General features: G+C 48.8%; 4 protein-coding genes and 1 pseudogene across 4 annotated transcripts; 1 reads left to right on the top strand and 4 right to left on the bottom strand.

The window, feature by feature from the left end:
• The first annotated feature begins 50041 nt into the window (after positions 1-50041).
• LOC147084007 (uncharacterized) lies at positions 50042-119872 on the top strand. The gene is made up of 2 exons (XM_085979973.1): positions 50042-51090; positions 118245-119872. The coding sequence occupies exons 1-2, from the start codon at positions 50122-50124 to the stop codon at positions 118941-118943; spliced, it is 1668 nt and encodes a 555-aa protein (XP_085836099.1). The 5' UTR covers positions 50042-50121; the 3' UTR covers positions 118944-119872.
• On the bottom strand, positions 61237-77585 carry LOC147084011 (uncharacterized; annotated as a pseudogene).
• On the bottom strand, positions 77590-78879 carry LOC147084010 (histone H2A type 2-C-like). Its single transcript, XM_085979975.1, has one exon. It carries the CDS (start codon positions 78118-78120, stop codon positions 77611-77613), a length of 510 nt encoding a protein of 169 aa, XP_085836101.1. The 5' UTR covers positions 78121-78879; the 3' UTR covers positions 77590-77610.
• LOC147084009 (histone H2B-like) lies at positions 79003-79526 on the bottom strand. Its single transcript, XM_085979976.1, has one exon. It carries the CDS (start codon positions 79421-79423, stop codon positions 79049-79051), a length of 375 nt encoding a protein of 124 aa, XP_085836102.1. The 5' UTR covers positions 79424-79526; the 3' UTR covers positions 79003-79048.
• On the bottom strand, positions 81236-82632 carry LOC147084008 (uncharacterized). The gene has a single exon (XM_085979974.1). The coding sequence runs from the start codon at positions 82444-82446 to the stop codon at positions 81649-81651; it is 798 nt and encodes a 265-aa protein (XP_085836100.1). The 5' UTR covers positions 82447-82632; the 3' UTR covers positions 81236-81648.
• Positions 119873-144179: the final 24307 nt, after the last annotated feature.

Genomic DNA, 144179 nt, shown 5'->3' with positions numbered 1-144179 from the left:
GTAACTCTGTCAGATCTTGACGTGATGTTCGGTCTGAGCTTCCTGTCCGTAAAGGCTCAACTTCAAAACCCTGTGAAAGGAGTGTAGAAAGGGGTAAGAGGGAGAATGTTGTCTCAATTTTTTTTATATAATCATTCATAGAAACATAGAAGATAGGAGCAGGAGTCGGCCATTCTGCCCCTCGAGCCTGCTCTGCCATTCAATTGATCCCATTAGCCTTCACGGAATGTGGGCGTCGCTGGCAACACCAGCATTTATTGCCCATCTCTAGTTGCCCTTGAGAAGGTGGTGACGAGCCGCCGCCTTGAACCGCTGCAGTCCGTGTGGTGAAGGTGCTCCCACAGTGCGGTTACACTTCTTTGCAGTGGTTTGGTACAACTGAGGGGCTTGCTAGGCCGCTTCAGAGGGCAGTGAAGAGACAACCACATTGCTGTGAGTCTGAAGTCACATATAAGCCAGTCAGATTAGTGAACCAGATGGGTTTTTAACGACGGTTTCATGGTCACCATTACTAGCCTTTTAATTCCAGATTTATTTAATTAACTGAATTCAAGTTCTGCAGCTGCTGTGCTGGGATTACATAGAAACATAGAAGATAGGAGCTGGAGTAGGCCATTCGGCCCCTCGAGCCTGCTCCGCCATTCAATGAGATCATGGCTGATCATCCAAATTCAGTACCCTGTCCCTGCCTTCTCCCCATATCCCTTGATCCCTTTAGCCTTAAGAAATATATCTAAGTCCTTCTTGAATATATTTAATGAATTGTTAAATATATTCAAGAAGGAGTTAGATATAGTTCTCACTTGAACTCACTTCTCCAGATCACTAGTCCAGGCCTCTGAGATAACATAACCACTATGGTACGGTACCTGTACTCATGTCCCCCTTTTCCCAGCCCAGTGGCAGTGAAGCTGATTTTCAGGCCCCAGCTGCTGCACAGGTTGGTTGAAAGGATCAACAGTAATGGCAGCTGCAATCCCCACAAGCCCCCGCACTCCAGAAAGCACTCCGGCCGCCGCACTGAGTTGTGGCTGACCCCACGCATGCGCCCCATGGCCCCGCCCTCTCCTGCTCCACAGGCGCCCGGCCCGCACCGCGCATACTCAGCACACACACTGGACCCCTGTCAATCATCCTCCCCATGCCTGCGTGCTGGGCCCCTGAGCTCCAGGCTGCCGCTCGGGGCTTTCTTTGTAAAGTCGGTGTTGGTGAAGAGCTGCAATCAGTGAGGGAAAGTGAGTTTTCCCCCAGATCCGATTGAGATCAGAGGAGGGGAGAGAATAAAGGGGAATCCAAACCTGAGAGTCCGTGGATCCGGGCCCCGAGCGGAGCTTCTTCAATTTGGCGGAGGGCACTCGTAAGACAAAGGTCCTCTACCAACCTGCCCCCGCCGCGCAGTGCTGCCCCCCGATTATGAAAATCCACAACAAGGCCTTGGACAACGTGGACCACTTTCCATACCTCGGGAGCCTACTGTCAACAAGGGCAGACATAGACGACAAAGTCCAACACCGCCTTCGGTCGCCTGAGGAAGAGAGTGTTTGAAGACCAGGACCTCAAACCCGGCACCAAGCTCATGGTCTACAGAGCAGTAGTGATACCCGCCCTCCTGTATGCCTCAGAGACATGGAACATGTACAGCAGGCACCTCAAAGCAAAAAATAAACCCTTTTCAATTTAATTTAAAGTAAGACAATACTTTAGAAAATATGATTAAATATAAAATAAATATTCACAACCTCCGCCTTTTTACTTCAGACACACCCCTCCTCCAGCATTCATCTGTGTGAAAGGCTCAGAGGGTGCGGAATTCTTAAAGTGCATCCAGGAGAGCTTTTTGAGCCAGCATGTAGAAAGTCATACAAGAGAGGGGGCGGTACTGGACCTAATTCTAGGGAATGTAGCTGGGCAAGTGGTAGAAGTGTCAGTAGGAGAGCATTTTGGTGACGGTGACCATAATTCGGTGAGATTTAAGGTAGTCATGGAGAAGGACAAAGATGGACCAGAAATAAAGGTTCTAAATTGGGGGAAGGCCGATTTTAATATGATAAGGCAGGATCTGGCCAAAGTGGACTGGGATCAGCTACTTGTAGGAAAATCCACATCGGAGCAATGGGAATCTTTCAGAAAGAAAATAGAGAGAGTACAATGGCAAAATGTTCCCGTAAAGGTCAAGGGTGGGACCAACAAGCCCAGGGAACCCTGGATGTCAAGGGACATACAAGAATGGATTAGGAAAAAAAGGGAGGCTTTTGGCAGATACAAAGGACTAAAAACAGTGGAAGCCCTAGAGGAGTATAGAAAGTGCAGGGGGGTACTTAAAAAAGAAATTAGGAGAGCGAAGAGGGGGCATGAAAAATCACTGGCGGGCAAAATAAAGTATATAAGTATATTAAGGGCAAAAGGATAACCAGGGAAAGAGTCGGGCCCATTAGGGACCAAAGTGGCAATCTGTGTGTAGAGCCAGAAGATGTGGGTGAGGTTTTAAATGAATATTTTGCATCTGTGTTCACTATGGAGAAGGACGATGTAGGCACAGAAATCAGGCAGGGGGATTGTGATATACTTGAACAAATTAGTATTGAGAGGGAGGAGGTACTAGTGGTTTTAGTGGGCTTAAAGTGGATAAATCCCCAGGCCCTGACGGGATGTATCCCAGGCTGCTGTGTGAGGCAAGGGAGGAGATTGCAGGGGCTCTGACACACATTTTCAGAACCTCTCTGGCCACAGGGGAGGTGCCGGAGGACTGGAGGACAGCTAACGTAGTACCATTATTCAACAAGGGTAGTAGGGATAAACCAGGGAATTACAGGCCAGTGAGCCGAACATCAGTGGTCGGGAAATTATTGGAAAAAGTTCTGAGGGACAGAATTAGTCTCCACTTGGAGAGGCAAGGATTAATTAAGGATAGTCAGCATAGCTTTGTCAGGGGGAGATCATGTCTAACCAATTTGATTGAATTTTGAGAGGGGGTGACTAGGTGTGTGGATGAAGGTAGTGCAGTTGATGTGGTCTACATGGACTTCAGTAAGGCTTTTGACAAAGTCCCACATGGGAGATTGGTCAAGAACGTAAGAACCCATGGGATCCAGGGCAATTTGGCACATTGGATCCAAAATTGGCTTAGTGGCAGGAGGTAGAGGGTGATGGCCGAAGGTTGTTTTTGTGACTGGAAGCCTGTGTCCAGTGGTGTACCGCAGGGATCAGTGCTGTGTCCTTTGCTGTTTGTAGTGTACATTAATGATTTAGATATTAATGTAGGAGGTATGATCAGTAAGTACGCAGATGACAGGAAAATTGGTGGAGTGGTAAATAGTGAGGAGGGAAGCCTCAGGCTACAGGACGATATAGATGGGTTGGTCAGATGGGCAGAACAGTGGCAACTGGAATTTAACCCTGAAATGTGTGAGGTGATGCATTTTCGGAGGACTAACAAGGCAAGGGAATACACCCTAGGAAGGACAGAGGATCAGAGGGACCTTGGTGTGCATGTACATAGATCCCTGAAGGCAGCAGGACAGGTAGATAAGGTGGTTAAAAAGGCATATGGGATACTTGGTTTCAGTAGCCGAGGCATAGAATATAAGAGCAGGGAGGTTATGATGGAGGAGTACAAAATGCTAGTTAGGTCACAGCTGGAATACTGTGTGCAGTTCTGGTCGCCACACTATAGGAAGGATGTGATTGCATTGGAGAGGGTGCAGAGGAGATTCACCAGGATGTTACCTGGGCTGGAGCGCTTCAGCTATGAAGAGAGACTGGACAGGCTGGGGCTGTTTTCCTTGGAGCAGAGAAGGCTGAGGGGGGACCTGATTGAGGTGTACAAAATTATGAGGGGCATAGATAGGGTAGATAGAAAGGAACTTTTCCCCTTAGTAGAGGGGTCAATAACCAGGGGGCATAGTTTCAAAGTAAGGGGCAGGAGGTTTAGAGGGGATTTGAGGGAAAACTTTTTCACCCAGAGGGTGGTTGGAATCTGGAACTCACTGCCTGAAAGGGTGGTAGAGGCAGGAACCCTCACAACATTCAAGAAGCATTTAGATGAGCATTTGAAACGCCATAGCATACAAGGCTATGGACCAAGTGCTGGAAAATGGGATTAGAATAGACAGGGCTTGATGGCCGGCGCGGACACGATGGGCCGAAGGGCCTCTTTCTGTGCTGTATAACTCTATGACTCTAACTCTGAGCCGAAGTTCCTCGAGTTGCAGACACTTCTGGTCACCACACTTTAGGAAGGATGTGAAGGCCCTTGAGAGGGTGCAGAGGAGATTTACCAGAATGGTTCCGGGGATGGGGGATCTTAGCTCCAAGGACAGGTTGGAGAAGCTGGATTTGTTTTCATTAGAGCAAAGGAGGTTGAGGGGTGATTTGACAGAGGTGTACAAGATTATGACCGGTTTGGATAGGCTAGACGGGGAAAGGCTGTTCCCACTAGTTGATGGTACAAGGACCAGGGGACACAGATTTAAGGTTTTGGGCAAGAGATACAGGGGGGATGTGAGGAAAAACTTTTTTACGCAGCGAGTGATGAGGACCTGGAACTCGCTGCCGACGGAAGTGGTGGAAGCAGAGACACTCAATGTTTTCAAGGGGAGACTGGATAGACACTTGGGGGGAATAAACTTGCAGGACTACGGGGATAGAGCGGGGGAATGGGACTGACTCGATTGCTCTACAGAGAGCCGGCTCGGACTCGATGGGCCGAATGGCCTCCTTCTGTGCCTCTATGACTCGATGTGGTTGCTGTGGATCACACTGGGGTCCACCAGCTCCCACATGCTACAGCTGCAACACATCACCTGCCCGGCCATCTCTATTGTATTTTATTTAACTAATTAGGTTTTCAAGTTTTGAAATAACAAATTGTCTATTAATAGTGTTTAATCTAGGTAATAACCTTGTTTAATTTATTACATTTAGCTATATGCTTTAGGTCTTTACTGTAACTTAGCCCACAGTCCTAATTAAACCCTAGTTGTTTATATTTTTTCACATATCAAGCAGCCCCTCTTACCCCCACCTCATCGAATTCGCTCACTCACCCAATTCCCGAGTTAAGTACTCTGTAGAAGCCGTACTCCGTAGAACTGGACTCCGTGCTACTTACCTCCCAAACATTTCTCCTTCCGCACTCAAAAAGCCGATGAATTTCAGGCCCTGATGAACGGAGTGACTCTCTGAGATCTTGATGTGAAGTTTGGTTTGAGTTTCCCCGTCTGTCAATCCTGCCCTTCTCACAGACGGTGAAAGGAGTTTCCAAAAGCCATCACCGAGAGTCCAGGACAGAAATTGACAACATTCTCCCCCAGCAACAATTCTCTTGTCCTCACCCAATCACGTTCCCTTAGCAACAAGGTATTGAAACTTCTTTTATACATTCTCGCAAAATATTACACACAGGTGTCTTCAACCAATCTCGCTCCCCCAGCAACAACTCCCCGGTCCTCACAGGATACTAGATTGGCAACATAAAATGATATGGAACCTTCCAGAACTTTGGGCACTTTTTAATGGTTAATTACAAAATGGGCAGTTTTGCAGCTACCAATTACTGTAACTCATCAATACTCACAATTCTGATTCATCGACTTTGCATCATAGAATAGTAGAATTACATTAATACATCCAAAGGGCTTCCAGCAAATAGTTTGCAGAAGGCTGCACCACTGAATAAATGAGAAATATTTAGTGTTTCCCACATTCAATAACTGTTAATTTTATTTTGCCTCATTTGAACACATTAATCTGACTGGCTGAAGGGCACTGATGTAATTTGATTGGAGGCCTTCTATCAATTATCTTGCCTACCCTCAATCTGGCAAGAAACTACTTAAAAATGTCGACTATTCCTCAATTCAATTAATGTCAAGCACAACGGTTTTAATGGGAACAGACACAAACAGTTAATTCCTGCCCCTTGCCCACCACAACAGCACTTAGACATACTATGGGGAATCCTCATGGGACAAAGATAGAAGCTTTGTGAATTTAACACAAAATGGGGGCAGCGAATGTTGTAAAGCCTAAGGGGGAATTACAGGTTGTGTCCCGAGCTGAGCCGCCCCCTCTTAAGCTGAGTTTGTTTTGTCTTGTTTCTTATTTACAAGTTCACTTCTTACAATACATTCTTTAATTCTTTATGTTGCTGCTTTAAGCTATATAATTTTCACCCTAACAGATATGTACTTGAAGTGCCGTAACCTACAAGGCTGCGGACCAAGTGCTGGAAAGTGGGATTAGGGAGGAGAGCTCTTTGTCGGCTGGCATGTACAAGATGGGCCGAATGGCCTCCTTCTGTGCTGTAAATGTCTATGATTCTATGATTCATTGATCATCCCATTCCCAAGCTGACTCTGTGTTAACACCTCGGACGACCCGTCCCACGTAGGGTGACTCCCTCAACCTGTTCTCCCGGTTACAGAACCAGTTTGTGTCTCTCAGGAATGCCCAAGGCTCTGTTGTCTGGGCACCAACTCACTCGTGACCTCACATGTTGCAACAAGTCTGCTGCCGGAGCAGTTTGCAGTGTTATTAGGTCTGTGGGTCTCTTAGCAACCACCTCCCTTATCTAGGCAAAGGGCTCATCTCCTGACTTTGGGTGTTATCATTCCAAACTTCAGCATTCTCTGTCTTTTAGCTTCAATCTGTCTGTGTCCACCCAGTGACAACACTGAGCTCCTCCCTCCAACCACTGACACTCACCCTCACCCTCTTGCTGAGAAAGAAAGACTTGCATTTATATAGCACCTTTCACAACCTCAGGATGTCCCAGAGTGCTTTACAGCCAATGAAGAACTTCTGAAGTGTAGTCACTGTTGTAATGTAGGAAACGCGGCAGCCAATTGGTGCACAGCAAGCTCCCACAAACAGCAATGTGACAATGACCAGATAATCTATTTCAGTGATGTTGATTGAGGGATAAATATTGGCCCCAGGACACCGGGGAGAACTCCCCTGCTCTTCTTCAATGTAGTGCCATGGGATCTTTTACATCCACCTGAAAGAGCAGACGGGGGCCTCGGTTTAACATCTCATCCGAAAGACGGCACCTCTGACAGTGCAGCACTCTCTCAGTACTGGAGTGTCAGCCTAGATTTTTATGCTCAAGTCTCTGGACTGGGACTTGAACCCACGACCTTCTGACTCAGAGGTGAGAGTGCTGCCCACTGAGCTAAAGTGCCTGGAGCTAAGCCAGCTGGGATACTTGACATAGGATTACATCGGATATACGGCACAGAAACAGGCCATTCGGCCCAACCAGTCCATGCCGGTGTTTATGCTCCACTCGAGCCTCCTCCTGTCTTTCCTCATCTAAATCTATCAGCATAACCCTCGATTCCCTTCTCCCTCATATGCTTGTCTAGCCTCCCCTTAAATACATCGATACTATTCGCTTCAACCACTCCCTGTGGCAGCGAGTTCCACATTCTCACCACTCTCTGGGTAAAGAAGTTTCTTCTGAATTCCCTATTGGATTTCTTGGTGACTATCTTATATTGAGGCCTCTAGTTATGCTCTTCCCCACAAGTGGAAACATTCTCTCTGTATCCACTCTATCAACATTTTTCATAATTTTAAAGACCTCTATTAGGTCACCCCTCAGTCTTCTGTTTTCAAGAGAAAAGAGACCCAGCCTGTTCATCCTTTCCTGATATGTATACCCTCGCATTTCTGGTATCATCCTTGTAAATCTTCTCTGCACCCTCTCCAGTGCCTCTATATCCTTTTTATAATATGGCGACCAGAACTGTACGCAGTACTCCAAGTGTGGTCTAACCAAGGTTCGATACAGGTTTAGCATAACTTCACTACTTTTCAATTCTATCCCTCTAGAAATAAACCCTAGTGCTTGGTTTGCTTTTTTATGGCCTTGCTAACCTGTGTCGCAACTTTTAGTAATTTGTGTATTTGTACTCCGAGATCCCTTTGTTCCTCTACCCCACCTAGACTCGCACCCTCCAAGTGATGTGACCTCCCCATTCTTCCTACCAAAATGTAATACCTCACATTTATCTGTTCAGCCTTGGTCAGTCTGCAAAAACTCTGAAATGTGTAATAATGAAATCAGGGAGTCAAAAAGCTCAGGTGAGGCAGTTTAAAAAGACAGTCCCTGACCAGAGATTGCTGGATGCTGACACTCGGTGCTCACGAGGATAGAATGTCCCATTCCCCAGGCACGGACATCCAGCACCTCGATCACAGCAACAATTCACAAAACAATGGCAATATAACTTGGAGCAGAGATGGTTAAGTGGAGCTGTGATCGAGGTGCTCAAAATTATGAGGGGTTTTGATTGAGCAAACAAGAAGAAGCTGTTGTCACTGGCAGGAGGGTCGGTAACGAGAGGACACAGATTTCAGATCATTGGCAAAAGAATCTAGAGAGGAAATGAGGAGACTTTTTTTACACAGCGAATTGTAATGATCTGGAATGCACTGCCTGAATGGGAGGTGGAAGCAGATTCAATAGTAACTTTCAAAAGGGAATTGGATATATACTAAAAGGAGAAATTTGCAGGGCTGTGGGGAAAGAGCAGGGCAGTGGGACTAATTGCATCGCTCTTTCAGAGAGCTGGCACCAGCACGATGGGCCGAAAGGCATCCTACTGTGCTCTATGATTCTATAACATCAGCTTCTCTCTGCTCACTAGTACGGAGAGAACAGGGAATAATCTTTAAATCCAGCCCAGTTATTGGGGCTCTTAACATTAACAAGCCCCAGTTGCCTGAATTAACATGGTTCAGTCCTGGATGTGATTAAAGGCATCGGAAACAGTGGAATTGACCCACCGCAGTCACACTGTGGACACTCTGGTGTGTCAGCGGGTGGGATACACCAGGGAATCCCTTTCCACACACTGAGGTTGACTCTAATGATCGGGAGTCCCAGGGTTTCGGATACCAGATAATCAAGCTCACAAGAACACAAATTGTCTCTCCAGGCTTTATTAAGATCGCTGCATAACACAGATCGGGTGATAATTCCCTCAATCTGGAGAATAGAAGTACAGTGGATTCACGCGCGATCTTCTTGAGTCTGTTTCAACTGACAACGGCTTAAGTGACCTGTTCTTATACACAAGCTTGGTTACCGCTCAGGAAATGGGATTGTTTGGACCCGTCTGTTTACCGCCTCCTGAACTCCTGCTGATTCAGGGAATTTAGTCCATCTGTGACCAGACTATAACCACAAGCCTGTCTGGTTATCACACCTATACGGTCCGTGAGGTTATTATCAGATTCACACCCAGACGTTGTGCCTTCACTTGTCTGGTACTTCATCCCACAACACGGGTACAGGGGCTCAGTAATGTTTCATTCATCAGAAAAAGACAAAGTACAACAACCTTATCTGAGGAAGGATGTTCTTGCCATGGAGGGAGTGCAGCGAAGATTCACCAGGCTGATATCTGGGATGGCAGGAATGACGTATAAGGAGAGATTGGGTCGATTGGGCTAACACTCGCTGGAGTTTAGAAGAATGGGAGGGGATCTCATTGAAACTTATAAAATTCTAACAGGACTAGACAGACTAGATGCAGGAAGGATGTTCCCGATGGCCTGGGAGTCCAGAAACAGGGGTCACAGTCTAAGGATAAGGGGTAGGCCATTTAGGACAGAGATGAGGAGGAATTTCTTCACCCAGAGAGTGGTGAACCTGTGGAATTCTCTACCACAAAAGGCAGTGGAGGCCAAATCATTAAATATATTCAAGAAGGAGTTGGATATATTTCTTAAGGCTAAAGGGATCAAGGGATATGGGGAGAAGGCAGGGACAGGGTACTGAATTTGGATGATCAGCCATGATCTCATTGAATGGCGGAGCAGGCTCGAGGGGCTGAATAGCCGACTCCTGCTCCTATCTTCTATGTTTCTATGTAACATACTTGTCAGCTTAACAGAATCTCATCATATTTATGTGGCTATAAATATAAAAGTCACTAATAAATCCAGGAGGGAATTCAGGAGAAACTTTTTTACCCAGAGAATGGTGAGAATGGGGAACTCGCTGCCACAGGGAGTAGTTGAGGTGAACAGCACAGATGGATTTATGGGGAAGCCACACACGGGAGAAAGGAATGGGAGGAGATGTTGATCGGGTTAATTGAAGTAGGGTGGGTGTGGGGCATAAACACTGGCATGGACCAGTTGGGCCGAATGGCCTGTTTCTGTGCTGTACATTCTATGTAACACCATGAACAGTCAATCGAAGGGAATCATCAGCACAACAGTCTTAAAGATTAAACAGCAGTCCAAGAATTTATAAAACATTCATCCATTCCATGTTCATGTCAGCCCAGCTGTCTGCAGGGCCCTGCGCTACAGAACAATGTGAACTCGCTGGTGTCTCAGTAGGTCTGATGACCGAGTGAATCCTTTCCCACACACGGAGCAGGTAAACAGTCTCTTTCCTTTTTTTTCCAGCTGGTGTCTCTTCAGGTTCTTCGAATATTTAAAGCTCTTACTACAGTCAGAACATTTAAATGGTCTCTCATCAGTGTGAACTTGCTGGTGTCTCACCAGGCTTGATGACTGAGTGAATCCCTTCCCACACACGGAGCAGGTGAATGGCCTCTCCCCAGTGTGAACTCGCTGGTGTTGCTTCAGATCCCCAGAGGTTTTAAAGCTCATCCCACAAACAGAACATGTAAACGGTCTCTCATTGGTGTGAACTTGCTGGTGTTGCTTCAGATCCCCAGAGGTTTTAAAGCTCTTCCCACAGTCAGAACATTTAAATGGTCTCTCATCAGTGTGATATCGCTGGTGTGTCAGTAGGTTGGATGACCGAGTGAATCCCTTCCCACACACGGAGCAGGTGAATCGTCTCTCTCCTGCTCTCTCCAGCTGGTGTCCCTTCAGCTCCTGGGACATTTGAAAGCTTTTCCCACAGTTGGAATGTTTCACCGGCCTCTCCCCAGTGTGAACTCGCTGGTGTGCCAGCAGATTCGAGGACCGAGTGAATCTCTTCCCACACACGGAACAGGTGAACAGAATCTCTCCTGCTCTCTCCAGCTGGTGTCTCTTCAGATCCTGGGACCTTTTAAATCTCTTCCCACAGACAGAACATTTAATCTCATCACGGTGAACAAGCTGGTGTCTCAGGAGGGTGGAAGAATGAGAGAATTACTTCAAAAACACGGAGCAGGTCAAAGGTCTCTCATCGGTGTGGACAAGCTGGTGTCTCAGCAGCGTGGATGGTGCAATTAATCCCTTCCCACACACGGAGCGGGTTAAAGGTCTCTCCCTCGTGTGAACTTGCTGGTGTATCATCGAAGCGGATGGCTGAGTGACTCCCTTCCACACACGGGGCCCGGGTTTCCCCCAGTGTGTAGGCACTGGTGTCGCTTCAGGTATTTGTAGATTTTGAAGCTCTTTCAGAACATTTAAACGGTCTCTAATCAGTGTGAACTCACAGGGGTGCCAGCAGATTCAAGGAGCGATTGAATCAGGTCCTGATGAATCGCGTAGCTCTGTCAGAATTTGATGTGATGTTTGGTTTGAGCTTCCTGTCTGTAAATGCTCCACTTCTAAAACCCTGTAAAAGGAGTGTAGAAAGGGTAAGGGGGAAGATTAGCCTCAAAGAACAAACAGGGCAGAGCCGGTCCCACTGGTGTCCAGCCGTGCCCACAATAACCAGCGGGCCAGAAACAGCCCAATCCACCTCACTGACTTGGCCCTGAAGTCAAATCAAGTCTCATCAAAGTCTCATCAAATGACATCCTTTGTGACTGTGACAAAGGTAAACTATCCCTCCTCATCCTTCGTGACTTGTCTGCAGTCTTTGACACGGTTGACCACTCCATCCTTCTCCAATGCCTCTCCACCATCATCCAGCTGGGTGGGACTGCACTCGCCTGGTTCCATTCTTATCTATCTAATCGTAGCCACAGAATCACCTGCAATGGCTTCTCTTCCCGCTCCCGCATCGTTACCTCTGGTGTCCCCCAAGGATCTATCCTTGGGCCCCTCCTATTTCTCATCTAAATGCTGCCCCTTGGCGACATCTGAAAACACAGCGTCAGTTTCCACATGTACGCTGACGACACCCAGCTCTACCTCACCACCACTTCTCACGACCCCTCCACGATCTCTAATCCGGTTCTGGGTGAGCAGAAATTTTCTCCAATTAAATATTGGGAAGACTGAAGCAATTGTGTTCAGTCCCTGCCACTGACTCCATCCCTCTCCCTAACATCTCTCTGAGGCTGAACCACACTGTTCACAACCTCGGTGTCATATCTGACCCTGAAATGAGCTTCCGAACACATATCCGCAGCATAACAAAGACCGCCTACTTCCACCTCGGTAACATCGCCCGTCTCCGCCCCTGCCTCAGCTCATCCACTGCTGAAACCCTCACCCGGCCCTTTGTTACCTCCAGATTCGACTATTCCAACGCACTCCTGGCTGGCCTCCCACATTCTACCCTATGTAAACTTGAGGTGATCCAAAACTACCCGTGTCGTAACTCAACACCAAGTCCCATTCACCCATCACCCCTGTGCTCACTGACCTACATTGGCTCCCGGTTAAGCAATGCTTCGATTTCAAAATTCTCATCCTTGTTTTCAAATCCCTCCATGGCCTCGCCCCTCCCTATCTTAGTTATTCCCTTCAGCCTCACAACCACCCGCCCCCGCGATAGAATCACAGAAAAATTACGGCACAGAAGGAGGCCATTCGGCCCATCTTGTCCGTGCCGGCCGATTAAGTGCTATCCACACTAATCCCACTTTCCAGCACTTGGTCCGTAGCCTTGTAGGTTACGGCACTTCAAGTGCACATCCAAGTACTTTTAAAATGTGATGAGAGTTTCTGCCTCTACCACCCTGTCAGGCAGTGAGTTCCAGACCCCCACCACCCACTGGGTGAAAACATTTCTCCTCAACTCCCCTCTAAGACTCCGACCAATTTCTTTAAATCTACGACCCCTGGTTGTGGACCCCTCTGCCAAGGGAAATAGGTCCTTCCTATCTCGGCCCCTCAGAATTTTATACACCTCAATCAGATCTCCCCTCAGCCTCCTCGGTTCCAAAGAAAACAACCTCTTCCCCCCTGAGACATCTGCGTTCCTCCAATTCTGCCCTCTTGAGCATCCCTGATTATAATCGCTGCACCATCAGCGGCCGTGTCTTCTGTTGCCTCGGCCCTGAGCTCTGGAATTCCCTCCCTGAACCTCTCCGCCTCTCTTTCATAGAAAATAGGAGCAGGAGTCGGCCATTCGGCCCCTCGAGCCTGCTCCGCCATTCAATGAGATCATGGCTGTTCAAAACCCACCTCTGTGACCGAGCTTTTGGCCATTTGCCCTAATTTCTCCTTCTGTGGCTCGGGGTCACATTTTTCAATGTCTTACAATCCTCCTGTGCAGCTCCTTGGGACGATTTCCTACGTTAAAGGCGCTATAGAAATACAGGTTGTTGTTGTTCCCATTGTTGGAGGTGAGCTCTGAACAGGCCCCGCCCCCACCCCCTACTCTGCATGTGCCGCTCCAAGGTGAGCGCAGGCTGTGAACAGGCCCCGCCCACTCCCCCTACTCCGCATGTGCCGCTCCAAGGTGAGCGCAGGCTCTGAACAGGCCCCACCCCCTCCCCTACTCCGCATGCGCCACTCCAAGGTGAGCGCGGGCTCTGAACAGGCCCCACCCCCTCCCCTACTCCGCATGCGCCGCTCCAAGGTGAGCGCGGGCTCTGAACAGGCCCTGCCCCATTCCCCTACGCCTCTCCAAAGTGAGCGAGGGCTCTGAACAGGCCCCGCCCCTCCCCCTACACTGCATGCACCGCTCCAAGGTGAGCGTGTGCTCTGAACAGGCCCCGCCCCACCCCCTACTCCGCATGCGCCACTCCAAGCTGAGCGCAGGCTCTGAACAGGCCCCGCCCCGACCCCCTACTCCACATGCGCCGCTCCAAGGTGAGCGCAGGCTCTGAACAGGCCCCAACCCCTCCTCTACTCCGCATGCACCGCTCCAAGGTGAGCGCGGGCTCTGAACAGGCCCCACCCCATCCCCCTACTTCGCATGCGTCTCTCCAAAGTGAGCGCGGGCTCTGAACAGGCCCCGCCCCTCCCCCTACACTGCAGGCGCCACTCCAAGGTGAGCGCGGGCTCTGAACAGGCCCCGCCCCCACCACCTACTCCGCATGTGCCGCTCCAAGCTGAGCGCGGGTTTTGAGCAGGCCCCACCCTCTCCCCCTACTCCGCATGCGCTGCTCCAAGGTGAGCGTGGGCTCTGAACAGGCCCCGCCCCCTCCCCCTACTCTGCATGCGCCACTCCAAAGTGAGCGCGGGCTCTAAACATGCCCCGCCCCCTCCCCCGACTCCGCATGCGCCGCTCCAAGGTGAGCGCGGGCTCTGAACAGGCCCCGCCCACTCCCCCTACTCCGCATGCACCGCTCCAAGGTGAGCGCAGGCTCTGAACAGGCCCCTCCCCCTACTCCGCATGCGCCGCTCCAAGGTGAGCGCGGGCTCTGAACAGGCCCCGCCCCCTCCCCCTGCACCGCATGCGCCGCTCCAAGGTGAGCGCGGGCTCTGATCAGGCCCCGCCCACTCCCCCTGCACTGCATGCGCCGCTCCAAGGTGAGCGCGGGCTCTGATCAGGCACCGCCCACTCCCCCTACGCCGCACGCGCCGCTCCAAGGTGAGCGCGGGCTCTGAACAGGCCCCGCCCCCTCCCCCTGCACCGCATGCGCCGCTCCAAGGTGAGCGCGGGCTCTGAACAGGCCCCGCCCACTCCCCCTACTCCGCATGCACCGCTCCAAGGTGAGCGCAGGCTCTAAAGAGGCCCCGCCCCCTCCCCCTGCACCGCATGCGTCGCTCCAAGGTGAGCGTGGCCTCTGAACAGGCCCCGCCCCCTCCCCCTACTCCGCAGGCGCCGCTCCAAGGTAAGCGTGGCCTCTGAACAGGCCCCGCCCCCTCTCCCTACTCTGCATGGGCCACCGGGCCCCGCTCCCGAGGATGAGTCGCTACCGCGCCTGCGCAGGGCCTCGCATTCTGGGTCGGCCCGGGCAACCGTGAGAGTCCGGATCACCGGCGGAAAGTGAGTTTTATCCGGGTTTATTTATATATAGCGGAGAGAAGCGCGGGCGGGGAGATAAATAAAAATAAAATAAAAACCGCACCGTCCCAGCGCCCTCCCGGCACCGAGCGGAGCGGATTGAGCAGCCGCAGCCCCTTGTCTTCTGCACGGAGCCGGACTGGGGCACGTCATCAACTCCACGGCGGTGACTGATGGGAGCTCGGACCAATAGGGAGAGAGCGGGCGGAGCTCGGAGGACTGAGGTGGCGGCGGGTCCTGCAACCAATCGGGGTGTCCGTGGGGCGGGACCTCCGCCGCCTGCTTCTCCCGCTGCTGAGACAAGTGGAATGCAGCAGAGGGCGCTCTTCTGAGTTTGGGGCTCAGGCCTGTTAGTGGAGCAGTGCAGAGGGAACTTTACTCTGCACTGGGCTTTACTCCCTCAGCACTGCACTGGAGGGGTAGCACAGAGTTTTGGACTCGAGTCTCTGGAGTGGGACTTCAACCCACAACCTTCTGACTCAGAGGAGAGAGTGCTGCCGCCTGAGGCACGGCTGACACTCTGTATCTAACCCGTGCTGTACCTGCCCTGGGAGTGTTTGATGGGACAATGTAGAGGGAGCTTTACTCTGTATCTAACCCGTGCTGTACCTGCCCTGGGAGTGTTTGATGGGACAGTGTAGAGGGAGTTTTACTCTGTATATAACCCGTGCTGCACCTGCCCTGGTAGTGTTTCAATGGACAGTGTAGAGGGAGCTTTACTCTGTATCTAACCCGTGCTGTACCTGCCCTGGGAGTGTGTGATGGGACAGTGTAGAGGTAGCTTTACTCTGTATCTAACCCGTGCTGTACCTGCCCTGGGAGTGTTTGATGGGACAGTGTGGAGGGAGCTTTACTCTGTATCTAACCCGTGCTGTACCTGCCCTGGGAGTGTTTGATGGGACAGTGTAGAGGGAGCTTTACTCTGTATCTAACCCGTGCTGTACCTGCCCTGGGAGTGTTTGATGGGACAGTGTAGAGGGAGCTTTACTCTGTATCAAACCCATGCTGTACCTGCCCTGGGAGTGTTTGATGGGACAGTGTAGAGGGAGCTTTACTCTGTATCTAACCCGTGCTGTACCTGCCTTGGGAGCGTTTGATGGGACAGTGTACAAGAAGCTTTACTCTGTATCTAACCCGTGCTCTACCTGCCCTGGGAGTGTTTGATGGGACAGTGTAGAGGGAGCTTTACTCTGTATCTAACCCGTGCTGTACCTGCCCTGGGAGTGTTTGATGGGACAGTGTAGAGGGAGCTTTACGCTGTGTCTAACCCGTGCTGTACCTGCCCTGGGAGCGTTTGATGGGACAGTGTAGAGGGAGCTTTACTCTGTATCTAACCCGTGCTGTACCTGCCCTGGGAGTGTTTGATGGGACAGTGTACAAGAAGCTTTACTCTGTATCTAACCCATGCTGTACCTGCCCTGGGAGTGTTTGATGGGACAGTGTAGAGGGAGCTTTACTCTGTATCTAACCTGTGCTGTACCTGCCCTGGGAGTGTTTGATGGGACAGTGTACAAGAAGCTTTACTCTGGATCTAACCCGTGTTGTACCTGCCCTGGGAGTGTTTGATGGGACAGTGTAGAGTGAGATTTACTCTCTATCTAACCCATGCTCTACCTGCCCTCATGAGCAAATTTGGCTAGGGTAAATAAAATCAGAGAGTTAAATGCGTGGCTCAAAGACTGGTGTGGGAGAAATGGGTTTTGCTTCTTGGGACACTGGCAGCAGTACTGGGACAGGAGAAAGCTGTTCCGTTGGGACGGAGTTCACTTGGCCAGTGTTGGGACTAGAATCCTGGTGAATCGAATAACGAGGGCTGTAGAGAGGGCTTTAAACTAATTAGTGGGGGGGAGGTTTCAAGAGAGCGAAAAATAAAAATGTCAGCGGAGAAGGCAATAGAGCAAGGTAGCAGTGGAGGAATTAAAAACCAGAGCGTGTCAGGAAGGGACAGAATATATAAAGATAAAGGTAAAGTTGTAAAGGGGGTAAAAGCAGGAATAAATTGTCACAAAACATATTTTAAAGTTCTTTATCTGAAAGCACGCAGCATTCGTAACAAAATAGATGCGTTGACGGTACAAATAACTACACATTGGTATGATCTGGTGGCCGTTACGGAGACATGGCTGCAGGGTGACCATGACTGGCAACTAAACATTGAGGGGTATTTGACTATTAGGAAGGACAGCCAGGAAGGAAAAGGAGGTGGGGTGGCTGTGTTAATAAAGGATGGAATCACTGCAATCGTGAGAAATGATATTGGGTCAAAGGATCAGGATAGTGAAACGGTTTGGGTGGAAATAAGGAATAATAAGGGGAAAAAGTCACGAGTGGGCGTAGTCTATAGGCCTCCTAACAGTTGCAACTCTATTGGTCGGAGTATAAATCAGGAAATAGTTGGGGCTTGTAATAAGGGAACAGCTATAATCATGGGAGATTTTAACTTTCATATTGACTGGACAAATCAAATTGGGCAGAGCAGCCTTGAGGAAGAGTTCATAGAGTGCATTAGGGACGGGTTCCTTGAGCAGTATGTTACTGAAACAACCAGGCTCTCTTGAAACCTCCCCGCCACTAATTAGTTTAAAGCCCTCTCTACAGCCCTAGTTATTTGATTCACCAGGATTCTAGTCCCAGCACTGGCCAAGTGAACTCCGTCCCAACGGAACAGCTCTCTCCTGTCCCAATACTGGTGCCAGTGTCCCAAGAAGCAAAACCCATTTCTCCGACACCAGTCTTTGAGCCACGCATTTAACTCTCTGATTTTATTTACCCTAGCCAAGTTTGCTCATGTGGGCAGGTAGAGCACGGGTTAGATACAGAGTAAAGTTCCCTCTACACTGTCCAAGGCAATCTTAGATCTGGTCCTGTGTAATGAGACAGGATTAATAAAAAATGTCCTAGTAAAGGATCCCCTTGGAATGAGTGACCATAACATGGTTGAATTCCAAATTCAGTTGGAGGGTGAGAGAGTTGGATCTCAAACCAGCATACTAAGCTTAAATAAAGGAGACTATGAAGGTATGAGAGCAGAGTTGACTAAAGTGGACTGGGAAAATAGATTAAGGTGTAAGACGGTACATGAGCAGTGGTGTACATTCAAGGAGATATTTCACAACTTTCAAGAAGAATATATTCCACTGAGGAAAAAGGGGCGTAAAAGAAAAGACAGCCATCCGTGGCTAATAAAGTAATAAAGGATAGTATCCGACTGAAAACAAGGGCATATAAAGTAGCCAAATCTAGTGGGAGGATAGAAGATTGGGAAGTATTTAAAAGCCAGCAAAGAATAACTAAAACATTAATTAAGAAAGGGAAGATAGATTATGAAAGTAAACTAGCAAAAAATATAAAAACAGATAGCAAGAGTTTCTACAGTTATATAAAAAGAAAAAGGGTGGCTAAAGTGAATGTTGGTCCCTGAGAGGACGAGACTGGAAAGTTAGTAGTGGGGAACATGGAGATGGCAAAAACGCTGAACAAATATTTTGTATCAGTCTTTACAGTAGACGACACTAAAAATATCCCAACACTGGAGAAACAGGGGGCTATGGGGGGGAGGAGCTAAACACGATTAAAATCACTCAGGAGATGGTACTCGGTAAGATAATGGGACTTAAGGCGGATAAATCCCCTGGACCTGATGGCTTACATCCTAGGGTCTTGAGACAGGTAGCGGTGGGGATTGCGGATGCATTGGTGGTAATTTTCCAAAACTCCCTAGATTCAGGCAAAGTCCCAGCAGATTGGAAAACTGCTAATGTAATGCCCTTATTTAAAAAGGGAGGTAGACAAAAGGTTGGAAACTATTGACCAGTTAGCCTAACATCTGTGGTTGGTAAAATGTTGGAGTCCATTATTAAGGAAGCAGTAACAGGACATTTGGATAAGCATAATTTAATCGGACAGAGTCAGCATGGTTTTATAAAGGGGAAGTCATGTTTGACAAATTTGCTCGAATTCTTTGAGGATGTAACAAACAGGGTGGATAAAGGGGAACCAGTGGATGTGGTGTATTTGGACTTCCAAAAGGCATTTGACAAGGTGCCACACAAAAGATTACTGCACAAGATAAAAAATCATGGGATTGGGGGTAATATACTGGCATGGGTGGAAGATTGGCCATCTAACAGAAAACAGAGAGTTGGAATAAATGGTTCATTCTCGGGTTGGCAATCAGTAACTAGTGGTGTTCCGCAGGGGTCAGTGCTGGGACCCCAACTCTTTACAATCTATATTAACGATTTGGAGGAGGGGACCGAGTGCAACATATCCAAGTTTGCCGACGATACAAAGATGGGAGGGAAAGCAGTGAGTGAGGAGGACAGAAAAAACCTGCAAAAGGACATAGACAGGCTAAGTGAGTGGGCAGAAATTTGGCAGATGGAATATAATGTTGGAAAGTGGGAGGTTATGCACTTTGGCAGAAAAAATCAAAGAGCAAGTTATTATCTAAATGGAGAGAAACTGCAAAGTGCTACAGTACAAAGGGATCTGGGGGTCCTGGTGCATGAAACACAGAAGGTTAGTATGCAGGTACAGCAGGTGATCAGGAAGGCCAATGGAATCTTGGCTTTTATTGCAAGGGGGATAGAGTATAAAAGCAGGGAAGTCTTGCTTCAGTTATACAGGGGACTGGTGAGGCCACACCTGGAATATTGCGTACAGTTTTGGTTTACATATTTAAGAAAAGATATACTTGCTCTCGAGGCAGTTCAGAGAAGGTTCACTCGGTTGATTCCGGAGATGAGGGGGTTGACTTATGAGGAAAGGTTGAGTAGGTTGGGCATCTACTCATTGGAATTCAGAAGAATGAGAGGCGATATTATCAAAACATATAAGATTGTGAGGGGGCTTGATCGGGTGGATGCGGGGATGATGTTTCCACTGATGGGTGAAACTAGAACTAGGGGGCATAATCTTAGAATAAGGGGCTGCCGTTTCAAAACTGAGATGAGGAGAAACTTCTTCACTCAGAGGGTGGTAAATCTATGGAATTTGCTACCTCAGAGCTGTGGAAGCTGCGACATTAAATAAATTTAAAACGGAGATAAACAGTTTCCTAACTGATAAGGGAATTAGGGGTTACGGGGAGCGGGCAGGGAAGTGGACGTGAGTTTAGGTTCAGATCAGCCATGATCCTATTGAATGGTGGAGCAGGCCCGAGGGGCCGTATGGCCTACTTCTGCTCCTTGTTCTTATGTTCTTTTTCTCTTCACATATCTATAAAAGCTTTTACAGTCAGTTTTTATGTTTCCTGCAAACTTACTCTCATATTCTATTTTCCCTGCAAACTTACTCTCATATTCTTTTTTCCCCTTCTTAATTAATCCCTTTGTCCTCCTTTGTTGAATCCTAAACTGCTCCCAATCCTCAGGTTTACTGCTTTTTCTGGCCAATTTATATGTCGTCTCCTTGGATCTTCTGCTATCCCTAATTTCCCTTGTTAGCCACGGTTGAGTCACCTCTTTTGTTTTATTTTTATGCCAAACTGGGATGAACAAATTCTGTAGTTCATCCATGCGGTCTTTGAATGTTTGCCATTGCCTGTCCATCGTGAACCCTTTGAGTGACATTCCCCAATCAATCCTACCCAACTTGCTCCTCAGAACATCGTAGTTTCCTTTATTTAAATTTAGGACCCTAATCTCTGAGTCAACAACTTCATTCTCCATCTTAATGAAACATAGAAACATAGAAGATAGGAGCAGGAGCAGGCCATTCGGCCCTTCGAGCCTGCTCCGCCATTCAACGAGATCATGGCTGATCATCCAAACCCTAGCACCCGGTCGCTACACCGACAGCCATCCCACCCAAGCCCTATCCCCGTAACCCCACATATTTAATCCCCCCTAACACTAAGGGCCAATTTTTATCATAGCCAATCAACGTAACCCGCACATCTTTGGACTGTGGGAGGAAACAGGAGCACCCGGAGAAAACCCACGCAAACACGGGGAGAATGTGCAAACTCCACACAGACAGTCACCCGAGGCCGGATTTGAACCTGGGTCCCTGGCGCTGTGAGGCAACAGTGCTAATTCGATCATATTATGATCACTCCAACCCAAGGGGCCTCATACAACAAGATTGCTAATTAATCCTTTCTCGTTACATAATACCCAGTCTAAGATGGCCTGGTCTCTGGTTGGATCCTCGACATATTGGTCCAGGAAACCATCCCGTAAACACTCAAGGAATTCCTCCTCCACAGTAGAGGACATGAGATGGGGGGAGGTAGTCCCTTTAAATGTGGAGGAGGTGAGTGACCCTTTAAATGTGGCAGGGTGGATGTCCCTTTAAATGTGGAGGGGGTGTGTGTCCCTTTAAATGTAGAGGGGGTGGGTGTCCCTTTAAATGTGCAGGGTGTGGGTGTGGAGTTTGCACATTCTCCCTGTGTCTGCGTGGGTTTCCTCCGGGTGCTCCGGTTTCCTCCCACAGTCCAAAGATGTGCGGGTTAGGTTGATTTGGCTATGATAAATTGACCCTTCCTGTTAGGGGATTAAATACGTGGGGTTACGGGGATAGGGTGGGATATGTGTCGGTGCAGGCTCGATGGGCCGAAATGGCCTCTATCTGCACTGTGGGGATTCTGTGTGATTCTGTGTGTGGGTGGGTGTCCCTTTAAATGTGGAGAGGCGGGGCCGCGCATGCTCATTTGGCCCCAACACAAAACGAGGCTGCCAGTGCGCCGCCTCTGAGGAGAAGACGGAAGTTGGCCCGGGGAAGAGGCGGAATCAGCGGCCGGGGTAAAGTAAAGTGTTGGGGAATCGATTTAAATCGAGGTGAAGGGGGAGCGGAGAGCGAGATTATAAAGAAAAATACCAGAAAAAGCAAACCTGAGAGTCGAGCGGGCGGGACATCCGCGGACGCCGAACGGAGCGGTTTCATCCGCGCGGGGTGGCGGAGTGAGCCGGAACAATGTGATTCTGACTGACGGGAGCGCTGACCAATAGGAACAGGGCTGAGCTGGGAGGACTGAACTGGGCGGCCTGGTCCTCCAACCAATGGCGGCGCGGCAAGGGGGCGGGACCTTCCTCCCTGAGGCTGGGGCCCGATAGTGACGTCATCAGAGGAAGAGGCTTCGCTCGGTGCCGGGAGGGCGCTGGGACGGTGCGGTTTGTATTTTCTTTTTATTTATCTTCCCGCCCGCGCTTCTCTCCGCTATATTAAAAAAAAACCCTCATAAAACTCACTTTCCGCCGGTGATCCGGACTCTCGCGGTTGCCCGGGTCTTCCACAGAATCCGAGGCCTTGCGCAGGCGCGGAGCGGCTCATCCTCGGGAGCGGGGCCCGGCGGCGCATGCGGAGTAGGGGAAGGGGGCGGGGCCTGTTCAGAGGGGGAGGATGATTGACAGGGGCACAGGGTGTGTGCTGAGCATGCGCGGTGCGGGCCGGGCGCCTGTGGAGCAGGAGAGGGCGGGGCCATGGGGCGCATGCGCGGGGTCAGCTGCAACTTTAGAGTCACAAAGGGACCGAGTGTCTTCAAATCTCTCCCCTCTTCTAATTTCCTGTAAAACCAGTTTATAAAAGTCATCATTGAAAGTACAGCACGGTGACATAGTGGTTAGCACTGTTGCCTCACAGCGCCAGGGACCCGGGTTCGAATCCGGCCTCGGGTGACTGCGTGGAGTTTGCACATTCTCCCCGTGTTTGCGTGGGTTTTCTCCGGGTGCTCCGGTTTCCTCCCACAGTCCAAAGATGTGCGGGTTAGGTTGATTGGCTATGATAAATTGACCCTTAGTGTTAGGGGGATTAAATACGTGGGGTTACGGGGATAGGGTGGGATATGTGTTGGTGTAGGGGTTGCGGGGATCGGGTGGGATATGTGTCGGTGCAGGCTCGATGGGCCGAAATGGCCTCTATCTGCACTGTGGGGTTTCTGTGATTCTGTGATAGGACCCGGGCCCAGGGCCTGATTGACGGGAGCTTCCGACCAATAGGGAGCGAGCGGGGCGGGGCTGGAGGAGCGAGCCGGCGGCGGGTCCTCCAACCAATCGGGGAGCCCGAGGGGTGGGACTTGCGCCGGCTGATTGGGACAGAGGAGGCTGACGGGAGATTCAATTTAAATGAATTTAATTTCCCGCCTGCTCCAACCGCCCTCCCTGCAACGTCACGACGTCGCCGGTGTGCACTGACTGACACTGAGCTCTCCACCAATGAGCGAGGGGAGGCGGAGCCTGGAGGACCGACCGAGGGGCTTTGGTCCTCCAACCAATCGCGGCGAAGGGGGAGGCGGGACCTGGGATCAGCCCGCCGCCATTTTGTAAAGCGGCCTGGTCAGAATCTGTGATCCTGGGAAAGTTTATTTTTAATGTTCCTTTCCCATTTTACAGCTCAAACTAATTTTATTTTACAGAAGATACTTGTTTTAAATATAGAAACATAGAAGATAGGAGCAGGAGTAGGCCATTCGATGCTTCGAGCCTGCTCCGCCATTCAATGCGATCATGGCTGATCATAAAAAAAGCTGTTTGTTTTTAAATTGATGGAACAGAAACAAGAAACCCTGTGGAGCAAATGTGAGTAAAAATATTTTTTCTCCCTGAATTAATTTTTTAATATTAATTTTGTGCGTTTTTAATTATTAATTTCAAGCACTTTAAGAGAAATATGGGAGTGGTGGGGGTTCTCTTAAAGGGACAGGCGCTCTCTTTTTCTATGAGATTTTCATTAAAAATCCCCGTGGATGACCGATTTTAAAGGGACAGCGTCTCCCTTTTTTTATAATGTATATTTAAGAGACTGACATTTAAAGTGGGGCTAATCCCCTGCTCCCGTAAGTGCTTGGTGAGAAATCAGGTGCTGTTGCTCTCGCCCCCTCCCAATTTTCTGCCAAGGGACAGAAAGCAGAGAGTAGTGGTGAACGGTTGCTTTTCAGACTGGAGGGAGGTAAACAGTGATGTTCCCCAGGGGTCGGTATTAGGATCAATGTTCCCTCTTTTTTGAGGTGTGTGGCCCCTTTAACGGGCTGCACGGCCCATTCAAATTTCTGCGCATGCGCGTTTATTCCATTTATAGGGCGGTGAGCCGGCTGCGCGGGACCTCCAGACCGCTGTGTAGCCGCGCAACTTAACGTGAACATTGATTCGGACCACTGCCTTTTTTTGATATATATTAATGACCTGGACTTGGGGATCCAGGGCAAAATTTCAAAATTTACAGATGACACGAAACTCGGAAATGTAGCAAACAATGAGGATAGTAACAGACTTCAGGAGGATGTAGCCAGACTGGTGAAATGGGCAGAAACATGGCAGATTAAATTTAATGTAGAGAAGTGTGAAGTGATTCATTTTGGCAGGAAGAATGAGGAGAGGCAATATAAACTAAATGGCCCAGTTTTAAAGAGGGTGCAGGAACAGAGAGGCCTCGGGGTGTATGGACACAAATCTTAGAAGGTGGCAGGACAAGTTGAGAAGGCTGTTAAAAAGCATACAGGATCCTTGACTTTATTAATAGAGGAATAGAGTACAAAAGCAAGCAGGTTATGCTAAGCCTTTATAAAACACTGGCTAGGCTTCCGCTGGGCACCACACTTTAGGAAGGATGTCAAGGCCTTAGAGAGGGTGCAGAAGAAATTTACGAGAATGGGACCAGGGATGAGGGACTTGAGTTACGTGGAGAGACGGGAGAAGCTGGGGTTGTTCTCCTCGGAGCAGAGAAGATTAAGAGGAGATTTGATAGAGTTGTTCAAAATCAGGATGGATTTTGAGAGAGTAAATAAGGAGAAACCGTTTCCAATGGCTGAAGGGACAGAAACCAGATTTAAGGCGATTGGCAAAAGAACCAGAGGTGACATGAGGAAACAGATTTTTACACCAAGTTGTTGTGATCTGGAATGCGCTGCCTGAAAGGGCAGTGGAAGCAGATTCAATCGTCACTTTCATAAAGAAGTGGGTAAATACTTGAAGGGGAGACATTTACAGGGCGAGGGGGAAAGAGCAGGGGGGAGTGGGACTAATCGGAGAGCTCGACCAAAGAGCCGGCACAGGCATGGTGGGCCGAATGGCCTCCTTCTGTGCTGTTTCATTCGATGGTTCCGTCCCCATAATGAGACCTTCTCAGCCCCGGTGTCCTCCTGGTGAATCTGCCCGGCACCCCCTCCGAGGCCAGTGTGTCCCTTTCTGAGGTGCGGTGCCTGAAACTGAAGGCAGTCCTCCGGATGGGGCCTGAGCAAGGCTCTGGACAGCTGAAGCATGGCTGTGTATATCTGGAGTTGTGGTGTAGACAGTCCGACCTTGTCAAGTTAAGTGGGTGGCGATCAGGAGCAGGTGCCCTTTCCTCCCAGGGTGCTGTCACACTAAATTAGGGCTCATGGGATTGGGGGTAATATTAGCATGGATTGAGGACTGGTTAACGGTCAGAAAACAGAGAGTAGGAATAAACGGCTCATTTTCGGGCTGGCAGGCTGTAACTAGTGGGGTCCCGCAAGGATCATTACTGGGGCCTCAGCTATTCACAATCTCCATCAATGACTTAGATGAGGGGACCGAGTGCAATGTGTCCAAGTTTGCTGACGATACAAAGCTAGGTGGGAAAATAAGTTGTGAGGAGGAGACAAAGAGGCTGCAAAGGGATATCGACAGGTTCAGTGAATGGGCAAGAACATGGCAGATGGAATATAATGTGGAGAAGTGGGAAGTTATCTGCTTTGAACATAAGAAATAGGAGCAGGAATAGGCCACTTGGCCCCTCGAGCCTGCTCCGCCATTCAATAAGATCATGGCTGATCTTGGGCTCAAAGCCACTTCCCCGCCCGCTCCCGAGCACCCTTCGTGTTGAGTCTGTGCTTTCAAATGTAGTTATGCTGAATAACTGGACACAGACAACAGAAATACTTAAACAGGTCTTTAGTAACTGAGGGTCAGGGCTGAACTGGAATACACTTTGCTCCACAGGGTTTATATACCGGTGTGGTCACCACCGGTACTACAATGTACAGGAGCCATCAAAAAGTAGTCCATCACCTTAAGGTATCCTCTTAAGGTGGTACAGGTTACATACACTACAATTCCTCCCCTTTTAGCTTAACAGTGTACACCCCAATTTAAACAATACATGGATAACATGTATACAACTTTCACACAAAACTGTTCAAAGATTCAGTCTCTGAGGAGGCCTCCTGATCCGGGCCGGATAACGCCTTTCAGGGGTCTCTGGTTCTCGTTGCTGGGGTGACTGATCCATTTGATCTCCTATGGATTGAACATCATCATGTACATACGAGTCTGAGGTAGATGCTACAGGCTCAATAACTTCTTCAACTGGTGTCTCTGCCGTAGACATGGGGTCGACCCTTGTTCTCGATTCCACAAGTTGGTCAGCATGACGACGTATTACGTTCTCTCCAACGTCTACCGTGTACATCAAGGGTCCTTGTCGGGCACGAATTGTTCCGGATTGCCATTTATCATTCCTATAGTCCCTGGCCAACACTGGTTGTCCTATTTCGAAACTCCGAGTGGCCTTGTTATTTACGTGCTGGAATTGCTTGTTTTCGACTTCCCTACGCACATTGGGTTTTAACAAATCCAACCGGGACCGCAACCTCCTGTTATAGAACATTATGGCAGGGCTTTGATTTGTCACTGCATGCGTGGCGTTTCGATATGCCATCAGGAAATTGTCCACCTTGTGTTGTAGTGGAATATGGTCTTCGCTCATGGCCTTTATCGCCTTTTTGAACGTTTGTACAAATCTCTCGGCCAACCCATTGGTAACCGGATGATATGGGGCAGATGTATAGTGTTTCACCCCATTCTTTTTCATGAATTTCTGGAATTCTTCTGACACGAACTGTGGTCCGTTATCTGAACATATTTGTTCCGGCAACCCATTCCTTGCAAATATGGTTCTTAGAACTGCAATTGTCTTTTCAGAGGTAGTGGTCGACATCTTAATCACTTCTGGCCATTTAGAATGTGTGTCTACCGCTATCAAAAACATGGAATCCATGAATGGACCTGCAAAGTCGATATGCACACGTTGCCATGGGGTTGAAGGCCATTCCCACGGATGCAGCGGTGCAATTGGAGGTACGTTTTGAACTTTTTGGCACCCTGAGCAGCTTTTAGTCAGATCCTCTATTTGTTTGTCGATACCTGGCCACCACACATAAGCCCTAGCAAGGCTTTTCATCTTGACTCCCCCCAGATGACCTTCATGCAGTTCCTTCAGAACTCTCTCCCTTAATTTAGGAGGAATAATCACCCTTGTTCCATACATCAATGTTCCTTGACAGATGGACAGCTGTTCTCGTCTGGCTGAGAATGCTGGTAACAGTGGGTCGCCATGTGCTGGCCATCCCTTCACTGTCAAATCGTAGACCCGAGACAGTGTCAGGTCGTTTCGGGTCTCTCTCTCAATACTCGCATTGGTGACTGGTAAGCATTCGATGATGGTCGAGTGAAATATCTCGACAGGGTCAACTGCCAGTGCCTCTTCCGCTGTAGGTAGTGGCAGGCGTGACAGCCCATCAGCATTACCATGTTGCTTTGTACCTTTGAATTCGATATCATATTGATGTGCCCCTAGGAAAAGGGACCATCTCTGAAGCCTCTGCGCCGTCATAACCGGAACACCCTTCTTAGGGTTAAAAATGGAAACCAACGGCTGGTGATCTGTCAGCAGCGTAAACTTTTGGCCTTGCAGGTAATGGTTAAATTTCTTAACTCCCCACACGAGGCTGAGAGCCTCCCTATCTATCTGAGCATAGTTGTGCTCTGCGGAGGTCAATGATCTGGATGCGAACGCGACTGGCCTTTCCAAGCCATTTGGCAACTTATGTGAGAGCACTGCCCTGATACCATATGGAGAAGCATCACACGCTAAGCGAATAGGCAGCGTTGGGTTAAAGTGAGCCAACACTTCCTTAGAGGTGATCAGTGCCTTGCTTTTTTGAAAAGCCCGCTTACAATCCTCGCTCCACTTCCATGGTACTCCCATTTGCAAAAGAATGTTCAGCGGGTGTAACACCGTGGATAAATTTGGAAGAAACTTGTGGTAATAGTTAACCAACCCAAGGAACGACCTCAACTAGGATACATTTTCCGGAGCGGGAGCTTTCACAACAGCTTCGATCTTGTCAGGTGACTTATGGAGCCCCTCCTGGTCAATGACGTGGCCGCAGTATGAGATTCGCTTTTGAAAGAACTCACATTTCTGGCGATTAACTCTGAGTCCATATTCTTTCAATCTGGTGAGCACCTGCTCCAAATTCGCGAGGTGCTCCTTATCATCATCTCCTGTAATCAGAATGTCGTCCAGGTAGCATTGTGTGCCTGGAATTCCCTGCAATACCTGCTCCATGGCCCTTTGCCAAATCGCTGGAGCCGATGCCACTCCAAAAACCAGTCTATTATACCGATATAAGCCCTTATGTGTGTTGATCGTGAGATACTGGCGTGACGCTTCATCAACTTCCATCTGTAGGTATGCCTGTGCCAGGTCTATCTTGGTGAAGTGTTTCCCGCCAGACAGCGAAGCGAAGATATCTTCAATCCGCGGAAGCGGATATTGCACCGTGTGAAGAACCGGATTAACAGTGATCTTGAAATCGTCACAGATGCGAACCTTCCCAGGTTCTCCCGGCTTGTTGCTCAACGAACGCTTCATGGTGGGAACAATGGGCGTGGCCCATTCGCTCCAGTCCACCTTTGACAGTACTCCTGAACGTTCTAGCCCTTCCAGCTCTGCTTCCACAGCAGGTCGTATCGCATAAGGTACCGGTCTAGCTTTGAAAAATTTCAGGTTTGCATGTTCTTCAACCTTGATGTTTGCCGTAATTCCTTTCAGTGTTCCCAGTCCCTGTTGGAACACCTCCTTAGCATCGTCCAATATTCTGGACAGTTGTTTAGGTTTGACGTCGTCCTCTTTACAGGAATCTACAGTTAGTGCTTGTATGGAATGCCAGTCCACATTTATTCTCCAGATCCATTCCCGTCCCAGTAGTGGCGGACCTCCATCAGGTAACACATACAAGTCCATTTCCTGACTTTCTTTACCATTGTAGACCACCTTTACCTTTATCTTTCCGATGGGGTATACTATTTGCCCCGTGTATGTTTTCAATACAATCTCCGTATCCCTCAGGGGAATGTGTGAGAATAACCTTTTGTAATCTTGCTTATTCATGACCGTCAATGCCGATCCAGTGTCCCAATTCCATCTTCACTTGGACTCCTGCTATCCGAAGCATGACCCAGATAGTTTGGTGGTCTGCTGAGTTACCCACATTATGTATTTTTAGACAACCCAGTTCCTTACTGCTGGAGTCTGAATCCATCTTCTGTTCATCCGAACTGTTCTCTGTCACCTTGTGTACTTTTTTGTACTTCTCCTGCGGCGACTTTTTGCTGCTGGTCTTCTTTCCTGACCGGCATACTCTCGCTATGTGACCAAGTTTGCCACATTGCCTACATTCTTTATCTTTGAACCAGCACTGGTTCTGGTCATGCGTTGTCCTTCCGCAACGATAGCACTTTACTGCGCCCAATGCCATTTCATTGGTGCTGAATTCCAATGGCCTTTGCTGCATTTCTGCAGTGCCTCGTGCTGCTGCCTCGTGCGATGCTGCAATGCTGAAAGCTTTGTCCAGCGTAAGATCCTTTTCCTCTAGCAGTCGCTTCTGGGTTCCATCCCTTAGGAGCCCACACACAAACTTATCTCTCAGTGCATCTGCTAGTCCTGTACCGAACTGACAGTACTTTGATAACTTGCACAGTTCAATTAAGAATTCAGCGTTGCTTTCTTCTTTCAGTTGAATTCTTTTGTAGAATTTAAATCATTCCGCTATCAGCAGCGGCGTGGGGTTTAAATGCTCTTGCAGGATAGTAACAATATCCGCGAAACTCTTTCCTACCGGTTTATCTGGTGTTACAAGGTTCCTTAATAACCCGTACGTCTTCGCACCCATTGAGTTTAATAGGGTTAGTGCTTTCTTATCCACCGGTACCTCATTCGCTGTACAATAAACTTCAACGCGTTCCACATAAGTGGCCCAATCTTCCACATCGCTATCAAAAGCAGTGATGTTACCTGTTTTTGGCAGCCTTGTTGAGTTTCCATTCCTTCGGATTATGATTATTATTTTATTTTATTTTTCAAAATGGCGGCTTCCCGCACTTGGCGGCTTTTCCCGCGCTTGTCTTCTTCCCCCGCTGACTAAAAATGGCGATTACTGCGCTGTTGCCGTTCTCACCTCCCAGCGGTCCTTTATTTTCCCCGACGCTGCTGCTCTTGTTCCCCACCGCTCCCGCGGTCCTCGTGGACATAAACGCTTTTCTGGCTGCTGCACGTCTCTGCCCCGATTGCAGTCCGGCCCCTGACACCGGCTGCGGTCGTGTTCTCCGCCCTTTTCGTCGTTTCCCTCCCCTTCTCTTACTGACAACTCGGCTGACTTCCCCCCGTGCCGCTCGATCGGGCTTACCCGCCGCTGTCGTCGAAGGGATGTTCAGTGATGTTAGACTTCGTGGCCAGAACCCAACCCGGGTTCCCGATTGCCTCCCGTGCTATGCAGTGCCCAGCAGGATGTTGAGGGTGGATGTCCTTGTTCGACGCCCGTTTCAGAGGCGAAGCTTCCTTTGATGCAACTGCCGCTAGGTAAGATCAGACTCGTCGCCACTGTTGAGTCTGTGCTTTCAAATGTAGTTATGCTGAATAACTGGACACAGACAACAGAAATGCTTAAACAGGTCTTTAGTAATTGAGGGTCAGGGCTGAACTGGAATACACTTTGCTCCACAGGGTTTATATACCGGTGTGGTCACCACCGGTACTACAATGTACAGGAGCCATCAAAAAGTAGTCCATCACCTTAAGGTATCCTCTTAAGGTGGTACAGGTCACATACACTACACTTCGCTCCCTTATCTTGCCAAAAATCTGTCTATCTCCACCTTAAATGTATTTAATGACCCAGCCTCCACAGCTCTCTGGGGCAGAGAATTCCACAGATTTAAGACCCTCTGGGTGAAGAAATTCCTCCTCATCTCTGTCCTAAATGGCTTACTCCTTTTCCTTAGACTGTGACCGCGGTTCTGGACTCCCCGGCCATCGGGAACATCCTTCCTGCATCCAGTCTGTCCAGTCCTGTTAGAATTTTATAAGTTTCAATTAGATCCCCTCTCATTCTTCTAAACTCCAGTGAGTACAAGTCCAATCGACCCAATCTCTCCTCATACGTCATTCCTGCCATCCCAGGTATCAGTCTGGTGAATATTCGCTGCACTCCCTCCATGGCAAGAACATCCTTCCTCAGATAAGGCGACCAAAACTGCACTCAATGCTCAAGGTGTTGTCTCACCAAGGCCCTGTACAACTGCAGCAAGACATCCTTGTTCTTGTACTCGAAACCTCTCGCTATGAAGGCCAACATACCATTTGCCTTCTTAACCGCCTGCTGCACCTGCATGCTTACCTTCAGCGACTGGTGCACAAGGACACTTCCCCTTCTCCCAATCTATTGCCGTTCAGATAATAAGCTGCCTTCCTGTTTTTGCCACCAAACTGGATAACCTCACATTTGTCCACATTATCCTGCATCTGCCATGCTTCTGCCCAATCACCCAACCTGCCCAAATCATACTGGAGCTTCTCGGCATCCTCCTCAGAGCACACATGTCCACCCAACTTTGTGCCGTCTGCAAACTTGGAGATATTACATCTAGTTGCCTCGTCTAGATTATTTATATATATTGTGAATAGCTGGGGTCCTAGGACCGATTCCTGTGGTACCCCACTAGTCACTGCCTGCCACTCGGAAAAAGAGCCGTTTATTCCAACTCTTTGCTTCCTGTCTGCCAACCAGTTCTTTATCCAAGTCAGTACCTTGCCCCCAATCCCATGTGCCTTAACTTTACACGCTAATCTCTTATGCGGGACCTTATCGAAAGCCTTCTGAAAGTCCAAATACACCACATCCACTGGTTCTCCCTTATCTATTCTACCAGTTACATCCTCAAAAAATTCCAGTAGATTAGTCAAGCACGATTTACCTTTTGTAAATCCATGTTGACTTTGTCCGATCCAGTCACTTTTTTTTACATCTTTTATAATGGACTCTAGCATTTTCCCCACTACCGATGTCAGGCTTACCGGTCTATAATTCCCCGTTTTCTCTCTACCACCTTTTTTGAATAGTGGGGTAACATTAGCTACCCTCCAATCCATGGGAAGTGTTCCAGAGTCTATCGAATTTTGGAAGATGACCAGCAATTCTGTCCCTCTAGTGCTACTTGTCTCTCCCAGTCCTCTCTTCACCTTGTTTCTCCTCTCTAATGTTTCATCCTGGTGCCCATCCCCCTGTCTAATTAATTTAAACCCTCCCCCACAGCACTAGTTAACCGTCCCATGAGGACATTGGTCCCAGCTCTGTTGAGGTGCAACCTGTCCACCTTGGACAGGTCCCTCCTGCCCCAGAACTGGTCCCTCCTGCCCCAGGAATCTGAAGTCCTGCAATATTTCTCTTTCAGGTACTTATCCAATTCCCTTTTGAAAGCGGTGATTGAATCTGCCTCCACCACCCTTTCAGGCAGTGCATTCCAGATCCTAACCACTCGCTGCGTCAAAAAGTTTTTCCTCATGTCGCCTTTGGTTCTTTTGTCAATCACCTTAAATCTGTGTCCTCTGGTTCTCGACCCCTCTGCCAATTGGAAGAGTTTCTCTCTATCTACTCTGTCCAGACCCCTCTTGATTTTGAACACCTCTATCAAATCTCCTCTCAATCTTCTCTGCTCCAAGGAGAACAACCCCAGCTTCTTCAGTCTATCAATGTAACTGAAGTCCCTCATCCCTGGAATCATTCTCGTAAATCTTTTCTGCACCCTCTCTAAGGCCTTCACACCCTTCCTAAAGTGCGGTGCCCAGGATTGGACACAATACTCCAGTTGAGGCCAAACTAGTGCTTTATAAAGGTTCATCATAATTTCAACACTTTTGTACTCTATACCTCTATTCATGAAGCCCAGGTTTCCGTAAGCTTTTTTAACTGCTTTCTCAACCTGCCCTGCCACCTTCAATGATTTGTGCACATATACCCCCAGGTCTCTCTGTTCATGCACCCACTTTAGGATTGTACCCTTTAGTTTAGATTTCCTCTCCTCATTCTTTCTACCAAAATGTATCACTTTGCACTTTTCTGCATTAAATTTAATCTGCCACGTGTCCGCCCATTCCACCAGCCTGTCTATGTCCACTTGAAGTCCATTACTATCTTCCTCACTGTTCACTATATTTCCAAGTTCTGTGTCATCTGCAAATTTTGAAATTGTGCCTTGTACACCCACATCCAAGTCTTTAATATAGATCAAGAAAAGCAGTGGTCCTAGAACCGACCCCTGGGGAACACCACTGTGTACCTTCCTCCAGTCTGAAAAACAACCGTTCACCACTACTCACTGTTTCCTGTCACTTAGCCAATTCCCTATCCATGCAGCCGCTGTCCCTTTTACTCCATGGGCTTCAACTTTGCTGGTAAGCCTATTATGTGGCACTTTGTCGAATGCCTTTTGGAAATCCATGCACACCACGTCAACCGCATTGCCCTCATCAACCCTCTCTGTTACCTCATCAAAAAACTCCATCAAGTTGGTTAAACACGATTTGCCTTTAACAAATCCGTGCTGGCATTCCTTAATTAATCCACACTGTTAATTTTGTCCCTGATTTTTGTTTCTAAAAGCTTCCCCACTCCCGAGGTCAAACTGACTGGCCCGTGGTTGCTGGGTTTGTCCTTACACCCTTTTTTGAACAAGGGTGTGACATTTGCAATTCTCCAGTCCTCTAGCACCACCCCAGTTTCTAATGAGGATTTGGAAGGTTATGGCCAGTACCTCCGCAATTTCTTCCTTCACTTCCCTCAGCGTACTAGGATGCTTCCCATCCGGTCCTGGTGACTTATTTACTTTAAGTACAGCCAGCCTTTCTAGTACCTTGTCTTTATCAATTTTATCCCATCCAGTATCTCCTCTACCTCCTCCTTCACTATGTCTATGGCAGCATCTTCTTCCTTGGTGAAGACAGATGCAAAGTACTGATTTAGTACCTCAGCCTTATCCTCTGCCTCCGTGCGTAGGTCTCCTTTTTGGTCCCTAATCGGCCCGACCCCTCCTCTTACTACCCATTTACTATTTATATGCCTATAGAAGACTTTTGGATTACCTTTTATGTTAGCTGCCATTCTATTCTCATGCTCTCTCTTTGCCCCTCGTATTTTCTTTTTCACTTCTCCTCTGAACTTTCTATATTTAGCCTGATTCTCAGATGTATTCTCGACCTGACATCTGTCATACGCGCTCTTTTTCTGCTTCATCTTACTCTCTATCTCGTTCATCATCCAGGGAGCTCTGACTTTAGTTGCCCTACATTTCCCCTTAGTGGGAATGTACCTCGACTGTACCTGAATTATTTCCTCTTTAAAGGCAGCCCATTGTTCCTCTACAGTTTTTCCTGCCAATCTTTGATTCCAATTTACCCGGGCCAGATCCATTCTCACCCCACTGAAATTGGCCTTGCCCCACAGTGTAGTGGATGTGCTCTGGACTGCACTCTCCCCCCGAGGTGTCATCACCTTCCCCGGGATTCAGCACTGAAAACCGGTTTGAGAGCGCCGCACTCCCGGGGGATTCCTGCACTGCCTTGCCTCCTCAAACCCTGCTGGGCGGCCACCCAGTTACCATTCCTGTTGTAGGTTGCTAGACTTTGAGTAAGAGAGACAACTTTATCAAATGACAGAGCTCTGGGAGAAGCGTCTGCAACCACGCGGTCTGCGAGAGCACCTTCTCCCCGATTGTAGTATGTGCCGAGCTTATATACAATTCCAAGAAGTTGGTTTTAGATCATTTACATTCATCCAATCAATTCGTTTATTAGCGCATATCGTTATTTTCCTCCAGTCAGGAGCTTACACACTTGTGTTGCCAATTCTGCCTCTTCAGGTCTTCGTTCCGTCTTGTTCCGTCCGCGTCACCGGCGGAATGTGATTAGTTCGATAATGGGATACAAGTGATTAGTTCGATGATAGGATACCAGTGAACCTTGTTAGTCCTCAGTGATTCAATTAGTCCCAGTCAGGACACGAGATGAACTTTGTTCCAGCCATGCGTAAGCGTGGCATGTCTCACTGTGCAGTGATTCAATTAGTCCCAGTCAGCGAATTTGTTGTTTGTGTCTTTTCCAGCAAAATCTTGTCCAGCAATCTTGTCCAGCAAAATTTTATTCCAACAATTCCCACGAACTCTATGTGGCTGCGGGGTGACCACCTCCTGGAACGTGCGCTCCAGGAAACTCTCAGCCTCCTGTCTGCCCGGCAGTGACTCCAGCCATTCCCCAAGCTCAGAGACCCTGAGCTCGAGTTCCAGCCACTGGAGGCGCTTCCTGCACACGCGGTTCACCAGGACATGTGAAGCGTCCCGGAGTTCCCGCATGGCACAGGAATTGCAGCCTTCGGTCCCATCGTTTGGCTTAAAATCTGTCTACTTAAGCTATAGATATATCTGTTGTTAGGTTAGTGTGCCCTTACCCCATTTATTATTCAATCAGTGACGGTCCCTTTGCCAGGCCTGCTGCCTGCGGCCCCTCTCCCAGATTCCAGCCCCAGCTCTATGCTGACTGAGCTGCTCTCACCTGGGGACAGTGCATCAAGAAGGAGTTAGATATATTTCTTAAGGCTAAAGGGATCAAGTGATATGGGGAGAAGGCAGGGACCGGGTACTGAGTTTGGATGATCAGCCATGATCTCATTGAATGGCGGAGCAGGCTCGAGGGGCCGAATGACCGACTCCTGCTCCTATCTTCTATGTTACTGCTAATGAGAGGGAGGAACTGAAAGAAATCAGTATTTGTAGGGAAATGGTGTTTGGGAAATTGACGGGAATGAAGGCCGATAAATCCTCAGGGCCTGATAATCTACATCCTAGGGTACTTAAGGAAGTGCCCTAGAAATAGTAGATGCATTGCTTGTCATCTTCCAAAATTCGATAGACTCTGGAACAGTTCCCATGGATTGGAGGGTAGCTAATGTTACCCCACTATTCAAAAAAGGTGGTAGAGAGAAAACGGGGAATTACAGACCGGTAAGCCTGACATCGGTAGTGGGGAAAATGCTAGAGTCCATTATAAAGGATGTAATAGCAGAGCACTTGGAAAACAGTGACAGGATCGGACAAAGTCAACATGGATTTACAAAAGGTAAATCATGCTTGACTAATCTACTGGAATTTTTTGAGGATGTAACTGGTAAAATAGATAAGGGAGAACCAGGGGATGTGGTGTATTTGGACTTTCAGAAGGCTTTTGATAAGGTCCCGCATAAGAGATTAGCGTGTAAAGTTAAGGCACATGGGATTGGGGGCAAGGTACTGACTTGGATAGAGAACTGGTTGGCAGACAGGAAGCAAAGAGTTGGAATAAACGGCTCTTTTTCCGAGTGGTAGGCAGTGACTAGTGGGGTACCACAGGGATTGGTCCTCGGACCCCAGCTATTCATCACAATATATATAAATGATCTAGATGAGAGAACTAGATGTAATATCTCCAAGTTTGCAGACGACACAAAGCTGGGTGGGCGTGTGTGCTGTGAGGAGGATGCCGAGAAACTCCAGGATGATTTGAACATGTTGGGTGAATGGGCAGAAGCATGGCAGATGCAGTATAATGTGGATAAATGTGAGGTTATCCACTTTGGTGGCAAAAACAGGAAGGCAAATTATTATCTGAATGGCAATAGATTGGGAGAAGGGGAAGTGCAATGAGACCTGGGTGTCCTTGTGCACCAGTCACTGAAAGTAAGCATGCAGGTGCAGCAGGCGGTTAAGAAGGCAAATGGTATGTTGGCCTTTGTAGTGAGAGGGTTTGAGTACAGGAACAAGGATGTCTTGCTGCAGTTGTACAGGGCCTTGGCGAGACCACACCTTGAGTATTGTGTGCAGTTTTGGTCGCCTTATCTGAAGAAGGATGTTCTTGCCATGGAGGGAGTGCAGCGAAGATTCGCCAGACTGATACCTGGGATGGCAGGAATGATGTATGAGGAGAGATTCGGTCGATTGGACTTATACTCGCGGGAGTTTAGAAGAATGAGGGGATCTCATTGAAACTTATAAAATTCTAACAGGACTAAACAGACTAGATGCAGGAAGGATGTTCCCGATGGCCAGGGAGTCCAGAACCAGGGGTCACAGTCTAAGGATAAGGGGTAAGCCATTTAGGACTGAGATGAGGAAGAATTTCTTCACCCAGAGAGTGGTGAACCTGTGGAATTGACTACCACAGAAGGTAGTGGAGGCCAATTCATTAAATATATTCAAGAAGGAGTTAGATATATTTCTTAAGGCTAAAGGGATCAAGTGATATGGGGAGAAGGCAGGGACAGGGTACTGAGTTTGGATGATCAGCCATGATCTCATTGAATGGCGGAGCAGGCTCGAGGGGCCGAATGGCCTGCTCCTGCTCCTATCTTCTATGTTTCTATGTTTCCCTCACTGATTGCAGCTCTTAACCAACACCGACTTTACAAAGAAAGCCCCGCGCGGCAGCCTGGAGCTCGGGCCCAGCGCGCAGGCGCGGGGGAGGATGATTGACAGGGGCCCAGGGTGTGTGCTGAGCATGCGCGGTGCGGGCCGGGCGCCTGTGGAGCAGGAGAGGGCGGGGCCATGGGGCGCATGCGCGGGGTCAGCCACAACTCAGTGCGGCGGCCGGAGCGCTTTCTGGAGCGCGGGGGCTTGTGGGGATTGCAGCCGCCATTACTGTTGATCCTTTCAACCAACCTGTGCAGCAGCTGGGGCCTGAAAATCAGCTTCACTGCCCCTGGGCTGGGACAAGGGGGACATGAGGCAACATTCTCCCTCTTACCCCTCTCTACACTCCTTTTACAGGGTTTTAGAAGTGGAGCATTTACAGACAGGAAGCTCAGACCAAACATCACGTCAAGAACAGACAGACTCGCTCGATTCATCAGGACCTGATTCAGTCGCTCCTCCAATCTGCTGGCACCCCAGAGAATTCACACTAATGAGAGACATTTTAAATGTTCTGAGTGTGGGAAGAGCTTCAAAATCTACAAGTACCCAAAGAGACACCAGTGGCTACACACTGGGGAGAGCCCGTTCACCAGCCCCGTGTTCCAGAAGGGATTCACTCAGTCATCCGCTCCGATGATACACCAGCAAATTCACACTAGGGAGGGACCTTTAACCCACTCTGTGTGTGGGAAGGGATTAATTGCACCCTCCGTGCTGCTGAGACACCAGCTTGTCCACACCGATGTGAGACCGTTGACCTGCTCCGTGTTTTTGAAGTGAATTCTCTCATTCTGCCACCCTCCTGAGACACCAGTTTGTTCACAGTGATGAGAGACCGATTAGATGTTCTGACTGTGGAAAGAGATTTAAAAGGTCCCAGGATCTGAAGAAACACAAGCTGGAGAGAGCAGGAGAGATTCTGTTCACCTGCTCAGTGTGTGGGAAGGGATTCACTCGGTCCTCAAATCTGCTGGCACACCAGCGCGTTCACACTGGGGAGAGGCCAGGGAAACATTCCGACTGTGGGAAAAGCTTTTAAATGTCCCAGGAGCTGAAGGGACACCAGCTGGAGAGAGCAGGAAAGAGGCCATTCACGTGCTCCGTGTGTGGGAAGGGATTCACTCGATCATTCCACCTACTGAGACACCAGCAAGTTCACACTGGGGAGAGACCGTTCACCTGCTCCGTGTGTGGGAAGGGATTCACTCAGTCATCCAGCCTACTGATACACCAGCGAGTTCACACTGATGAGAGACCATTTAAATGTTCTGACTGTGGGAAAAGGTTTAAAAGGTCCGGATATCTGAAGGTACACCAGCGAGTTCACACTGGGGAGAAACTGTTCACCTGCTCTGTGTGCGGGAAGGGATTCACTCAGTCATCCAACCTGGTGAGACACCAGCAAGTTCACACTGATGAGAGACCATTTAAGTGTTCTGACTGTGGGAAGAGCTTTAAAAGCTCTGGGGAGCTGAAAGAACACCAGCGAGTTCACACCGATCAGAGACCATTTACATGTTCTGTCTGTGGGATGAGCTTTAAAAGCTCTGGGAATCTGAACGGACACCAGCGAGTTCACACTGGGGAGAGACCATTCACCTGCTCCGTGTGTGGGAAGGGATTCACTCAGTCGTCCAGCCTACTGACACACCAGCAAGTTCACACTGATGAGAGACCATTTAAATGTTCTGACTGTGGGAAGACATTTAAATGGTCGAGGGCCCTGAAGAGACACCAGCTGGAGAGAGAAGGAAAGAGACTGTTCACCTGCTCCGTTTGTGGCAAAGGATTCACTCGGTCATCCCACCTGCTGACACACCAGCGAGTTCACACAGTTCTGTAGTGCAGGGCCCTGAAGGCAGCTGGGGTGACATGAACATGGAATGGATGAATGTTTTATAAATTCTTGTACTGCTGTTTAATCTTTAAGACTGTTGTGCTGATGACTCCCTTCGATTGACTGTTCGTGGTGTTACATAGAATGTACAGCACAGAAACAGGCCACTCGGCCCAACTGGTCCATGCCGGTGTTTATACCCCACACCCACCCTACTTCAATTAACACGATCAACATCTCCTCCCATTCCTTTCTCCCTTGTGTGGCTTCCCCATAAATCCATCTGTGCTGTTCACCTCTACCACTCCCTGTGGTAACGAGTTCCCCATTCTCACCATTCTCTGGGTAAAAAAGTTTCTCCTGAATTCCCTCCTGGATTTATTAGTGACTTTTATATTTATGGCCCCATAAATATGATGAGGTTCCGTTAAGCTGACCAGTATGTTGTACTTTGTCTTTTTCTGATGAATGAAACATTACTGAGCCCCTGTACCCATGTTATGGGATGAAGTGCCAGACAAGTGAAGGCACAATGTCTGGGTGTGAATCTGATAATAACCTCACGGACCGTATAGGTGTGATAACCAGACAGGCTTGTGGTTATAGTCTGGTCACAGATGGACTAAATGCCCTGAATTAGCAGGAGTTCAGGAGGCGGGCAACAGACGGGTCCAAACAATCCCATTTCCTGAGCGGTAACCAAGCTTGTGTATAAGAACAGGCCACTTAAGCCGTTGTCAGTTGGAACAGACTTGAGAAGATCGCGCGCGAATCCACTGTACTTCTATTCTCCAGATTGAGGGAATTATCACCCGATCTGTGTTATGCAGCGCTCTTAATAAAGCCTGGAGAGACAACTTGTGTTCTTGTGAGCTTGGTTATCTGGTATCTGAAACCCTGGGACTCCCGATCATTAGAGTCAACCTCAGTGTGTGGAAAGGGATTCCCTGGTGTATCCCACCTGCTGACACACCAGAGTGTCCACATTGTGACTGCGGTGGGTCGCTTCCACTGTTTCCGATGCCTTTAATCACATCCAGGACTGAACCGTGTTAATTCAGGCAACTGGGGCTTGTTAATGTTAAGAGCCCCCAATAACTAGGCTGGATTTAAAGATTATTCCCTGTTCTCTCCGTACTAGTGAGCAGAGAGAAGCTGATGTTATAGAATCATAGAGCACAGTAGGATGCCTTTCGGCCCATCGTGCTGGTGCTGGCTCTCTGAAAGAGCGATGCAATTAGTCCCACTGCCCTGCTCTTTCCCCACAGCCCTGCAAATTTCTGCTTTTAGTATATATCCAATTCACTTTTGAAAGTTACTATTGAATCTGCTTCCACCTCCCATTCAGGCAGTGCATTCCAGATCATCACAATTCGCTGTGTAAAAAAAGTCTCCTCATTTCCTCTCTCGATTCTTTTGCCAATGATCTGAAATCTGTGTCCTCTCGTTACTGACCCTCCTGCCAGTGATAACAGCTTCTCCTTGTTTGCTCGATCAAAACCCCTCATAATTTTGAACACCTCGATCACAGCTCCACTTAACCATCTCTGCTCCAAGTTATATTGCCATTGTTTTGTGAATTGTTGCTGTGATCGAGGTGCTGGATGTCCGTGCCTGGGGAATGGGACATTCTATCCTCGTGAGCACCGAGTGTCAGCATCCAGCAATCTCTGGTCAGGGACTGTCTTTTTAAACTGCCTCACCTGAGCTTTTTGACTCTCTGATTTCATTATTAAACATTTCAGAGTTTTTGCAGAGTGACCAAGGCTGAACAGATAAATGTGAGGTATTACATTTTGGTAGGAAGAATGGGGAGGTCACTTATCACTGGGAGGGTGCGAGTCTAGGTGGGGTAGAGGAACCAAGGGATCTCGGAGTACAAATACACAAATCACTAAAAGTTGCGACACAGGTTAGCAAGGCCATAAAAAAGCAAACCAAGCACTAGGGTTTATTTCTAGAGGGATAGAATTGAAAAGTAGTGAAGTTATGCTAAACCTGTATCGAACCTTGGTTAGACCACACTTAGAGTACTGTGTACAGTTCTGGTCGCCATATTATAAAAAGGATATAGAGGCACTGGAGAGGGTGCAGAGCAGATTTACAAGGATGATACCAGAAATGCGAGGGTATACATATCAGGAAAGGATGAACAGGCTGGGTCTCTTTTCTCTTGAAAACAGAAGGCTGAGGGGTGACCTAATAGAGGTCTTTAAAATTATGAAAAATGTTGATAGAGTGGATACAGAGAGAATGTTTCCACTTGTGGGGAAGAGCATAACTAGAGGCCTCAATATAAGATAGTCACCAAGAAATCCAATAGGGAATTCAGAAGAAACTTCTTTACCCAGAGAGTGGTGAGAATGTGGAACTCGCTGCCACAGGGAGTGGTTGAAGCGAATAGTATCGATGCATTTAAGGGGAGGCTAGACAAGCATATGAGGGAGAAGGGAATCGAGGGTTATGCTGATAGATTTAGATGAGGAAAGACGGGAGGAGGCTCGAGTGGAGCATAAACACCGGCATCGACTGGTTGGGCCGAATGGCCTGTTTCTGTGCCGTATATCCGATGTAATCCTATGTCAAGTATCCCAGCTGGCTTAGCTCCAGGCACTTTAGCTCAGTGGGCAGCACTCTCACCTCTGAGTCCGAAGGTCGTGGGTTCAAGTCCCAGTCCAGAGACTTGAGCATAAAAATCTAGGCTGCCACTCCAGTACTGAGAGAGTGCTGCGCTGTCAGAGGTGCCGTCTTTCGGATGAGATGTTAAACCGAGGCCCCCGTCTGCTCTTTCAGGTGGATGTAAAAGATCCCATGGCACTACATTGAAGAAGAGCAGGGGAGTTCTCCCCGGTGTCCTGGGGCCAATATTTATCCCTCAATCAACATCACTGAAATAGATTATCTGGTCATTGTCACATTGCTGTTTGTGGGAGCTTTCTGTGCACCAATTGGCTGCTGCATTTCTTACATTACAACAGTGACTACACTTCAGAAGTTCTTCATTGGCTGTAAAGCACTCTGGGAATTCCTGAGGTTGTGAAAGGCGCTATATAAATGCAAGTCTTTCTCAGCAAGAGGGCGAGGGTCAGTGGTTGGAGGGAGGAGCTCAGTGTTGTCACTGGGTGGACACAGACAGATTGAAGCTAAAAGACAGAGAATGCTGAAGTTTGGAATGATAACACCCAAAGTCAGGAGATGAGCCCTTTGCCTCGATAAGGGAGGTGGTTGCTAAGAGACCCACAGACCTAATAACACTGCAAACTGCTCAGGCAGCAGACTTGTTGCAACATGTGAGGTCACGAGTGAGTTGGTGCCCAGACAACAGAGCCTTGGGCATTCCTGAGAGAGACAAACTGGTTCTGTAGCCGGGAGAACAGGTTGAGCGAGTCACCCTACGTGGGATGGCTCGTCTGAGGTGTTAACACAGAGTCAGCTTGGGAATGGGATGATCAATGAATCATAGAATCATAGAAATTTACAGCACAGAAGGAGGCCATTCGGCCCATCTTGTCCGTGCCGGCCGACAAAGAGCTATCCTCCCTAATCCCACTTTCCAGCACTTGGTCCGCAGCCTTGTAGGTTACGGCACTTCAAGTACATATCTGTTAGGGTGAAAATTATACAGCTTAAAGCAGCAACATAAAGAATTAAAGAATGTATTGTAAGAAGTGAACTTGTAAATAAGAAACAAGACAAAACAAACTCAGCTTAAGACGGGGCGGCTGAGCTCGGGACACAAACTGTAATTCCCCCTTAGGCTTTACAACATTCGCTGCCCTCATTTTGTGTTAAATTCACAAAGCTTCCATCTTTGTCCCATGAGGATTCCCCATAGTATGTCTAAGTGCTGTTGTGGTGGGCAAGGGGCAGGAATTAACTGTTTGTGTCTGTTCCCATTAAAACCATTGTGCTTGACATTAATTGAATTGAGGAATAGTCGACATTTTTAAGTAGTTTCTTGCCAGATTGAGGGTAGGCAAGATAATTGATAGAAGGCCTCCAATCAAATTACATCAGTGCCCTTCAGCCAGTCAGATTAATGTGTTCAAATGAGGCAAAATAAAATGAACAGTTATTGAATGTGGGAAACACTAAATATTTCACATTTATTCAGTGGTGCAGCCTTCTGCAAACTATTTGCTGGAAGCCCTTTGGATGTATTAATGTAATTCTACTATTCTATAATGCAAAGTCGATGAATCAGAATTGTGAGTATTGATGAGTTACAGTAATTGGTAGCTGCAAAACTGCCCATTTTGTAATTAACCATTAAAAAGTGCCCAAAGTTCTGGAAGGTTCCATATCATTTTATGTTGCCAAACTAGTATCCTGTGAGGACCGGGGAGTTGTTGCTGGGGGAGCGAGATTGGTTGAAGACACCTGTGTGTAATATTTTGCGAGAATGTATAAAAGAAGTTTCAATACCTTGTTGCTAAGGGAACGTGATTGGGTGAGGACAAGAGAATTGTTGCTGGGGGAGAATGTTGTCAATTTCTGTCCTGGACTCTCGGTGATGGCTTTTGGAAACTCCTTTCACCGGCTGTGAGAAGGGCAGGATTGACAGACGGGGAAACTCAAACCAAACTTCACATCGAGATCTCAGAGAGTCACTCCATTCGTCAGGACCTGAAATTCATCGGCCTTTTGAGTGCGGAAGGAGAAATGTTTGGGAGGTAAGTAGCACGGAGTCCAGTTCTACGGAGTACGGCTTCTACAGAGTACTTAACTCGGGAATTGGGTGAGTGAGCGAATTCGATGAGGTGGGGGTAAGAGGGGCTGCTTGATACGTGAAAAAATATAAACAACTAGGGTTTAATTAGGACTGTGGGCTAAGTTACAGTAAAGACCTAAAGCATATAGCTAAATGTAATAAATTAAACAAGATTATTACCTAGATTAAAAACTATTAATAGACAATTGGGAATTTCAAAACTTGAAAACCTAATTAGTTAAATAAAATACAATAGAGATGGCGGGGCAGGTGATGTGTTGCAGCTGTAGCATGTGGGAGCTGGTGGACCCCAGTGTGATCCACAGCAACCACATAGAGTCATAGAGGCACAGAAGGAGGCCATTCAGCCCATCCAGTCCGTGCCGGCTCTCTGTAGAGCAATCCAGTCAGTCCCACTCCCCCGCTCTATCCCCATAGCCCTGCAAGTTTATTTCCCCCAAGTGCCTATCCAGTCTCCCCGTGAAAACATTGAGTGTCTCCGCTTCCACCACTTCCGTCGGCAGCGAGTTCCAGGTCCTCACCACCCGCTGCGTAAAAAAGTTTTTCCTCACGTCCCCCCTGTATCTCGTGCCCAAAAACCTTAAATCTGTGTCCCCTCGTCCTTGTACCATCAACTAGTGGGAACAGCCTTTCACCGTCTAGCCTATCCAAACCGGTCATAATCCTGTACACCTCTGTCAAATCACCCCTCAACCTCCTTTGCCCTAATGAAAACAAATCCAGCTTCTCCAACCTGTCCTTGTAGCTAAGATCCCCCATCCCCGGAACCATTCTGGTAAATCTCCTCTGCACCCTCTCAAGGGCCTTCACATCCTTCCTAAAGTGTGGTGACCAGAAGTGTCTGCGGCTCGAGGAACTTCGGCTCAGAGTTAGAGTCATAGAGTTATACAACACAGAAAGAGGCCCTTCGGCCCATCGTGTCCGCACCGGCCATCAAGCCCTGTCTATTCTAATCCCATATTCTAGCACTGGGTCCGTATCCTTGTATGCTATGGCATTTCAAGTGCTCATCTAAATGCTTCTTGAATGTTGTGAGGGTTCCTGCCTCTACCACCCTTTCAGGCAGTGAGTTCCAGATTCCAACCACCCTCTGGGTGAAAAAGTTTTTCCTCAAATCCCCTCTAAGCCGCCTGTCCCTTACTTTGAAACTATGCCCCCTGGTTATTGACCCCTCTACTAAGGGGAAAAGTTCCTTTCTATCTACCCTATCTATGCCCCTCATAATTTTGTACACCTCAATCAGGTCCCCCCTCAGCCTTCTCTGCTCTAAGGAAAACAACCCCAGCCTGTCCAGTCTCTCTTCATAGCTGAAGCGCTCCAGCCCAGGTAGCATCCTGGTGAATCTCCTGTGCACCCTCTCCAATGCAATCACATCCTTCCTATATTGTGGCGACCAGAACTGCACACAGTATTCCAGCTGAGGCCTAACTAGCGTTTTGTACAGCTCCATTATAACCTCCCTGCTCTTATATTCTATGCCTCGGCTATTGAAACCAAGTATCCCATATGCCTTTTTAACCCCCTTATCTACCTGTCCTGCTGCCTTCAGGGATCTATGTACATGCACACCAAGGTCCCTCTGATCCTCTGTCCTTCCTAGGGTCCTACCATTCATTATGTATTCCCTTGCCTTGTTAGTCCTCCCAAAATGCATCACCTCACACTTTTCAGGGTTAAATTCCATTTGCCACTGTTCTGCCCATCTGACTAATCCGTCTATATCGTCCTGTAGCCTGAGGCTTCCCTCCTCGCTATTTATCACTCCACCAATTTTCGTGTCATCTGCGAACTTACTGATCATACCTCCTACATTGATATCTAAATCATTAATGTACACTACAAACAGCAAAGGACCCAGCACCGATCCCTGCGGTACCCCACTGGACACAGGCTTCCAGTCACAAAAACAACCTTCGACCATCACCCTCTACCTCCTGCCACGAAGACAATTTTGGATCCAATGTGCCAAATTGCCCTGGCATGAAACTCCAGTATGATTTGGACAGGTTGGGTGATTGGGCAGAAGCATGGCAGATGCAGTATAATGTGGATAAATGTGAGGTTACCCACTTTGGTGGCAAAAACAGGAAGGCAGATTATTATTTGAATGGCAATAGATTGGGAGAAGGGGAAGTGCAAAGAGACCTGGGTGTTCTTGTGCACCAGTCGCTGAAGGTAAGCATGCAGGTGCAGCAGGCGGTTAAGGCGGCAAATGGTGTGTTGGCCTTCGTAGCGAGAGGGTTCGAGTACAGGAACAAGGATGTCTTGCTGCAGTTGTACAGGGCCTTGGTGAGACCACACCTTGAGTATTGTGAGCAGTTTTGGTCACCTTACCTGAGGAAGGACATTCTTGCCATGGAGGGAGTGCAGCGAAGATTCACCAGGCTGATACCTGGGATGGCAGGAATGACGTATGAGGAGAGATTGTGTCGATTGGGATTATACTCACTGGAGTTTAGAAGATTGAGAGGGGATCTCATCGAAACCTATAAAATTCTGTCAGGCCTGGACAGACTAGATGCAGGAAGGCTGTTTCTGATGGCCGGGGAGTCCACAACCAGGGGTCATAGTCTAAGGATAAGGGGTAAGCCATTTAGGACTGAAATGAGGAGGAATTTCTTCACCCAGAGAGTGGTGGACCTGTGGAATTCTCTGCCACAGAGGGCGGTGGAGGCCAGTTCATTAAATATATTCAAGAAAGAGTTGGATATATTTCTTAAGGCTAAAGGGATCAAGGGATATGGGGAGAAGGCAGGGACAGGGTACTGAATTTGAATGATCAGCCATGATCTCATTGAATGGCGGAGCAGGCTCAAAGGGCCGAATGGCCTACTCCTGCTCCTATCTTCTATGTTTCTATGGATCCCATGGGTTCTTACCTTCTTGACCAATCTCCCATGTGGGACTTTGTCAAAAGCCTTACTAAAGTCCATGTAGACTACATCAACTGCACTACCCTCATCCACACACCTAGTCACCCCCTCTCAAAATTCAATCAAATTGGTTAGACATGATCTCCCCCTGACAAAGCCATGCTGACTATCCTTGAGTAATCCTTGCCTCTCCAAGTGGAGACTAATTCTGTCCCTCAGAATTTTTTCCAATAATTTCCCTACCACTGATGTTCGGCTCACTGGCCTGTAATTTCCTGGTTTATCCCTACTACCCTTGTTGAATAATGGTACTACGTTAGCTGTCCTCCAGCACCTCCCCTGTGGCCAGAGAGGTTCTGAATATTTGTGTCAGAGCCCCTGCAATCTCCTCCCTTGCCTCACACAGCAGCCTGGAATACATCTCGTCTGGGCCTGGGGATTTATCCACTTTTAAGCCTGCTAAAACCACTAGTACCTCCTCCCTCTTGATAATAATTTGTTCAAGTGTTTCACAATCCCCTTGCCTGATTTCTATGCCTACATTGTCATTCTCCATAGTGAACACGGATGCAAAATATTCATTTAAAACCCCACCTATATCTTCTGGCTCTATGCACAGATTGCCACTTTGGTCCCTAATGGGCCCTGTTCTTTCCATGGTTATCCTCTTGCCCTTAATATACTTATAAAACACCTTGGGATTTTCCTTTATTTTGCCCACCAGTGTTATTTCATGCCCCCTCTTTGCTCTCCGAATTTCTCTTTTAAGTCCCCCCCAGCACTTTCTATACCCCTCGAGGGCTTCCACTGTTTTTAGTCCTTTGTATCTGCCAAAGCCTCCCTTTTTTCCTAATCCATTCTCGTATATCCCTTGACATCCAGGGTTCCCTGGGCTTGTTGGTCCCACCCTTGACCTTTACGGGAACATGTTGCCATTGTACTCTCTCAATTTCCTTTCTGAAAGACTCCCATTGCTCCGATGTGGATTTTCCTACAAGTAGCTGATCCCAGTCCACTTTGGCCAGATCCTGCCTTATCATATTAAAATCGGCCTTCCCCCAATTTAGAACCTTTATTTCTGGTCCATCTCTGTCCTTTTCCATGACTACCTTAAATCTCACCGAATTATGGTCACTGTCACCAAAGTGCTCACCTACTAACACTTCTACCACTTGCCCGGCCACATTCCCTCGAATTAGGTCCAGTACCGCCCCCTCTCTTGTATGACTTTCTACATGCTGGCTCAAAAAGCTCTCCTGGATGCACTTTAAGAATTTCGCACCCTCTGAGCCTTTCACACAGATGAATGCTGGAGGAGGGGTGTGTCTGAACTAAAAAGGGCGGAGATTGTGAATATTTATTTTATATTTAATCATATTTTCTAAAGTATTGTCTTATTTTAAATTAAATTGAAAAGGGTTTATTTTTTGCTTTGTGGTGCCTGCTGTACATGGTCCATGTCTCTGAGGCATACAGGAGGGCAGGTATCACTACTGCTCTGTAGACCATGAGCTTGGTGTCGGGTTTGAGGTCCTGGTCTTCAAACACTCTCTTCCTCAGGCGACCGAAGGCTGCACTGGCACACTGAAGGCGGTGTTGGACTTTGTCGTCGACGTGTGCCCTTGTTGACAGTAGGCTGCTGAGGTATGGAAAGTGGTCCACGTTGTCCAAGGCCTTGTCGTGGATTTTGATAATCGGGGGGCAGCACTGCATGGCGGGGGCAGGTTGGTAGAGGACCTTTGTCTTACGGGTGTGCTCTGCCAAATTGAAGAAGCTCCGCTCGGGGCCCGGATCCACGGACTCTCAGGTTTGGATTCCCCTTTATTCTCTCCCCCACTCTGATCTTAATCGGATCTGGGGGAAAACTTACTTTCCCTCACTGATTGCAGCTCTTCACCAACACCGACTTTACAAAGAAAGCCCCGAGCGGCAGCCTGGAGCTCGGGCCCAGCGCGCAGGCACGGGGGAGGATGATTGACAGGGGCCCAGGGTGTGTGCTGAACATGCGCGGTGCGGGCCGGGCGCCTGTGGAGCAGGAGAGGGCGGGGCCATGGGGCGCATGCGCGGTGTCAGCCACAACTCAGCGCGGTGGCCGGAGCGCTTTCTGGAGTGCGGGGCCTTGTGGGGATTGCAGCCGCCATTACTGCTGATCCTTTCAACCAACCTGTGCAGCAGCTGGGGCCTGAAAATCAGCTTCACTGCCCCTGGGCTGGGACAAGGGGGACATGAGTACAGGTACCGTACCATAGTGGTTATGTTACTGGACTAGTGATGTGGAGAAGTGAGTTCAAGTGAGAACTATATCTAACTCCTTCTTGAATATATTTAACAATTCATTAAATATATTCAAGAAGGACTTAGATATATTTCTTAAGGCTAAAGGGATCAAGGGATATGGGGAGAAGGCAGGGACAGGGTACTGAATTTGGATGATGAGCCATGATCTCATTGAATGGCGGAGCAGGCTCGAGGGGCCGAATGGCCTACTCCTGCTCCTATCTTCTATGTTTCTATATAATCCCAGCACGGCAGCTGCAGAACTTAAATTCAGTGAATTAAATAAATCTGGAATTAAAAGGCTAGTAATGGTGACCATGAAACCATCATTAAAAACCCATCTGGTTCACTAATCTGACTGGCTTAGATGTGACTTCAGACTCACAGCAATGTGGTTGTCTCTTCACTGCCCTCTGAAGTGGCCTAGCAAGCCCCTCAGTTGTACCAAACCACTGCAAAGAAGTGTAACCGCACTGTGGGAGCACCTTCACCACACGGACTGCAGCGGTTCAAGGCGGCGGCTCGCCACCACCTTCTCAAGGGCAACTAGAGATGGGCAATAAATGCTGGTGTTGCCAGCGACGCCCACATCCCGTGAAGGCTAAAGGGATCAATTGAATGGCGGAGCAGGCTCGAGGGGCAGAATGGCCGACTCCTGCTCCTATCTTCTATGTTTCTATGAATGATTATATTAAAAAAATTGAGACCACATTCTCCGTCTTACCCCTTTCTACACTCCTTTCACAGGGCTTTAGAAGTGGAGCCTTTACAGACAGGAGGCTGAGACCAAACATCACGTCAAGATCTGACAGAGCTACAGGATTCGTCAGGACCTGATGCAATCGGTCCTCCAATCTGCTGGCACACCAGTGAACCAGAGAGTTCACACTGATGAGAGACCTTTTAAATGTTCTGAGTGTGGGAAGAGCTTCAAGATCTACAAGCACCTGAAGCGACACCAGTGGCTACACATTAGGGAGAGCCCGTTCACCGGCCCTGTGTTCCAGAAGGGATTCACTCAGTCATCCGCTCCGATGATACACCAGCGAGTTCACACTGGGGAGAAACTGGTGAAACATTCCGACTGTAGGAAAAGCTTTAAAAGGTCCCAGGAGCTGAAGGGAGACCAGCTGGAGAAAGCAGGAAAGAGGCCATTCACCTGCTCCGTGTGTGGGAAGGGATTCACTCGATCATCCAACCTACTGACACATCAGCGAGTTCACACTGATGAGAGACCATTTAAATGTTCTGTCTGCGGGAAGAGCTTTAAAAGCTCCATGGAACTGAAGCTACACCAGCGAGTTCACACTGATGAGAGACCATTTAAATGTTCTGTCTGCGGGAAGAACTTCAAATGCTCCAAGGATCTGAAGCAACACCAGCTTGTTCACACTGATGAGAGACCATTTACATGTTCTGTCTGTGGGAAGAGCTTTAAAAGCTCCAGGAATCTGAACGGACACCAGCGAGTTCACACTGGGAAGAGACCGTTCACCTGCTCCGTGTGTGGGAAGGGATTCTCTCAGTCAGCCCACCTGGTGAGACACCAGCGAGTACACACTGATGAGAGGCCGTTCACCTGCTCCGTGTGTGGGAAGGGATTCACTCAGTCATCAAGCCTGGTGACACACCAGCGAGTTCACACTGATGAGAGACCATTTAACTGTTCTGACTGTGGGATGAGCTTTAAAAGCTCCGGGAATCTGAAGGGACACCAGCGAGTTCACACTGGGGAGAGGCCGTTCACCTGCTCTGTGTGTGGGAAGGGATTCACTCGGTCAGCCCACCTGCTGACACACCAGCGAGTTCACATTGTTCTGTAGCGCAGAGCCCCGCAGACAGCTGGGGTGACATGAACGTGGAATGGATGAATGTTTTATAAATTCTTGTACTGCTGTTTAATCTTTCAATCTGTTGTGCTGATGATTCCCTTCGATTGACTGTTCATGGTGTTACATAGAATGTACAGCACAGAAACAGGCCATTCGGCCCAACTGGTCCATACCGGTGTTTATGGCCCACATCCACCCTACTTCAATTAACCCGATCAACATCTCCTCCCATTCCTTTCTCCCTCATGTGGCTTCCCCTTAAATGCATCTGTGCTGTTCACCACAACTACTCCCTGTGGTAGCGAGTTCCCCATTCTACCACTCTCTGGGTAAAGATATTTCTCCTGAATTCACTACTGGATTTCTTCGTGCCTTTTATATTTATGGCCCCGTAATTATGATGAGATTTTGTTAAGCTGCCCAGTATGTTGTTGTACTTTGTCTTTTTCTGATGAATGAAACATTACTGAGCCCCTGTACCCGTGTTATGGGATGAAGTGCCAGAAAAGAAAAGGCACAATGTCTGGGTGTGAATTGAATAATAACCTCACGGACCGTATAGGTGTGATAGCCAGACGGGCTTGTGGTTATAGTCTGGTCACAGATGGACTAAATTCCCTGAATTAGCAGGAGTTCAGGAGGCGGTCAACAGACGTGTCCAAACAATCCCATTTCCTGAGTGGTTGCCAAGCTTGTGTATAAGAACAGGCCACTTAAGCCGTTGTCAGTTGGAACAGACTCGAGAAGATCGCGCGTGAATCCACTGTACTTCTATTCTCCAGATTGAGGGAATTATCACCCGATCTGTGTTATGCAGCGCTCTTAATAAAGTCTGGAGAGACAATTTGTGTTCTTGTGAGCTTGATTATCTGGTATCCGAAACCCTGGGACTCCCGATCATTAGAGTCAACCTCAGTGTGTGGAAAGGGATTCCCTGGTGTATCCCACCCACTGACACACCAGAGTGTCCACAGTGTGACTGCGGTGGGTCGATTCCACTGTTTCCGATGCCTTTAATCACAGGCATGTGCGGCCCAGTTAAAGGGACATCGACCGTCACATCCTCTTCTCTCGGAGTATTGGTGTCAGTTAAAGAGTCTGCGATCTTTTTGTCTTCTCCTTTGTAACTAAAGGGACAATGTGTCTCCTTACCTCAGCGTAACACCTCGATATTTAAAGGGACATTGTCTCTCTGTATTCATAGAATCACAGAATAGCACAGAAGGAGGCCATTCGGCCCATCGAGTCTGTGCCGGCTCTTTCGAAGAGCAATCCAGTTAGTCCCACTCCTCCGCTCTTTCCCGATATCCCTGCAATTTATTTCAGTTCAAGTATTTATCCCGCCCCCTTTTGAAGGCTCCTGTTGAATCTGCTTCCACCGCCCTATCAGGCAGCGCATTCCCCATCACAACAACTCGCTGTGGAAAAAAAGTTTCCTCATGTCACCTCTGGTTCTTTTGCCAATCACCTTAAATCTGTGTCCTCTGGTTAACGACCCTTCCTCCACTGGAAACAGTTTCTCCTTATTTATTTTTTGAGGATGTAACTGGTAAAATAGATAAGGGAGAACCAGTGGATGTGGTGTATTTGGACTTTCAGAAGGCTTTCGATAAGGTCCCGCATAAGAGATTAGCATGTAAAGTTAAGGCACATGGGATTGGGGACAAGGTATTGACTTGGATAGAGAACTGGTTGGCAAACAGAAAACAAAGAGTTGGAATAAACGGGTCTTTTTCTGAGTGGCAGGCAGTGACTAGTGGGGTAACACAGGGATCGGTCCTTGGACCCCAGCTATTCACAATATATATTAATGATCTAGACGAGGGAACTAGATGTAATTAATCCAAGTTTGCAGATGACACAAAGCTGGGTGGGCGTGTGTGCTGTGAGGAGGATGCCGAGAGACTCCAGTATGATTTGGACAGGTTGAGTGATTGGGCAGAAGCATGGCAGATGCAGTATAATGTGGATAAATGCGAGGTTATCCACTTTGGTGGCAAAAACATGAAGGCAGCTTATTATCTGAACGGCAATAGATTGGGAAAAGGGGAAGTTCAACGAGACCTGGGTGTCTTTGTGCACCAGTCGCTGAAGGTAAGCATGCAGGTGCAGCAGGCGGTTAGAAGGCAAATGGTATGTTGGCCTTCGTAGCGAGAGGGTTCGAGTACAGGAACAAGGATGTCTTGCTGCAGTTGTACAGGGCCTTGGTGAGACCACACCTTGCGTATTGTGTGAAATTTTGGTCGCCTTATCTGAGGAAGGATGTTCTTGCCATGGAGGGAGTGCAGCGAAGATTCACCTGGGATGGCAGGAATGACGTATGAGGAAAGATTGGGTCGATTGGGCTTATACTCGCTGGAGTTTAGAAGAATGAGAGGGGATCTCATTGAAACATAAAATTCTAACAGGACTGGACAGACTAGATGCAGGAAGGATGTTCCCGATGGTCGGGGAGTCCAGAACCAGGGGTCACAGTCTAAATATAAGGGGTAAGCCATTTAGGACAGAGATGAGGAGTAATTTCTTCACCCAGAGAGTGGTGAACCTGTGGAATTCTCTACCACAGAAGGCAGTGGAGGCCAATTCATTAAATGTATTCAAGAAGGAGTTGGATATATTTCTTGAGGCTAAAGGGATCAAGGGATATGGGGAGAAGGCAGGGATAGGGTACTGAATTTGGATGATCAGCCATGATCTCATTGAATGGCAGAGCAGGCTCGAGGGGCCGAATGGCCTACTCCTGCTCCTATCTTCTATATTTTTATGTTTCAATGAACCGGTGGATGTACTGTACTTAGATTTCCAGAAGGCATTTGATAAGGTGCCACATCAAAGGTTATTGCAGAAAATAAAAGCACATGGTGTCGGGGGTAACATGTTGGCATGGATAGAAGATTGGCTAGCTAACAGGAAACAGAGAGTAGGCATAAATGGGTCATTTTCTGATTGGCAAGATGTAACGAGTGGTGTGCCACAGGGATCAGTGCTGGGGCCTCAACTTTTTACAATTTATATAAATGACTTGGATGAAGGGACCGAAGGCATGGTTGCTAAATTTGCTGATGACACAAAGATAGGTAGGAAAGTAAATTGTGAAGAGGACATAAGGAGGCTACAAAGGGATATAGATAGGTTAAGTGAGTGGGCAAAGATCTGGCAAATGGAGAATAACGTGGGAAAATGCGAAGTTGTCCATTTTGGCAGGAAGAATAAAAAAGAAGCATATTATCTAAATGGTGAGAGATTGCAGAGCTCTGAGATGCAGAGGGATCTGGGTGTCCTAATGCATGAATGACAAAAGGTTAGTATTCAGGTACAACAAGTAATCAGGAAAGTGAATAGAATGTTATTGTTTATTGCGAGGGAAACTGAATACAAAAGTAGGGAGGTTATGCTTCAGTTATACAGGGCATTGGTGAGATCACATCTGGAGTACTCCTCAGTGTGTGGAAAGGGAATCCCTGGTGTATCCCACCCGCTGACACACCAGAGTGTCCACAGTGTGACTGCGGTGGGTCAATTCCACTGTTTCCGATGCCTTTAATCACAGGCATGTGCGGCCCAGTTAAAGGGACATTGATGGGTCTTCAATAATCACAAAACTAGAAGTTATAGACTTAAACAAGTTGGCTTTTAATCACTAAGATCAGAGCTAACATCTCAACATGCCGACTGGTTCACAGGAATGAGTCATACAGATCCTGGGATCTTTATGTAAGAGAAGTCAGGGGCGGAGCCAAGAGCCAAGACCTGGAACCTTCCAGGTTATTCGGGAAAGAGGAAGTGAAACTATACACAGTGGAGGAGGGTAATATACATGAGTGCAAAACGAATACAGAATCAAGGCAAACAGATTGACAGAATCAAGACAAACAGATTTCATTACATTCACCCCTTCTATAGATTTAGTCCATCGGGGTGATGTTTCTTAAAAGTTGGTATAAGTGAGTCTGTCAGGAGGTTTTGCAGTTCTCAGTGATCGGCACAAAGCCAGTTGGGGGGCCTCTAGGGGAGTGGATTCTGGTTCCTCCACTGTCCGGGCCTCCGCAGTGTCTTCCAGGTTATCTGCAGTGTCCTCCAGGTTAAAGTTGGGTATTGATACCTCTGGGCGTCCTGTCTCTTTGTAGTGTAGGTCTTCATCGGGTAGTCTCTCATCATTCTCTCCGCTCCCCGAGGGAGCGAGGTCTTTTATGGAAACAGTGTCCTCTCGCCCGTCAGAGTATTCGATATAGGCGTACTGAGGGTTTGCATGGAGGAGCTGTACCTTTTCCACAAGGGGGTCTGTTTTATGGCCTCTCACGTGCTTCTGCAATAGTACTGTCCCCGGAGACGTCAGCCACGCGGGTAGAGATATGCCCGAGGTGGATTTCCGTGGGAAAACTAACATCTTTTTGTGAGGGGTAGCGTTAGTGGAAGTACATAACAGGGACCTTATGGAGTGGAGCACGTCTGGGAGGACTTCCTGCCAGCGGGAGGTCGGAAGGCCTTTTGACTTTAAGGCTAACGTGACAGCCTTCCAAACAGTAGCATTCTCCCTTTCCACTTGCCCATTACCCCGGGGGTTGTAGCTAGTGGTTCTGCTAGTGGCCATCCCCTTCGAGAGCAAGAACTGGTGCAGCTCGTCACTCATGAATGATGTCCCCCTATCGCTGTGTATGTAGTTCGGCATGCCAAACATGCAGAATAGATTACAGAGACACTTGATGACCGTGGCACTGGTCATGTCTGGGCAGGGAATGGCGAAGGGGAAGCGGGAATATTCATCAATGATATTGAGGAAGTATACGTTACGGTCGGCAGAGGGAAGGGGTCCCTTGAAGTCCAGGCTTAGGCGCTCGAATGGCCGTGTGGCTTTGATAAGGTGTGCACGGTCAGGCCTGTAGAAACGAGGCTTGCATTTCGCACAGATGTGGCAGGCTCTGGTCATTGCCCTGACCTCCTCGATGGAGTGGGGCAGATTGCGGGACTTTATAAAATGGTATAGTCGGGTGACCCCTGGGTGACAGAGGTCGTTGTGGAGACCCTGTAATTTGTCCGTATGAATGCTGGCACACATTCCCCGCGATAGGGCGTCTGGGGGTTCATTAAGGGCTCCCGGCCTGTACATAATATCATAGTCGAACGTGGATAGTTCGATCCTCCATCTGAGTATTTTGTCATTCTTGATTTTCCCCCTTTGTTTGTTATTAAACATGAAAGCCACCGACCACTGGTCGGTGAGCAGGGTGAAACGTTTGCCGGTTAGGTAGTGTCTCCAGTGCCGCACTGCCTCCACTATAGCCTGTGCCTCCTTCTCGACAGAAGAGTGCCTGATTTCAGGTCCCTGAAGGGTTCGGGAGAAGAAGGCCACAGGTCTCCCAGCCTGATTGAGGGTCGCAGCTAAGGCAAAGTCTGATGCATTGCTTTCGACTTGAAAGGGAATGCATTCATCCACTGCACACACTGCAGCCCTTTCAATGTCCTGTTTAATACTGGTGAAAGCCTCCCGAGCTTCAGCTGATAGTGGGAAGGACGTCGATTTAATGAGGGGTCGGGCCTTATCAGAGTAATTGGGCACCCATTGGGCATAATACGAAAAAAATCCCAGGCACCTTTTTAAAGCTTTGGGATTGTGTGGCAGGGGCAGTTCCTTTAGGGGGCGTAATCAGTCAGGGTCCGGTCCAATTACCCCATCTTCCACCACACAGCCGAGGATACAGAGACGGGTTGTGTTGAAGACACATTTGTCTTCGTTGTAGGTTAGATTCAGCTTTAGGGCAGTTTTTAAAAATCTCGCAAGATTTAGGTCGTGGTCTTGCTGGTTGTGCCCGCAGATAGTGACATTGTCCAGATAGGGGTAGGTAGCTTGTAGTTTATTCTCGTCAACCATGCGGCCCATCTCACGTTGGAAGACCGAGACCCCATTTGTTACCCCGAAGGGCACTCTGAGAAAATGGTAGAGGCGCCCGTTCGCCTCGAAGGCGGTGTATGGGCGGTCCTCCGTTCTAATGGGGAGCTGGTGATACGCGGATTTGAGGTCGATAGTCGAGAAGACTCGGTATTGCGCAATCTGGTTGACCATTTCTGATATGCGGGGTAAAGGGTAGGCATCCAGCTGGGTATAAATATTAACAGTCTGGCTGTAGTCAATTACCATCCGTTTCTTTTCGCTATTTTTAACTATGACTACTTGGGCACGCCACGGGCTGGTACTGCATTCAATAATGCCTTCCCGCAGGAGTCTGTCCACTTCCGCCTTGATAAAGTGTCTGTCTTCCAGACTGTACCGTCTACTTTTGGTCGCTATGGGCCTACAGTTCAGAGCGAGATTAGCGAATAAAGAGGGCGGGCTGATTTTTAAGGTTGATAGGCCACAGACTGTGAGTGGCGGCTGGGACCCGCCATATGCTAGCGTGACACTTTTGTGGTGGCACTGGAAGTCCAGGCCCAAGATTACATTAACACAGAGTTCTGGCATCACAAGGAGTTTAAAATCCTTGTAGTCCGTGCCTTTTACAGTCAGTGTTACCACACAGTAGCCCAAAATGTCCGAAGTGTGGGGCTTAGCAGCCATAGCAATTCTGCTCCGTGTAGGGGTTACCGTTAATGAGTGCCGCCGTACCAGGCTAGGGTGGATAAAACTCTCGGTACTCCCACAGTCAATTAAACATTTAGTTAAATTCCCGTTTACCTGTATGTCCATCATGGATTTTGTCAACGGGTGTGGCCTGGATTGATCCACCGTGATCGAAGCCACTGTTGGGCCCTGGGCGGCCGTTGAGTCGGGAAAAGATGGCGGATCCCAAGATGGCGGCCCGCACGGCACGCACGAGGCGGTGACAGAGTTGGAAATCGGATTCCCCTTGCAGACTTTGCTAAAATGCCCCTTTTTCTTACATTTGAAGCATGTAGCGTCCTTCGCTGGGCATCGTTGTCTGGGGTGCTTGGCCTGGCCGCAGAAGTAGCATTTCAGGCCTCGAGACATTGCCGCTGTAGTAGGACTCATGGGTGAACTTCTGTGTGGGGACTCCGGCGGCGTAGAGCTGGTCTGAGACCTGGATGGGGAAGATGGCTGATTCCAAGAAGGCGGCCCCCTCGGCGCGCACGAGGCAGTGAGGGCCGCATGGCCGGAAGAATAAGAGTCAGAGATTTTCTGGGCCACGTCCAGCGATCGCGCAGTGGCCACTGCCTTTTTTAAGTCCAGGACCTCCTTCTCCAGCAGTCTCTGCCAGATATAATTCGATTTGAGGCGCGTGATGAAGGAATCGCGGACCAATTCGTCAGAGTACGCGTTGGCCGTCATGGCCTTGCAGTTACAGTCCCGGACCAGGTCCTTTAGGCCCTGTAAGAAATCGTCCATTGATTCCTCTGGTCGCTGCCTGCGTGTAGCCAGCAGATGTCTGGCGTACACTTCGTTTACCGGCCTTTGGTATTGGGCCTTCAGGATAGTGATGGCCTCCGTGTAAGAGGTGGCGTCCCGGATGAACGAATAAATCCGATGACTTACGCGAGTAGTCAGTAGACTCAGTTTATCTACCTTGCTAGCGGATGAGGCCCCCGCAAAGAGTTCGAAGCATTTGAGCCAGTGTCCAAATTGAATTGATGCTTCAGCAGAATGTGGATCCAAGTCCAGACGCTCTGGTTTTAGGAGTCGATCCATCCCAGTATTCTTTAGTGATTAAAATTGATGGGCCTTCAATAACCACAAAACTAGAAGTTATAGACTTAAACAAGTTGGCCTAGAAATTGGGTTTTGGCTTAGCCAGGGCTTTAGCGCCGGAAGTTAGTGCCGGCGCTAAGTCCCCTGCGTGCGCCAAAAATTCAGTGGCGCCGCGCCCAAACGGCTGCCGGCGCTACTGAAGGGTCTTTGCGGCGGTACATCGGCGCTAACTGCCGTTTCGCGCCGCAATTCCGGCGCTGCGGCACCCGATGCGGTGCGGCAGGCTCGGGAAGTGCAGGCCTCCTCCTTCCGTTAAGGAGGAGCTGCCTGCACCCGGCCGCGGCCCGCGCAAATCTCTTCAAAAATGAGCCCGGCACCTCGGACAAGTGCCGGGCTTGCATCTGTTCCGGGGGGGGGGGGGGGGAGAAGTCCGGGGAGGGAGCTGCGGGCAGGCGGCCGGCGGGAAAGCGGCCGGCCGCCGCGGGGCCTTTAATGCGCCGGCGCAAACACATGTTGGACTCTGTTGCCAGAGTCTTAGTTGCGGCTGCCACGGGCGAGGCGGCCGCAACTGAATTTCGGCGCTAGGGCCCGTCGGCATGGCAACCGGGACGCTGCGCACACCAATGACGTCATCGGTGCCGGCGCAGCGCTACCGGTGCAACGCCGATTTAGGGCCCCAGGGAATTTTAAAACTGGCCATAACTCTGGCGCTAGTCCCTCTAGCGCCTCAAAAGCAGCGCTAAGGCAACTGAATTTCTAGGCCGTTGGCTTTTAATCACTAAGATCAGAGCTAACATCTCAACACGCCGACTGTTCACAGGAATGAGTCATACAGATCCTGGGATCTTTATGTAAGAGAAGTCGGGGCGGAGCCAAGAGCCAAGACCTGGAACCTCCCAGGTTAGTCGGGAAAGAGGAAGTGAAACTATACACAGTGGGGGAGGGTAATATACATGAGTGCAAAACGAATACAGGATCAAGACAAACAGATTTCATTACAGTCTGTAACCGTCAGGGACACCCCTGCCACAGGACTCAATATCCACCCCCTCCACCACTGGTGCAGTGTGTTTGCAGTATGTACGGTCCACAAGATGACCACAGTCAGGCCGTGTGGAGTCAAGGGCCAGGCAGCAGAATGGATGGAAAGATCGCAACAAACTTCCCTTAACTCCAACCCTCTGATTTCTATTTTGTAGCCAGCTTTCCATCCATTCTGCTGCCTGGCCCTTCACTCCCCACGGCCTGACCTGGGTCATCTTGTCGATCTTACAAACTGTTTATTGATATAGCAAGCTGGTCAGAAAACAGAGAGATGGGGTTGGGAGCAGCTACTCAGACTGGCAAAAGGTGGGAAGTGGTGTTCCACAGGGATCGGTGCTGGGATCACTGTTGTTCATAAACGATTTGGACTCGGGAATCAGAAGAACAATTTCAAAGTTTGTCGATGACACCAAATTGGGAGGTAGAGTTAATACTGAGGAAGACAAAATGCAAGAAGATATTAATAAATTTCAGAATGGGCGTGTAATTGGCAAATGAATTTCACTATAGGTCAGTGTGAGGTGGTGTGTTTTGGTGGGAAGAATAAGGAGGCCACACACTACTTGGACAAGGGGGAGAAATTGGGTTGCTTTGCGCCTCCCGTGATATTCAGCGGGAGGTTAGCGCCGGCAATGACGTCATCGCCTTGGGTTGCGACCCCATACCTATTGCCGGGCGATATGTCTGACAGGGTCAAGGGTCGTTCTTGCAGCCGCCGCGGCGCCACTTTAAAGGGCAGGTGTCGGGCGGCAACTTTTTATTTTGGCCGACTGCCAGCACCTGCCCCCTTCTCCTTTCTTCTTCGGGGTGTCGGCCGTGATCGCACAGCCCGGCGCTCCTCTTGATCCGACACCCCGCTCCCTGGTGGTCCAGCAGGGCCCTGGTGTGCGCAGTGCTAGGCTCCTCCCCTTTAATCAGGGAGGGAGGTCTGCTATGACACGGTGCTATGTGCCGACGGGCGTGGCGCTGTTACATGAAGCACCGTGAAATTCACTGGTCGCGCCTCAAGAGGGTGGGGAGTGCTTCCAGTAGCACCCTGCCTGGGGCGTTACCACTAAATTTAATGCGCAGGGGCGCTAACTTTTTCGGGGCACTAAAATTAACCCCGGTGACATTAGCAACCCATAGGGGGCGCCACCGAATTTCCCCCTAAGAGTCTAAATGGGCTGGAGGAGCAGAGGGATCCAGGGATACAGATACACAAATCACTAAAAGTAGCGACACACGTTAATAAGGCCATTAAAAAAAAAGCACTGGGGTACATTCCTAAAGGAGCCTTCTGTTCCGTGGCTAGGAGCTCTGAACCATGGCAGAGAGCGGCTGGGACATGTTTCTCACCCGCCTCGAGATTAACCCGCACGGCAACTTTGCTGTCAGTGAAGAGAGACAAGAAAGACTAAAGTGCCGTTTGCCCCTCTCAGTGTGGCCCTGAAGGACTGTGTCCAGGCTGGAGTTCTGTTCCTGCTGTACAATCCTCCCCCAGATTGTCCTTTCTGAGCTCCAGCCAGGTGATGCTAAACACTCAGGTGGGAAAGAAGGAAATCTACAATAATGTGTTTAAAACAAAGCTCGTTTATTTGACATCTATCCAGAATATTAAACTCCAGCCCAGTTATAGGGGTTATTAACATCAGCAGAAACAAACCCCAACTGTCAGAATGAATATGGTTCAGTCCTGAATGTGATTAACAGCAGCAATAACAGCAGAATCCAACCCCTGCAGTCACTTGTGAACTCGCTGGTGTGTCAGCAGGTTGGATGACTCAGTGAATCCCTTCCCACACTCAGAGCAGGTGAACGGCCTCTCCCCAGTGTGAACTCGCTGGTGTCTCAGCAGGTCGGATGCCAGAGTGAATCCCTTCCCACACTCAGAGCAGGTGAATGGCCTCTCCACAGTGTGAACTTGTTGATGTGTCAGCAGTTTGGATGCCAGAGTGAATCCCTTCCCTCACACGGAGCAGGTGAACGGTCTCTCCCCAGTGTGAACTCGCTGGTGATTCAGCAGCTTGGATGAATTAGTGAATCCCTTCCCACACTCAGAGCAGGTGAACGCCCTCTCCCCAGTGTGAACTCGCTGGTGATTCAGCAGGTTGGATGAATTAATGAATCCCTTCCCACACTCAGAGCAGGTGAACGGCCTCTCCCCAGTGTGAACTCGCTGGTGATTCAGCAGGTTGGATGAATTAATGAATCCCTTCCCACACTCAGAGCAGGTGAACGCCCTCTCCCCGGTGTGAACTCGCCGGTGTATCAGCAGATTGGATGAATTAGTGAATCTCTTCCCACACTCAGAGCAGGTGAACGGTCTCGCTCCAGTGTGAACTCGCTGGTGTCTCAGCAGGTTGGATGAATTAGTGAATCCCTTCCCACACTCAGAGCAGGTGAACGGTCTCTCCCCGGTGTGAACACGCTGGTGTGTCTGAAGTTCAGATGACTGAGTGAATCCCTTCCCACACTCAGAGCAGGTGAATGGCCACTCCCCGGTGTGAACTCGCTGGTGTGTCAGTAGGTGGGATGACTGAGTGAATCCCTTCCCACACTCAGAGCAGGTGAACGGTCTCTCCCCGGTGTGAACTCGCTGGTGTCTCAGTAGGTGGGATGACTGAGTGAATCCCTTCCCACACTCAGAGCAGGTGAACTGCCTCTCCCCGGTGTGACTGTGCTTGTGTCTCGATAGGCCAGAGGATCGGCTGAAGCCTCGTCCACACACAGAACATGTGAACGGTTTCTCCCCACTGTGAACGGTGCTTTTTGCTTCCATGTTCAGAGGCCGATGATATTCAGATCCGATGAGTCGAGTGACTCTGTCAGATCTTGAAGTGATGTTTGGTTTGAGCTTACCGTCTGTAAATCCTCCCCTTCCAGTGCCTTGAAAAATGAATTTAAAACAGGGAGTGTGAGAGACAACCCACAAGAAAACAAAGGCAGGTTGTGAAACTGAGCTCAATGAATCTGGTCAATTGTGGGCCGGCACTAGAAAAAAGTGACCATGAAAGCTGCCAGATTGTCATAAAAACCCAACTGGTTCACTGATGTCCCTCAGGGAAGGGAATCCGCCACCTGGTCTGGGCCTACACAAGACTCTGGCCTCTATGGGAGGAGAGAGAGAGAGGGAGAGGTGGGAGGGGGAGGGGGCGAAGGAAAGGAACCTTATACATCTGCAACTCGACCAGAACTTTGATAGAACCTCCAAAACCCACAACCTCAAAGGACAAGGGCAGCTGTTGTATGGGAGCACCATCACCTCCAAGTTCCCCTCCAAGTCACACGTCATCCTGACTCAGATATATTCATCGTTGCTGGGTCATAATCCTGGAACTCCTTACCGAACAACATTGTGGGAATACCTTCACCACACGGACTGCAGTAGTTCAAGAAGGTGACTCACCACCCCCTTCTCAACGGGAAACTGGGGATTGGCAATATTTGCTGCTCTTGCTAGCGACTCCCACATCCCAAGAATGAATTGAAACAAATCTGTAGATGTAAACTGGATTAGAAGCCTGTACAGAAATATTGTTCCTAAAACAATACTCTTTTACATTGTATGGACAGTGTCTGTGTAACAACCTGATCTCCCCTAGAATCCACCTCCTTTGACAGTCTCACATTGGAAATTGTTGGGTCCTCCTGGGCTCAGAAGTACTGGGGGTTAAACCCAGCAGCTTCTCCTCCATCTCCACTCCAGCTCAAACTGAAGCATAGAAACACAGAAGATAGGAGCAGGAGTAGGCCATTCGGCCCCTTGAGCCTGCTCCATCATTCAATGCGATCATGGCTGATCATCCAAGTTCAGTACCCAGTCCCTGCTTTCTCCCCATACCCCTTGATCCCTTTAGCCTTAAGAAATATATCCAACTCCTTCTTGACTATATTTAATGTATTGGCCTCTACTGCCTTCTGTGGTAGAGAATTCCACAGGTTCACCACTCTCTGGGTGAAGAAATTCCTCCTCATTTCTGTCCTAAATGGCCTACCCCTTATCCTTAGACTGTGACCCCTGGTTCTGGACTCCCCGACCATCGGGAACATCCTTCCTGCATCCAGTCTGTCCAGTCCTGTCAGAATTTTATAAGTTTCAATGAGATCCCCTCTCATTCTTCTAAACTCCAGCGAGTACAAGCCCAATTGTCCCAATCTCTCCTCATACGTCATTCCTGCCATCCCAGGTATCAGCCTGGTGAATCTTCACTGAACTCCTTCCACGGGAGGAACATCCTTCCTCAGATAAGGCGACCAAAACTCCACACAATACTCAAGATGTGGTCTCACCAAGGCCCTGTACAATTGCAGCAAGACATCCTTGTTCCTGTACTCAAACCCTCTCGCTATGAAGGCCAACATACCATTTGCCTTCTTAACCGCCTACTGCACCTGCATGCTTACCTTCAGTGACTGGTGCACAAGGACACCCAGGTCTCGTTGCACTTCCCCTTCTCCCAATCTATTGCCATTCAGATGATAATCTGCCTTCCTGTTTTGGCCACCAAAGTGGATAACCTCACATTTATCCACGTTATATTGCATCTGCCATGCTTCTGCCCAATCACCCAACCTGTCCAAATCATCCTGTAGTTTCTCGGCATCCTCCTCACAGCACACACGCCCACCCAGCTTTGTGTCGTCTGCAAATTTGGAGATATTACATCTAGTTCCCTTGTCTAGATCATTAATATATATATTGTGAATAGCTGGGTTCCAAGGACCGATCCCTGCGGTACCCCACTAGTCACTGCCTGCCGCTCGGAAAAAGACCCGTTTATTCCAACTCTTTGCTTTCTGTCTGCCAACCAGTTCTCTATCCAAGTCAATACCTTGCCCCCAATCCCATGTGCCTTAACTTTACACGCTAATCTCTTATGCGGGACCTTATCGAAAGCCTTCTGAAAGTCCAAATACACCACATCCACTGGTTCTCCCTTATCTATTTTCCCAGTTACATCCTCAACAATGAAGCAACAAAAAGACCTCCACAGGCGGCCAGGGACCTACCTTCCGTCAGCCTGAAATAAAACCCTTCCCGACAGCCGCTGACTAATGGCGGCCGCAGCACCCACAATCCCCCGTGCCCCAGAAACCGCTCTATCCAATGCGCTGATTTCCCCGCTGAGAGTGCGCATGCCGCCCGGGGCCGTGGGCCATTCTGGGAGCCTGGCTCCTGTCCTTTGGCCCGAGTCGGACTTGGTGGAACCGGCTGAAGAAACCGGGAAGCGGCGGCTCGGATGGGGGAGGCGCTGCACTCTGGGTTTCCTGGTGCCGGGGCTCTGGCCGCACGTCCGCTGGGCCCGGCCGCTCTGATTCTGATTGAGGTTTTTGATGAGGTAACAGAGAGGGTTGATGAGGGCAATGCGGTTAACATGGTGCACATGGATTTCCAAAAGGCGTTCAACAAGTGCCACATGATAGGCTTGCCAGCAAAGTTGAAGCCCATGGAATAAAAGGGACAGTGGCAACATGGATACAAAATTGGCAAAGTGACAGGAAACAGAGAGTAGTGGTGAATGGTTGTTTTTCGGACTGGAGGAAGGTATACAGTGGTGTTCCCCAGGGATCGGTACTAGGACCACTGCTTTACTTGATATATATTAATGACTTAGACTTGGGGTACAGGGCACAATTTCAAAATTTGCAGATGACAGAAAACTTGGAAGTGTAGTGAACAGTGAGGAGGATAGTGATAGATTTCAAGAAGACATAGACAGGCTGGTGGAATGGGCGGACACATGGGAGCTGAAATTTAATGCAGAAAAGTGCAAAGTGATACATTTTGGTAGGAAGAACCAAGTGAGGCAATATAAACTAAAGGGTACAATTCTAAAGTGTGTGCATGAACAGAGAGACCTGGGGGTATGTGTGCACAAATCATTGAAGGTGGCAGGGCAGGTTGAGAAAGCAGTTAAAAAAGCATATGGGATCCTGGACTTTATAAATAGAGGCAGAGTCCAAAGGCAAGGAAGTTATGGTGAACCTTTATAAAACACTTGTTCGGTCTCATCTGGAGTATTGTGTTCAATTCTGGGCACCGCACTTTAGGAAGGATGTGAAGGCCTCAGAGGGGGTGCAGAAAAGATTTACAAGAGTGGTTCCAGGGATAAGGGATGAGGGACTTCAGTTATGTGGATAGACTCGAGAAGCTGGGGTGGTTCTCCTTACAGCAGAGAAGGTAGAGAGGAGATTTGATAGAGGTGTTCAAAATCATGATGGGTCTGGACAGAGTAGAAACTGTTCCCATTGGCGGTAGGGTCGAGAACCAGAGGACACAGATTTAAGGTGATTGGCAGAAGAACGAAAGAACGAAGTTGCGAGGTGAGGCCCGATCAGAGCATCGGACCTGTGAAGGGGCAGTGACCGGCAGAGCTTAAAAGCGGCGGCAGTGCGAGGTGAGGCCCGACCAAATCAACAGCAGAGGAGAGAGGTAAAAAGTAATCAGAGTGTGACGTCACCAGGGAGCAGGTAAGTGATTGGTTGGTGAGTATTTCTCTTTTTTAAACTTTAACTCTGTAGTTTATAGTTACTAGGGTCTTTTCTGGTGTAGCAGGGACTGTTGGTAGACTATACAAGCACCTTAGAGATAATTTTAATTGGTGGTAGTAAATTAATTTAAATTAAGTAAAGGGAAGGTCATGCCAGGTGAGCCCAGCCCCGTGATATGCTCCTCTTGCTCTATGTGGGAATTCAGGGACCCCGGTGCCCCTGATGACCACGTGTGCCAGAGATGCATCCATCTGCAGCTACTAGCAGACCGCATTGAGGCGCTGGAGCTGCGGGTGGATGGGTTGTTGAGCATTCACGATGCTGAGAGGGTCGTGGATAGCACGTTTAGTGAGTTGGTCACACCGCAGGGAAGGGCTGCACAGGAAGACAGGAAATGGGTGACCACCAGGCGGAGCAATAGAAGCAGGCAGGTAGTGCAGGAGACCCCTGTGACCATTCCCCTCTCAAACAAGTATACCGCTTTGGATACTGTTGGGGGGGATGACTCACCAGGGGAAGGCAGCAGCAGCCAACTTGCTGGCACTGGGGGTGCTCCTGCTGCCCAGGAAGGGGGGGAAAAAGAGTGGGAGAGCAATAGTGGTAGGGGATTCTATAGTAAGGGGAACAGATAGGCGTTTCTGTGGCCATAGACGTGAATCCAGGATGGTTTGTTGCCTCCCTGGTGCCAGGGTCAAGGATATCACTGAGCGGCTGCAGGGCATTCTGGAGGGGGAGGGTGAACAGCCAGAGGTCGTGGTCCACATTGGTACCAACGACATAGGTAAAAAGAGGGATGAGGTCCTGCAGCAAGAATTTAAGGAGCTAGGTGAAGGATTAAAGAGCAGGACCTCAAAGGTTGTAATCTCTGGATTACTCCCCGTGCCACGTGCTAGTGGGTATAGGAATAGGAAGATAGAACAGATGAATGCGTGGCTAAAGGGATGGTGCAGGGGGGAGGGCTTTAGTTTCCTGGATCACTGGGTCTGCTTCTGGGAAAGGTGGGACTTGTACAAGTCGGACGGTTTACACCTGAACCAGAGGGGAACCAATATCCCTGCGGGGAGGTTTGCTAGCACTGCTGGGGGGGGTTTAAACTAACTTGGCAGGGGGATGGGGTACAGAGTGGAGCTATAGTAGGGGGTGATTTACAGCCAAATACAGAGGAAAAAACAAGTCAGCTGGGAAGGCAGAGCAAATATGTGAAGGCAAAAGGGAATATGGCAGGGCTGGAAGGCATTTATTTTAATGCAAGGAGTCTTGCAAATAAGGTGGATGAACTGAAGTTGTTGTTGAACACATGGGAGTACGATATTGTTGCTATCACGGAGGCATGGTTGAGGGAGGGTCAGGACTGGCAGCTCAATATTCCGGGGTATAGAATCTTCAGGCGAGACAGAGGGGGGTGTAAAAGGGGAGGGGGTGTTGCAATATTAATTAAGGAGTCAATTACTGCTGTAAGGAGGGAAGATATATTAGCGGGTTCCTCTAATGAGGCCATATGGGTAGAACTTAAAAACAAAAAGGGGGCAAGCACTTTGCTGGGAGTGTACTATAGGCCCCTAAACAGTCAGGGGGAGATAGAGGAACAGATATGTAGGCAAATCTCAGAGAAGTGCGAAAATAATAGGGTAATAATAGTGGGGGATTTCAACTTCCCCAATATAAATTGGGATAGTCAGAGTGTGAAAGGCTTAGAGGGTGCAGAATTCTTAAAGTGCATCCAGGAGAGCTTTTTGAGCCAACATGTAGAAAGTCCTACAAGAGAGGGGGCGGTACTGGACCTAATTCTGGGGAATGTAGCCGGGCAAGTGGTGGAAGTATCAGTAGGAGAGCATTTTGGCGACAGTGACCATAATTCGGTGAGATTTAAGGTGGTCATGGAAAAAGACAAAGACGGCCCGGAAATAAGGGTTCTAAATTGGGGGAAGGCCGATTTTAATATGATAAGGCAGGATCTGGCCAAAGTGGACTGGGAGCAGCTACTTATAGGAAAATCCACATCAAAACAGTGGGAGACTTTCAGAAGGGAAATAGAGAGAGTACAGCGCCAACATGTTCCTGTAAAGGTCAAGGGTGGGACCAACAAGCAAAGGGAACCTTGGATGACAAGGGATATACAAAAATGCATTAGAAATAAAAGGGGGGCTTTTGGCAGTTACAAAAGACTAAAGACGGAAGAAGCCCTAGAGGAGTATAAAAAGTGCAGGGGCATACTTAAAAAAGAAATTAGGAGGGCGAGGAGGGGCCATGAAATAACACTGGCGAGCAAAATAAAGGAAAATCCTAAGATGTTTTATAAGTATATTAAGGGCAAGAGGATAACCAGGGAAAGGGTAGGGCCCATTAGGGACCAAAGTGGCAATCTGTGTGTAGAGCCAGATGATGTAGGCGGGGTTTTAAATGAATTTTTTGCATCTTGTGTTCACTATGGAGAAAGACGATGCAGACATAGAAATCGGGCAAGGGGACTGTGACATACTTGAACATATTAGCATCGAGAGGGAGGAGGTGCTAGTGGTTTTAGCAGGCCAAAAAGTGGATAAATCCCCAGGCCCGGACGAGATGTATCCCAGGCTGCTGTGGGAGGCAAAGGAGGAGATTGCAGGGGCTCTGACACAAATTTTCAGAACCTCTCTGGCCACAGGGGATGTACCAGAGGACTGGAGAACAGCTAATGTAGTACCATTATACAAGAAGGGTAGCAGGGATAAACCAGGGAATTACAGGCCAGTGAGCCTAACATCTGTGGTAGGGAAATTATTGGAAAAAATTCTGAGGGACAAAATTAGTCTCCACTTGGAGAGGCAAGGATTAATCGGGGATAGTCAGCATGGCTTTGTCAAGGGTAAATCATGTCTGACAAATCTGATTGAATTTTTCGAGGGGGTGACTAGGGGGGTGGATGAGGGAAATGCTGTGGATGTGGTTTACATGGACTTCAGTAAAGCCTTTGACAAAGTCCCGCATAGGAGACTGGTCAAGAAGGTAAGAGCCCATGGGATCCAGGGTGCCTTGGCGCGTTGGATCCTAAACTGGCTGAGTGGCAGGAGGCAGAGGGTGATGGTCGAAGGTTGCTTTTGTGACTGGAAGCCTGTGTCCAGTGGGGTACCTCAGGGATCGGTGCTGGGTCCCTTGTTGTTTGTGATCTACATAGATGATTTGGATGAGAATGTAAACGGTATGATCAGCAAGTTCGCAGATGACACGAAAATTGGTGGGGTGGTCAATTGCGAGGAGGAAAGCCTCAGGCTACAGGACGATATAAACGGGTTGGTCAGATGGGCGGAAAAGTGGCAAATGGAATTTAACCCTGAAAAGTGCGAGGTGATGCATTATGGACGGACAAATAAGGCAAGGGAATACACAATGAGTGGTAGGACCCTAGGAAGTACAGAGGGTCAGAGGGACCTTGGTGTACATGTACATAGATCCCTGAAGGCAGCGGAACAGGTAGATAAGGTGGTTAAAAAGGCATATGGGATACTTGCCTTCATTAGCCGAGGCATAGAATATAAGAGCAGGGAGGTTATGATGGAGCTGTACAAAACGCTGGTGAGGCCACAGCTGGAGTACTGTGTGCAGTTCTGGTCGCCTCACTATAGGAAGGATGTGATTGCTTTGGAGAGGGTGCAGAGAAGATTCACCAGGATGTTACCTGGGATGGAGCGCCTCAGCTATGAAGAAAGACTAAACAGGCTGGGGTTGTTTTCCTTGGAGCAAAGAAGGCTGAGGGGGGACCTGATTGAGGTATACAAAATGATGAGGGGCATAGATAGGGTAGACAAAGAGGAACTTTTCCCCTTAGTAGGGGGGTCAATAACAAGGGGGCATAGATTCAGGGTAAGGGGCAGGAGATTTAGAGGGGATTTGAGGAGGAACTTTTTCACCCAGAGGGTGGTTGGAATGTGGAACTCAATGCTCAAAAGGGTGGTAGAGGCAGGAACCGTCACAACATTCAAGAAGCATTTGGATGAGCACTTGAAATGCCATTGCATACAAGGCTATGGACCAAATGCTGGAAAATGGGATTAGACTGGACAGGGATGGATGGGCAGCGCAGACACGATGGGCCGAAGGGCCTCTTTCTGTGCTGTATAACTCTATGACTCTATGAGGAAAAAAAAATTTATGCAGCGAGTGGTTAGGATCTGGAATGCACTGCCTGAAAGGGTGGTGGAGGCAGATTCAATCACCGCTTTCAAAAGGGAATTGGATAAGTGCCTGAAGTAAAGAAATGTGCAGGGTTACGGGGAAAGGGCGGGGAGTGGGACTCGCTGAAGTGGTCTTGCAGAGAGCCGGCACGGGCTCGACGGGCTGAATGGCCTCCTTCTGTGCTGTAACCATTCTATGATTCTATAAAATATTAGAAAGTTTGTTCCACAGAAGCACCAGGTTTATCTGCTTTTATTGATGAATTTAAAAAGTCTCTATTAAAACTTGAGCCAGTGTGTTGTGAGCCAAAGAGCCTTGTGTCCAATGAGGGGAATAAAGGCCCACAGCCTCCCCTGGCCCCGGGCCCTGAACAAGGGACTGGAGAAACTCGCTGCCCTGTGGATCAGACAATCAGCCGGCGCTAGGGCCGCCCCTCGGGCTACCCGATTGGTTGGAGGACCCGCCACCGGCTCGCTCCTCCAGCCCGTCTGTCAATCAACCATCAGCCAGAAGAGGTCGCTGGTGAGATCAGTGAAGAAAGAAAGACTTGCATTTCTATAGCGCCTTGCACCACCACCGGACGACCCAAAGTGCTTTACAGCCAATGAAGTACTTTTGAAGTGTAGTCACTGTTGTAATGTAAGAAATGCAGCAGTCAAATAGCGCACAGCAAGCTCCCACAAACAGCAATGTGATAATGACCAGATAATCTATCTTTTTGTTAACTCTGTTTCTCTCTCTACGGATGTTGCCTGGCCTGCTGAGTGTTTCCAGCATTTCCTGTTGTTATTTCAGACTTCCAGCATCCGCAGTATTTTGCTATTATCCTTTTGTTACATTGATTGAGAGATAAACATTGGCTCGGACACCGGGGATATTTCCCCTGCTCTTTCCCACATTACAACAGTGACTACACCTCAAAAGTACTTCATTGGCTGTAAAGCACTTCAAGACGTCTGCTGGTCATGAAAGCATTATATAAATGCAAGTCTTTCTTTCTCAAAATAATGTCATGGGATCTTTTACATCCACCTGAGAGAGCAGACAGGGCCTCAGTTTAATGTCTCATCCGAAAGACGCCACCTCTGACAGTGCCTCAGTACTGCACTGGAGTGTCAGCCTGGATTTTTGTGCTCAAGTCTCTGGAGTGGGACTTGAACCCACAACCATACGCCTCAGAGGCAAGAGTGCTACCATAGAGTCATTGATTTATACAGCACAGAAAGGGGCCCTTCGGCCCATCGTGTCTGCGCCGGCCACCAAGCCCTGTCTATTCTAATCCCATTTTCTAGCACTGGGTCCGTAGCCTTGGATGCTATGGCGTTTCAAGTGCTCATCTAAATGCTTCTTGAATGTTGTGAGGGTTCCTGCCTCTAACACCCTTTCAGGCAGTGAGTTCCAGATTCCAACCACCCTCTGGGTGAAAAAGCTTTTCCTCAAATCCCCTCTAAACATCCTGCCCCTTACCTTGAATCTATGCCCCCTGGCTATTGACCCCTCTACTAAGGGGAAATGTTCTTTTCTATCTACCCTATCTATTCCCCTCATAATTTTGTACACCTCAATCAGGTCCCCCTCAGCCTTCTCTGCTCTAAGGAAAACAACCCCAGCCTGTCCAGTCTCTCTTCATAGCTGAAGCGCTCCAGCCCAGGTAACATCCTGGTGAATCTCCTCTGCACCCTCTCCAATGCAATCACATCCTTCCTATAGTGTGGCGAGCAGAACTGCACACAGTATTCAAGCTGTGGCCTAACTAACATTTTGTACAGCTCCATCATAACCCCCCTGCTCTTATATTCTATGCCTCGGCTAATTAAGGCAAGTATCAGATATGCCTTCTCGCTGTCCTGCTGCCCTCAAGGATCTATGTACATGCACACCAAGGTCCCTCTGATCCTCTGTCCTTCCTAGGGTTCGACCATTCATTGTGTATTCCCTTGTTAGTCCTCCCAAAATGCATCACCTCACACTTTTCAGGGTTAAATTCCATTTGCCACTGTGCTGCCCATCCAACCAACCCATCTATATTCTCCTGTAGCCTGAGGCTTCCCTCCTCGCTATTTACCACTCCACCAATTTTCATGTCATCTGCGAACTTACTGATCATACCTCCTTACATTCATATCTAAATCCTTAATGTACACTACAAACAGCAAAGGACCCAGCACCGATCCCTGCGTTACACCAGTGGACACAGGCTTCCAGTCACAAAAACAACCTTCGACCATCACCCTCTGCCTCCTGCCACTAAGCCAATTTTGGATCCAATGTGCCAAATTGCCCTGGATCCCATGGGCTCTTACCTTCTTGACCAGTCTCCCATGTGGGACTTTGTCAAAAGCCTGACTGAAGTCCATGTAGACTACATCAACTGGACTGCCCTCATCCACACACCTAGTCACCCCCATTGAAAAATTCAGTCAAATTGGTTAGACATGATCTCCCCCTGACAATGCCATGCTGACTATCCTTGATTAATCCTTGCCTCTCCAAGTGGAGACTAATTCTGTCCCTCAGAATTTTTTCCAATAATTTCCCTACCACTGATGTTCGGCTCACTGGCCTGTAATTCCCTGGTTTATCCCTACTACTACCCTTCTTGAATAATGGTACTACGTTAGCTGTTCTCCAGTCCTCTGGCACCTCCCCTGTGGTCAGAGAGGTTCTGAAAATTTGTGTCAGAGCCCCTGCAATCTCCTCCCTTGCCTCACACAGCAGGCTGGGATACATCTCGTCTGGGCCTGGGGGTTTATCCACTTTTAAGCCTGCTAAAACCACTAGTACCTCCTCCCTCTCAATACTAATTTGTTCAAGTATATCACAATCCCCCCTGCCTGATTTCTATGCCTGCATCGTCCTTCTCCATAGTGAACACAGATGCAAAATATTAATTTAAAACCTCACCTTCATCTTCTGGCTCTACACACAGATTGCCACTTTGGTCCCTAATGGGCTCTACTCTTTCCCTGGTTATCCACTTGCCCTTAATATACTAATAAAACACCGTGGGATTTTCCTTTATTTTGCCTGCCAGTGTTTTTTCATGACCCCTCTTCGTTCTCCTAATTTCTTTTTTAAGTACCCCCCTGCACTTTCTATTCTCCTCTAGGGCTTCTAGTGTTTTTAGTCCTTTGTATCTGCCAAAAGCCTCCCTTTTTTTCCTAATCCATTCTTGTATGTCCCTTGACATCCAAGGTTCCCTGGGCTTGTTGGTCCCACCCTTGACCTTTACAGGAACATGTTGGCGTTGTACTCTCTCTATTTCCTTTCTGAAAGACTCCCACTGCTCTGATGTGGATTTTCCTACAAGTAGTTGATCCCAGTCCACTTTGGCCAGATCCTGCCTTATCATATTAAAATTGGCCTTCCCCCAATTTAGATCCTTTATTTCTGGTCCATCTTTGTCCTTTTCCATAACTACTTTAAATCTCACCGAATTATGGTCACTGTCACCAAAATGCTCTCCTACTAACCCTTCTCCCACTTGCCCGGCCACATTCCCTCGAATTAGGTCCAGTACCGCCCCTCTCTTGTAGGACTTTCTACATGTTGGCTGAAAAAGCTCTCCTGGATGCACTTTAAGAATTCCACACCCTCTAAGCCTTTCACACTCTGACTATCCCAGTTAATATTGGGGAAGTTGAAATCCCCAACAATTACTACCCTATTATTTCTACACCTCTGAGATTTGCCGACATATCTGTTCCTCTATCTCCCCCTTACTGTATGGGGGCCTATAGTACACTCCCAGCAAAGTGCTTGCCCCCTTTTTGTTTTTAAGTTCTACCCATATGGCCTCATTAGAGGAACCTGCTAAGGTATCATCCCTCCTTATAGCAGAAATTGACTCCTTGATTAATATTACTAACCTGATTTTTGGTCAACTCTTGGCGTATTCACGTTTAATAAGTCTCCGGGAGAAGGAATCGCTTCACTTGTACTGGTTCCTGGGGCCTGATCACCTTCCCCAGGAGCAGAGCCTTGACCCTGACTTTATTCACTTGTACTGGTTCCTGGGGCCTGATCACCTTCCCCAGGAGCAGGGCCTTGATTCTGGGGGTGTTTTATTGCACCGCATGGTGTACTTGAGAAGAGCCCCATCAGGGCGAGTGCAGGAGGGTCAGGGGGCGAGTGTGGGAGGGTCAGGGGGCGAGTGCGGGAGGGTCAGGGGGCGAGTGCGGGAGCGTCCATCTCCAGGACCAGTGTGTATCTGAGTCAATGGGACTCTCTCTGACCTTTCTCCCAAGTCCATCTCCAGGACCAGTGTGTATCTGAGTCAATGGGACTCTCTCTGACCTTTCTCCCCAGTCCATCTCCAGGACCAGTGTGTATCTGAGTCAATGGGACTCTCTGACCTTTCTCCCCAGTCCATCTCCAGGACCAGTGTGTATCTGAGTCAATGGGACTCTCTCTGACCTATCTCCCCAATCCATCCCCAGGACCAGTGTGTATCTGAGTCAATGGGACTCTCTCTGACCTTTCTCCCAAGTCCATCTCCAGGACCAGTGTGTATCTGAGTCAATGGGACTCTCTCTGACCTTTCTCCCCAGTCCATCTCCAGGACCAGTGTGTATCTGAGTCAATGGGACTCTCTGACCTTTCTCCCCAGTCCATCTCCAGGACCAGTGTGTATCTGAGTCAATGGGACTCTCTCTGACCTTTCTCCCCAGTCCGTCTCCAGGACCAGTGTGTATCTGAGTCAATGGGACTCTTTCTGACCTTTCTCCCTGGTCCATCTCCAGGACCAGTGTGTATCTGAGTCAATGGGACTCTCTCAGACCTTTCTCCCCAGTCCATCTACAGAACTAGTGTGTATCTGAGTCAATGGGACTCTCTCTGACCTTTCTCCCCAGTCCATCTCAAGGACCAGTGTGTATCTGAGTCAATGGGACTCTCTCTGACCTTTCTCCCCAGTCCATCTCAAGGACCAGTGTGTATCTGAGTCAATGGGACTCTCTCTGACCTTTCTCCCCAGTCCATCTCCAGGACCAGTGTGTATCTGAGTCAATGGGGCTCTCTCTGACCTTTCTCCCCGTTCCATCTCCAGGACCAGTGTGTATCTGAGTCAATAGGACTCTCTCTGACCTTTCTCCCCAGTCCATCTCCAGGACCAGTGTGTATCTGAGTCAATGGGACTCTCTCTGACCTTTCTCCCAATTCCATCTCCAGGACCAGTGTGTATCTGAGTCAATGGGAATCTCTGACCTTTCTCCCCAGTCCATCTCCAGGACCAGTGTGTATCTGAGTCAATGGGACTCTCTCTGACCTTTCTCCCCAGTCCATCACCAGGACCAGTGTGTATCTGAGTCAATGGGACTCTCTCTGACCTTTCTCCCCAGTCCATCACCAGGACCAGTGTGTATCTGAGTCAATGGGACTTTCTCTTACCTTGTTCCACAGTCGATCTCTGGAAGCTCTTTGAATCGGAAGGGTTCTCTCCGGTTGGTGCTCTCACAATCCTGTGCTGGTTCACCTGCTGTCGTTCCTCAGTCTACAATCCCTGTTTACTTCGAGCTGAGCACCTTCCTCAATCACACCATCTCTCACCGGGACATCTATTTGTGGCAAAGCAGAAAATAAGAACAATATTGAAAACGTGAAATAATGTAATGTAGACTTTCAATCTGCTTACTAATAATTCAATTTCAAGGCCGAGTATTTGTTTGATTTTGTGCCTTTCCTCAGATCCCCAGTTGCGGGGCTGTGTGTTCAGTTTGGAGATTTTCCTCAGATCCCCAGTTGCGGGGCTGTGTGTTTAGTTTGGAGATTTTACTCACTGTGAATTTCCGGCCTCCTGAGACTCCCCCATTCTCACTGCTCTGGGCGGAAATGCGCCATTTTCTGTGCGGAGTTACTAACCGGATCGGTGACCCTGTGAGCCTCCCTCGCTGTGATCTAAACTCGGGGCTGAGCAGCCTCTGTCGGGCCGAGTTCCCTCAGTCACAGAGCGGGCCCTGTAATCCGGGCAACCAGCCTGTTTCTGAGCGGCCGGCGCCGCCCGGCCCAGCACACAGCAAACCCAGGATCAGCAGTGGAGCGGCACTGCGCCTGCTCGGGGGGGAGAGAGAGAGAGAGAGAAAGGGAGCGGCACTGCGCCTGCTCGGGAGGGAGAGAGAGAGAGAGAGAGGGAGAAAGGGAGCGGCACTGCGCCTGCGCCGAAGGGAGAGAGAAAGGGAGCGGCACTGCGCCTGCGCCGGAGGGAGCGAGAAAGGGAGCGGCACTGCGCCTGCGCGGGAGAAATAGGCAAGGGAGCGGCACTGCGCCTGCGTGGGAGGGCAAGGAGCGGCACTGCGCCTGCGTGGGAGGGCAAGGAGCGGCACTGCGCCTGCGTGGGAGCGCAAGGAGCGGCACTGCGCCTGCGTGAGAAGGCAAGGAGCGGCACTTGCGTCTGCGCCGGAGTGAGAGCAAGGGAGCGTCACTGCGACTGTGCGGGAGAGAGAGAGAGAGAGAACGGGAGCGGCACTGCGCCGGAGGGAGCGAGAAAGGTAGCGGCACTGCGCCTGCGCGGGAGGGCAATGGAGCGGCACTGCGCCTGCGCGGGAGAAAGAGGCAAGGGAGCGGCACTGCGCCTGCGTGAGAGCAAGGGAGCGTCACTGCGACTGTGCGGGAGAGAGAGAATTGATCCAACTCCACATACCGGGATCGATCCGAGAGAGAGAACGAGGTGCCTGAAGTCTGATACTCACCTTTAAAACCAGCTCTTAATGCAGGGACAGGTGGGAACTTCAGTTACTATTTGAAATATTTAAAAATTAACCAGAGCTGCAATTCTGGTTAGATCCTGTCTCCCAAATAAAAAGGGAATGTTTGTATGGGTCAGGGTGTATATCGTTCTCCCTATGGAATTATTGTCCCAATAAGGAATGGTAGCCGCTCACTCACTTTATACTCGGTTCTTAACATCCGTTCATATTCGGCTCTCCTAACAACGTGTTCATTGAGTGCTGCGCTCACGTTAGGGTTCCGTGTGTTTTGTTTTTCTCTGAAGCCAGTCCTCATCTATATTGAATCACTGATCTGAATATTCGCTCACAGCAAGCCCGCTGCAGTGTTTCTGGATCTGGATTTCTACATGTTGGACAGACAGTTTACCGAAAATGGCTAAATAGTAAGCAGCCCTTTCACAGATACAGTGGGTGGCTCTGAAAAGAGCCTTTGGGTTATTAGATTGAACCTTGTCCATTTTACTTGCTCTTGGAGCTGGCAGTGCTGGTTTTCTTGGGAAGCAGCACCGCCTGGATATTAGGCAGTACCCCGCCCTGAGCGATGGTCACCTTTCCCAGCAGCTTGTTGAGCTCCTTGTCGTTGCGGATGGCCAGCTGCAGGTGTCTGGGGATGATGCGGGTGGTCTTGTTGTCGCGGGCCGCGTTGCCGGCCAGCTCCAGGATTTCAGCGGTCAGATACTCGAGCACAGCAGCCATGTAGACCAGAGCTCCGGCACCCACACGTTCAGCGTAGTTGCCCTTTCGCAGGAGCCTGTGAACACGGCCCACAGGGAACTGCAGTCCGGCCCAGGATGAGCGGGATTTGGTCTTGGCCCGAGCTTTACCGCTGGTTTTTCCTCTTCCAGACATTTCCAAAATCCACTCGTTGAAAGAAATAATGATAAACTCCGCCCACATCTGCCGCCCTTCTACCTTCTGGAGGAATGCAGACAGCAAACTTGTGATTGGTCGCTCTGTGGTGAATTCCATTGGTGTTCTCCGGTGACCAATCACAGTCTGTTTTTCCGCCAATGGCAAGTGTGTGGAAATAACTGTCCTCAACAGTCAGACTGCCAACGATTTTTAATTTCAAAAAGCTCGCCAATATTTTCCTAACCCAGCGAATTAAGTTAATAAATTAACTATTAGCCAAAGATTTCCAGACAGTTTTTTATTCCTTTTGTCTTCTTCCATCTCTCCCTTGCAAATTCCAGGCTGTTACAATCAGGATTAATTCCGGGTTCAATATCGAACTTTAACGGGTGGGATTAAATCCCCATTGATTCTGTAACGGGACACATTCCAGCTCAATCTCTGTAAAAGTGAGGATTCAGATTATCGAGTGATCCTTTGCACAGGCGCTGCTGCGGGAGTGAAACCAGATCTGGGAGTCCTGCTGTGAGAGGAGAAGAGGGACAGAGTGTTCAAACTGACCGCGTTCTGGTCTCTAAGAAACCCCATTCTGGGTTGTGACACTGCAGGAATTCTCTGGTTAATAAAAGGATTGACTCCCAACTGGCATTGAAAAAAATGAAAATGTTTTTGCAGAGATTGAGGTGACTGAAATCAGAGTCTCATCTCGAAAACAAGCTTTTAATTTGTCGGAAGGCGCTGCAAGTGAATGGGTCTGAGATCAAAGGGAAAGAGCGATCAGGGACCGTGTTTGTACTTTACTGGACGGGAAATACAACAGCGACGCTAAGGTTGAATCCGGGCAGTGAAAGTGCTTATCTGAGAATTCAAAACTAAATCTACGGCTGGAACTTCAAACGTTCTCAAACACACTTGTTACGGAAATAATTACAGTAAATTGTGTCTAAAGAGAGATGAGTTTGTGTAGCTCTTTCAGAGAGATTGTGGGTAGCTCTTAAAAGAGCCGTTGTGTTTTGGGTTTGTTCTTTCAGGACAGCGTGGAGTTTTACTTGGAGCTGGTGTATTTGGTCACCGCCTTTGTCCCTTCCGACACAGCGTGCTTGGCCAGCTCCCCGGGCAGCAGCAGGCGCACGGCGGTCTGGATCTCCCGGGAGCTGATGGTGTGCCACTTGTTGTAATGGGCCAGGCGGGAAACCTCACCCGCGATGCGCTCAAAAATCTCATTCACAAACGAGTTCATGATGCCCATGGCCTTGGAGGAGATGCCGGTGTCGGGGTGAACCTGCTTCATCACTTTGTAGATGTAGATGGAGTAACTCTCCTTCCTCGACTTTCTGCGCTTCTTGCCGCCCTTCGCTGCCGGTTTACTGACGGTTTTCTTGGCGCCCTTCTTGGCAACTGGTTTCTTTTCATCAGCCATTCTCAAACTCGATTTCAGACACAAAACGACGCAAACCCGCGCCGGGCTCGGAATATATAGGCAGCCCCACAGTCCTATGCTAATGAGGGATGGGTGAAGGCAATGGTTGTGATTGGCTGCTGAAGAGTGATGTCAAATTCCATTGTTCTGCATCTCTATGATTGGCTTCTTTATGTATCCAATCAGATTGAGATTTTGTCACCAGCACGCCCCCTGTAGTCAGAAAGGTAATTGCAAGAGCATATATCCATTCACCAATTCCCAGACCATTATCTGGGGTCCCAAGCACTTCTTCCGGACGAGACAGCAATTTAGATGTACTTCCTCCAACCAGTGCACTATATTCATGTCTTGCAGTGCGGTCTCCACCACTTTAGTTCAGTATCTGCCCGTCTCTAGTACTGTGAGTGTGTGTATTGGAATAGTTCTGTATTATTCAGTCTCTGGTGATTTATGTAAGTGTTGGAATCATTACCAATCTCAGTCTCTGTTACAGTATGTGCGTGTGGGATCCATTCATTTCCTGTCCGTCACTGATACCATGTGTTAGGGTGGGACTCCATCTGTATCCGTCAGACTCTGGTACCGTGTGTCAGTGTTGGGATTCATTCAGAATCTGTCATTCTCTGGTAGTGTATGTGTGTGTGACATTAATTTTGTATCTGTCTGTCACTGGGATGTGCGAGTTTGAGATTCATTCTGTATCTGTCATTCACTGGGATGGTGTGCATGTCTAAGATTAATTCTGGATCTGTCAGTCTCTGGTACTGAGTGTAGTGTGGGATTCATTCCGTATCTGTCATTCACTGGGATGTTGTGCAAGTCTAAGTCTAAGATGTCAGTCCCTGGTACTGAGTGTGAGTTTCATTCTGTATTTGTCAGTCTCTGGGACTGCATGTTAGTGTCATATTAGTGCTGAATCTGTCAGTCTCTCGTACTGTCTTTCACCGAAGAATTCCGCATGTATCTGCTACTTACTCGGTTTATGAAAGTGGGATTCTTACTGCATCTATCAGACTCTGGCACTTGATGTTAGTTTGAAATTAATTCCATTTCTGCTAGTATCTGCTACTGTATCAGAGTGTGGGACTGAATCTATTTGTAAATCAATTATCCACCTCCAGCTATCTGCAACCGCCAATTTCAAACCATTTATTGACAGTAGAACCGAAACACAGCGCTCCGCACAAACCCTTACAGACTCGGGCTTCATATTCAAGGGTTCCCTGAAACCAGAATATTTTAAGTAAGATCCTGTTACAATTAACAATCAGTAATATTCCCGCCTATATACAGTCACAATTCACAATTCACAATTCAAATCGCTTTATTGGCATGATAAGTTACATCTTATGTTGCCAAAGCATCAAAATACATTTATGGTTTACCACATAAACGCAGTTCTATTCATACAGTGTATAAACAGGTATATCCCTGAGTGTATAAATATACATTCGCATTGTTTATATATATTCTTTTCTTAGTTTACTGGTTGGCTCTCTGTTCATGGCCCTTCGATCACAAGTCGACCCGTCTCCTTCCATGTCAATCTCTGACTTTATTCCATCTCCCCACACTTCCCCTCACAGACGGGTTCAGCAGTTTACAAACACCTTATTCCAGTTGATTTGGAGAATCTCATGTGTTGGGGTTCGAGTTGTGATGTGGGGTATCTCCGCCAGTGTCAGCGTCTCAGAGACTTTCACCCTGAACCTGTGAACTGAAAATGACCGTGAACTGAAAATGACCATGAACTGAGACTGGAGTCGAACACCCCCCAGTTAGAGTGAGGCCCGGCCCGGACATCCCATTCTCTCTCTGTTTTATTGCAGACACTGGGGGAGGGGTGGGTGCAGCGAAAATCAGCGAGTCACCAGGGAGCCGGGGTTCATTTGAAATGATTTCAATCTGGAATCTGAGCCCGGCCCCAGGACATGGATCATATGATTCCGCGATCACCTCTTTTTGGAAAGATATGGGTGGCTCTGAGAAGAGCCTTTGGGTTCAGATGTTTACAAGTTGTTGTTAGATCCATGTGTTAATGGAGACACGGAATGCAGGAGTTGATTTAACAAGTGTTTACTGAACAAAGTCTGGAGGTGAACTAACTACACAAGACGCTATACAGGCTTATATACCCGAGTGGTTACTACTGGTACTACAGTATACAGGGGCTTCAAAAACATAGTTCCTCTTAAAAGGTACATACACTACAGTTGTCCTTTTTATTTTCTTTTGCTCGCTGCTTTCTGAGACTTTGCTGATTTGGGCTTGGCCTTGGGTTTTTCCACCTTCTTGGCCGCCTTCACCTTTCTGCCTGTGGCCTTCTTGGGGCTCTTGGGCTTCTTCACCACCACCTTCTTCCCAGCCGCTGCTTTCGCTGTCTTTTTAGACGTTGCTGCCTTCTTGGTGATTGTTTTCTTGGCTGCTGGTTTCTTGGCTGGATATTTCTTGGCTGCTGGTTTCTTGGCTGGAGATTTCTTGGCTGCTGGTTTCTTGGCTGGAGATTTCTTGGCTGCCGGTTTCTTTACTGCAGATTTCTTGGCTGCTGGTTTCTTCACCTTCTTTCCCTCTTTCCGCTGGGATTCCTTCTTAGCAAGCCTGAAGGAACCCGTGGCGCCCGTGCCCTTGTTCTGCTCCAGGGAGCCGTTTCCCACTTTCATCTTGATACTTAACCTGATCTGGGACCGGAGCTTCAGCACGTCGACGCCGTTGGCAGCCAGAGCCTTCTTTATCGCAACCAGGGACATCCCCTTGCGATCGCTGCCACTCGCCACAACCTTGAGTTTCTGTTCGCCCAACGTGGGACCGGCTGGCTTGGAGTGGGGAGCCGCCTTCTTCTTCTTGCTGGGAGCCTTGGTTTGAGCGGCGGCAGCAGGAGGAGCCATTTTGGCGGCTGCAGTCTCGGTCATGTCGGCGACTCTGTAGAAAATCTCTCTGACAGTCAGAGCTGGGTCAGAAATGAAACGAGAGGCGGCGGCACAGAGCAACTTAAAGGCAGCGAGCGGACGGGGCGGAGACATCCTGCTGTCAGCTCCCGGCCCCTCCAGCCTCTCTCTGTTTCTCTCTCCTCATTAACTCTCCGATTACAATTAAACTCGGGCACTCCACATTCCCAGATTGGTCTCTTTCTGTCTCGAAGACCGGGATGTTTGCTGTCGAGAAAGTTTCATCAGAATTCAAGACAGCAATTTCGATTTAAACCCGTTTCTTTGCTGCACTGATCGCGCTCTCTCACCCGATCGCGGACATGTTCACTGTTTTTCGACTGAAATTTGAAATCAACTAAAACTTCACATTTAATTCCCACATCAGGGGGGAGCAGGGCGATCCTATGACAGGGAAATCTTTGAATTTTACACAAGAGGGTCTCTGAAATCCGGCGATGAGAGCGGGCACACAAACACAGTGACATTAGTCTAACCCGCCCGCCCCTTTAACACACTCTCGCTGACATAATGTTCACTCTGCTCATTCACAGCACAATCTGTTCCCAGATTTACAGTTCACAGGACAGGTTTTCCTCTCCGCTCGGCCTGTGCTGCCGATTCTCGGGGTTAGTTGGAGTTTCCCAGCTCAGTCAGTGTTAAACACTCTTGAGGCCGGCGCTCCTCACAGTGTCTGTTCCCCAGATTCAGGGGCAGGAGCCAATCACAGCTCTGGCTGTGTTCACCCATATCTGGTTTGAAGGTATTATATTGTTCGCAGGCAGGAATAAGTTTGATTTATATGAAAATAGAAATGATGATCTCACCGCCTCTCTCTGTCTCTCTCTCCCCAAAACTGAGAAACAGAACAGAGCAACTGGTGTCCTGTGCATTCCATTCTCAACACCCAGAGACAGCAACCAGAGAGAGAGAGACTGTATCAGTCTGAATGGTCGTACTCTGAGCCAAGCGGTCCACGCAGTCTGTTACCGAGATTTAGGGGCAGGAACGTGTCATAGTTTGGCTGTGTGGATCCTAGCCTGCTTTTAGATGATAGTATTATTCACAGAAATAGTGAGACATTCTGTTCACCACACATGCCTTGAACTTGGTTTCAATAGACCGAAAACTGAGAGGTTCAGCATCGATCCAGATATAACAGGCAGGGCTGGGGGATAGAGGGACTGGGGATTGATCCTGTACACAAGGCACAGAGAAAGACACAGGGGGTGACAGTCACACAGGCCCGGGAACTTGTCTGGTATCTGTCGCCTACTCACCCACCGGAGACAGGCAGAGACTGATTAAACTCCCCACTCAGCAGCAGTTCAGTGTCAGAGATTGACAGAACCTGTTCCTCTCCATCCTTCCATACAGTATGGGGAAACAAATCGCTCTGAGGGACAGGATTCGCATCACTCTCACACTCACCGGCAGCAACTGACGTGTGTCCAGAGTTGCTTTCCCCTCTCCTAATATCTCCTTATCTGTCTCGGTGACAATGTTTCTTTGATAACGCTCCTTTCAAGCTCATTGGGACGATTTATTCATTTAAATGTGCTATATAAGTTCAAAGTGTTTTTTTTGCTGTTGCTTCTTTTAATTTGCGTCAGGAGAGAGGTCTGAGCATGCGTGATAAACACTTGCCTGCTCCTCCCCCTCTCTCCACACTGTTTAAAGCGACAGGAAGGATCCTGCAAGCTCCCCTCCCCAAGCTCTGCCAGCGGGGGCCGTTTCCTCTGTGCTCGGCTGAAGATCGCTGACCACATCAAGGAGTGGAGATAGCACGGGCCCGAGTAAGGGAACAAACAGCAGCCTCCTCACAGCAGCACATCGCACTAGGACTGTGTCCGCAGATGGGCTTTGTGTCGGGTAAGTTCAGCGGCAGTCGGGGCTGTTTGTACGAGACAGATTGAAGCAGGAAATATTTCCGGAACATGGAGTGAGTGGGGGAAGGGAGAGGCCATTCTCGGGCTGTGTGTGTACAGTGTAAGGTAACATAGGAAGTAAATCACCTCGCTGCAGTCATCAGCGAACATCCCCATTTCTGACCTCTTGTTGGAGGGAAGGTCGCTGATGAAGCAGCTGAAGATGGTTGGGCCTAGGACACTGCCCTGAGGAACTCCTGCAGCGATGTCTTGGGGCTGAGATGATTGACCTTCAATCACCACAGCCAATCTTCCTTTGTGCTAGGTATGACTCCAGCCAGTGGAGGTTCCTCCCCCCCCAACCGATTCCCATTGACTTCAGTTTTACTAGGGCTCCTTGATGCCACAGTTGGTCAAATGCAGCCTTGATGCCGAGGGCAGTCACTCTCACCTCCCCTCACCTCCCCTTCACCTGACGAAGGAGCAGCGCTCCGAAAGCTTGTGATTTCAAATAAAACTGTTGGACTATAACCTGGTGTTGTGTGACTTCTTACATTTGCCCCTCACCTCTGGTATTCAGCTCCTTTGTCCATGTTTGGACCAAGGCTGTAATGAGGTTGGGAGCCGAACTGTCTTGGCGGAACCCAAACTGGGCATCATTGAGCAGGTTATTGGTGAGTAAGTGCTGCTTGATAGCACTGTCGATGAGACCTTCTATCACTTTGCTGATCATTGAGGGTAGACTGATGGGGCGGTAATTGGCCAGGTTAGATTTGTCCTGCTTTTTGTGGACAGGACATACCTGGGCAGTTTTCCACATTGTCGGATAGATGCCAGCATTGTAGCTGTACTGGAACAGCTTGGCTAGAGGCGCGGCTAGTTGTCAGGTGTTTGCTGTATCCAGTATGCTCAACCCTTTCTTGAAATCAGGTGGAGTGAATGGAATGGGCTGGTGACACAGGCTGGAGGGGCTGAATGGCCTCCTCCTGACAATATGTTCCGATGTAGTCCTCCCACCACTGGGAGCGATAGTGATGCGTTCGTGCGACATCGCTCTCCCGCGCAGGTGCAGTACCACTCCCTTTCTCTCTCCCGCGCAGGCGCTGTGACACAGACTTGCACTCCCGCGCAGGCGCAGTGCCGCTCCTTGCACTCCGGCGCAGGCGCAGTGCCGCTCCCTTACTCTTTCCCGCGCAGGCGCAGTGCCGCTCCCTTTCTCTCTTCCACGCAGGCGCAGTGCCGCTCCTTGCACTCCGGCGCAGGCACAGTTCCGCTCCCTTACGCACTCCCGCGCAGGCGCAGTGCCGCGCCCTTCCGCGCAGGCGCAGTGCCGCTCCCTTTTTCTTTCTCTCGCAGGCGCAGTGGCGCTCCCTTGCTCTCTCTATCTCTCTCTCCCGCGCAGGCGCAGTGGCGCTCCCCTGCCCTCCCGTGCAGGCGCAGTGCCGCTCCCTTTCTCGCCCTCCGGCACAGGCGCAGTGCCGTCCCTTTCTCTCTCTCTCTCTCTCTCCCGCGCAGGCGCAGTGCTGCTCCCCTGCTGATCATGGGTTTGCTGTGTGCTGGGCCGGTCAGAAACAGGCTTGTTGCCCGGGTTACAGGGCCTGTTCTGTGACTGAGGGAACTCGGCTCCATTCAGCACCCGGCCCGACAACGGCTGCTCAGCCCCGAGTTTAGATCACAGCGAGGGAGGGTCACAGGGTCACCGCTCCGGGCAGTAACTCCGCACAGAAAATGGCGCATTTCCGCCCAGAGCAGTGAGAATGGGGGAGTCTCAGGAGGCCGGAAATTTAGTGAGGAAAATCTCCAAACTAAGCACACAGCCCCGCAACTGGGGATCTGAGGAAAATCTCCAAACTAAACACACAGCCCCGCAACTAGGGATCTAAGGAAAATCTCCAAACTAAACACACAGCCCCGCAACTGGGGATCTGAGGAAAATCTCCAAACTACACACACAGCCCCGCAACTGGGGATCTGAGGAAAATCCCCAAACTAAACACACAGCCCCGCAACTGGGGATCTGAGGAAAATCTCCAAACTAAACAAACAGCCCCGCAACTGGGGATCTGAGGAAAATCTCCAAACTAAACACACAGCCCCGCAACTGGGGATCTGAGCAAAGGCACAAAATCAAACAAATACTCCGCCTTGAAATTGAATTATTAGTAAGCAGATTAAAAGTCTACATTACATTATTTCACGTTTTCAATATTGTTCTTATTTTCTGCTTTGCCACAATTAGATGTCCCGGTGAGAGATGGTGTGATTGAGGAAGGTGCTCAGCTCGAAGTAAACAGGGATTGTAGACTGAGGAACAACAGCAGGTGAACCAGCACAGGATTGTGAGAGCACAAACCGGAGAGAACCCTTCCGATTCAAAGAGCTTCCAGAGATCGACTGTGGAACAAGGTCAAAGAGAGTCCCATTGACTCAGATACACACTGGTCCTGGAGATGGACTGGGGAGAAAGGTCAGAGAGAGTCCCATTGACTCCGATACACACTGGTCCTGGAGATGCACTGGGGGGAAAGGTCAGAGAGAGTCCCATTGACTCAGATACACACTGGTCCTGGGGATGGACTGGGGTGAAAGTTCAGAGAATCCCATTGACTCAGATACACACTGGTCCTGGAGATCGACTGGGGAGAAAGGTCAGAGAGAGTCCCATTGACTCCGATACACACTGGTCCTGGAGATGGACTGGGGAGAAAGGTCAGAGAGAGTCCCATTGACTCAAGACACACACGTCCTGGAGATGGACGCTCCCGCACTCGCCCCCTGACCCTCCCGCACTCGCCCCCTGACCCTCCCGCACTCGCCCCCTGACCCTCCCGCACTCGCCCACTGACCCTCCCGCACTCGCCCACTGACCCTCCCGCACTCGCCCCGACCCTCCCGCACGCGCCCCCTGACCCTCCCGCACATGCCCCCTGACCCCCCCGCACGCGCCCCCTGACCCCCCCCGCATGCGCCCCCTGACCCTCCCGCACGCGCCCCCTGACCCTCCCGCACGCGCCCCCTGACCCTCCCGCACGCGCCCCCTGACCCCCCCCGCACGCGCCCCCTGACCCCCTCCCGCACGCGCCCCGACCCTCCCGCACGCGCCCCGACACCCCCGCACGCGCCCCCTGACCCCCCCGCACGCGCCCCCTGACCCCCCCGCACGCGCCCCCTGACCCCCCCGCACGCGCCCCCTGACCCCCCCGCACGCGCCCCCTGACCCCCCCGCACGAGCCCCCTGACCCCCCCGCACGCGCCCCCTGACCCCCCCGCACGCGCCCCCTGACCCCCCCGCACTCGCCCCCTGACCCCCCCGCACTCGCCCCCTGACCCTCCCGCACTCGCCCTGATGGGGCTCTTCTCAAGTACACCATGCGGTGCAATAAAACACCCCCAGAATCAAGGCCGTGCTCCTGGGGAAGGTGATCAGGCCCCAGGAACCAGTACAAGTGAATAAAGTCAGGGTCAAGGCCCTGCTCCTGGGGAAGGTGATCAGGCCCCAGGAACCAGTACAAGTGAAGCGACTCCTTCTCCCGGAGACTTATTAAACGTGAATACGCCAAGAGTTGACCAAAAATCAGGTTCGCAATATTAATCAAGGAGTCAATTTCTGCTCTAAGGAGGGATGATACCTTAGCAGGTTCCTCTAATGAGGCCATATGGGTAGAACTTAAAAACAAAAAGGGGGCAAGCACTTTGCTGGGAGTGTACTATAGGCCCCCATACAGTAAGGGGGAGATAGAGGAACAGATATGTCGGCAAATCTCAGAGGTGTAGAAATAATAGGGTAGTAATTGTTGGGGATTTCAACTTCCCCAATATTAACTGGGATAGTCAGAGTGTGAAAGGCTTAGAGGGTGTGGAATTCTTAAAGTGCATCCAGGAGAGCTTTTTCAGCCAACATGTAGAAAGTCCTACAAGAGAGGGGCGGTACTGGACCTAATTCGAGGGAATGTAGCAGGGCACGTGGTAGAAGGGTTAGTAGGAGAGCATTTTGGTGACAGTGACCATAATTCGGTGAGATTTAAAGTAGTTATGGAAAAGGACAAAGATGGACCAGAAATAAAGGATCTAAATTGGGGGAAGGCCAATTTTAATATGATAAGGCAGGATCTGGCCAAAGTGGACTGGGATCAACTACTTGTAGGAAAACCCACATCAGAGCAGTGGGAGTCTTTCAGAATGGAAATAGAGAGAGTACAACGCCAACATGTTCCTGTAAAGGTCAAGGGTGGGACCAACAAGCCCAGGGAACCCTGGATGTCAAGGGACATACAAGAATGGATTAGGAAAAAAAGGGAGGCTTTTGGCAGATACAAAGGACTAAAAACACTGGAAGCCCCAGAGGAGTATAGAAAGTGCAGGGGGGTACTTAAAAAAGAAATTAGGAGAACGAAGAGGGGTCATGAAAAAACACTGGCAGGCAAAATAAAGGAAAATCCCAAGGTGTTTTATTAGTATACTAGCTGGGGAGCCCTGCGTTGCGAGGGCAATTTTGGGGCGCGAGGGCAATTTTGGGGCGTTTGGTCTCCCTGCCCCTGTGTGTCCCCCCTCTCCCTGTCATGTCCTCTCCCTGTCCTATCCCTCCCTCCCCTCCCCTCTCTCCCTCCCTCCCCTCCCCTCTCTCGCTCCCCTCCCTCCCCTCCCCTCCCTCGCTCCCCTCCCCTCCCCTCCCCTGTCTCCCTCTCCCCGCCCACCACTCCCCCGCTCCCCCACTCCCCTCTGTCCCTCTCTCCGGCCCCTCCCCCTGCCTAGCGAGCCCCGCGTTGCGAGGGCAATTTTGGGGCGCGAGGGCAATTTTGGGGCGCGAGGGCAATTTTGGGGCGTTTGGTCTCCCTGCCCCTGTGTGTCCCCCCTCCTCCCTGTCATGTCCTCTCCCTGTCCTATCCCTCCCTCCCCTCCCCTCTCTCCCTCCCCTCCCCTCTCTCCCTCCCTTCCCCTCCCCTCTCTCCCTCCCCTCCCTCCCTCTCCCCCCACTCCCCTCTGTCCCTCTCTCCGGCCCCTCCCCCTGCCTAGCGCCTGAGGTCCAGTGCCGTTGCTGAGGTCCCCCGCGTATCGCGCGGCTGATGGACGGCCGCTGCGGGCGGGCGGGCAGCGCATGCGCGGTGAGTGCGGGCGGCGCATGCGCGGTGAGTGCGGGCGGCGCATGCGCGGTCAGTGCGAGCGGCCCGCGGGAGCCGGCAAGGCCGTTAGCGAGCGGGAAACTTCGGGCGGCGCGCCCGCGCTCCGTCCGTGACACCTGAGAGGGGGAAGTAGAGAGAGACAGAGAGGGAAGAGGAGAAGGAGAGAGAGGGAAGAGGAGAGAGGGAAGAGGAGGAGAGAGAGGGAAGAGGAGAAGGAGAGAGAGAGAGGGAAGAGAGAGAGAGAGAGAGAAATGTTTTCAGCTTCAGGCCCCGACTCCCCCCTGCGCGAGGGTGAGGAGGAGGGGGGGGGGTTGCTAAACACAATATAAAACTCAAATAAATTGTTAATTAATTGCCTAACACATAATTGTAATATTTACCTTAGTTCCCTAACACACAGAAAGTGTGGGGGAAAAAATCGTGGAAAATCAAGATGGCGGCCACTCACCTCGGTTCAGAAGGATAAGGCCCGCCCACACACGCACCGATTGGTCAACCGGTCAGGTCACCGAAGCGTAGGATTGGTCAATCGTCGAGTCACTCGACACTCAACTGTAGGAAGACCTCGACGTCACACGGTCGCTAATGAGATGCTAATGAGCGGAACGCTGAACGTTTTTGGGATACCGCGGGCGGGATTTTTGTCCGGCCGAAACGTAAATACGCCTATGACCGGTCCGGAATCGCAAGCTTTCTTTTGAGGCGACGCGCGCGTCAGTACGCTCTGTAACTTCCAAACGTATAGAGACCAGGCGGACAGACAGACAGACAGACAGAAGAGCCGCTTTATATATATAGATTAAGGGCAAGAGGATAACCAGGGAAAGAGTAGAGCCCATTAGGGACCAAAGTGGCAATCTGTGTGTAGAGCCAGAAGATGAAGGTGAGGTTTTAAATTAATATTTTGCATCTGTGTTCACTATGGAGAAGGACGATGCAGGCATAGAAATCAGGCAGGGGGGATTGTGATATACTTGTACAAATTAGTATTGAGAGGGAGGAGGTACTAGTGGTTTTAGCAGGCTTAAAAGTGGATAAACCCCCAGGCCCAGACGAGATGTATCCCAGGCTGCTGTGTGAGGCAAGGGAGGAGATTGCAGGGGCTCTGACACAAATTTTCAGAACCTCTCTGGCCACAGTGGAGGTGCCGGAGGACTGGAGGACAGCTAACGTCGTACCATTATTCAACAAGGGTAGTAGGGATAAACCAGGGAATTACAGGCCAGTGAGCCTAACATCAGTGGTATGGAAATTATTGGAAAAAATTCTGAGGGACAGAATTAGTCTCCACTTAGAGAGGCAAGGATTAATCAAGGATAGTCAGCATGGCTTTGTCAGGGGGAGATCATGTCTAACCAATTTGATTGAATTTTGAGAGGGGGTGACTAGGTGTGTGGATGAGGGTAGTGCAGTTGATGTAGTCTACATGGACTTTAGTAAGGCTTTTGACAAAGTCCCACATGGGAGATTGGTCAAGAAGGTAAGAACCCATGGGATCCAGGGCAATTTGGCACATTGGATCCAAAATTGGCTTAGTGGCAGGAGGTAGAGGGTGATGGTTGAAGGTTGTTTTTGTGACTGGAAGCCTGTGTCCAGTGGTGTACCGCAGGGATCGGTGCTGGGTCCTTTGCTGTTTGTCGTGTACATTAATGATTTAGATATGAATGTAGGCGGTATGATCAGTAAGTTCGCAGATGACACAAAAATTGGTGGAGTGGTAAATAGCAAGGAGAGAAGCCTCAGGCTACAGGACGATATAGACGGGTTGGTCAGATGGGCAGAACAGTGGCAAATGGAATTTAACCCTGAAAAGTGTGAGGTGATGCATTTTGGGAGGACTAACAAGGCAAGGGAATACACAATGAATGGTAGGACCCTAGGAAGGACAGAGGATCAGAGGGACCTTGGTGTGCATGTACATAGATCCCTGAAGGCAGCAGGACAGGTGGATAAGGTGGTTAAAAAGGCATATGGGATACTTGGTTTCAATAGCCGAGGCATAGAATATAAGAGCAGGGAGGTTATGATGGAGCTGTACAAAATGCTAGTTAGGCCACAGCTGGAGTACTGTGTGCAGTTCTGGTAGCCACAATATAGGAAGGATGCGATTGCATTGGAGAGGGTGCAGAGGAGATTCACCAGGATGTTACCTGGGCTGGAGCGCTTCAGATATAAAGAGAGACTGGACAGGCTGGGGTTGTTTTCGTTAGAGCAGAGAAGGCTGAGGGGGGACCTGATTGAGGTGTACAAAATTATGAGGGTTATAGATAGGGGAGATAGAAAGGAACTTTTTCCCTTGGTAGAGGGGTCAATAACTAGTGGGCATAGTTTCAAAGTAAGGGGCAGGAGGTTTAGAGGGGATTTGAGGAAAAACTTTTTCACCCAGAGGGTGGTTGGAATCTGGAACTCACTGCCTGAAAGGGTGGTAGAGGCAGGAACCCTCACAACATTCAAGAAGCATTTAGATGAGCATTTAAAATGCCATAGCATACAAGGCTATGGACCCAGTGCTGGAAAATGGGATTAGAATAGACAGGGCTTGATGGCCGGGGCGGACATGATGGGCCGAAGGGCCTCTTTCTGTGCTGTATAACTCTATGACTCTAACTCTGAAGCTGGATTTGTTTTTATTAGAGCAAAGGCGGTTGAGGTGTGATTTGACAGAGGTGTACAAGATTATGACCGGTTTGGATCGGCTAGACGGGGAAAGGCTGTTCCCACTAGTTGATGGTACAAGGGCTAGGGGACACAGATTTAAGGTTTTGGGCAAGAGATACAGGGGGGATGTGAGGAAAACTTTTTTACGCAGCGGGTGGTGAGGACCTGGAACTCGCTGCCGACGGAAGTGGTGGAAGCGGAGACACTCAGTGTTTTCAAGGGGAGACTGGATAGACGCTTGAGGGAAATAAACTTGCAGGACTACGGGGATAGAGCGGGGGAGTGGGACTGACTGGAATGCTCTACAGAGAGCTGGCACGGACTCGATGGGCCGAATGGCCTCCTTCTGTGCCTCTATGTGGTTGCTGTGGATCACACTGGGGTCCACCAGCTCCCACATGCTACAGCTGCAACACATCACCTGCCCGGCCATCTCTATTGTATTTTATTTAACTAATTAGGTTTTCAAGTTTTGAAATACCCAATTGTCTATTAATAGTGTTTAATCTAGGTAATAACCTTTAATTTATTACATTTAGTTATATGCTTTAGGTCTTTACTGTAACTTAGCCCACAGTCCTAATTAAACCCTAGTTGTTTATATTTTTTCACGTATCAAGCAGCACCTCTTACCCCCACCTCATCGAATTCGCTCACTCACCCAATTCCCGAGTTAAGTACTCTGTAGAAGCAGTACTCCGTAGAACTGGACTCCGTGCTACTTACCTCCCAAACATTTCCCCTTCCGCACTCAAAAGGCCGATGAATTTCAGGTCCTGATGAATGGAGTGACTCTCTGAGATCTTGATGTGAAGTTTGGTTTGAGTTTCCCCGTCTGTCAATCCTGCCCTTCTCACAGACGGTGAAAGGAGTTTCCAAAAGCCATCACTGAGAGTCCAGGACAGAAATTGACAACATTCTCCCCCAGCAACAATTCTCTTGTCCTCACCCAATCACGTTCCCTTAGCAACAAGGTATTGAAACTTCTTTTCTACATTCTCGCAAAATATTACACACAGGTGTCTTCAACCAATCTCGCTCCCCCAGCAACAACTCCCCGGTCCTCACAGGATACTAGTTTGGCAATATAAAATGATATGGAACCTTCCAGAACTTTGGGCACTTTTTAATGATTAATTACAAAACGGGCAGTTTTGCAGCTACCAATTACTGTAACTCATCAATACTCACAGTTCTCATTCATCGACTTTGCATCATAGAATACTAGAATTACATTAATACATCCAAAGGGCTTCCAGCAAATAGTTTGCAGAAGGCTGCACCACTGAATAAATGTGAAATATTTAGTGTTTCCCACATTCAATAACTGTTCATTTTATTTTGCCTCATTTGAACACATTAATCTGACTGGCTGAAGGACACTGATGTAATTTGATTGGAGGCCTTCTATCAATTATCTTGCCTACCCTCAATCTGGCAAGAAACTACTTAAAAATGTCGACTATTCCTCAATTCAATTAATGTCAAGCACAATGGTTTTAATGGGAACAGACACAAACAGTTAATTCCTGCCCCTTGCCCACCACAACAGCACTTAGACACACTATGGGGAATCCTCATGGGACAAAGATGGAAGCTTTGTGAATTTAACACAAAATGAGGGCAGCGAATGTTGTAAAGCCTAAGGGGGAATTACAGGTTGTGTCCCGAGCTGAGCCGCCCCCTCTTAAGCTGAGTTTGTTTTGTCTTGTTTCTTATTTACAAGTTCACTTCTTACAAAACATTCTTTAATTCTTTATGTTGCTGCTTTAAGCTGTATAATTTTCACCCTAACAGATATGTACTTGAAGTGCCGTAACCTACAAGGCTACGGACCAAGTGCTGGAAAGTGGGATTAGGGAGGATAGCTCTTTGTCGGCTGGCACGGACAAGATGGGCCGAATGGCCTCCTTCTGTGCTGTAAATGTCTATGATTCTATGATTCATTGATCATCCCATTCCCAAGCTGACTCTGTGTTAACACCTCAGACGAGCCGTCCCACGTAGAGTGACTCCCTCAACCTGTTCTCCCGGTTACAGAACCAGTTTGTCTCTCTCAGGAATGCCCAAGGCTCTGTTGTCTGGGCACCAACTCACCCGTGACCTCACATGTTGCCAACAAGTCTGCTGCCTGAGCAGTTTGCAGTGTTATTAGGTCTGTGGGTCTCTTAGCAACCACCTCCCTTATCTCGGCAAAGGGCTCATCTCCTGACTTTGGCTGTTATCATTCCAAACTTCAGCATTCTCTGTCTTTTAGCTTCAATCTGTCTGTGTCCACCCAGTGACAACACTGAGCCCCTCCCTCCAACCACTGACACTCGCCCTCTTGCTGAGAAAGAAAGACTTGCATTTATATAGCGCCTTTCACAACATCAGGATGTTCCAGAGCGCTTTACAGCCAATGAAGAACTTCTGAAGTGTAGTCACTGTTGTAATGTAGGAAACGCAGCAGCCAATTGGTGCACAGCAAGCTCCCACAAACAGCAATGTGACAATGACCAGATAATCTATTTCAGTGATGTTGATTGAGGGATAAATATTGCCCCAGGACACCGGGGAGAACTCCCCTGCTCTTCTTCAATGTAGTGCCATTGGATCTTTTACATCCACCTGAAAGAGCAGACAGGGCCTCGGTTTAACATCTCATCCGAAAGATGGCACCTCTGACAGCGCAGCACTCCCTCAGTACTGGAGTGTCAGCCTAGATTTTTATGCTCAAGTCTCTGGACTGGGACTTGAACCCACGACCTTCTGACTCAGAGGTGAGAGTGCTGCCCACTGAGCTAAAGTGCCTGGAGCTAAGCCAGCTGGGATACTTGACATAGGATTACATCGGATATACGGCACAGAAACAGGCCATTCGTCCCAACCAGTCCATGCCAGTGTTTATGCTCCACTCGAGCCTCCTCCCGTCTTTCCTCATCTAAATCTATCAGCATAACCCTCGATTCCCTTCTCCCTCATATGCTTGTCTAGCCTCCCCTTAAATGCATCGATACTATTCGCTTCAACCACTCCCTGTGGCAGCGAGTTCCACATTCTCACCACTCTCTGGGTAAAGAAGTTTCTTCTGAATTCCCTATTGGATTTCTTGGTGACTATCTTATATTGAGGCCTCTAGTTATGCTCTTCCCCACAAGTGGAAACGTTCTCTCTGTATCCACTCTATCAACATTTTTCATAATTTTAAAGACCTCTATTAGGTCACCCCTCAGCCTTCTGTTTTCAAGAGAAAAGAGACCCAGCCTGTTCATCCTTTGCTGATATGTATACCCTCGCATTTCTGGTATCATCCTTGTAAATCTTCTCTGCACCCTCTCCAGTGCCTCTATATCCTTTTTATAATATGGTGACCAGAACTGTACGCAGTACTCTAAGTGTGGTCTGACCAAGGTTCGATACAGGTTTAGCATAACTTCCCTACTTTTCAATTCTATCCCTCTAGAAATAAACCCTAGTGCTTGGTTTGCTTTTTTTATGGCCTTGCTAACCTGTGTCGCAACTTTTAGTGATTTGTGTATTTGTACTCCGAGATCCCTTTGTTCCTCTACCCCACCTAGACTCGCACCCTCCCAGTGATAAGTGACCTCCCCATTCTTCCGACCAAAATGTAATACCTCACATTTATCTGTTCAGCCTTGGTCAGTCTGCAAAAACTCTGAAATGTTTCATAATGAAATCAGGGAGTCAAAAAGCTCAGGTGAGGCAGTTTAAAAAGACAGTCCCTGACCAGAGATTGCTGGATGCTGACACTCGGAGCTCACGAGGATAGAATGTCCCATTCCCCAGGCACGGACATCCAGCACCTCGATCACAGCAACAATTCACAAAATAACGGCAATATAACTTGGAACAGAGACGGTTAAGTGGAGCTATGGTCGAGGTGCTCAAAATTATGAGGGGTTTTGATCGAGCAAACAGGGAGAAGCTGTTGTCACTGGCAGGAGGGTCGGTAACAAGAGGACACAGATTTCAGATCGTTGGCAAAAGAATCTAGAGAGGAAATGAGGAGACTTTTTTTACACAGCGAATTGTGATGATCTGGAATGCACTGCCTGAATGGGAGGTGGAAGCAGATTCAATAGTAACTTTCAAAAGGGAATTGGATATATACTAAAAGCAGAAATTTGCAGAGGTGTGGGGAAATAGCAGGGCAGTGGGACTAATTGCATCGCTCTTTCAGAGAGCTGGCACCAGCATGATGGGCCGAAAGGCATCCTACTGTGCTCTATGATTCTATAACATCAGCTTCTCTCTGCTCACTGGTACTGAGAGAACAGGGAATAATCTTTAAATCCAGCCCAGTTATTGGGGGCTCTTAACATTAACAAGCCCCAGTTGCCTGAATTAACATGGTTCAGTCCTGGATGTGATTAAAGGCATCGGAAACAGTGGAATCGACCCACCGCAGTCACAATGTGGACACGCTGGTGTGTCAGCGGGTGGGATACACCAGGGAATCCCTTTCCACACACTGAGGTTGACAAATGAGCGGGAGTCCCAGGGTTTCGGACACCAGATAATCAAGCTCACAAGAACACAAATTGTCTCTCCAGGCTTTATTAAGAGCGCTGCATAACACAGATCAGGTGATAATGCCCTCAATCTGGAGAATAGAAGTACAGTGGATTCACGCGCGATCTTAAGAACATAAGAAATAGAAGCAGGAGTAGGCCAATCGGCCCCTCGAGCCTGCTCCGCCATTCAATAAGATCATGGCTGATCTGATCCTAACCGCCAATCTACTATCACAGAACCATCTCCTGAATCTAACAGAATTAGGAGCAGGATCAGGCTACACGGCCCCTGGGCCCACTCCGCTACCCACAGGGCCATGACCGATCCGAACCTAGACTCATGTCCAAATTCCTGCCCGCTCCCCATAACCCTTTATTCCCTTTACTTCTAGGAAACTGTCTATTTCTGTTTTAAATTTATGCAATGATGTAGCTTCTACAGCTTTTTGGGGCAGCATATTCCATGGACCTACCACCCTCTGAGTGAAGTAGTTCCTCCTCATCTCAGTTTTGAAAGAGCAGCCCCTTATTCTAAGACTATGCCCCCTAGTTCTAGTTTCACCCATCATCGGGAACATCCTCCCCGCATCCACCCGATCCAACCCCTTCACAATCTTGTATGTTTCAATAAGATCGCCTCTCATCCTTCTGAACTCCAATGAGTAGAGTCCCAATCGACTCAACCTCTCCTCATATGTCCATCCCCTCATCCCCGGGATTAACCGAGTGAACCTTCTTTGTACTGACTCGCGAGCAAGTATGTCTTTTCTTAAGTATGGACACCAAAACTGTATGCAGTATTCCAGGTGCGGTCTCACCAATACCTTGTACAACTGAAGCAATACCTCCCTATTTTTATATTCTATCCCCCTAGCAATGAAAGCCAACATTCCATTGGCCTTCTTAATCACTTGCTGCACCTGCATACTAACCTTTTGAGTTTCGTGCACCAGGACCCCCAGATCCCTTTGTACTTCAGTACTTTCCAGTTTCTTGCCATTAAGATAATAACTTGCTCTACGATTTTTCCTGCCAAAGTGCATAACCTCACACTTTCCAGTATTGTATTCCATCTGCCAAATCTCTGCCCACTTACTTAGCCTGTCTATGTCCCCTTGCAGGTTTTTTATGTCCTCCTCACTCACTACTTTCCCTCCCATCTTAGTATCATCTGCAAACTTTGATATGTTACACTCAGTCCCCTCCTCCAATTCGTTAATATAGATTGTAAAGAGTTGGGGACCCAGCACTGAACCCTGTGGAACACCACTAGTTACTGATTGCCAGTCCGAGAATGAACCATTTATCCCAACTCTCTGCCTTCTGTTAGATAGCCAATCCTCTATCCATGCCAGAATATTACCCCCAATCCCATGATTTTTTATCTTAAGCAATAATCTTTTGTGTGGCACCTTGTCAAATGCCTTTTGGAAGTCTAAATACACTACGTCCACTGGTTCCCCTTTATCCACCCTATATGTTACTTCCTCAAAGAACTCCAGCAAATTTGTCAAACATGACTTCCCCTTCATAAAACCATGCTGACTTTGTCCTATTAAATTATGATTATCCAAATGTCCTGTTACTGTCTCCTTAATAATGGACTCCAATATTTTACCTACCACAGATGTTAGGCTATAGTTTCCAGCCTTCCGTCTACTGCCCTTTTTAAATAAGGGCGTTACATTAGCAGTTTTCCAGTCTGCTGGGACCTTTGCGGAGTCCAGGGAGTTTTGGAAAATTATTACCAATGCATCCACAATCCCTACCGCCACTTCCCTTAAGACCCTAGGATGTAAGCCATCAGGTCCAGGTGATTTATCCGCCTTGAGTCCCATTATTTTACCCAGTACCACTTCCTTAGTGATTTTGATCGTGTTTAGCTCCTCCCCCCCTATAGCCCCCTGTTTGTCCAGTGTTGGGATATTCTTAGTGTCTTCTACTGTAAAGACTGATACAAAATATTCATTCAGTGTTTTTGCCATCTCCATATTTCCCACCATTAATTCCCCGGTCTCATCCTCTAAGGGGCCAACATTTACTTTAGCCACCCTTTTTCTTTTTATATAACTATAAAAACTCTTACTATCTGTTTTTATATTTTTTGCTAATTTACTTTCATAATCTATCTTCCCTTTCTTAATCAATGTTTGTTATTTTTTGCTGTCTTTTAAAGTTTTCTCAATCCTCGATCCTCCCACTAGATTTGGCTACCTTATATGCCCTTGTTTATAGTCGAATGCTATCCTTAATTTCCTTACTTATCCATGGATGGCTGTCTTTTCTTTTACACCCTTTTCTTCTCAGTGGAATATATATTTTTTGGAAGTTGTAAAATAACTCCTTAAATGTACACCACTGATCATGTATCGTCTTACCCTTTAATCTATTTTCCCAATCCACTCTATTCAATTCCGCTCTCATACCTTCATAGTCTCCTTTATTCAAGCTTAGCACGCTTGTTTGAGAGCCAACCTTCTCACCCTCTAATTGAATATGGAATTCAACCATGTTATGGTCACTCATTCCAAGGGGATCCTTTACTAGGACATTTTCTAGGTCCTTTACTAGGACCTTCTCGAGTCTGTTCCAACTGACAATGGCTTAAGTGGCCTGTTCTTATACACAAGCTTGGTTACCGCTCAGGAAATGAGATTGTTTGGACCCGTCTGTTGACTGCCTCCTGAACTCCTGCTAATTCAGGGAATTTAGTCCATCTGTGACCAGACTATAACCACAAGACCGTCGGGTTATCACAACTATACGGTCCGTGAGGTTATTATTAGATTCAAACCCAGACGTTGTGCCTTCACTTGTCTGGCACTTCATCCCATAACACGGGTACAGGGGCTCAGTAATGTTTCATCCATCAGAAAAAGACAAAGTACAACAACATACTGGTCAGCTTAACAGAATCTCATCATATTTAAGGGGCCATCAATATAAAATAGTCTCTGACAGATCAAGTAGGGAATTCAGGAGAAATGTCTTTACCTAGAGAGTGGTGAGAATGGGGAACTCGCTACCACAGGGAGTAGTTGAGGTGAACAGCACAGATGGATTTATGGGGAAGCCCCACAAGGGAGAAAGGAATGGGAGGATGTGTTGATCGGGTTAATTGAAGTAGGGTGGGTGTGGGGCATAAACACTGGCATGGACCAGTTGGGCCGAATGGCCTGTTTCTGTGCTGTACATTCTATGTAACACCATCAACAGTCAAACAAAGGGAATCATCAGCACAACAGTCTTAAAGATTAAACAGCAGTCCAAGAATTTCTAAAACATTCATCCATTCCATGTTCATGTCGCCCCAGCTACAGAACAGTGTGAACTCGTTGGTGTCTCAGCAGGTGGGATGACTGAGTGAATCCCTTCCCACACACAGAGCAGGTGAAAGGCCTTTCATTAGTGTGAACTCGCTGGTGTGTCAGCAGGTGGGATGACTGAGTGAATCCCTTCCCACACACAGAGCAGGTGAAAGGCCTCTCCCCAGTGTGAACTCGCTGGTGTGTCAGCAGGTGGGATGACTGAGTGAATCCCTTCCCACACACAGAGCAGGTGAAAGGCCTCTCCCCAGTGTGAACTCGCTGGTGTGTCAGCAGGTGGGATAACTGAGTGAATCCCTTCCCACACACAGAGCAGGTGAACGACCTCTCCCCAGTGTGAACTCGCTGGTGTGTCAGCAGGTGGGATGACTGAGTGAATCCCTTCCCACACACAGAGCAGGTGAAAGGCCTTTCATTAGTGTGACCTCGCTGGTGTCTCAGCAGGTGGGATGACTGAGTGAATCCCTTCCCACACACAGAGCAGGTGAACGGCCTCTCCCCAGTGTGAACTCGCTGGTGTGGCAGCAGGTGGGATGACTGAGTGAATCCCTTCCCACACACAGAGCAGGTGAAAGGCCGCTCCCCGGTGTGAACTTGTTGGTGTTCTAGCAGTGTTGAGGACCGAGTGAATCCCTGCCCACACACGGAGCAGGTGAACAGTCACTCCCCAGTGTGAACTCGCTGGTGTGCCGTCAAATGTCCAGAGCGTTTAAAGCTCTTCCCACAGTCAGAACATTTAAATAGTCTCTCATCAGTGTGAGCTCGCTGGTGTTCTTTCAGATCCCCAGAGCTTTTAAAGCTCTTCCCACAGTCAGAACACTTAAATGGTCTCTCATCAGTGTGAACTTGCTGGTGTCTCAGCAGATTGAATGACCGAGTGAATCCCATCCCACACACGCAGCAGGTGAATGGCCTCTTTCCTGCTCTCTCCAGCTGGTGTCCCTTCAGCTTCTGGGAGATTTTAAAGCTTTTCCCACAGTCAGAATGTTTCACCAGCCTCTCCCCAGTGTGAACTCGTTGGTGTGCCAGCAGATTCGAGGACCGAGTGAATTCCTTCCCACACACTGAGCAGGTGAACATAATCTCTCCTGCTCTCTCCAGCTGGTGCCTGTTCAGGTCCTGGGACCCTTTAAATCTCTTCCCACACTCAGAACATTTAAAAGGTCTTTCATTAGTGTGAACACGCTGGTGTGCCAGCAGATTGGAGGAGCGACTGAATCAGGTCCTGATGAATCGAGTGACTGTCTGATCTTGACGTGATGTTCGGTCTGAGCTTCCTGTCTGTAAATGCTCCACTTCTAAAACCCTGTAAAAGAAGTGTAGAAAGGGGTAAGAGGGAGAATGTTACCTCATGTCCCCCTTTCCCAGCCCAGGGGCAGTGAAGTTGATTTTCAGGCCCCAGCTGCTGCACAGGTTACATACAAACATACGAATTAGGAGCAGGAGTAGGCCACTCGGCCCCTCGAGCCTGCTCCACCATTCAATAAGATCATGGCTGATCTGATTACTCCACATTCCCACCTACCCCCGATAACCTTTCACCCCCTTGCTTATCAAGAATCTATCTACCTCTGCCTTAAAAATATTCAAAGACTCTGCTTCCACCGCCCTCTGAGGAAGAGAGTTCGAAATACTCACGACCGTCTGTAAGAAAAAATTTCTCCTCATCTCTGTCTTAAATGGGCGACCCCTTATTTTTAAACCGTGACCCCTAGTTCTAGATTCTCCCACAAGAGGAAACATCCTCTCCACATCCACCCTGTCCAGACCCCTCAGGATCTTATATGTTTCAATCAGGTCACCTCTTACTCTTCTAAACTCCAGCGGATACAAGCCTAGCCTGTCCAACCTTTCCTCATAAGACAACCCGCCCATTCCAGGTATTAGTCTAGTAAACCTTCTCTGAACTGCTTCCAATGCATTTACATCCTTCCTTAAATAAGGAGACCAATACTGTACACAGTGCTCCAGATGTGGTCTCACCAATGCCCTGTATAACTGAAGCATAACCTCCCTACTTTTGTATTCAGTTTCCCTCGCAATAAACAATAACATTCTTAGCTTTCCTGATTACTTGTTGTACCTGAATACTAACCTTTTGCGATTCATGCATTAGGACACCCAGATCCCTCTGCATCTCAGAGCTCTGCAATCTCTCACCATTTAGATAATATGCTTCATTTTTATTCTTCCTGCCAAAATGGACAACTTCACATTTTCCCACATTATGCTCCATTTGCCAGATCTTTGCCCACTCACTTAACTTATCTATATCCCTTTGTAGCCTCATTATGTCCTCTTCACAATTTACTTTCCTACCTATCTTTGTGTCATCAGCTAATTTAGCAACCATGCCTTCGGTCCCTTCATCCAAGTCATTTATATAAATTGTAAAAAGTTGAGGTCCCAGCACTGATCCCTGTGGCACACCACTCGTTACATCTTGCCAACCAGAAAATGACCCATTTATGCCTACTCTCTGTTTCCTATTAGCTAGCCAATCTTCTATCCATGCCAACATGTTACTCCCTACACCATGAGCTTTTATTTTCCGCAATAACCTTTGATGTGGCACCTTATCAAATGCCTTCTGGAAATCTAAGTACAGTACATCCACCAGTTCCCCTTTATCCACAGCACATGTTACTTCCTCAAAGAACGCCAATAAATTGGTTAAACATGATTTCCCTTTCACAAAACCATGTTGACTCTGCCTGATTACCTTGAACTTTTACAAGTGCCCTGCTATAACGTCTTCAATAATAGCTTCTATCATCTTCCCTGTGACAGATGTTAAGCTAACTGGCCTGTAGTTTCCTGCTTTCTGTCTCCCTCCCTTTTTGAATAAATGAGTTACATTCACTATTTTCCAATCTAATGGAACCTTCCCCAAATCTAGGGAATTTTGGAAAATTAAAACCAACGCATCAACTATCTCACTAGCCACTTCTTTTAAGACCCTAGGATGAAGTCCATCAGGCCCCGGGGACTTGTCAGCCCACAGCTCCAACAATTTGCTCAGTACCACTTCCCTGGTGATTGTAATTTTCTTGAGTTCCTCCCTCCCTTCCATTTCCTGATTTACAGCTATTTCTGGGATGTTACTTGAATCCTCTATAGTGAAGACCGATGCAAAATACCTGTTCAATTCAACTGCCATCTCCTTATTTTCCATTATTAATTCCCCAGTCTCACTTTCTATAGGACCAATGCTCACTTTGTTAACTCTTTTCTTTTTTAAATATCTATAGAAACTCTTACTATCAGTGTTTATATTTCTAGCTAGCTTTCTCTGGTACTCTCATTTTTCTCTCCTTATTAATCTTTTAGTCATTCTTTGCTGTTTTTTATATTCTGTCCAATCTTCTGACCTGCCAGCCATCTTTGCACAATTATATACTTTTTCTTTAAGTCTGATACTATCTTTAACTTTCTTAGTTAACCACGGATGGTGGGTCCTCCCCTTGGAATTTTTCGTTCTCGTTGGAATGTATCTATTCTGTGTATTCTGAAATATCCCCTTAAATGTCTGCCACTGCAACTCTATTGACCTCTCCCTTAACCTAATTTGCCTGTTCACTTTAGCTAGCTCTGCTTTCATGCCCTCAGAATTGCCCTTATTTAAGTTTAAAATACTAGTCTTGGACCCACTCGTCTCTCCCTCAAACTGAATGTAAAATTCAATCATATTATGATCGCTGCTACCTAGGGGCGCCTTCACTATGAGGTCATTAATTAATCCTATCTCATTGCACAATACCAGGTCTAGTATCGCCTGCTCTCTGGTTGGCTCCAGAACGTGCTGTTCTAAGAAACCATCCCGAAAACATTCTATGAACTCCTCAATAACAACAGAAAATGCTGGAAAAACTCAGCAGGTCAGGCAACATCCGTGGAGAGAAATTTGAGTTGACGTTTCGGGTCGAACCCTTCTTCAAAACTGGAAAGAAAAGAAATTAGATCGAAGGCAGGGTTGTGATCGGACAAAAGAAGTGAAAGAAACAAAAGAGCTAGACGAGATGGTAATAGGCTGAGATTAGGTGTAAAGTGTTCCCCTTGTCTTCACCTTTCACCCCACCAGCCTCCACATTCAACGGATCATCCTCCGGCATTTCCGCTACCTCCAAAGTGATCCCACCACCAAACGTATCTTCCCCTCCCTTCCCCTTTCAGCATTCCGTAGGGACCGCTCCCTCCGAGACACCCTATTCCACTCCTCTATCACCCCCAGCACCCCTTCCCCTTCGCCTGGCACCTTCCCGTGCAAGCGGAGGAGATGTAACACCTGCCCTTATACCTCCCCCCTTCCCACTGTCCAGGGCCCCAAACACCCGTTCCAGGTGAAACAGCGATTTACTTGTACTTCTTGCAATCTAGTATACTGTTTTCGCTGCTCACAATGCGGTCTCCTCTACATTGAGGAGACCAAAGGCAGATTGGGTGACCGCTTTGCGGAACACCTCCATTCAGTCCGTAAGGAACCCGGTTACCAGGACGCCAAGTTGGACAGCCAGGGTAATGTGCAGGCCAGGTGTGTGGAAGAAACCGAGGGGAAACATCGAGAAAGACAGAGGAAACATCGAGAAAGACAGAGGAAACATCGAGAGAGACCAAGATGGAAACATCGAGAAAGACTGAGGGGGCACTTTATTTATTTATTTATTTAATTTTATTAATTAATTAATTAAATTTAATTAATTATAAGTTGTGAGTTCCTCACGATGCTCTCCCAGTGCAGCCACCCTGTAACCAGAGATTATTCTAGAAGCCTGGTTAGAAATATCAATGTAATTACTGTAGAAATTACTTTTTGTTACATTATTGCTTGTTCATTTTATGTGCTGTCTTTTTTATGTCTTTTATTTATTTTATGTCTGCTTTATTTATATTTAAAGTATGTATGCGTGTATATGTCGGGATGTGTTTTTTTGTGATGGCGCCGATGAAGATGGCTGCCGTCCTTGCGAGCTCCGTGCGTACCAGGCAGCTCAGGGTTCTTGCTGCCTGGTGCTCTCGGCTCGTCAAGGAAAAAGCATTTCACTGACCAGATTACACTTCTTGTATTTAGTTATGTGACCAATAAAATTGTAATTGTAATTGTAAAAAAGGGTGACCCCGAGCTTCTGGTCGCCTGTCATTTTAATTCACCGCTCCATTCCCACTCGGACCTCACCGTCCTTGGCCTCTTGTATTGTTCCACGGAAGCTCAATGTAAACTCGAGGGACAGCACCTCATCTTCCGATTCGGCACTCTGCAGCCTTCCGGACTCAATATCGAGTTCAACAATTTCAGATCATAACCTCGGCCCCTATCACACATTTTTTCTTGTAATTTTTCCACTCCTTTCCCCCCCCCGCCTTTCCTTTTGTTTCTCTCTCACACCTGGCAGCTATCTCCTGCCCTGCCGGTACACTTTACACCTAATCTCAGCCTATTACCATCTCGTCTAGCTCTTTTGTTTCTTTCACTTCTTTTGTCCGATCGCAGCCCTCCCTTCGATCTAATTTCTTTTCTTTCCAGTTTTGAAGAAGGGTTCGACCCGAAACGTCAACTCAAATTTCTCTCCACGGATGTTGCCTGACCTGCTGAGTTTTTCCAGCATTTTCTGTTGTTATTTCGGATTTCCAACATCTGCAGTATTTTGCTATCGTACTATGAACTCCTCATCTAGGTTACCTTTGCCTATCTGATTTTTCCAGTCTATATGTAGATTAAAATCCCCCATGATTATTGCCATACCTTTCTGACAAGCTCCCATTATTTCTTCCTTTATACAAACTGACTGTAAAAGCTTTTATAGATATGTGAAGAGAAAAAGATTGGTGAAGTCAAGCGTAGGTCCCTTGCAGTCAGAATCAGGGGAATTTATAATGGGGAACAAAGAAATGGCAGACCAATTAAATACATACTTTGGTTCTGTCTTCACAAACAAGCACACAAATAACCTCCCAGAGATGTCGGGGAACATAAGGTGAAATGAAAGGGAGGAACTGATAGAAATCAGTATTTGTAGGGAAATGGTGTTGGGGAACTTGATGGGATTGAGGGCCGATAAATCCCCAGGGCCTGATAATCTACATCCTAGGGTACTTAAGGAAGTGGCCCTAGAAATAGTAGATGCATTGCTGGTCATCTTCCAAAATTCGATAGACTCTGGAACAGTACCCATGGATTGGCAGGTAGCTAATGTTACCCCACTGTTCAAAAAGGGTGGTAGAGAGAAAACGGGGAATTACAGACCGGTAAGCCTGACATCGGTAGTGGGGAAAATGCTAGAGTCCATTATAAAGGATGTAATAGCAGAGCACTTGGAAAAAAGCGACCGGATCGGACAAAGTCAACATGGCTTTACAAAAGGTAAATCGTGTTTGACTAATCTACTGGAATTTTTTGAGGATGTAACTGGTAAAATAGATAAGGGAGAACCAGTGGATGTGGTGTATTTGGACTTTCAAAAGGCTTTCGATAAGGTCCCGCATAAGGCAGAAACTCTCATCACATTTAAAAAGTACTTGGATATGCACTTGAAGTGCCGTAACCTACAAGGCTACGGACCAAATGCTGGAAAGTGGGATTAGGGTGGATAGCTCTTTGTCGGCTGGCACGGACAAGATGGGCCGAATGGCCTCCTCCTGTGCTGTATAATTCTATGAATTGTAGTTAAAGGGACAGACACCCCACAAACTCTGTTCCCTCTCCCTAACATTTGTCTGAGGTTGAACATAGAAACATAGAAGATAGGAGCATTTGGCCCCTCGAGCCTGCTCCGCCTTTCAATGAGATCATGGCTGATCATCCAAATTCAGTACCCTGTCCCTGCCTTCTCCCTATATCCCTTGATCCCTTTAGCCTAAAGAAATATATCTAACTCCTTCTTGAATATATTTAATCAATTGGCCTCTACTGCCTTCTGTGGTAGAGAATTCCACAGGTTCACCACTCTCTGGGTGAAGAAATTCCTCCTCATCCCTGTCCTAAATGGCTTACCCCTTATCCTTAGACTGTGACCCCTGGTTCTGGACTCCCTGACCATCGGGAACATCCTTCCTGCATCTAGTCTGTGTAGTCCTGTTAGAATTTTATAAGTTTCAATGAGATCCCCTCTCATTCTTCTAAACTCCAGCAAGTACAAGCCCAGTCGACCCACTCTCTCCTCATACGTCATTCCTGACATCTCAGCTTTCAGCCTGGTGAATCTTCGCTGCACTCCCTCCATGGCAAGAACATCCTTCCTCAGATAAGGCGACCAAAACTGCACACAATACTCAAGATGTGGTCTCACCAAGGCCCTGTACAACTGCAGCAAGACATCCTTGTTCCTGTAATCAAACCCTCTCGCTACGAAGGCCAACATACTATTTGCCTTCTGAACCGCCTGCTGCACCTGCATGCTTACCTTCAGCGACTGGTGCACAAGGACACCCAGGTCTCTTTGCACTTCCCCTTCTCCCAATCTATTGCCATTCAGATAATAATCTGCCTTCCTGTTTTTGACACCAAAGTGGATAACCTCGCATTTATCCACGTTATATTGCATCTGCCATGCTTCTGCCCAATCACCCAACCTGTCCAAATCATACTGGAGTTTCTCGGCATCCTCCTCGCAGCACACACACCCACCCAGCTTTGTGTTGTCTGCAAACTTGGAGATATTACATCTAGTTCCCTCGTCCAGATCATTAATATATATTGTGAATAGCTGGGGTCCATGGACCGATCCCTGCGGTACCCCACTAGTCACTGCCTGCCACTCGGAAAAAGACCCGTTTATTCCAACTCTTGGCTTTCTGTCTGCCAACCAGTTCTCTATCCAAGTCAATACCTTGCCCTCAATCCCATGTGCCTTAACTTTACACACTGTCGAACGCCTTTTGGAAATCCATGTACACCACATTAACCGCATTGCCTTCATCAACCCTCTCTGTTACCTCATCAAAAACCTCAATCAGAATCAGAGCGGCCGGGCCCGGCGGACGTGCGGCCAGAGCCCCGGCACCACGAAACCCAGGGTGCAGCGCCTCCCCCATCCGAGCCGCCGCTTCCCGGTTTCTTCAGCCGGCTCCACCGAGTCCAACTCGGGACAAAGGACAGGAGCCAGGCTCCCAGAACGGCCGGCGGCCCCGGGGAGCATGCGCACTCTCAGCGGGGAAATCAGCGCCTTGGATAGAGCGGTTTCTGGGGCGCGGGGAATTGTGGGTGCTGCGGCCGCCATTAGTCAGCGGCTGTCGGGAAGAGTTTTATTGCAGGTGACGGAAGTCGGTCCCTGGCCGCCTGTGAAGGTCTTTTTGTTGCAGCAGTTTGAGCTGGAGTGGAGATGGAGGAGAAGCTGCTGGGTTTCCAATAGAATCTGGAACAGTACCCATGGATTGGAGGGTAGCTAATGTTACCCCACTGTTCAAAAAACGTGGTAGAGAGAAAACGGGGAATTACAGACCGGTAAGCCTGACATCGGTAGTGGGGAAATGCTAGAGTCCATTATAAAAGATGTAATAACAGAGCACTTGGAAAACAGTGACAGGATCGGACAAAGTCAACATGGATTTACAAAAGGTAAATCGTGCTTGACTAATCTACTGGAATTTTTTGAGGATGTAACTAGTAAAATAGATAAGGGTGAACCAGTGGATGTGGTGTACTTGGACTTTCAGAAGGCTTTCGATAAGGTCCCACATAAGAGATTAGCGTGTAAAGTTAAGGCACATGGGATTGGGGGGCAAGGTATTGACTTGGATAGAGAACTGGTTGGCAGATAGAAAGCAAATAGTTGGAATAAACGGCTCTTTTTCCGAGTGGCAGGCAGTGATTAGTGGGGTACCGCAGGGATCAGTCCTTGGACCCCAGCTATTCACAATATATATTCATGATGATCTAGACAAGGGAATTAGATGTAATATCTCCAAATTTGCAGATGACACAAAGCTGGGTGGGCGTGTGTGCTGTGAGGAGGATGCCGAGAAACTACAGGATGATTTTGACAGGTTGGATGATTGGGCAGAAGCATGGCAGATGCAATATAATGTGGATAAATGCAAGGTTATTCACTTTGGTGTCAAAAACAGGAAGGCAGATTATTATCTGAATGGCAATAGATTGGGAGAAGGGGAAGTGCAACGAGACCTGGGTGTCCTTGTGCACCAGTCGCTGAAGGTAAGCATGCAGCTGCAGCAGGCTGTTAAGAAGGCAAATGGTATGTTGGCCTTCATAGCGACAGGGTTTGAGTACAGGAACAAGGATGTCTTGCTGCAGTTGTGCAGGGCCTTGGTGAGACCACATCTTGAGTATTGTGTGTAGTTTTGGTCGCCTTATCTGAGGAAGGATGTTCTTGCCATGGAAGGAGTCCAGCCAAGATTCACCAGGCTGATACCTGGGATGGCAGGAATGACGTATGAGGAGAGATTGGGTCGATTGGGCTTGTACTCGCTGGAGTTTAGAAGAATGAGAGGGAATCTGATTGAAACTTATAAAATTCTGGCAGGGCTGGACACACTAGATGCAGGGAGGATGTTCCTGATGGTCGGGGAATCCAGAACCAGGGGTCACAGTCTAAGGATAAGGGGTAGGCCTCTTAGGACAGAAATGAGGAGGAATTTCTTCACCCAGAGAGTGGGGAACCTGTGGAATTCTCTACCACAGAAGACAGTGTAGGCCAATTCATTAAATATATTCAAGAAGGAGTTGGATATATTTCTTAAGGCTAAAGAGATCAAGGGGTATGGGGAGAAAGCAGGGACCAGGTACTGAACTTGGATGATCAGCCATGATCGCATTGAATGACAGAGCAGGCTCGAGGCGCCAAATGACCTACTCCTGCTCCTATCGTCTATGTTTCTATCTCTTATGCGGGACCTTATCGAAAGCCTTTTGAAAGTCCAAATACACCACATCCACTGGTTCTCCCTGATCTATTTTACCAGTTACATCCTCAAAAAATTCCAGTAGATTAGTCAAGCATGATTTACCTTTTGTAAATCCATGTTGACTTTGTCCGATCCGATCACTGTTTTCCAAGTGCTCTGCTATTACGTCTTTTATAATGGACTCTAGCATTTTCCCCACTACCGATGTCAGGCTTACCAGTTCCCCGTTTTCTCTCTACCACCTTTTTTGAACAGTGGGGTAACATTAGCTACCCGCCAATCCATGGGTACTGTTCCAGAGTCTATCGAATTTTGGAAGATGACCAGCAATGCATCTACTATTTCTAGGGCCACTTCCTCGAGTACCCTAGGATGTAGATTATCTTCTATGTTTCTATGTATTCAATCTTTCCTTGTAGCTGAAATTCTCTAGTCCTGGCAACAACCTCATAAATCTCCCGTCTCGAGCAGTCACATCTTTTCTGCAATGGGGCGAGCAGAACTGCACGCAGCACTCTAGCCGGTGGCCTAACTGGTGTTTTGTACAGTTCAAGCAAAACCTCCCTGCTCTTACATGATACAGAAAGAGAGAGGCACTGCCCCTTTAAATACCTGGGGGGCACCCACAGAATCTCCACAGTGCAGATAGAGGCCATTTTGGCCCATCGAGCCTGCACCGACACATATCCCACCCGATCCCCGTAACCCCTACACCAACACATATCCCACCCTATCCCTGTAACCCCACGTATTTAATCCCCCTAACACTAAGGGTCAATTTATCATAGCCAATCAACCTAACCCGCACGTCTTTGGACTGTGGGAGGAAACCGGAGCACCCGGAGAAAACCCACGCAAACACGGGGAGAATGTACAAACTCCACACAGACAGTCGCCCGAGGCCAGATTCGAACCCGGGTCTCTGGCGCTGTGAGGCAACAGTGCTAACCACTATACCACCATTCCCCTTTAAATGGCCAAGCAATTGTTTTTGTTGAAAAGGGGCCGCAGTCCCCTTTGACTCACCCCCCCCTCACCCACCACAAATACTCACAAGAGAGAGAGAGAGAGGAGGAAGAATGCTGGTCTTTGTCCCTTTAAAAGTGGCTGCCCACCAAAATGTTCACAGCACCAGGGCTCTTTGTTCTGGATAAAAATCAAAGAGAGAAAAGGTTCACTTGTTTTTAACTGAATGCAGTTGATGAATAGCCTTGCAATAAAGGTAATACAAAGGAATAAACACTAACAAGCTGGGTTTTTCCACCCCGTCCTCCCCTTCCCTTTAACAGCTCCTGCAGACAATGAAAGCAGGAAAGCGGCCTGCAGCCCACCGAGGTCCCGCCCCGCCATTGCTTGGAGGACCGTCAGCCCGCCCGGTCCTCCCAGCGTTTTCCGTGCTCCTGATTGGCGGGCGCCTCGCGTCAATCACACCCCCTCCGATTACGCGCTGACGCCAGCACGCAACTCCCAGGGGTCGGTTGGATCTGCGCACGCCACCGCAAGGTAAAAAAAAGACGACCGACACAAATGAGGAAAAACAAGAATAATAATAATCGCACTTTAGAGGGGAGGAGGTTGGGGAATTAATGAGTGTTTTCAATTTGTTTTGGAAAAAAACATTTTTGAAAAGCTTCTCAACGGTGCGAGGCTGCCAGTGCGCCTGCGCGGGGCCTCCGGGGAGCAGACGGAATCAGCGGCCGGGGTAAAGTCATCTGTTGGGGAATCGATTTAAATCGAGGTGAGGGGAGAGCGAGATTATAAAGTAAAATACGAGAAAAACCAAACCTGAGAGTCGGGCGGGCGGGACCTCCGCGGACGCCGAACGGAGCGGATTGATCCGCGCGGGGTGGCGGAGTGAGCCGGAACAATGTGATTCTGACTGACGGGAGCACTGACCAATAGGAAGAGGGCTGAGGTGGGAGGACTGAACTGGGCAGCCTGGTCCTCCAACCAATGGCGGCGCGGCAAGGGGGCGGGGCCTCCTCTCCAGCTCAGGTGCGCTGGGGCCGATTGTGACGCGCTGTCCCCAGGTGAGAGCAGCTCAGTCAGCACAGAGCTGGGGCTGGAATCTGGGAGAGGGGCCGCAGGCAGCGGGCCTGGCAAAGGGGCACAAGCTTCACAATACAAGCTGCTTTCAAATGCACAATTGTTTCCTACACACAGCCTGGGTCACTCTGCAAAAAAAACTGTTGAACAATTCATCATAACTCCCCTGCTTTAGGAGAGGCGTAGAGTGCAAAAGCAAGGAAGTTATGATGAAACTGTGAAAGACTGGAGTCAGCTGTGGCTCAGTGGATAGCAGAGTCAGAAGGTTGTGGGTTCAAATCCCGCTCCAGGGACTTGAGTATATAAAGCGAGGCTGACACTCCAGTGCGGTGCTGAGGGAGCGCCGTACTGTCGGAGGGGCAGTACTGAGGGAGCGCCGCATTGTCGGAGGGGCAGTACTGAGGGAGCGCCGCACTGTCGGAGGGGCAATGCTGAGGGAGCGCCGCACTGTTGGAGGGGCAGTACTGAGGGAGCGCCGCACTGTCGGAGGGGCAATGCTGAGGGAGCGCCGCACTGTCGGAGGGGCAGTACTGAGGGAGTGCCGCACTGTTGGAGGGGCAGTACTGAGGGAGCGCCGCACTGTCGGAGGGGCAGTAATGAAGGAGCGCTGCAGTGTCGGAGGTGCCGTCCTACGGATGAGACGTTAAACCGAGGCCCCCGTCTGCCCCCTCAGGTGGATGTAAAAGATCCCATGGTGCTATTTCGAAGAAGTTATCCCCGGTGTTTTGAGCCCAATATTTATCCCTCAATCAACATGACGAAAAAACATTAGAGTCATAGAGTCATAGAGTTTTACAGCACAGAAAGAGGCCCTTCGGCCCATCGTGTCTGCGCCGCCCATCCATCCCTGTCCAGTCTAATCCCATTTTCCAGCATTTGGTCCATAGCCTTGTATGCAATGGCATTTCAAGTGCTCATCCAAATGCTTCTTGAATGTTGTGAGGGTTCCTGCCTCTACCACCCTTTTAGGCATTGAGTTCCACATTCCAACCACCCTCTGGGTGAAAAAGTTCCTCCTCAAATCCCCTCTAAATCTCCTGCCCCTTACCCTGAATCTATGCCCCCTTGTTATTGATCCCCTTATAAGGGGAAAAGTTCCTCTTTGTCTACCCTATCTATGCCCCTCATCATTTTGTACACCTCAATCAGGTCCCCCCTCAGCCTTCTTTGCTCCAAGGAAAACAACCCCAGCCTGTTTAGTCTTTCTTCATAGCTGAGGCGCTCCATCCCAGGTAACATCCTGGTGAATCTTCTCTGCACCCTCTCCAAAGCAATCACATCCTTCCTATAGTGAGGCGACCAGAACTGCACACAATACTCCAGCTGTGGCCTCACCAGCGTTTTGTACAGCTCCATCATAACCTCCCTGCTCTTATATTCTATGCCTCGGCTAATGAAGGCAAGTATCCCATATGCCTTTTTAACCACCTTATCTACTTGTTCCGCTGCCTTCAGAGATCTATGTACATGTACACCAAGGTCCCTCTGACCCTCTGTACTTCTTAGGGTCCTACCACTCATTGTGTATTCCCTTGCCTTATTTGTCCGTCCAAAATGCATCACCTCGCACTTTTCAGGGTTAAATTCCATTTGCCACTTTTCCGCCCATCTGACCAACCCGTCTATATCGTCCTGTAGCCTGAAGTTTTCCTCCTTGCAATTTACCACCCCACCAATTTTCGTGTCATCTGCAAACTTACTGATCATCCCTTTTACATTCTCATCCAAATCATTTATGTAGATCACAAACAACAAGGGACCCAGCACCGATCCCTGAGGTACCCCACTGGACACAGGCTTCCAGTCACAAAAGCAACCTTCGACCATTACCCTCTGCCTCCTGCCACTCAGCCAGTTTAGGATCCAACGCGCCAAGGCACCCTGGATCCCATGGGCTCTTACCTTCTTGACCAGTCTCCTATGCGGGACTTTGTCAAAAGCTTTACTGAAGTCCATGTAAACCACATCCACAGCATTTCCCTCATCCACCTCCCCAGTCACCCCCTTGAAAAATTCAATCAGATTTGTCAGACATGATTTACCCTTGACAAAGCCATGCTGACTATCCCCGATTAATCCTTGCCTCTCCAAGTGGAGACTAATTTTATCCCTCAGAATTTTTTCCAATAATTTCCCTACCACAGATGTTAGGCTCACTGGCCTGTAATTCCCTGGTTTATCCCTGCTACCCTTCTTGTATAATGGTACTAAATTAGCTGTTCTCCAGTCCTCTGGTACATCCCCTGTGGCCAGAGAGGTTCTGAAAATTTGTGTCAGAGCCCCTGCAATCTCCTCCTTTGCCTCCCACAGCAGCCTGGGATACATCTCGTCCGGGCCTGGGGATTTATCCACTTTTTGGCCTGCTAAAACCGCAAGCACCTCCTCCCTCTCGATGCTAATATGTTCAAGTATGTCACAATCCCCTTGCCCGATTTCTATGTCTGCATCGTCTTTCTCCATAGTGAGCACAGATGCAAAAAATTCATTTAAAACCCCACCTACATCATCTGGTTCTACACACAGATTGCCACTTTGGTCCCTAATGGGCCCTACCCTTTCCCTGGTTATCCTCTTGCCCTTAATATACTTATAAAACATCTTAGGATTTTCCTTTATTTTGCTCGCCAGTGTTATTTCATGGCCCCTCCTCACCCTCCTAATTTCTTTTTTAAGTATGCCCCTGCACTTTTTATACTCCTCTAGGGCTTCTTCCGTCTTTAGTCTTTTGTAACTGCCAAAAGCCCCCCTTTTATTTCTAATGCATTTTTGTATCTCCCTTGTCATCCAAGGTTCCCTTTGCTTGTTGGTCCCACCCTTGACCTTTACAGGAACATGTTGGCGCTGTACTCTCTCTATTTCCCTTCTGAAAGTCTCCCACTGTTTTGATGTGGATTTTCCTATAAGTAGCTGCTCCCAGTCCACTTTGGCCAGATCCTGCCTTATCATATTAAAATCGGCCTTCCCCCAATTTAGAACCCTTATTTCCGGGCCGTCTTTGTCTTTTTCCATGACCACCTTAAATTTCACCGAATTATGGTCACTGTCGCCAAAATGCTCTCCTACTGATACTTCCACCACTTGCCCGGCTACATTCCCCAGAATTAGGTCCAGTACCGCCCCCTCTCTTGTAGGACTTTCTACATGTTGGCTCAAAAAGCTCTCCTGGATGCACTTTAAGAATTCTGCACCCTCTAAGCCTTTCACACTCTGACTATCCCAATTTATATTGGGGAAGTTGAAATCCCCCACTATTATTACCCTATTATTTTCACACTTCTCTGAGATTTGCCTACATATCTGTTCCTCTATCTCCCCCTGACTGTTTGGGGGCCTATAGTACACTCCCAGCAAAGTGCTTGCCCCCTTTTTGTTTTTAAGTTCTACCCATATGGCCTCATTTGAGGAACCCGCTAATATATCGTCCCTCCTTACAGCAGTAATTGACTCCTTAATTAATATTGCAACACCCCCTCCCCTTTTACACCCCCCTCTGTCTTGCCTGAAGATTCTATACCCCGGAATATTGAGCTGCCAGTCCTGACCCTCCCTCAACCATGTCTCCGTGATGGCAACAATATCGTACTCCCATGTGTTCAACAACAACTTCAGTTCATCCACCTTATTTGCAAGACTCCTTGCATTAAAATAAATGCCTTCCAGCCCTGCCATATTCCCTTTTGCCTTCACATATTTGCTCTGCCTTCCCAGCTGACTTGTTTTTTCCTCTGTATTTGGCTGTAAATCACCCCCTACTATAGCTCCACTCTGTACCCCATCCCCCTGCCAAGTTAGTTTAAACCCCCCCCCAGCAGTGCTAGCAAACCTCCCCGCAAGGATATTGGTTCCCCTCTGGTTCAGGTGTAAACCGTCCGACTTGTACAAGTCCCACCTTTCCCAGAAGCAGACCCAGTGATCCAGGAAACTAAAGCCCTCCCTCCTGCACCATCCCTTTAGCCATGCATTCATCTGTTCTATCTTCCTATTCCTATACTCACTAGCACGTGGCACCGGGAGTAATCCAGAGATTACAACCTTTGAGGTCCTGCTCTTTAATCCTTCACCTAGCTCCCTAAATTCTTGCTGCAGGACCTCATCCCTCTTTTTACCTATGTCGTTGGTACCAATGTGGACCACGACCTCTGGCTGTTCACCCTCCCCCTCCAGAATGCCCTGCAGCCGCTCAGGCATTATCTGGTCATTATCACATTGCTCTTTGTGGGAGCTTGCTGTGCGCAAATTGGCTGCCACGTTTCCCACATTACAACAGTGAATACATTTCAAAAGTACTTCATTGGCTGTAATGCGCTTTGGGACGTCCGGTGGTCGTGAAAGGCAGTTAAAAAGGCAAATGGTATGCTGGCCTTCATTACAAGAGGATTTGAGTACAGGAGTAAAGAAGTCTTACTCCAATTATATCTTCTTCTTTCTGCTTAGGCAGTCCATCGGAACCGAGGATGACTTGCTTCCACATTAAAAATGAGTTCTCAGGCGTGAGGGTAAACCGGGAGAGCTTCTTCTCCCCGAGACGGAACCTCTGATATAAAGGGTCGACTGGATCCATGTTTATCTGTAATTTAAACAGAGGTCTGGTCGTCTTCCGAGCTCTTTCCCCTAGAGGAGAGGGTAGAATGGGGGTCTTTAGTGTTAAATGGTTTCACCTGGGTCCATTGCTTCCATCACATACCCATCGGTTCCTGTAGACAAACACACGTATCACTTGTCATTAATACAGTACATGGCCCCATCCAACGGGCCCCATTCCCTTTCTTCCGATAACTTGCGTCATTACTTATTGACCTATTCTGGGCAACTCGTCTGGTGTAAGTCCAGCATTCTGCCTTTCTAGATCTTTCATCTGTTGTTGGTTCCTTACTTCTTTATTTAGTGCTTGTACCTCCTGATTTAGTTGTACTAATTATCGCCTTAATCTATCTTGCACTGGTCCTGGTCTTAAATACATATTTTGGTTCTGTCTTCACAAAGGAGGACACAAATAACCTCCCAGAGATGTCAGGGAACATAGGGTCTAATGAAAGGGAGGAACTGAATGAAATCAGTATTTGTAGGGAAATGGTGTTAGGGAAATTGATGGGATTGAAGGCTGATAAATCCCCAGGGCCTGATAATCTACATCCTAGGGTACTTAAGGAAGTGGCCCTAGAAATAGTAGATGCATTGCTGGTCATCTTCCAAAATTCGATAGACTCTAGAACAGTACCCATGGATTGGCGGGTAGCTAATGTTACCCCACTATTCAAAAAGGGTGGGAGAGAGAAAATGGGGAATTACAGACCGGTAAGCCTGACATCGGTAGTGGGGAAAATGCTAGAGTCCATTTTAAAGGATGTAATAGCAGAGCACTTGGAAAACAGTGACAGGATCAGACAAAGTCAACATGGAGGGTCCCTAAACTTACATAGAAACACAGAAGATAGGAGCAGGAGTAGGCCATTTGGCCCCTCGAGCCTGCTCCGCCATTCAATGTTCAAGTTTCTGGAGTGGGACTTGAACCCACAACTTTGTGCCTCAGAGGCGAGAGTGCTACCCACTGAGTCACTGGCTGACACTAAAGAACAAGCAGTTCTGACGAAAGGTCATTGACCTGAAACGTTAACTCTGTTTCTCTCTCCACAGATGCTGCCTGACCTGCTGAGTATTTCCAGCATTTTCTGTTTTTATTAAAGAAACGAGGGAGTGACTGCTGACAGGAGGAATGTTGGGTCGTCCTGCACATGCGCACCTCCTTGGCGGCTGAGGCGAAACATCGACTCGTCCCCACCTGAGCCGCTCATGCGTACCAGATGTTGCAGCTCCGCATGCGCGCCCGATGTTTCAACCGTGGGGTTTTTTGTGCTGATCATGCGCATTGTGGACCGATTGGGACGGGCGATTGTGGAGCAGGAGGGAGAGCGTGGGGGCCATGAGCACATGTGCAGGACTCAGCGTCAACAGAGCGCTTTCTGCAGCGTGGGGGCTTGTGGGTATTGCAGCCGCCATTACTGCTGATATTTTCAACCAACCTGTGCAGCAGCTGGAGCCTGAAAATCAGCTTCACTGCCCCTAGGTTCGGAAAGGGGAAAATTAAACAACAGTTTGCCTCTGATCCTTTTCTGATCTCAATTTACAGGGTTATAGAAGTGGAGCAGTTACAGGCGGGAAGCTCAGACCAAACATTACGTCAACACCTGACAGAGTCGCTGGATTCATCAGGACCTGAATATCATCGGCCTTTGCACATGGAAGGAGAAAGCAGCGATCGCAGCGATGACAAACCGCACACGTGTTCGGTGTGTGGACGCGGATTCAGCCGATCGCCTGACCTGGCGCGACACATACACCATCACACCGGGGAGAAACCGGGTAAAGGTGGGGACGGTGGGAAGGGATTCAGTTCCCCGTCTGTTGGAAGTTCAACGGCGCAGTCACACCAGGGACAGTCCGTTCACCTGCTCCGTGTGTGGAAAGGGATTTGTTTGTTCATCCCACCTGCAAATACACCAGCGAGTTCACAGTGGGGAGAGACCATTTCAGTGTTCTGACTGTGGGAAGAGCTTTAAAAGCCCCGGTGAACTGAAGGCACACCAGCTTGTTCACACTGATGAGAGACCATTTCAATGTTCTGACTGTGGGAAGAGCTTTAAAAGCCCCGGGGAACTGAAGGCACACCAGCTTGTTCACACTGATGAGAGACCATTTCAATGTTCTGACTGTGGGAAGAGCTTTAAAAGCACCAGGGAACTGAAGGAACACCAGTTTGTTCACAAAGATGAGAGACCATTTCAGTGTCCTAACTGTGGGAAGAGCTTTAAAAGCCCCCAGTATCTGAAGCAACACCAGCGAGCTCACACTGATGAGAGGCCGTTTAAATGTTCTGACTGTGGGGAGAGCTTTAAAAGCTCCGGGGATCTGAAGCAACACCAGCGAGCTCACACTGATGAGAGACCCTTTAAATGTTCTGACTGTGGGAAGATCTTTAAAAGCTCCAGGGAGCTGAAGAGACACCAACACCTACACACTGGAGAGAGACCATTCACCTGCTCCGTGTGTGGGAAGGGATTCACTCAGTCATCCAACCTGCTGGCACACCAGCGAGTTCACACTGACGAGAGACCCTTTAAATGTTCTGACTGTGGGAAGAACTTTAAAAGCTCTACAAGCCTTAAGAGACACCAGCGTGTTCACACTGATCATCGAATCTAACAGCACAGAAGGAGGTGATTCGGCCCATCCTGTCTGTGCCGGCTCTTTGAAAGAGCTGTCCAATTTAGTCCCAAACCCCAGCTTTATCCCCAGAACTCTGCAAACTAGTCCTCTTCAAGGACATGTCCAATCACTGTTTGAAAGTTCCTGTGCAACCTGATTCCAGCATCCTTTCAGATGGTGCGTTCCAGATCTGAACGACCCTCTGTGTGAAAACAATTCTCCTCATTCCCCTCTAGTTCTTTTTGCAACTATTTTAAATCTGAGACCTCTGGTTACCGACCCACTTGCCAGAGTGAACAGTTTGTTCCTACTTGCTCGATCAAAACCCCTCGTAATTTTGAACACCTCTATTAGGTCTCCTCTTAACCTTCTGCTCTAAGGAGAACAACCCCAGCTTCTCCAATCTCTCCACATAACTGAAGTCCCTCATCCCTGGTACCATCCTGGTCAACCTCCTCTGTCCAAGGCCTTGACATCGTTCCTAAAGTGTGGTGCCCAGAACTGTACACAATACTCCAGCCGAGGCCTAACTAGTGATTTGTAAAGGTTTAGTGTAACTTCCTTGTGTTTGTATTCAATGGCACTATTTACAAAGCCAAATATCCCGCACACTTTCTGAACCGCCTCACCAACTTGCCGTGGCACTTTCTAAGATTTGTGAATATGGACCCCCAGGTCCCTCTGCTCTTGCACCCCCTCAAAATAGTCCCATTTAGATTATACGGCCTCTCCCTGTTGTTTCTCCCAAAGTGCATCACTTCACACTTATCCTCATTTAATTCCATCTGCCTTGTGTCTGCTCATTTCACAGTCTGTCTCTGTCCTTCTGAAGTCTGCTACTACTATGCTCACTATTTACTACGTTGCCAAGTTTTGTATCATCTGTAAACTTCAAACTTGTACACCTATACCCAAGTCCAGGTCAGTTATATATAACAAGAAAAGCAATGGTCCTAATCCCGACCCCTGGGGGACCCACTGCATACTTCCCTCCAGTCAGAAAAACATCCCTCAGCACTGCTCACTGTCTCCTATCCCTCAGCCAATTATATACCCAAATTACCATCAGCCCTTTAATACCATGTGCTTCTCTTTTCCGAGTTGGTCTCTTGTGTGGTACTTTATCAAATGCCTTTTGAAAGTCCATAAGAACATAAGAAATAGGACCAGGAGTGGGCCATACGGCCCCTCGAGCCTGCTCCGCCATTCAATAAGATCAGGGCTGATCATCGACCTCAACTCCACATTCCCGCCCGATCTCCGTATCCCTTGATTCCCCTAGAGTCCAACAATCTATCGATCTCAGCCTTGAATATACTCCAAGACTCAGCATTCACAACCCTCTGGGGCAGAGAATTACAGAGATTCACAACCCTCTGAGTGAAGAAATTCCTCCTCATCTCAGTCTTAAATGGCCGGCCCCTTATCCTGAGACTATGCCCCCTAGTTCTAGACACTCCAGCCAGGGGAAACAACCTCTCCACATCTACCCTGTCAATCCCCCTCAGAATCTTGTATGTTTCAATGAGATCACCTCTCATTCTTCTAAACTCCAGAGAGTATCGGCCCAATCTACACAATCTCTCATCACAGGACAGCCCTCTCATCCCAGGAATCAATCTAGTGAACCTTCGTTGCACCGCCTCCAAGGCAAGTATATCCTTCCTTAGATAAGGAGACCAAAACTGTGCCCAGTACTCCAGGTGTGTTCTCACCAAGGCCCTGTACAATTGGAGCAAGACTTCCTTACTCTTATACTCCAACCCCCTTGCAATAAAGGCCAACATGCCATTTGCCTTCCTTATTACTTGCTGTACCTGCACGCTAGCTTTCTGTGTTTCTTGCACGAGGACACCCAAATCTCTCTGAACACCAACATTTGAAAGTTTCTCACCATTTAAAAAAGATTCTGTTTTTCTATTCTTCCTACCAAAGTGAATAACCTCACATTTCCCTCCATTACACTCCATCTGCCACCTTACTGCCCACTCACTTAGTCTATCTATATCCCTTTACAGACTCTGTGTTCTCCTCACAGCTTACTGTCCCACCTAGCTTTGTATCATCAGCAAACTTGGATACATGACACTCGGTCCCTTCATCTGGGTCATTAATATAGATTGTAAATAGCTGAGGCCCCAACACTGATCCATGCGGCACCCCACTAGTTACAGCCTGCCAACCTGAAAAAGATCCATTTATCCCTACTCTCTGTTTTCTGCCCGTTAACCAATCCTCTATCCATGCTACTATATTACCCCCAACCCCGTCAGCCCTAACCTTGTGTAATAATCTTTTATGTGGCACCTTGTCGAATGCCCTTTGGAAATCCAAATATACTGCATCCACTGGTTCCCCTTTATCTACCCTGCTAGTTACATCCTCAGATAACTCTAATAAATGTGTCAAACACGATTTCCTTTTCATAAAACCATGTTTACTCAGCCTACCCATGTTATGATTTTCTAAGTGCCCTGATACAACTTCCGTAACAATGGATTCCAGCATTTTCCCAACGACTGATGTCAGGCTAACTGGCCTGTCGGTCCCTGTTTTTTCTCTCCCTCCTTCCTTGAATAGCGGTGTTACATTTGCGACCTTCCAATCCGCTGGGACCGTTCTAGAATCTCGGGAATCTTGGAAGATCAAAACCAATGTATCCACTGTCTCTTCAGCCACCTCTTTAGAACCCGAGGATGTCGGCCGTCAGGTCCAGGGGATTTGTCGGCTTTTAGTCCCATTAGTTTCTCTAGTACTTTACATTAAGTTCCTCACCCTCATTAAACCCTCGGTTCCCCACCATCTTTGGTTTGCTTTTGTGTCTTCTACTGTGAAGACAGATACAAAATATTTGTTTTATCGTTTCTGCCATTTCCTTATTCCCCATAATAATTTCTCCTGTCTCTACCTCTAAGGGACCAACGTTGTCAGCTGTGGCTCAGGGGGCAGCTCACTCGCCTCTGGGTCAAAGGGCGGTGGGTTCAAGTCCCACTCCAGAGACTCCAGCACATAAAGCTAGGCTGACACTCCAGTGCAGTGCTGAGGGAGTGCGGCACTGTCGGAGGGGCCGTCTTTCAGATGAAACGTTAAACCGAGGCCCTGTCTGCTCTCTCGGGTGGATGTAAAAGATCCCATGGCAGTATTTTGAAGAAGAGCAGGGGAGTTCTCCCCGTTGTCCTGGGGCCAATATTTATCCTGCAACCAACATAACAAAACAGATTATCTGGTCATTATCACATTGCTGTTTGTGGGAGCTTGCTGAGTGAAAATTGGCTGCTGCACTTCCCACATTACAACAGTGACTACACTTCAAAAAGTAAAACGCTTTGAGACGTCCAGTGGTTGTGAATGGCGCTATAGAAATGCAAGTCTTTCTTTACTTTTGCTACTCTCTTCCTTTTTGATGCTTTTGATTTAATGATTAAACATTTAAGAAATTATTGCAGTGACAAAGGCTGTCTGAAACTGGAGGAAATTTGTCTTTAAATAATCTTTTAAAAAATTTTTTTAATGTAAAATTGAACATTTTATTGACAGTGAATGACATTTACAGAGCTCAGGTCTCAGCTCTTTGTACAAAGTCACAAGCCCTCATGCTTACAAGGCAGGGGTCCCAGTCTCTACAAGCTTCTTGGTCGTCTTCACTTGTTCATCTGGATAATGGGTCTCCAGGAATTCACACAGTTGAGGGTCGGCGCTCCCAGTGGAGAGTTTGTGCAGATCCAGCAGACTCTGGTTGACATTCTTCTCCATCTGCAGGGCTCTCTGCATCGCCGAGCGGAGCCTCTCGCTCTCCCGGCCGAACAAGTGGACTGTAATGAAATTTAAAAACTTAAATTAATTTTTGAAACTTATCAAATTAAATTAAATTCACCCCGGCCAGGGTGACAATGCACTCCAGTCCCCGCAGCGCCCACCGGTCTCGGAAGGTCTCAAGTGTGCCGGCAGACACCGCGTGCTCCATCTCCAGGGCCACCCGGGCGTGAACATGGCCGCGGAAGAGAGGCAGGCAATCAGGCCGAAGGACCCCCTCGACCGCCCGCTGCCTGGACCTGTTTATGGCCACTTTCACCAGGCCCAGGAGCAGTCCTATGAGGAGGTCCTCCGCCCTGCCCGCTCCCCTTCGCACCGGGTGACCAAAGATCAGGAGCATGGGACTGAAGTGCAGCCAAAAATCGAGGAGCAGCCCCTTCAAATAGTGAAAGAGGGGCTGCAACCTCTCACATTCCACGTAAATATGGAACACGGACTCCTCCAGGCCGCAGAAATAGCAAGCGGCCTGGGAGTCCGTGAACTTATCCAAAATCTTATTGCACGGGACTGCTCCATGCAACACCCTCCAGGCCAAGTCCCCAATAGATAAAGGGAGGACTCCCGCACAGAGAGCCCTCCATTGGGGACCTCTGCCTCTGCTGGACGGCAAGATGGCATGCCAAGGCGTGTCCGGACAGCAGGCGAAGATGACAAAGTGGAGAGTGTGCAGGAGCAGCCCATACAGGAAACCCCTCCACGCAGAACTAAACATCACGGAGGGCATTTCCCTGAGATGGCTCAAGTTGAGAGGCGCCGGTTCCCGAGAGGGGTTTTGGGGCCGTGCGCTGATGAGGAATTCCGTCTGAACGGGGGTCAGTTCGGACGGGACCACCCCATGTGCTTGAGCCTCCTCGATACACCTAGTGGAGTTGGGGCCCAGTGCTGCGGGATCACGGGTGTCAGACGCACCACCTAAGCTCCTACCTTACCTGTCAAGAGGGAAGGAGCTGTCTGTCACATCAGGATGCCTCCTTTGGGGCATGCGAGTGATCATACCACCAAAGCTGCGGAAACATGTCCTCAACGAGCTGCACTCAGGACATTGTGGTATTGTCCGGATGAAGGAGCTTGCACGAAGCTACTTCTGGTGGCCCAGTCTGGATCATGAAATTGAAGTTGAAGCGAAATCATGCCCATCATGCGAGACAACCAGGGATACGCCAAGAGCAGCGCCACTGCATCCATGGGAATGGCCAGCGACACCGTGGCAACGGATCCATTTGGACTTCGCAGGACCAGTGGAAGGAACGATGTTCCTGGTCGCGGTGGACTCCCATTCCAAATGGCCGGAGGTTGCAGTAATGTCCACTACCACTACGGAGAAAACCATCGAGACTCAGAGAGATGTTCGGGGGATTTGGTCTGCCGGAGCAGATCGTAGCCGACAATGGAACACAGTTCACATCCCAGGAGATGGAGGAGCTCCTCAAGAGCAATGGAATCCAGCACACATTCTCCGCACCTTATCATCCATCCATGAATGGATTGGCGGAGAGATTTGTCAGAACGCTGAAATGCGCGTTGAAAGCTGCAAGAAGTGATGCTCCTCTAAAGCAGCGCCTGAATGCTTTCTTGCTGAAATACCGAAACACGCCTCATGCTATGACTGGAGCATCTCCTGCTTACCTACTCATGGGAAGGCAGCTATGGACACGCCTTGATCAAGTCAGCAGACGAGCTCAGAGGTCCAAAGAACGACACTTTGTGGTGGGGGGCAAAGTCCTCACGCATAACTACACCACCCCGGAGTGGTGGGTCCCGGCTACGGTCATTCAAAAGACGGGCCCCGTTTCATACCGAGTCCGCACCGGAGACGACCGAACGTGGAGACGGCATGTAGACCAGTTACTGCCAAGACAGTTGCCACAGGTTACCCAAGAAACATAGGATCAAGGACCTGCTGGGGGCTCCAGCCGGGACTGGTCGTCCGACCGAGATGGTGGCACCATCCACTCTTGTGCCATCGAGGGAGGAAGCCACGCCTGCAGGGTCATGGGAGAGCCAGCCAGAGCCTGCTCCTGAGACTAGGCGTTACCCCCAAAGAGAAAGGCAGCCTCCAGAGCACCTTAGTTACAGTTAGTGCTAACCTGTGTGTATGGGGCAGAATAATCCCCAGGGTTAGCGGAGTGTAGAGGCAGTCTACCATCTCTTCCAAAGTTATAGTCATTTTCAGTTACTCTGTTTTGTGGACATTCTATTTTAAGGGGGAGGAAATATGTTGTGTATTTTGAATGTGTATTAGAATTGCCCACATGGGATACCGTAGTGGTGATTTGCAATGCACTATGGGAAATGTAGTGCATAGAGTGAAGAAGCACATTGTAAATAAAATGGCCATTAACTAAACTCTCCACCCCGGAGTCCTTCTTAATTGTTATATAGATAAGGGTATAAAACCCCTTGAGACACAACACTTGGGCTGATAAGTGGCAGGTAACATTCGCACCCCACAAGTGCCAGGCAATGACTATCACCGACAAGCAAGCGTCTAACTACCGCCCCTTGACATTCAACGGCATTACCATCGCTGAATCCCCCACCATCAACATCCTGGGGGTCACCATTGACCAGAAACTTAACTGGACCAGCCACATAAATACTGTGGCAACAAGAGCAGGTCAGAGGCTGGGTATTCATGGCGAGTGTCTCACCTCCTGACTCCCCAAAGCCTTTCCACCATCTACAAGGCACACGTCAGGAGTGCGATGGAATAATCTCCACTTGCCTGGATGAGTGCAGCTCCAACAACACTCAAGAAGCTTGACACCACCCAAGACAAAGCAGCCCGCTTGATTGGCATCCCATCCACCACCTTAAACATTCACTCCCTCCACCACCAGTGCACCGTGGCTGCAGTCTGTACCATCTACAAGATGTACAGCAGCAACTTGCCAAGGCTTCTTCGGCAGCACCTCCCAAACCCGCGACCTCTTCCACCTAGAAGGACAAGGGCAGCAGGTGCAGGGGAACACCTGATCGAATACACATATCCCTGAAGGCAGGACAGGTAGAGAAGGTGGTTAAAAAGGCATATAGGATACTTGCCTTCATTAGCTGAAGCATAGAATATAAGAGCAGGGAGGTTATGATGGAGCTGTACAGAATGCTAGTTAGGCCACAGCTTGAATACTGTGTGCAGTTCTGGTCGCCACACTATAGGAAGGATGTGATTGCATTGGAGAGGGTGCAGAGGAGATTCACCAGGGTGTTACCTGGACTGGAGCACTTCAGCTATGAAGAGAGACTGGACAGGCTGGGGTTGTTTTCCTTAGAGCAGAGAAGGCTGAGGGGGGACCTGATTGAGGTGTACAAAATTATGAGGGGCATAGATAGGGTAGATAGAAAGGAACTTTTCCCCTTAGTAGAGGGGTCAATAACCATTAGTTTCAAGGTAAGGGGCAGGAGGTTTAGAGGGGATTTTAGGAAAAACTTTTTCACCCAGAGGGTGGTTGGAATCTGGAACTCACTGCCTGAAAGGGTGGTAGAGGCAGGAACCCTCACAACATTCAAGAAGTATTTAGATGAGCACTTGAACCGCCATAGCATACAAGGCTACAGACAAAGTGCTGGAAAATGGGATTAGAATAGACAGGGCTTGATGGCCGGTGTAGACACGATGGGCCGAAGGGCCTCTTTCTGTGCTGTATAACTCTATGACTCTATGACCACCAACTCCAAGTCAAACACCATTCTAACTTGGAAGTATATTGCCATTCCTTCATCGGTGCTGGGTCAAAGTCCTGGAACTCCCTCCCTGACAGCACTGTGAGAGTACCTTCACCACACGGACTGCAGCGGTTCAAGAAGGCGGCTCACCACCACCTTCTCAAGGGCAATTAGGGATGGGCAATAAATGCTGGCCTTGCCAGCGAAGCCCACATCCCATGAACGAATTTAAAAAAAACTTCATCCCATAACACGCGTACAAGGGCTCAGTAATGTTTAATTCATCAGAAAAAGACAAAGTACAACAACATACTGGTCAGCTTAACAGAGTCTCATCATATTTATGAGGCCACAAACTTAAAATAGTCACTAATAAATCTAGTAATGAATTCAGGAGAAGTGTCTTTACCCAGAGAATGGTGAGAATGGGGAACTCGCTACCACAGGGAGTAGTTGAGATGAACAGCACAGATGGATTTATGGGGAAGCCACACAAGGGAGAAAGGAATGGGAGGAGATGTTGATCGGGTTAATTGAAGTAGAGTGGGAGTGGGGCATAAACACCGGCATGGACCAGTTGGGCCGAATGGCCTGTTTCTGTGCTGTACATTCTATGTAACACCATGAACAGTCAATCGAAGGGAATCATCAGCACAACAGATTGAAAGATTAAACAGCAGTCCAAGAATTTATAAAACATTCATCCATTCCATGTTCATGTCACCCCAGCTGTCTACAGGGCCCTGTGCTACAGAACAGTGTGAACTCACTGGTGTCTCTTCAGCTCCCCGGAGCTTTTAAAGCTCTTAGCACAGTCAGGGCATTTAAATGGTCTCTCATCAGTGTGAACAAGCTGGTGTCTCAGCAGGTGGGATGACCGAGTGAATCCCTTCCCACACGGAGCAGGTGAACGGCCTCTCCCCGGTGTGAACTCGCTGGTGTCTCTTCAGCTCCCTGGAACTTTTAAAGTTCTTAGCACAGTCAGAGCATTTAAATGGTCTCTCATCAGTGTGAACAAGCTGGTGTGTCAGCAGGTTGGATGAGTGAGTGAATCCCTTCCCACACACTGAGCAGGTGAACGGCCACTCCCCAGTGTGAACCAACTGGTGTACCTTCAGATTCCCAGAGGTTTTAAAGCTCTTCCCACAGTCAGAACATTTAAATGCTCTCTCATCAGTGTGATATTGCTGGTGTGTCAGCAGGTTGGATGACCGAGTGAATCCCTTCCCACACACGGAGCAGGTGAACGCCCCCTCACTGAACGCCCTCTCACCAGTGTGAACTCGCTGGTGTTCCTTCAGATTCCAAGAGGTTTTAAAGCTCTTCCCACAGTCAGAACATTTAAATGGTCTCTCATCAGTGTGAACTTGCTGGTGTCTCAACAGGTTGAATGACTGAGTGAATCCCTTCCCACACATGGAGCAGGTGAACGTCCCTCACCAGTGTGAAATCGCTGGTGTTTCTTCAGATCGATAGAGGTTTTAAAGCTTTTCCCACAGTCAGAGCATTTAAATGGTCTCTCATCGGTGTGAACCAACTGGTGTCCCTTCAGATCCCTAGAGGTTTTAAAGCTCTTCCCACAGTCAGAACATTTAAATGGTCTCTCATCAGTGTGATATTGCTGGTGTGTCAGCAGGTTGGATGACCGAGTGAATCCCTTCCCGCACACGGAGCAGGTGAACGCCCTCTCACTGAACACCCTCTCACCAGTGTGAACTCGCTGGTGTTCCTTCAGATCCCCAGAGGTTTTAAAGCTCTTCCCACAGTCAGAACATTTAAATGGTCTCTGATCAGTGTGAACTTGCTGGTGTCTCAACAGGTTGGATGACTGAGTGAATCCCTTCCCACACACGGAGCAGGTGAATGGCCTCTTCCCAGTGTGAACTGGCTGGTGTTTGTTCAGATTCCCAGAGCTTTTAAAGCTCTTCCCACAGACAGAACATGTAAATGGTCTCTGATCGGAGTGAACTCGCTGATGTTGCTTCAGCTCCCCGGAGCTTTTAAAGCTCTTCCCACAGGCAGAACATTTAAATAGTCTCTCATCAGTGTGAACTCGCTGGTGTGTCAGGAGGTGGGCTGACCGAGTGAATCTCTTCCCACACACGGAGCAGGTGAACAGAATCTCTCCTGCTCTCTCCAGCTGGTGTCTCTTCAGATCCTGGGACGTTTTAAATCTCTTCCCACAGTCAGAACATTTAATGTGAACAAGCTGGTGTCTCAGGAGGGTGGCAGAATGAGAGAATCGCTTCAAAAACACAGAGCAGGTCAATGGTCTCTCATTGGTGTGGACAAGCTGGTGTCTCAGCAGCACGGAGGGTGCAATTAATCCCTTCCCACACACGGAGCGGGTTAAAGGTCTCTCCCTAGTGTGATCTTGCTGGTGTATCATCGGAGCGGATGACTGAGTGAATCTCTTCTGGAACACGGGGCCGGTGAACGGGCTCTCCCCAGTGTGTAGCCACTGCTGTTGCTTCAGGTACTTGTATATTTTGAAGCTCTTCCCACACTCAGAACATTTAAAAGGTCTCTCATCAGTGTGGACTCGCTGGTGTGCCAGCAGATTGGAGGAGCGACTGAATCAGGTCCTGATGAATCGAGCGACTCTGTCTGTTCTTGACGTGATGTTCGGTCTGAGCTTCCTGTCTGTAAATGCTCCACTTCTAAAACCCTGTAAAAGAAGTGCAGAAAGGGGTAAGAGGGAGAAAGTTGCCTCATGTCCCCCTTTCCCAGCACAGGGGCAGTGAAGCTGATTTTCAGGTCCCAGCTGCTGCACAGGTTACATATGAACATACGAATTAGGAGCAGGAGTCGGCCATTCGACTCCTCGAGCCTGCTCCGCCATTCAATAAGATCATGGCTGATCTGATTACTCCACATTCCCACCTACCCCCGATAACCTTTCACCCCCTTGCTTATCAAGAATCTATCTACCTCTGCCTTAAAAATATTCAAAGACTCTGCTTCCACCGCCCTCTGAGGAAGAGAGTTCCAAAGACTCACGACCCTCTGAGAAAAAATTTCTCCTCATCTCTGTCTTAAATGGGCGACCCCTTATTTTTAAACAGTGACCCCTAGTTCTAGATTCTCCCACAAGGAGGAAACATCCTCTCCACATCCACCCTGTCCAGACCCCTCAGGATCTTATATGTTTCAATCAAGTCACCTCTTACTCTTCCAAACTCCAGCAGATACAAGCCTAGCCTGTCCAACCTTTCCTCATAAGACAACCCACCCATTCCAGGTATTAGTCTAGTAAACCTTCTCTGAACTGCTTCCAATGCATTTACATCCTTCCTTAAATAAGGAGACCAATACTGTACACAGTACTCCAGATGTGGTCTCACCAATGCCCTGTATAACTGAAGCATAACCTCCCTACTTTTGTATTCAGTTTCCCTCGCAATAAACAACAACATTCTTAGCTTTCCTGATTACTTGTTGTACCTGAATACTAACCTTTTGCGATTCATGCATTAGGACACCCAGATCCTTCTGCATCTCAGAGCTCTGCAATCTCTCACCATTTAGATAATATGCTTCTTTTTTATTCTTCCTGCCAAAATGGAACACTTCACATTTTCCCACATTATACTCCATTTGCCAGATCTTTGCCCACTCACTTAACTTATCTATATCCCTTTGTAGCCTCCTTATGTCCTCTTCACAATTTACTTTCTTACCTATCTTTGTGTCATCAGCTAATTTAGCAACCATGCCTTCGGTCCCTTCATCCAAGTCATTTATATAAATTGTAAAAAGTTGAGGTCCCAGCACTGATCCCTGTGGCACACCACTCGATACATCTTGCCAACCAGAAAATGACCCATTTATGCCTACTCTCTGTTTCCTATTAGCTAGCCAATCTTCTAGCCATGCCAACATGTTACTCCCTACACCATGAGCTTTTATTTTCCGCAATAACCTTTGATGTGGCACCTTATCAAATGCCTTCTGGAAATCTAAGTACAGTACATCCACCGGTTCCCCTTTATCCACAGCACATGTTACTTCCTCAAAGAACTCCAATAAATTGGTTAAACATGATTTCCCTTTCACAAAACCATGTTGACTCTGCCTGATTACCTTGAACTTTTCCAAGTGCCCTGCTATAAAGTTTTTAATAATAGCTTCTAACATCTTCCCGATGACAGATGTTAAGCTAACTGGCCTGTAGTTTCCTGGCTTTCTGTCTCCCTCCCTTTTTGAATAAAGGAGTTACATTCGCTATTTTCCAATCTAATGGAACCTTCCCCGAATCTGGGGAATTTTGGAAAATTAAAACCAATGCATCAACTATCTCACTAGCCATTTCTTTTAAGACCCTAGGATGAAGTCCATCAGGACCCGGGGACTTGTCAGCCCACAGCTCCAACAATTTGCTCAGTACCACTTCCCTGGTGATTGTAATTTTCTTGAGTTCCTCCCTCCCTTCCATTTCCTGATTTACAGCTATTCCTGGGATGTTACTTGAATCCTCTATAGTGAAGACCGATGCAAAATACCTGTTCAATTCAACTGCCATCTCCTTATTTTCCATTATTAATTCCCCAGACTCACTTTTTATAGGACCAACGCTCACTTTGTTAACTCTTTTCTTTTTTAAATATCTATAGAAACTCTTACTAACTGTGTTTATATTTCTAGCTAGCTTTCTCTGGTACTCTCATTTTTCTCTCCTTATTAATCTTTTAGTCATTCTTTGCTGTTTTTTATATTCTGTCCAATCTTCTGACCTGCCAGCCATCTTTGCACAATTATATGCTTTTTCTTTAAGTCTGATACTATCATTAACTTTTTTAGTTAACCACGGATGGTGGGTCCTCCCCTTGGAATTTTTCTTTCTCGTTGGAATGTATCTATTCTGTGTATTCTGAAATATCCCCTTAAATGTCTGCCACTGCAACTCTATTGACCTCTCCCTTAACCTAATTTGCCAGTTCACTTTAACTAGCTCTGCTTTCATGCCCTCATAACTGCCCTTATTTAAGTTTAAAATACTAGTCTTGGACCCACTCGTCTCTCCCTCAAACTGAATGTAAAATTCAATCATATTATGATCGCTGCTGCCTAGGGGCACCTTCACTATGAGGTCATTAATTAATCCTATCTCACTGCACAATACCAGGTCTGGTTGGCTCCAGAACGTGCTGTTATAAGAAACTATCCCAAAAACATTCTATGAACTCCTCATCCAGGCTACCTTTGCCCATCTGATTTTTCCAGTCTATATGTAAATTAAAATCCCCCATGATTATTGCCATACCTTTCTGACAGCACCCGTTATTTCTTCCTTTATACTCCATCCTACCGTGTGGTTACTGTCAGGGGGCCTGTACACCACTCCCACAAGTGACTTCTTGCCTTTATCATTTCTCATCTTAACACGTTGGTGCAGCAAGCAATTAGGAAAGCAAATGGTACGTTAGTCTTTATTACAAAAGGATTGGAGTATAAAAGAGTAAAGTCTTACCGCAATTATATAGGGTCTTGGCGAGGCCACACCTGGAGTATTGTGTACAGTTTTGGTCTCCTTACCTAAGGAAGGATATACTTGCCTTAGAGGGAGTGCAACGAAGGTTCACCAGACTGATTCCTGGGATGGGGGATTGTCCTATGAGGAGAGATTGAGGAGACTGGGCCTATATTCCCATGAATTTTGAAGAATGAGAGGTGATCTCATTGAAACATCTACAATTCTTACAGGGTTTGACAGGGTAGATGCTGGGAGACTGTTTCCCCTGGCTGGGGAGTCTAGAACCAGGGGTCACAGTCTCAGAATAAGGGGTCGGCCATTTAGGACTGAGATGAGGAGAAATGTCTTCACTCAGAGGGTGGTGAATCTTTGGAATTCTCTGCCCCAGAGGGCTGTGGAGGCTCAGTCATTGAGTATAATCAAGGCTGAGATCGATAGATTTTTGGACTCATGGGGAATCAAGGGATATGGGGATCGGGCGGGAAGGTGGGGATGAGGTAGAAGATCAGCCATGATCTTATTGAATGGCGGAGCAGGCTCGAAGGGCCGAATGGCCTGCTCCTGCTCCTATTTCTTATGTTCTTAAGAAAGCTGTTTGCTATAGCCTGCTGCCCCACGACAAACACACAGAGGATTTCAGTTATGTGGAGAGACTGGAGAAGCTGGGATTGTTCTCCTTGGAGCAGAGAAGGTGCAGCGGAGATTTAATAGAGGTGTTCAAAACAAGAAGGGTTTGGATAGAGTAAATAGGAGCATGGGAACAGGAGGAGGCCATTCAGCCCCTCCAGCCTGTTCCACCATTCAATGAGATCATGGCCGATCTGTGTCTTAACTCCACCCACCTGCCTTGGCTCCATATCCCTTTGCTCCCTTGTCTAACAAAAATCTATCGCTCTGGGATTTAAAATGATTAATTGAGCTGGCATCGACTGCTTTCTGTGGGAGAGGGTTCCACACTTCTACCACCCTTTGTGTGAAGAAGTGTTTCCCAACTTCTCTCCTGAATGGCCTGGCTCTGATTTTAAGGTGATGTCCCCTTGTCCTCGACTCCCCCACCGGCGGAAAAAGTTTCTCTCTATCTACTCTCCCAATTCCTTTCAAAATCCTAAAATCCTCAATCACTCCTTAACCTTCTAGATTCCAGGGAACACAAGCCTAGTTTATGTAATCTCTCCCTCATAATCTAACCCTTGGAGCCCGGGTAACATTCTGGTCAATCTGTGCTGCACTCCTTCCAAGGTCAGTATATCCTTTCTGAGGTGCGGTGCCCAGAACTGTACACAGTGCTCCAGGGAGTTCCTGGGAGTTACTGTGCGTAGGTCCCTGAAGGTGGCGGGACATATTGAGAGAGTGGTTAACAAAGCATATGGGATCTTGGGCTTCATAAATAGAGGAAATAACAACAGAAAATGCTGGAAATACTCAGCAGGCCAGGCAGCATCCGTGGAGAGAGAAACAGAGTTAACGTTTCAGGTCTGGGACCCTTCATCAGAACTGGAAAAATCTGGAGATGTAACAGATATTAAGCAGGTGCAGGGACAGGGGGCGGGGGGGGGGGGGGGTTAGGAGGGGAGGAAGGAATTGAAAGAACATCCTGTACTTTTGTAAGAGGCAGGAAAGATAAAATGTTGCAAATGGGAATGGCAAAAATCATACTGCATGAAAAATGAGGTCAGGGATAATTATCTGAAATTGTTGAACTCAATGTTGAGTCCGGCAGGCTGCAAAGTGCCCAATCGAAAGATGAGGTGCTGTTCCTCCAGCTTACATTGAGCTTCATTGCAGCAATGCAATAGCCCGAGGACAGAGAGATCAGAGTGGGAGTGAAGCGGTGAATTAAAGTGACAGGCGACCGGAAGCTCAGGGTCACCCGTACGGACTGAACGGAGGTGTTCCGCAAAGCGGTCACCCAATCTGCGTTTGGTCTCCCCAATGTAGAGGAGACCACATCGTGAGCAGTGAATACAGTATATTAAATTGCAAGAAGTACACGTAAATCGCTGTTACACCTGGAAGGGGTGCTTGGGGCCCTGGACAGTGGGAAGGGAGGAGGTAAAAGGGCAGGTGTTGCATCTCCTGCGCTTGCACGGGAAGGTGCCAGGTGAAGGAGGTGGTATTGAGTACAAAAGTAGAGAAGTTATGCTGAACATTTATAAAGTGCTGGTTAGGCCACAACTGGAGTATTGCATCCAGTTCTGGTCACCACACTTTAGGAAGGATGTGAAGGCCCTCGAGAGGGTGCAGAGGACATTTACCAGAATGGTTCCGGGGATGGGGGATCTTAGCTACAAGGACAGGTTGGAGAAGCTGGATTTGTTCTCATTAGAGCAAAGGAGGTTGAGGGGTGATTTGATAGAGGTGTACAAGATTATGGCGGGTTTGGATAGGCTAGACGGGGAAAGGCTGTTCCCACTAGTTGATAGTACAAGGACTAGGGGACACAGATTTAAGGTTTTGGGCAAGAGATACAGGGGGGATGTGAGGGGAAACTTTTTTACGCAGCGAGTGGTGAGGACCTGGAACTCACTGCTGACGGAAGTGGTGGAAGCGGAGACACTCAATGTTTTCAAGGGGAGACTGGATAGGCACTTGAGGGAAATAAACTTGCAGGGCTACGGGGATAGAGCGGGGGAGTGGGACTGACTGGATTGTATACAGAGAGCCGGCTCGGACTCGATGGGCCGAATGGCCTCCTTCTGTGCCGTTATGACTCTGTGACTCTCTGGGGTCTAACCAGGGCTTTGTATAGCTGTAGCTTATAAGGAGAAACTGTTTCCAGTGGCAGGAGTGTCGGTAACCAGAGGACACAGATTTAAGGTCATTGACAAAAGAACCAGAGGCGAGGTGAGGAGAATTTTATTGACGCAGCGAGTTGTTGTGATCTGGAATGCGCTGCCTGAAAGGGCGGTGGAAGCAGAGTCAATAATAACGTTCACTGGGGAATTGGATAAATACTTGAAGGGGAAAATTTTCAGGGCTATGGGGAAAGAGCAGGGGAGTGGGACTAAATGGAGAGCTCGTTCAAAGAGCCGGCACAGGCACGATGGGCTGAATGGCCTCCTTCTGTGCTGTATGATTCTAGGAGCCACTCCTAAAGTGGAGTGGTGCCCGCAGGGATCGCTTGGCAGGAAATTGGGAGGAGGTGGTTCACACGCAGACAGCACCTGATTTCGAGATGCTGTCCTTTTAAAATTGGTCCTCCACAGGCAAGGAGGGACTCGGTCCCTTTAATGAAAATCACATTGAAAAGGAGAGTCCCTGTCCCTTTAAGAGCCCTCCACCCACCATTCCCACCTTTTTCTTAAAGTCTTTGAAATTAATAATAAAAGTTCATGCATAAAAAATGTGAGTGTGTGTCTGACTGTATTTTTGTGAGTATCTGTGTCTGTCTGACTGTATGTGTGTGTGTCTGTGTAGAATAGCATCATAGAATGATACAGCACAGAAGGAGGCCATTCGGCCCATCGTGCCTGTGCCGGCTCTTTGAAAGAGCGATCCAATTAATCCCACTCCCCCTGCTCTTTCCCCAAAGCCCTGTAAATGTTTTCCCTTCAAGTATTTATCTCAATCTCTTTTGAATTATAATATTGAATCTGCTTCCACCGCCCTTTCAGGCAGCGCATTCCAGATCACAACAACTTGGTGTAAAAATCTGTTTCCTCATGTCACCTCTGGTTCTTTTGCCAATCGCCTTAAATCTGGTTTCTGTCCCTTCAGCCATTGGAAACGGTTTCTCCTTATTTACTCTCTCAAAATCCATCCTGATTTTGAACAACTCTATCAAATCTCCTCTTAATCTTCTTTGCTTAAGGAGAACAACCCCAGCTTCTCCCGTCTCTCCACGTAACTCAAGTCCCTCATCCCTGGTCCCATTCTCGTAAATTTCTTCTGCACCCTCTCTAAGGCCTTGACATCCTTCCTAAAGTGTGGTGCCCAGCGGAAGCCTAGCCAGTGTTTTATAAAGGCTTAGCATAACCTGCTTGCTTTTGTACTCTATTCCTCTATTAATAAAGTCAAGGATCCTGTTTGCTTTTTTAACAGCCTTCTCAACTTGTCCTGCCACCTTCTAAGATTTGTGTACATACACCCCGAGGCCTCTCTGTTCCTGCACCCTCTTTAAAACTGGACCATTTAGTTTATATTGCCTCTCCTCATTCTTCCTACCAAAATGAATCACTTCACACTTCTCTACATTAAATTTAATCTGCCATGTTTCTGCCCATTTCACCAGTCTGACTACATCCTCCTGAAGTCTGTTACTATCCTCATTGTTTGCTACATTTCCGAGTATTGTGTCATCTGTAAATTTTGAAATTTTGCCCTGGATCCCCAAGTCCAGGTCATTGATATATATCAAAAAAAGCAGTGGTCCGAATCAATGTTCACGTTAAGTTGCGCGGCCATGCAGCGGTCTGGAGGTCCCGCGCAGCCGGCTCACCGCCCTATAAATGGAATAAACGCGCATGCACGGAAATTTGAATGGGCCATGCAGCCCGTTAAAGGGGCCACGCACCTCAAAAAAACATTAGAGGGAACATTGGTCCTAATACCGACGCCTGGGGAACATCACTGTTTACCTCCCTCCAGTCTGAAAAGAAACCGTTCACCACTACTCTCTGCTTTCTGTCCCTTGGCAGAAAATTGGGAGGGGGCGAGAGCAAACAGCACCTGATTTCTCGCCAAGCACTCAGGGGAGCAGGGGATTAGCCCTACTTTAAATGTCAGTCTCTTACATATACATTAAAAAAAAGGGAGACGCTGTCCCTTTAAAATCGGTCATCCACGGGGACGCGGTCCCTTTAATGAAAATCTCATGGAAAAAGAGAGCGCCTGTCCCTTTAAGAGAACACCCACCACTCCCATATTTCTCCTAAAGTGCTTGAAATTAATAATTAAAAACGCAGAAAATTTATATTTAAAAAATTAATTCAGGGAGAAAAAATATTTTTACTCACATTTGCTCCACAGGGTTTCTTGTTTCTGTTCCATCAATTTAAAAACAAACTGCTTTTTTTATGATCAGCCATGATCGCATTGAATGGCGGAGCAAGCTCGAGGGGCCGAATGGCCGACTCCTGCTCCTATCTTCTATGTTTCAATGTTTAAAACAAGTATCTTCTGTAAAATAAAATTAGTTTGAGCTGTAAAATGTGAAAGGAACATTAAAAATAAACTTTCCCAGGATCACAGATTCTGACCAGGCCGCTTTACAAAATGGCGGCGGGCCGATCCCAGGTCCCGCCTCCTCCTTCGCCGCGATTGGTTGGAGGACCAAAGCCCCTCGGTCGGTCCTCCAGGCTCTGCCTCCCCTCGCTCATTGGTGGAGAGCTCAGTGTCAGTCAGTGCACGCCGGCGACGTCGTGACGTTGCAGGGTGGGCGGTTGGAGCAGGCGGGAAATTAAATTCATTTAAATTAAATCTCCCGTCAGCCTCCTCTGTCCCAATCAGCCGGCGCAAGTCCCGCCCCTCGGGCTCCCCGATTGGTTGGAGGACCCGCCGCCGGCTCGCTCCTCTAGCCCCGCTCCGCTCGCTCCCTATTGGTCGGAAGCTCCCGTCAATCAGGCCCTGGGCCCGGGTCCTATCTTCTATGTACTTTCAGTGATGACTTTTATAAACTGGTTTTACAGGGTATTAGAAGAGGAGGGGAGAGATTTGAAGACACTCGGTCCCTTTGTGACTCTAAAGTTGCAGCTGGCCCCGCGCATGCGCCCCATGGCCCCGCCCTCTCCTGCTCCAGAGGCGCCCGGCCCGCACCGCGCATGCTCAGCACACACCCTGGGCCCCGTCAATCATCCGCCCCCTCTGAACAGGCCCCGCCCCCCTCCGCCTACTCCGCATGCGCCGCCGGGCCCCGCTCCCAAAGTTCAGCCGCTACCGCGCCTGCGCAGGGCCTCGCATTCTGGGTCGGCCCGGGCAACCGCGAGAGTCCGGATCACCGGCGGAAAGTGAGTTTTATCAGGGGTTTTTATATATAGCGGAGAGAAGCGCGGGCGGGGAGATAAATAAAAAGAAAATACAAACCGCACCGTCCCAGCGCCCTCCCGGCACCGAGCGGAGCGGATTGAGCGGCCGCAGCCCCGTGTCTTCTGCAGGGAGCCGGACTGGGGCACGTCATCAACTCCAGGGCAGTGACTGACGGGAGCTCCGACCAATAGGGGAGAGCGGGCGGAGCTTGGGGGACTGAGGTGGCGGCGGGTCCTCCAACCAATCGGGGTGCCCGAGGGGCGGGACTTCCGCCGCCTGCTTCTCCCGCTGCTGAGACAAGTGGAATGCAGCAGAGGGCGCTGTTCTGAGTTTGGGGCTCAGGCCTGTTAGTGGAGCAGTGCAGAGGGAACTTTACTCTGCACTGGGCTTTACTCCCTCAGCACTGCACTGGAGGGGCAGCACAGAGTTTTAGACTCGAGTCTCTGGAGTGGGACTTCAACCCACAACCTTCTGACTCAGAGGAGAGAGTGCTGCCGCCTGAGCCACGGCTGGCACTCTGTATCTAACCCGTGCTGCACCTGCCTTGGGAGTGTTTGATGGCATAGTGTAGAGGGAGCTTTACTCTGTATCTAACCCGTGCTGTACCTGCCCTGGGAGTGTTTGATGGGACAGTGTAGAGGGAGCTTTACTCTGTATCTAACCTGTGCTGTACCTGCCCTGGGAGTGTTTGATGGGACAGTGTAGAGGGAGCTTTACTCTGTATCTAACCCGTGCTGTCCCTGCCCTGGGAGGGTTTGATGGGATAGTGTAGAGGGAGCTTTACTCTGTATCTGACCCATGCTGTACCTGCCCTGGGAATGTTTGATGGGATAGTGTAGAGGGAGCTTTACTCTGTATCTGACCCATGCTGTACCTGCCCTGGGAATGTTTGATGGGACAGTGTAGAGGAAGCTTTACTCTGTATCTAACCCGTGCTGTACCTGCCCTGGGAGTGTTTGATGGGACAGTATACAGGAAGCTTGATATACCTATCAATTCATTCCATGAAAAGCGACGAGTTAAGATAGTAACTATAGGTTTTTATTGGCTAAATAACAGAGCCCACCCTCGTGGGTGATCGGTTCCAACAAGGAAGAATACTATCCAATCAGTCACCTTTATACCTGGGCAAGCAGGCGGAGCCATGGGCGGAGTCAGCTGAGGTATGCCTAGGTATAACAGCGTGCGTGGCAAGAGGTAACCATGTGTAGTGATAACAACAGTGTAAACAGTGATAACAACAGTGTAACAATAGTGAACGGTTGTGAACGATAACAGTGGTTTACCACATTCACCCCTTGTTTAAAATTGAGTCCGGCGGGGTGAAGTGTACTACCAGTTCATGTATGTCAGTCTATCAGGAGGCCTCGTAAGCCTTTCTGATTGGCGCAGCAGCGGTGGCGGTGGTGCAGTATCCGATGTTAATGCTGGTGTCTGCGTGGTCGACGAAGGCTCCTGGGGTTCCGGTGGATTTGGGGGAGTGGTGGGGGATAACGGTGGTATCTCAGGGGTGCCCGAGGGTGCGAGGTCTCGCAAGGAGGCTGTGTCCTCCCACCCGTCTGGGTATGCCACATAGGCATACTGGGGGTTGGCGTGCAGGAGGTTCACCCTCTCAACCAGGGGGTCCATTTTATGGGTCCTCACGTGCTTCCGCAGCAGGACGGGCCCCGGAGAAGTCAGCCATGTTGGTAGCGAGGTTCCCGTAGTCGACTTCCTGGGGAAAACAAACATTTGCTCATGGGGGGTGGCGTTAATGGCAGTACAAAGCAGTGACCGGATGGAATGGAGCGCTGCCGGGAGGACTTCCTGCCAGCGAGAGGTTGGGAGGCCCTTAGACTTTAGGGCTAAGAGGACGGCCTTCCAAACTGTCGCGTTCTCTCTTTCCACCTGGCCGTTCCCCCGGGGGTTGTAGCTGGTGGTCCTGTTCGCAGCAATACCTCTCGCGAGCAGGAACTGGCGAAGTTCCTCGCTCATGAAGGATGAGCCCCGGTCGCTATGTATGTAGTTCGGGAACCCGAACAAGGCGAATAGGTCGTTCAGGCATTTGATGACCGTGGTACTGGTCATGTCTGGGCAGGGGATGGCAAAGGGGAAACGGGAGTACTCGTCAATAATGTTGAGGAAGTACACATTACGGTCAGAGGACAGGAGGGGCCCCTTAAAATCGATGCTCAAGCGCTCGAAGGGGCGGGTGGCCTTGATCAGGCTTGCTCTGTCCAGCCTATAGAAATGCGGTTTGCATTCGGCACAGGCTTGGCAGTTCCTGGTCATGGTCCTGACCTCCTCGATGGAGTAGGGCAGGTTGCGGGCCTTAATGAAGTGGTAAAGTCTAGTGACCCCGGGGTGGCAGAGGTCGTTGTGGAGGGTCCGCAGTCTATCAACTTGCGCGTTGACGCATGTACCTCGTGATAGAGCATCTGGGGGCTCGTTGAGTTTACCAGGCCGGTACAAGATATCGTAATCGTAGGTGGAGAGCTCAATTCTCCACCTCAAGATCTTGTCGTTCTTGATTTTGCCCCTCAGCTTGTTATTAAACATAAAAGCAACCGAACGCTGGTCGGTGAGGAGGGTAAATCGTTTGCCTGCCAGGTAATGCCTCCAGCATCGTACCGCTTCCACAATCGCCTGGGCCTCCTTCTCGACAGAAGAGTGTCGGATCTCAGGGCCCTGGAGGGTCCTTGAGAAGAAGGCCACAGGTCTCCCCGCCTGGTTAAGGGTTGCAGCTAGGGCGAAGTCGGATGCATCACTCTCCACTTGGAAAGGGATGGACTCATCCACTGCGTGCATTGTGGCCTTCGCAATGTCTCCTTTTATGAGGGAGAAGGCTGCGCATGCTTCTGCTGTCAGGGGGAAGGAGGTGGACTTCATGAGGGGTCTGGCTTTGTCCGCATAATTGGGCACCCATTGGGCATAGTAAGCGAAGAGCCCCAGGGTTCTCTTCAGTGCCTTTTGACAGTGGGGAAGGGGAAGCTCCATGAGGGGGCGCATTCTTTCGGGGTCGGGGCCGATGACTCCGTTCTCTACTACGCAGCCGAGGATGGCAAGGCGCGAGGTGTTAAACATACATTTCTCCTTATTGTAAGTGAGATTCAGCCATTGGGCCGTACGGAGGAATTTCTCCAGATTAACATCATGGTCCTGCTGGTCGTGGCCGCAGATGGTGACGTTATCTAGATAAGGAAACGTGGCCTGCAGCACGTTCTGGTCAACCATCCGGTCCATCTCCCTTTGGAAGACCGAAACCCCGTTGGTGACGCCGAAGGGAACCCTAAGGAAGTGGTAGAGGCAGCCATTCGCCTCGAAGGCGGTATACTGGCGGTCCTCAGGGCGGATAGGGAGTTGGTGATAGGCCGACTTGAGGTCGATGGTGGAGAATACCCGGTACTGTGCAATCTGGTTGACCATATCAGATATGCGGGGAAGGGGGTATGCGTCCAGCTGGGTGTACCGGTTTATGGTTTGGCTGTAGTCGATGACCAGGCGGTGTTTATTGCCGGTCTTAATGACTACGACCTGGGCACGCCAGGGGCTGGTGCTCCCCTCGATGATGCCCTCCTTCAGGAGTCGCTGCACCTCAGAGCTAATAAAAGCTCTGTCCCCGGCGCTGTACCGCCTGCTCTTGGTAGCGACGGTTTTACAGTCGCGGGTGAGGTTAGCGAACAAGGAGGGGGGCGGGACCTTGAGGGTGGATAGGCTGCAGGTGGTACGCGGCGGGCGGTTTAAAAACTGCTGGTTGTCTACTGTGAGTGGGGGGAGGGATCCACCGTATGCCAAAGTGACACTTTGAAGGTGGCATTGGAAATCCAGCCCTAGTAGCACGGCAGCGCAGAGCTGGGGCAGGACGAGAAGTTTAAAATTTTTATATTCCGTGCCCCTAACCGACAGGGTCACCACACAGTAGCCGCTGACGTCTGTTGAATGGGACTTCGACGCCATCGAGATCCGATGGCGCGTTGGCTGGACAGTGAGGGAGTAGTAGCGCACCGTGTCTCGGTGAATAAAACTCTCCGAGCTCCCGCTGTCGAACAGGCAAGTCGTGGCGTGGCCGTTTACTTCGATGTCTATCATGGACCTGGACAGATGATGCGGGAGAGCTTGGTCAAGCGTGACGGAGGCCAGTGCATGGCTGAGTGAGCTGCTGTAGTCGGCAGGTGAGGCGGTGGTCGGGTCTGGAGACAAAATGGCGGCCGAGTGCGGCGAACAAAATGGCGGCGCCCATGACGCGGATCCCCACGAGGTCGAAGTTGAACAAAATGGCGGAGAAGATGGCCGCCCCATGACTCACATGAGGCACTGCTGGCGTCTGTGGCCTTGATCAAAGATGGCCGCCCCCACGACTCACATGAGGCACTGCTGGCGTCTGTGGTCTTGATCAAAGATGGCCGCCCCCACGACTCACATGAGGCACTGCTGGCGTCTGTGGCTTTCCCCCTGCAGACGTTTGCGAAGTGGCCTTTTTTTTTGCATCCGGAGCAAGTCGCGTTCCTTGCAGGGCAGCGCGCCCTTTGATGTCTCGTCTGGCCACAGAAATAGCAGCTGGCGGCCCGATCGCGGGGCTCCGCTGCCGCAGCAGGTCCCGAGGGTGGCGGTCCCGATCGATTCCGGGACTCCGACGCCGTAATAGGTCCCAGGGGCGGCGGTGCGAGGGGTATTGCGGCCGAAGTCGGGCCCGAGTCCCAGGGTCGCGCAGCACTGTACCCGGAGTACGCCTCGAGGTCCCGATGGGCCACTTCCAGGGAGCGAGCGAGGGCTGCAGCTGCTTTCAAGCCGAGGTCCTTTGATTCGAGCAGTCTTTGCCGTGAGTAGTCGGACCGAAGGCCTTTCACGAAGGCATCACGGATATTTCCTTCAGCATGTTGTGCAGCCGATACAGCTTTAAAGTCACAGTCCCTGCCGAGTGTTTGTAGCGCCCGTAAAAATTCATCTACAGACTCTCCTGGCTGTTGCGAGCGGGATCTTAGGAGATGTCTGGCATACATTGAATTTACTGGGCTCCGGTACTGCTCTTTTAGCAGGTCGAGGGCCTCCTCGTATGTAGCAAGGTCCCGGATGAGTGCAAATACTTTAGGGCTCACCTGGGCGGTCAGAACTCTTAGTTTGTCGGCTTCCGATGGCACGCCGGAGGCTACCAGGTAGGATTCAAAGCAGCTCAGCCAGTGATCGAAGTCGAGGGCTGAATTCGCTGCCTGTGGATTTAGATCCAGGTACGGCGGTCGGAGGGCTCGCAGCCAAGTCGGCTGCTGGGGCTGTTGTAGCTGGCCGTTTGGCTGGTCGTTTGGCTGCTTCAGTCCATTCATTTCAAAATTTAGCCAATAAAATTGATATACCTATCAATTCATTCCATGAAAAGCGACAAGTTAAGATAGTAACTATAGGTTTTTATTGGCTAAATAACAGAGCCCGCCATCGTGGGTGATCGGTTCCAACAAGGAAGAATACTAGCCAATCAGTCACCTTTATACCTGGGCAAGCAGGCGGAGCCATGGGTGGAGTCAGCTGAGGTATGCCTAGGTATAACAGCGTGCGTGGCAAGAGGTAACCTTGTGTAGTGATAACAACAGTGTAAACAGTGATAACAACAGTGTAACAATAGTGAACGGTTGTGAACGATAACAGTGGTTTACCACAAAGCTTTACTGTGTATCTAACCCGTGCTGTACCTGCCCTGGGAGTGTTTGATGGGACAGTGTAGAGGGAGCTTTACTCTGTATTTAACCCGTGCTGTACCTGCCCTGGGAGTGTTTGATGGGACAGTGTAGAGGGAGCTTTACTCTGTATCTAACCCGTGCTGTACGTGCCCGGGGAGTGTTTGATGGGACAGTGTAGAGGGAGCTTTACTCTGTATCTAACCCGTGCTGTACCTGCCCTGGGATTGTTTGATGGGACAGTGTAGAGGGAGCTTTACTCTGTATCTAACCCATGCTGTAACCTGCCCTGGGAGTGTTTGATGGGACAGTGTAGAGGGAGCTTTACTCTGTATCTAACCCATGCTGTAACCTGCCCTGGGAGTGTTTGATGGGACAGTGTACAAGGAGCTTTACTCTGTATCTAACCCGTGCTGTACCTGCCCTGGGAGTGTTTGATGGGACAGTGTAGAGGGAGCTTTACTCTGTATCTAACCCATGCTGTACCTGCCCTGGGAGTATTTGGTGGGACAGTGTAGAGGGAGCTTTACTCTGTATTTAACCCGCGCTGTACCTGCCCTGGGAGTGTTTGGTGGGACAGTGTAGAGGGAGCTTTACTCTGTATCTAAACCGTGCTGTAGCTGCCCTGGGAGTGTTTGATGGACAGTGTCGAGGGAGCTTTACTCTGTATCT

The sequence above is a fragment of the Somniosus microcephalus genome, unplaced genomic scaffold, assembly GCF_052327205.1.
Source record: "Somniosus microcephalus isolate GS21.2 unplaced genomic scaffold, FLI_Smic_1.0 scaffold7, whole genome shotgun sequence".
In the NCBI taxonomy this organism is placed as follows: Eukaryota; Metazoa; Chordata; class Chondrichthyes; order Squaliformes; family Somniosidae; genus Somniosus; species Somniosus microcephalus.
Note: the sequence above shows the minus strand (reverse complement) of the source record. Positions and strands in the feature narration are given on the sequence as shown.

What these genes read in the sequence shown, in the direction of transcription:
- LOC147084007 (XM_085979973.1), top strand. Translation starts at nt 50,122, where the DNA reads ATGCAATCGGTCCTCCAATCTGCTGGCACACCAGTGAACCAGAGAGTT. An exon ending in ACCTGCTGACACACCAGCGA is followed by an intron (nt 51,091 to 118,244) that starts GTTCACATTGTT and finishes CAAATACACCAG; the next exon opens with CGAGTTCACAGTGGGGAGAG.
- LOC147084010 (XM_085979975.1), bottom strand. Translation starts at nt 78,120, where the DNA reads ATGGAATTCACCACAGAGCGACCAATCACAAGTTTGCTGTCTGCATTC.
- LOC147084009 (XM_085979976.1), bottom strand. Translation starts at nt 79,423, where the DNA reads ATGGCTGATGAAAAGAAACCAGTTGCCAAGAAGGGCGCCAAGAAAACC.
- LOC147084008 (XM_085979974.1), bottom strand. Translation starts at nt 82,446, where the DNA reads ATGTCTCCGCCCCGTCCGCTCGCTGCCTTTAAGTTGCTCTGTGCCGCC.